Raw genomic sequence first — 144,179 nt, forward strand, 5'->3', positions numbered from 1 at the left:
TCAAATATAGACTATACAAGAAAGAACATAATTAGAAAAAAAAGTGCATTGTAGTACAAAGTGTTGAAGGAAAAATAGTTGTTCTTAAACCTAGTGGCGTGGGACTTCAGTTTTCCGTACATCCTGCCAGATAGCTGCAAGAATGTGGTATGGCCTGGCTGATGGGGATCTTTGATGATGGATGTTGCCTTCTTGAAACAAGACCTTAATGTACGTACTACTGATAGTTCGGAGGGATGTGCCACTGATGTACTGGGTCAAGTTCACCACTCTCCGCTGCATCCTACATTTCTTTGCATTCAAATTACCGTACCAGACCAGATGCAACTAGTCAATCACTACATCTGTAACAGTCTGTTAAGAGTTTGACATGCCAAACCATTGAATCTTCTAAGAAAGTAATCAAGCAATTAACAACCAAACCGTATGTATGTTGTTTTTATAGTGCAAGAGTATTAGAATACAAGAGTTAAAACACTTTACGGAAATTGTAGACCTCTGATGAGACTACATTGGAATATGAAGTGCTTGGAGAGGTTAGTTATGGCTAGAATCAACTCCTGCCTCAGCAAGGACCTGGACCCACTGCAATTTGCCTATCACCACAATAGATCTAAGGCAACACGGTCTCATTGGCTCCCCACCTGGCCTTGGGTCTTCTGGACAATACAAATACCAATGTCAGGATGCTGTTTATTGACTGCAGCTCAGCATTTAACAGCATTGTTCCTACAGATCTGATTGAAAAGCTCCAGAACTGGGCCTCTGTACCTCTCTCTGCAAATGGATCAACAACTTCCTAACCGGAAGACCACAGTTTGTGCGGATTAGAAACAACATCTCCACCTTGCTGACAATGAACTCTGGTGCACCTCAGAGATGGGTGCTTAGCCTACTGCTCTACCCTCACTACACCTGTGACTGTGTGTCTAGGCACGGCTTAAATGCCATCTATAAATTTGCTGATGATAAACCACTGTTGGCAGAACCTCAGATGGTGATGAGAGGATCAACAGGAGCGAGATATACCAGCTAGTTAAGTGTATCACAGCAACAACCTTGCAATCAATGTCAACAAGACCAAATAAATGACTGTGGACTTCAGAAAGGGTAAGGCGAGGTAACACACACTAATTCTCATAGGGGGATCAGAAGTGGAAAGAGTGAGCAATTCCAAGTTCCCGGGTGTCACTATCTCTGAGGATCTAACCCGGACCTAACATATTGATGCAGCTACAGAGAAGGCAAGACAATGGCTAGATTTCATTAGAAGTTTGAGGAATTCTGGTTTGTCACCAAAAATACCCACAAATTTCTACAGATGTATTGTGGAGAGCATTTTAACAAACTGCATCACTGTCTGGTATTGGGGGGGGGGCGGTGTGGCTACTGCATAGGATTGAAATAAGGTGCAGAGTTGTGAAATTAGTCAGTTCCATCATGGGCTCTACCCTTTGTAGGATCCAGGATATCTTCAAGCAGCAGTGCATCAAAAAAGGCAGAATCCATTATTAAGAACTCCCATCATCCAGGGCATGCCCCGTTCTCATTGCTACCATCAGGAAGGAGGTACAGAAGCCTGAAGGCACACACTCAGTGATTCAGGAACAGCTTCTTCACCTCTGCCATCTGATTTCTAAATGGACATTGAACCCATGAACACTATTCTGCTACTTTTTTTTTGCATTATTTATTTAATGCAACTATTAATATATATATTTATTCATACTGTAATTCACAGCCTTTTTTCCTGTATTATTTTGCATTGCATTGTACCACTGCTGCCATGAAGTTAACAAATTTCACAACATTTGCCAGTGATATTAAACCTGATTCTAATGTATAGGTCTGATGTATCTCCATAAGAAAAAAACACACACAATTAAGGAGAAGTATGAAACTTTTACAGATTGTAAAGTGCAAATCAGAGCTGCTTCAAATAACTAAAATCAAAATACAAATAATGAAAATACCTAGCAAATCACTGTGTCTGGCAAGAGAAAAACTTAGTAAATACTATTGCAACACAACTGGTCAGTTCCTCTACAGACAGAAAGCCAAGTACGTATAATAAAACACCAATAATCTAGTAACCAATGGTTCATAAATCATAATGATTTGCCATCTGGCTCATTTATTAGAACACTGTGGACCCGGATACATTATGAAATTAGCCTTTTCTCTCTGCTGCTGCTTTGATATCACAGAGAATGTGCTTAGGTCTGGTATGTTCTAAGCCCATTCATTTGGCGTTACTAAAAAATAACACAATGAATGTGTCTTCAGTGTAAAATCTGCACTTTGTTTCCTCGACATGCTGCCATTCTACATTCTCACTGTTCATAGAAACATAGAAAACCTACAGCACAATACAGGCCCTTCGGCCCACAATGCTGTGCCGAACATGTACTTACTTTACAAATTACCTAGGGTTACGCATAGCACTCAATTTTTCTAAGCTCCATGTACCTGTCCAGGAGTCCCTTAAAAGACCCTATCATATCTGCCTCCACTACCATCACCGGCAGCTCATCCCACGCACTCAACACTCACTGCGTAAAAAACTTACGCCTGATATCTTCTCTGTACCTACTTCCAAGCACCTTAAAACTGTGCCCTCTCATGCTAGCCATTTCAGCCCTGGGAAAAAGCCTCTGACTATCCACACGATCAATGCCTCTCATCATCTTATACACCTATATCAGGTCATCTCTCCTCCTCCATCGCTCCAAGGAGAAAAGGCTGAGTTCACTCAACCTATTCTCATAAGGCATGTTTCCCAATCCAGACAACATCCTTGTAAATCTCCTCCGCACCCTTTCTATGATTTCCACATCCTTCCTGCAGTGAGGCATCCAGAACTGAGCACAGTACTCCAATTGGGGTCTGACCAGGGTCCTATACAGCTGCAACATTACCTCTTGGCTCCTAAACTCAATCCCACAGTTAATGAAGGCCAATGCACTTCTTAACCACAGAGTCAACCTGCGTAGCAGCTTTGAGTGTCCTATGGACTCGGACCCCAAGATCCCCCTGATTCTCCACACTGCCAAGATTCTTACCATTAATGCTATATTCTGCCATATTTGACCTACCAAAATGAACCACAATACACTTATTTGGGTTGAACTCCATCTACCACTTCTCAGCCCAGTTTTGCATCCTATCGATGTCCTGCTGTAACCTCTGACAGCCCTCCACACTATACACAATACCCCCAACCTTTGTGTCATCAGCAATTTTACTAACCCATCCCTCCACTTCCTCATCCAGGTCAGATATAAAAATCACAAAGAGTAGGGGTCCCAGAACAGATCCCTGAGGCACACCACTGGTCATCGACTTCCATGCAGAATATGACCCGTCTACAACCACTCTTTGCCTTCTGTGGGCAAGCCAATTCTGGATCCACAAAGCAATGTCCCCATGGATCCCATGCCTCCTTACTTTTTCAATAAGCCTGGCATGGGGTACCTTATCAAATGCCTTGTTGAAATCCATATACACTACATCTACTGCTCTACCTTCATCAAGGTAGTCACATCCTCAAAATTCAATCAAGCTCATAAGGCACAACCTGCCTTTCACAAAGCCATGCTGACTATTCCTAATCATATTATGCCTCCCCAAATGTTCATAAATCCTGCCTCTCAGGATCTTTTCCATCAAGTTACCAACCACTGAAGTAAGGCTCACTGGTCTATGATTTCCTGGGCTATCTCTACTCCCTTTTTTGAATAAGGAAACTACATCTGCAACCCTCCAATCTTCCAGAACCTCTCCCATCTCCACTGATGATGCAAAGATCATCACCAGAGGCTCAGCAATCTCCTCCCTCGCCTCCCACAGTAGCCTGGGGTAAACCTCATCCGGTCCTGGTGACTTATCCAACTTGATGCTTTCCAAAAGCTCCAGCACATACTCTTTCTTAATATCTTCATGCTCAAACTTTTCAGTCCTCTGTAAGTCATCCCTACAATCACCAAGATCCTTTTCCGTAGTGAATACTGAAGCAAAGTACTCATTAAGTATCTCTACTGTCTCCTCCGATTCCATACACGCTTTTCCATTGTCACTTGATTGGTCCTATTCTCTCATGTCTTATCCTCTTGCTCTTCACATACTTGTAGAATGACTCGGGGTTTTCTTTAATCCTGCCCGCCAAGGGCTTCTCATGCCCCCTTCTGGCTCTCCGAACTTTTTTAATTAAGCTCCTTCTTGCTAGCCTTATAATCTTCTAGATCTCTATCATTACTTAACTTTTTGAATCTTTCGTAAGCTGTTTTCTTCTTGACTAGATTTACAACAGCCTTTGTACACCACAGTTCCCGTACCCTACCATCCTTTCCCTGTATCATTGGAATGAACCAGTGCAGAACTTCACGCAAATATCCCCTGAACGTTTGTCACATTTCTGCCGTACATTTCCCTGAGAACATCTGTTCCCGATTTATACTTCCAAGTTCCTTCCTGTTCCTAACTTCCACCCAGAGACTCTGTAGACAACCCTTCCATGACTTCCTCCTTTTCTGCAGCCGTGACACTATCTCTGATCAGCGGTGCCATGTCCCCATCTTTTTTGCCTCCCTCCCTGTCCCTTCTGAAACATCTAAAGCCTGGCACTCAAAGTAACCATTCCTGCCCCTGAGCCATCCAAGTCTCTGTAATGGCCTCAACGTCATAGCTCCAGGTACCGATCCAACATTCAGCCTGCAATCCACTCCCTGAATCTTCCACATTTTCATGTGACATTACTCTGCAAACATTAAACAGCTGTATTTAACAAATATCAGGCTACACTGATTTACTTTGGCAGGACTTATTGGAGCATAGCTGTACCTTGCATTGAAGGATTCGCCCAGCTAATCCCACAGGTTCCGCCTGAGGGATACTTTTGAGAAGCAGCTGACCATAAAATTCTTGCCACAGGGTCTCTCCTGGTATTTTCATATTACCATGTCTGAGTTTATAAAATGATGATATCCTACATTGATCTCACAAGGGTGAGCCGATTGCCCAGTAAATGGGGGGAGTTCCCATTTCAATAGACTATCAGCATCTCAACTTTTCTCCCCCTCTATTTTCATTCATTATTCCATCTTCCACCCCAATCTTTTCCCTTGCTCCCCCCTTTCATTATCATTACTCTTGTGTCAATTCCACCTTCTCTCTCTCCCACTACCTTCCTAAATTCCCTCTCTTCTCTCCCCTACTCCTCCCAATTTTGGCTCAGTCTTTCCCTCTACTTCTATTCTAGCTCTTCTCCCTCTCCATTCCTTCTCCTTTAACATGCCCTCACTATAACCTGATAGCTTTTCACAACCTGACAGTCAATTCCTTTTATTTTTTTTTTGTTTATACATTGCTCCCCTGGGGTCTCTGTTGGTGATGGGAAGAGGAGGAGGTGAGGTGGTATAGGTTGTAAAAGGTAACACAAAAGGTTCTGCAGATGCTGGAGATCTTGAGCAACGTGCACAGAATACTGAAGGAATTCAGCAGGTTAGACAGCTTCTACAGGGCAAACTGATTAGTCAACCTTCCTTCTTCCAATGTTTAAAGGTGACTGGCAGACCGATGTAAGGTACATTACCACCGCCTACTGAACATCATTCGAGCACAGCAAATACTTCTCTTCCAGAAAGTCTTCCTCTACCAATCCCTTCATATCTTTGTTACTACAACCTCACATAGTACTATGAGCATTAAAATCCCCTAACAATAAGCTAACAACTTCTACCATTTCATTGTATGTTTTTTTTTCTCTTTTTTAAAAATCCATGACAATGCTTCATTGACCACTGGCTACAAACTTCCAGCACTGCAAAAAATAAGAAAAAAAGAAAAAGAGTAAAGATAGGTAAATATTAACAACCCTTCTTTGAAGTCTGAATATTATTTACCCCTACTTGATGTCAATAAATGACCTGGATGAAACTGTAGATGGGTGGATTAGTAAATTTGCAGATAACACCAAAATTGGCGGAGTTGCGGATAGTGTAGAAGACCAGCAAAGAATAAGCGTGATGTAGATCAGTTGCAGATATATGGCAGATGGAATTTAATCCAGGGAAATTCGAGGTGTTGCTCCTAGGTAGGACAAATGTAAGGAAACAGTACACTGTTAAGGGCAAGGTCCTTAATGGTGTTGCTGAGCAGAGAGGTCTTGGGGTCCAAGTTCATTGCTCCTTGAAAGTGGCTACACAGGTCCATAGGGTGGTTAAAAAGGCTTATGGAATGTTTGTTTTCATTAATCAAGGCACTGAGTTCAAAGGTCAAGAAGTAATGTTGCAACTTTATAAAACTCTGGTTAGGCCACATCTGCAGTATTGCATACAGTTCTAGTTGCTCCGTGTATGAAGAATGTCGAGGCTTTGGAGTGGGCGCAGAAAAGTTTTACCAGGATGCTGCCTGGTTTAGAGGGCATGTGCTATAACAAGAGGCCGGAAAAACTTGGGTTGTTTTCTCTGGAGTGCTGGAGACTGAGAGAAGTTTGTAAGATTTAACTGATTTCTCCCAGAATCAATAAAGTATGACTATGACTAAGATTATAAGAAGCATAGATGAGAGTGAACAGAGAGCATCTGTTTCCCAGGGTAGAAATGTCTAATACCAGAGGGCACGCATTGAAGGTGAGAAAGGGTAGATTCAAGGGAAATGTGAGGGGTAAGTTTTTTAGTGCCTGGTATCATGAGAGGCAAATACATTAGAGGCTTTTAAGAGACGTTTAGATAAGCAGATGAATGCAAGGAAGATAGTGGGAGATGGACATGGTGCAGGTAGGAGGAGTTAGTTTTTGGGTGTTTTTGATTCAGTTTTGAGTTGGTTCAGCACAACATTGTGGGCTGGAAGTACTGTGCTGTACTGTTCTATGCACCACTAATGGCTTCTAGAATTAACTCTTTTATGTCTAGATGTCTGCAGCTTTTAATATAATTTTATATTTTTCTGCCCTACCTTTAGTTTGTGCTCTACAATTTTGCACAACTACTATTAAATCAACAAATTTTAGATCAACCATCCTTTGTTGGAAAAGCATGCATTTTACACACTAACTTTAATCTATCTGTATTCTGGTTAGTAATTCATCCCACTGACACTATCCTCTGTACTTTGAAGAGTTTCTGCATATGAAACAATTTTCTACCCAAACGCACTGCACTATCACAGCTTTCTTATATACAGGACACGCTGCATTAGCAAAGCTATAATTCCACCCCCCCCCCCCCGCAATTGCTACATCTTGGCCTGATACCTTCTCCGCAATCACCCTAATCATGTTTTCCACCACATCACACAGCTGCTACATGACCAAACTTCTGGCAAATACTCTTCCTTCAGTTAGTCCTGACGAAGGGTCTCGGCCTGAAACGTCGACTGCACCTCTTCCTATAGATGCTGCTTGGCCTGCTGCGTTCACCAGCAACTTTGATGTGTGTTGCTTGAATTTCCAGCATCTGCAGAATTCCTGTTGTTTGCGAACTTTGATGTGTGTTGCTCATGTTCGCTATTTCGGTCTTCTTCATCACGTTCTAGCATCTCTACCCCAAATTCCTTGACTGAAACCCTCTATCCATCCGGGATTCAACTCGAAGCATCAACTGCTGGCGGCGGAGGACGGAAACACGGCCACCTGACCGGAGGTCCCGCCATGGAAGTGACGTCACGCCTTCCATGATCCTCGGCGCGGAGTTTGCAGCTGAGTGCGCGTCGTTCTCGGTTGCCGGGTGATCGGCCTCCGACCTCCCGCGCCATGGACGCCCTGGCCCCCGGAGACCCCAAGCTTGTGTCCATGATCGTCAATCACCTCAAGAATCAGGGCCTCTTTGACCAGTTCCGCCGCGACTGCCTGGCCGACGTGGACACTAAGGCAAGTGGAAGCAGCCAAGGCTTCGGGCCCTGGGTGGGCGGCTGCCAGCTCTTCGATGGGCTGAAAGCGATGGTGACTACCTCCAGCCTTCGCGCTGGGCTGCTAGAGTGACAGCTGGAGTGGCGCATTGCCGAGAGAGCCTCGGGGTTTCCTACTGGAGCCCGGTGCTTCCAGTCTTCTGCCTTCTCCCACCTATGTGGGAGACCAGGGATACGCCGCTTGCTGTATCCGTTTGAGTTAAGGGGTTAGGTGGGTCAATATAGTTGAGTCACATTCTATACGAGAGCACATTCGGGAAAATAACACGGGTTCCCTGAGTAAGAGTGTTAGTGCCCCGTCGGTGCGGTTACTAGCCATGCTAAGAATTGGACTAACAATTTAATTTGCAAGTTGGAAAGCTAACTGAAAGGAAATCATTGCTGGTGCCGAGTAAAAGAGTGTTAGAGATACGCAGCAAGTTTAATAGCACCTGTGAATAACGCTTCTTGTCTGACTGACTGTCAAGAAATGTAATTTTGTGATTGCCAGATGTGGGACCTATTCAAGTTTATTCTGACTCTTCTGTTGTCACGGTGGCTCTGCTCTGAGAGAAGTGACAGAGCTTAAGGCGCAATGAAAGTTGAACTATATGCAGTTTTGAATGAGTTATAATTGTTAGATATAAATTTATAAAGGAAGCTGAACGTGTGTCTGTCTAGAGGCAGGAAAAATGTTAAGCCAAAAGAGCCATTGAAATGCACAACTATTGTTGGCAGAATTTCAGGTGGTGACAAGGAGGCATATAGGAGTGAGACAGATCAGCTTGTTGAGTGGTGTCACATCAAAAACCTTGCACTCTGTCAGTAAGATCAAGGAATTGATTGTGGACTTTAAAAAAAAAATTACTGAGATGCAGTGTGGCCCTTCCAGACCTCCAAGCCACATTGCCCAACAATCCCACGATTTAATCGTAGCCTATTCACAGGACAATTTACAATAGCCAATTAATCTATCAGCTGGTATGTCTTTGGACTGTGAGAAGAAACTTCAGCAAGGGGAAGTCGAGGCGCACACCAGTCCTCGTTGAGGCATCAGCGGTGGAAAGGGTGAGCAATTTCAAGCTCCTGAGTGTCACCATCTCTGAAGATCTATCCTGGGCCCAACATACTGATGCAATTACAAAGAAGGTGCGGCACTGGCTGTATTTCATTAGCAGTTTGAGGAGACTTGGCGTGACATTAAGGACTCTTGCAAATTTCTTCAGAAGCACCATTGAACTGAGCATTCTAGACTAGAAATACCGTTTGGTATGGAGGGGCCGCTAAAAAGCATCGGAAAAACCTGCAGAAAGTTGCAAACTCAGTCAGCTCCATCATGGGCCCTAGCCTCCCCAGCATTGAGGAAACCTTCAAAAGGGGATGCCTCAGGCATCATCTGTCATTGCGGACTCTCACCCAGTGCATGCCCTCTTCTCATTGCTACTATCAAGGAGGAGCTACAGGAGCCTGAAGACACACTCAACATCTTCAGAGCAGCATCTTCCCCTCTGCCTTTAGATTTCTGAGTGGACGATGAACCCATGTATAGTACCTCACTTTTTTCTTATTTGCTCTCTTTTTGAACTAATTTAATTTGTGTGTGTATATGTGTAATATATATTATAATTTGTAGTTTATTACTATGTATTGCAATACACTGCTGCTGTAAAACAACACATTTCACAACATTTGCCAGTGATATTATACCTGTTTCTGATGTTAATTAGATAACTCATGACACAAAAATTGGTCATAATTGCTATTCATCTGCTGGTTTTATTTGTTTGTGTGATAGAACACTACATCCCAGAAATAGACCATTTGACCCATCTAGACTTTTATGCTATAATTTTGCCTTCTCCCATCTACTTGCACCGAAACTATTGCTATCTCGACCTCTCATACATGTACCTATCCAAATTTCTCATAAATATTACAATGTTCATCCACTACATCCCAGCAGCTTGTTCCACACTCCTTTCTTGGAAAAGAAGATCCCCTCAGGTCACCCTAAACCAGGAGCAGGCAACATTAAGCACAAATGATTTTCTAGCATGCATTATTCATTAATTTGAGGCAAAACATAACTAAATATATTTACATGGATAATTCCCATATTTCAAGTTTTTTATGGCATTTATCTGGCCCACAGTCCGCTTATTAATACGCGATCCGGCCCACAGAGGCAAAAAGGTTGCTGACCCCTGCCCTAAACCTATGACCTCTGGTTCTAGTCTAACTCAACGTGTGGCGGAAAAGCCTGCAAGCATTCACACGATCCATACTTCTCATTTGTATACCTGTAGAGGATCAGAGGGATTGAAGGCTTGAGAGAGAAGCTGGCTAAAGTTGATTGGAAAGGGACACAAGCAAGGATGACGGCAGAACAGCAGTAGCTGGAGTTTCTGGAAGTCCTAAAGATGAAGAAGTATTCTAAGTGGAGGATGAGACAACTGTGGCTGACAGGTGAAGTCAAAGACAACATAAAAGGACAAGAGAGGGCATATAATGGAGCAAAAATTAGTAGGAAGTTAGTGGATTGTGATGAAGCTTTTAAAAACCAATAGGAAGCAACTGAAACCAAAAGGTCAGAAAAGATGAAATATGAAGGTAAGCTAGCCAATGATATAAAAGGGTGTAGCAAAAATAATTTTCAGATATATAAAGAGTAAAGCAAGACAAGAGTGGATATCGGACTGCTGGAAAATGACATTGGAGAGGAGGTAATGGGGCGACAGATAATGGTGGATGAAAAATATTTGCATCAGTCTTCACTGTGAAGACATTAGCAGTATGCAAGAATTTTGAGAGCGTCGCAGGACAGAAGTGAGTGCAGTTACTATTACTAAGGAGGAGGTGCTTGGGAAGCTGAGAAGTCTGAAGGTAGATGTCATCTGAACTAGACTGACTACAGCCCAGGGCCCTGAAAGAGATAGTTGGTGAGATTGTGGAGCCATTAGTAATGATCTTTCATGAATCGCTAGATTGTGGAATGGTTCTGGAGGACTAGAAAGCTGCAAATGTCACTCCACTCTTTAAGGAGGCTATCCCTAATGAAGCTTTGTCTATCCAAATACTCATATATCTAACAATAATTTACCCATGACTTACGTCAGGCTCACTGACCTTTAACTTCCTGCTTTATTTTTAGAACCTTAAACTGGAACATTAGTTATCCTGCAGTCCACTGGCACCTCACCAATGGTGAAGTATGAGTTAAATTTGGTTAAAAACGTATACAGGGCACCTGCAATTTCTGCACTACCTCCCACAAGATCCAAGGGTACATCTAGTTAACCCTTGAGGATTTACCCATCTTAATTCGCCTCACGACAGTATGCAGCTCCTTAAACAAAATCTGGATATGAATCATGACCTCCCTATTCTTTTGCCTCAATTCTGCCTGTCCTTTGAGAAAATATAGACCCACAAAAATACTTAAGTTCTCCCCCATGTCTTTCAGCTCCTTGCATTGATAACTGTGCTGATCTTCAAGAGGACCTGTTTTGTCCCTTGCAATCCCTTAGATCTTAATATGCCTATAGAGGCCCTTAGGATCCTCTTTAACCTTGTCTGCCAAAGCAACCTCATACCTTAGCAACACACATCAAAGTTGCTGGTGAATGCAGCAGGCCAGACAGCATCTCTACGAAGAGGTACAGTTGACGTTTCGGGCCGAGACCCTTCGTCAGGACACTTGTATTGCTCATTTACGCTCATATCCTTAGCCCTCTTTATTTTCTCTGAAGTGTTCTCTTGCATTTTTTATACTCTGACACTTCAATCCTAACTGTCTGTGTCTTTGATAATCAATGTTCCCTAAACCTGTTAGCCTTACCTTTTATTTGTAATAAGAGCATGCAGATTCTGTATTCTCAATATTTTATTTCTGATTTACTAAGCATCTTTGTTAGAAAGCAACCCACTTGATCCAGATCTCCCAGATCCATTTTGATGCTGTCAAACTTGGCCTTTCACCAATTTAGAATCTTAACCCTAGATTCCTCTATCCTATTTTTCTCCATGATTATCTTGATACTAATGGAATTAATAATCCACTACACACACTTCTGTCACATGTCTTGTCTCATTCCTATAGAGGAGATCCAGTATCGTGCTCTCTGTTTAGGATCTCTAATATAGCAATGTAAGGAAACTTTCATGAACATATTTAACGCAAATTCTCTCCCATTCAGTTCTTTTCATAGTATGGGAGTCCCAGAGAATATATAGAAAGTTTTAGAAAATCCCCGACTGTCACAACTTTATTTCCTGCAACTCTGTTATCACGTTACAAATTTGCTTCTCCTTGGGTTTGATGTTGTCACGGTTAGCATACTGCTATTACGGTGCCAGTGACCTGGATCAATTCTGCCGCTCTCCATCAGGAGTTGTGTGTTCTCCCTGTGACTACATGGTTTTCCTGGGAGCTCCGGTTTCCTCCCATATTCCAAACTTACAGGTTAATAGGTTAATTGGTCACATAGGTGTAATTGGGCAGTGGAGGAAGAACCTATCACCATGTAATATATCTATAAGTCTCTTTTTTAAAAAATCTTAATTCTGCTGACTTAGGAGGGCTATAATATAGTCCCATTAATATAGTTGCCCCTTTTTATCACAGATGCTAGAAGTCCAAAACAACACACACACACACACACACACACACACAAAAGGCCAGGCAGCATCTATGGAAAAGAGTAAACAGTTGATGCTTTGCACTAAGTCCTGATGAAGGGTCTCAGCCTGAAACATCAACTGTTTACTCTTTTCCCATGGCTACTGCCTGGCCTGCTGAGTTTCTCCAGCATTTTGTGTATGTTGCCCCTTTTTATTCCTCAGTTCCATCCAAATTGTCTCAGTAGGTGAGCCTACTGTTTGCTGTTCGAGTAAATCCAACTCTCCTCTTTTAGTACCTCCCCCTCTGTCATGTCTAAACCAATGGAACCTGGAGCATTCAGCTGCCAGTCCTGCCCTTCCTGCAACCAAGTTTCATTGATGGCTGCAACATGGTAATTGCATGTGTGGATCCATGGTCGTAAGTTCATCTGCCGCCTTTACCTTGCAATACTTCTTGCATTGAGATTGATGCAATCAGAAAGTCTCATCGTACTTGTAGACTTAACATCTGCTTCCTCCACGGCCACTTCACTTGCTATCCTGCCACTCTGATTCCCACACTCCCACTGTAGTTCGAGTTTAAATGACCCAGACCAATACTAGCAAACCTTCCCACAAGGATAATTTGTTACCTACAGTTGAGTCTGGTTTACAATAAACAAGCCTCAGCCTGTCTGGGATTTGGGAGGAAATTGAAGTATCTGGTGGAAACTGACATTGGCAATAGAAGAACACGGACACTCCAGACTGCTGCATCAAATTGGCAACAGAATGTTCCACGGTTCAGTTGTTCCAGGATTAAAGGAGGAGAGGTGGAATTACATCAGGGAAAATGGCACAGCATTGTTTGGAAAAAATACTGGAGACCTCATCCCCTGAGGCAATTTTGGGTGGAATTGAAGAATGATAAAAGAATGACGAAGTTAATAGATACTTTATTGATCCTAAAGGAAACTACAATAGGACTATATTATAGACCTATGAACTATCAGATGGCAGTGCTGTCTATTCTGCTACCCTAAATATTTCATTCTTCCAGCGGGTTTTTTTTAGTTTCCCAGCTTAGTTCCCAAATCGCAAAGCACAATTTGTGGGACCCAGTTCTTACAAGAGATTATTAGGGATATGTTATAACCTCTGATGTAGAGAACAGATTAAATACAATGCATTTACAGAGTTTATAGTGACAGACCAGGCTGAATGGTTTAATTCATAAAAAATGGTGAACGCAGCAGGCCAGACAGCATCTATAGGAAGAGGTGCAGTCAATGTTTCGGGCTGAGACCCTTCGTCACAACTAACTGAAAAAAGAGATAGTAAGAAATTTGAAAGGGGGAGGGGGAAGGATGAAGCTAAGAGCTGGAAAGTTGATTGGCAAAAGGGATACGAAGCTGGAGAAGGGAGATGATCATGGGACGGGAGCAGATGTCACCTGCTCTCACCCTATCCTCCCACCACCCCACCAGGAATAGGGTTCCCCTTGTCCTCACCTACCACCCCACCAGCCTCCGGGTCCAACATACTCTCCGTAACTTCTGCCGCCTTCAAAGGGATCCCACCACTAAGCACATCTCCCCCCCCCCCCGCTTTCCACAGGGATTGCTCCCTACGCGACTCCCTTGTCCATTCGTTCCCACCATCCCTTTCCACCGATCTCCCTCCTGGCACTTATCCTTGTAAGTGGAACAAGTACTATACATGCCCTTACACTTCCTTCCTCACCACCATTCAGGACCCCGGACAGTCCTTCCAGGTAAGGCGACACTTCACCTGTGAGTCGGCTGGGGTGATATACTGCGTCCGGTGCTCCCGATGTGATCTTCTGTGTATTGGTGAGACCCGACGCAGGCTGGGAGACCGTTTCGCTGAACATCTACGCTCTGTCTGCCAGAGAAAGCAGGATATCCCAGTGGCCACACATTTTAATTCCACGTCCCATTCCCATTCTGATATGTCTATCCACGGCCTCCTCTATGATCAAGATGAAGCCACACTCAGGTTGGAGGAACAGCACCTTATATTCTGTCTGGGTAGCCTCCAACCTGATGGCATGAACATTGACTTCTCTTACTTACGTTAATGCCCCACCTCCCCTTCGTACCCCATCCCGTATTTATTTATTTATTTATTTATTTTTCTTTCCCCTTTTTCCCCTCTTTTTTTCTCCCTCTGTCCCTCTCACTATAACTACTTGCCCATCCTCTGGGCTTCCCCCCTCCCCCTTTCTTTCTCCCTAGGCCTCCTGTCCCCTCCCTTCTCCAGCTTCGTATCCCTTTTGCCAATCAACTTTCTAGTTCTTAGCTCCATCCCTCCCCCTCCTGTCTTCTCGTATCATTTCAGATCTCTCCCTCTCCCTCCCACTTTCAAATCTCTTACTATCTCTTCTTTCAGTTTGTCCTGACAAAGGGTCTCAGCCCGAAATGTCGACTGTACCTCTTCTATAGATGCTGCCTGGCCTGCTGCATTCACCAGCATTTTTTATGTGTGTTGCTTGAATTTCCAGCATCTGCAGATTTAAATTATGAAGACACGCAGTCCTCTTTTATTGTCATTTAGTAATGCATGCATTAAGAAATGATACAATATTTCTTCCGGTGTGATATCACAAAACACAAGACAGACCAAGACTGAAAAAAACTAACAAAACCACATAATTATAACATATAGTTACAAACAGTGCAACAATACCGTAACTTGATGAAGAAGTCCATGAGCACAGTAAAAGTTCAAAGTCTCTCAAATGTCCCACATCTCACGCAGACGGGAGAAGGAAGAAAAAATCTCCCTGCCATACCCGACCACGGTCCGACTCTGAGTCATCCGAAAACTTCGAGCCTCCGATCAGCTCTCCGACACCGAGAACTGAGTGCCATCTTTATCCGAACGATTCGACCTCCATCTCAGTCGCCAACAGCAGGCAAAGCCGGGGATTTTGAGGCCTTCCCGACTGTGCAGTAACGATAGCAGCGAATGAGCGTTTCACAAATTTTTCCAGATGTTCCTCTGTGCTTTGACGTCCATCTCCATCAAATGAGGATTGCCCACGGCCCCTACTTAACGGATATGATATCATTTTTCACCAGAGGGCTGCGCACGCGCGGCGCGCTGCTTCTCTCTCCTCAAGCCTTTTCCTCACGTTTGAATGGTTTCATTGTAAATTTAAACTCCATCTGCATCGTCTGACTTCATCTTCCCTTGTAATCACTTTTTTGTCTCTTATTTGGAAAAATAAACAGAACTTTTTATGATTTGATTTTAAATAGAAGATGGGAGCAGTAATATCGTTGAACCTTTTCTGCCATGGCTGACCATCCAAATTCAGTACCTTGTTCCTGTTTTCCCTCTATATCGCTAGTTAGATATTGTCTTAGAATCAAGTACTTTCCACGGTTTAGCTTAAAATGCTTTCTTTTGCAGAGACTTTCACTTAGATAAGGGGATCATTCCTCCATAGTCATGTACAATTGTAGCAAAACAATACATCCTGTGCTTGAATCCCCTTACTATGAAGGCCAGCCTTAACTGCCTGCTGCATCTGCATGCTTCAGTGAAGACACTCGATTCTTGTTCCCAACCTATTGCCATTCATATAATCTGGCTACCTGTTAATTTACACTAAAGTGCATGATCTCATGTTTGTCCACATTGTAGCATATCTACTCATTCCATTAATTGGAGCTTCTTTACATCCATTGTAAGGATCACCCTCCCACCCAGCTGTGTCAAATGCAAGCTTGGAAATATTATGTTTAATTCTTTCATCAGTTTCCTTTAATGGCAAAGATAGCATCACAGATTCCTGTGTACCCCATTGCTTACTGCCTGTACTCGGGGGCGGAGGGGGGGAGATTCTATCTGCTTATTTCATGCCAGCTAATAGTACTCTGCTTATATTAGTACCTTACCCATGTAATTTGCTCACTAATCTTTTAGGTAAGACCTTATTGAAAGCTTTCTGGAAATTCAAATGCAGCACATTCACTGGTTCTACCTCACCTTTTCTGCTTGTTACATTCTCAAGTTCCATTAGATTTGTCAAGATAGATTTCCCTGGTGTTATATATGTCATAATAGTTTTAGATCATACTGTAGTCCTAATAATCTCTCAGTCGGTTGCTGTTGCAGGCTAGTTCATTTGTCACCTGTCCCAATGATACCTTTCTTCCCTGATTTCCTGTTGGTACTCCTCTAGCCCACAGCGCTGTTTCACATTATTTTTCCAAATCTCTTCAACCATTTTACTCTGGTAATGGTTTACTATCTATTTTAGCTTTTTACCTCTGAGAATCCTGAAGTAGGTGCCTTTCTGATTTTATAGATCACAGCAGTTTTATTTATCTTCCTTACCAGTTTTTCTTCCAAATTTTTTGAGATTTTTCCACTGTATGCTTTGGCATTGGAAAGATTCCTGTTTCCTGATGACTTGGGCAATGTTCTTGTTACCTTTCAAATCTTTGTTGCTTTAAACTAAGAGGTGCATGTACTGGATTTCCTTTGCTCCATCTTGTTTTATCCCTTTACTAAATGATGAACAATCACATTGTCCTGTTCCATGTGTACTTTTCTCTAGTGTATGATTATGCAGTGGAGCAAATTAGTCAGAGCTCCTCTTTCTGCTTCTGTGTGTTTATAGAACTCGGGTAATTCAGCTCTCTCTGGGCTTTAACTGACACATTTTCTAGAGTATTGGATATTTTCTTCCAATTGAATGGTTGTCTCCTTATCGCGGGGGCACTGATGCCTCCTATTCTGTGGACAAACAAGAAGTATGACAGTTGGTGAAAAATTGAAGGGCTGTAGTTGTTGGAAATCTGAAATATAAATAGTAAATGCCAGAAGCACTCAACAGATTATATTGCATATGTGGAAACATCAATATTTCAGTTCAAAAACCCTCATAAAAACCAAGGAAGAAGGAAACAATTAAGTTTTAACTTGCAGAATGTCAGGTTTAGGAAAGAAAAGTGTGGTGCTGGAATAACAATGGGAGAAAGTTGTGGAAATCATTTGAGTGTTAGATTAAAAAAGGCTGGCAGGATGAGAGCAAATGAACACAAACCATGAATAACAGCAGTTCAAGGAAGAAAACTCACTTTCACTGTCTATTAGAATTGGCCATTTCTGCTGCCAAATCATCATCTGTAATATTGGTTGAGTTTTTTTCTGTCCATTAGCACTACTGGATATGTCCTACAATCTTGGCCTCATTGTAACTGTGGTATTTCCCATTGTCCTATTTAGTCTTCACCCTGTCCCCCAACACTCCTCTCTATAACTTAAAATGACATAACACTCCTGTGCTCTTGTAGCATTTATTTAGCTGAAGTGTGTTTGGGTAGAACAGAAGTGAAAATAGTACTTAACGAACACTGGGGAAAGTAAAATGTGCATAACTTGTCATACTCCATGTGAGGTATGTAAATCTTATTAAGAAGGAGGACATGATTATCATATGATATAGGAGCCGAGTTTATCGAGCCTGCTTTGCCATTTCATCATAGCTGAACATTTCCTCTCAGCTCCAATCTCCTTCCTTCCCCTTCATGTCCCGACTAATGGACAATTTATCAACCTCTCCCTTAAATATAACCAATGACTTGGCCTCCACAACTGCCGATGGCAATTAATTCCACATATTCACCACTCTCTGGCTGAAAAAAAATATGATGGTAGTGAATGGTGGCTTTATATATGCCTCTATTGGTCTAAATGTATTAAACAATGGATATTAAGACAGCATCTATGGTATAATTTAAGCTTGATCACTCAACATTTTGTCTTAAAAGCGTGAAAGTTTACACAAGACAAAGCAAAATAGTGAATTGTTTTTATTATTTTTTTTTAGCCTGCTTACCAGAACTTAAGACAGCGAGTGGATAATTTTGTGTCCAACCATCTTGCAAGTCATACATGGAGCCCTCATCTCAACAAGAATCAATTGAGAAACAGTCTTAGACAGATGGTGCTACAGTAAGTTCTAGTGTTTTTTTTTGGCTTCTGAGGAAAACTGGATATGCCATCCTTCAGCTGAGAGATGACATTGTGGATGATCTACTAGATCATGCGGGAGCGGTAGACAGATTACTCAAGAATATAGTATTTCACTACTTTTCTGTGCAAAGCTCAATATATACTTTATGGTTGTTTCTTGTGATAACTGTGGAACTGCAAAAAGTGGCTTTCATATTTCCATGTTTATTTATTGTAAACTACTTTGATATAGTAAATGCAATAAGAAAAATTGGGGAAGTTTGCTAAATATGGATACACATTTAAATGTGAGAAATTCTGCCCTCTTAGAGACATACAGCCTAGAAACGGACTCTTAATCTTACATGTTGACCGATTTCCATTGCATGAGAGTTGCTTCACCAACTTCAGATACCAAGGTCCATCTTGACTTTTGTTCCAAACATCAACAGCTTTTTGCTTCTCTTCCCTTTTGTAAGGAGCTCTCTAAACTGTAGCTATTAGTCAACTGATTTAATTGCTCATCAGTGGCTCTGCCATATTTTGTTTGATATTGTTGTGAGTCATCTTGGTATGTTTTACTACATCGAAGCTGCTGAAGGATAGATTTGAGAGGGTTAATCTTTTTCTTTTGAGAAAGAAGACCTGACACAAGTATTTAAATTTCACCAACCCAACTGTTTCGTGACTGAATTTGACAGTTTGCGCTTCCTCAATTTAATGTACATAGGAGTCCATATATGAAACCTATGTCTGTGTTATCCGCCAAGAGGACCACAACGTCGATGTAGGGTATGAATGCTTGCATGCCGCAATGACCTGGAGAGCTACGTTGACTGGAGTCAGGACCTTGTGCTTTGAGACTCGGTAGGGTCACCCATGCCAAACAAGCCAAAGGGTAGAGGCCAGACTAGGAGTGGTCTACCAGTTCTCCAGGTTCAGGGTTCAGCTCGGGGCTAACAACCTTAACTGGTGAAAAAAATTGTTACGGAGGTGGCAATGACAAATCCTTCTAAATGTGTGTGCGATGGTATTCCTGAGTCTCCAGCCGGGACTTGTATGTCTGACAGTCAGAAAAACCAAGAGGAAGCTACTGGCATGAAGGAAGCACTGAACACTGCAAGACCGAGACCAAAATTGTTTATTGGAATGTATGAACCATGTACCACACTGGCAAGCCAGTACAAATAACTGCTAAATGTGTCATTACAACCTACTGTACAATGCTGGGCATCAGTGAAAGCAGGTGGACAGGGTCTGACAGACTAACGGCAGCAACTGGTAAAACGGTTGCATACACAAGCAGGGAAGATGGCCAGCATCATGATGGTGTAGAGCAACACATAGGGATTAACCTAGTATAATGTTCACACCAAGATGAAGCTGTACCAGAGCTGTGTCCTGGTACGGCCAAACTATTGTCATTCCACATCACGAAGCTCTGTGTTCTGGCCAAGATAGATGTCCAACCTCTCCCTGTTCCTTCAGTGTAATCAAGAGGATATGGTCACAGTTATGAGGAAATGTTGGAGATGGATTGGGCATGTGATGGGAAGAGAGGTCAATTCCATCAAGACAGCACTTCATTGGACTCCTGAAGAGTGGAGGAAATGTGGGAAACTAAAACCAAATGACGCTGTACGGTAGATACCAAGAAACTGGCCACCTGAATCCTCTGCAGTACCATTGACGTCAGTTTCAGCCCAAGTTCTTGAATTTTATTCCTAAATATTTCTTTCTTTGCTCTGTCTCCCCACGCAGTAAAATGCTTCTTAAAGCACGGCATTAGTTATCTGTTTATATTCCTGTTAAGTGCTGTAGGTTGTTCATACTATTTAAAAGCACTGTATAAATGCAAGCTGCTTATTTTATGTCAGTCCAAGACTTGTACACCCTCTCTCACTCTTTACACCTTAACCTTATTTCCAGCATTTGCAATTCCTCTGGTTTCCCCCTTCAGCTATCTACACAGACCTCTTGTGCCATACAAACAGCCCTGATTTACATGAGGGTTCCATTCTTGAGAATTGTCCAAATATTGTTTTTTTTATTCTCCCCTCCCTCATAAGTCAGAAACCTAATTTTCTATAGCTACCCATATCATATCACTCTGCATACACTTCCTATAATTTCATTTCATCCAATATTCACCCTAAAAGTATCAGTAATTAAACTAATGGAATATCTGCTGCATGTAGTTGTTAATGAATAGCAGAAGAAATATTTCTATCTTGAAAAAATAATGAAAAATGTTAAATCCTCTGTAACCCAGGGAGGTATTGTACTCACCCTAGGACTGTCAATCCTCCAGTTTTAAATTCTGAACACTTTGTCCTGTCTCCCAATCTTCACTAGGTTATGTGCCCATCTAGAAGGATTTATTTTAGAATGAATTAAGGAGTTAGGATGATGTTAGGATAAATTTTGAACTGTTAGTTTTGTTTCTCCCTCCAGAGAAGATGTTTGTTTAATCATTAATAGACAAATAATGTGCTGTAAAAATGTATATAAATATATGTAAATATATACTTTAATAAAATGTATATAACAAATTGTGTTGAATATTTATCTTTGACTTAATTGCAGATCGGGTATGCTGGAGGTAGGCGTAGACAGAATAATTTCTCAAGTTGTGGATCCAAAGATCAATCACATATTCCGGCCTCAGGTTGAAAAAGCTGTTCATGAGTTTTTAGCAACTGTGGATCAGAAAGAAGAGCCTGCTTCTATGAACGTTGCACAAAATTCTGAGAAACAAGAGCCTACCACTTCAGGTATCATCTTGGGTAGTTTTTGAGGAGATCCATTAAAACTTTTTGTGTATGTACTGTACAATACTTTTAAAGTCAAAAATAACTAAATGTTGATTTCACTTATACCACAAATAATAAAAACAGGAATGGTGACAACATCTTGAATGAACAGAGCATAAAAGGATATGCAATTCATATATACAAATGGAATTATAGATAGGCATAGTGGTTGGCATAGATTTATGTACCAAAGACTTACTTCTGTGCTGTATAACTCTGACTTGTTATCCTCCAACAGCCTTGTTACGTTGAGATGCACTTAGTGCCTTTGAGCGATGTTGATCAACTTTCATTTGCAACCAATGCATTTAATGTAAGATATACAAAATGAAGAAAAAATTCTAAAAAGAGCAACTCGTTTTCTAATCAATTCTTTAATGGCATAGAAGCTAACATTGGACATCTTTGGAAGATCATGTTCAAAGCCAGTCCAAGTTCACTGGTAACATTTTGCAAAGATGGCATTGTCCAGTTGGAGGAATTTAAGTCCTTCAGTAAACCTTTGTATGAGTATTACTATGATCTTGATGTTGTTAATTCTATATTTAAGTGTGACTAAAAATAAGATGAGCTATCAATACACTATTATTATAAAGGAGGAAGTTGAACAGCAGTTTCTAGCAGCAGCAGCACATTTAAATGTAGAAGTTGATAAGTTCAGGCCAAGCCAAGATTATTGTCATTTAACTATATGCATATATATTGTCAAACGAGTCATTTCTCCAGAGCAAAGCGCAGTAGTAGTATACACAATGTTTTCATTAAGTAAGAATTAAATCTACAATTGAATGGCACGTTGATAAACAAAGTGAAGTGCGTAAGTTAAATATTGTAGGGTACATTGCAAATTATCCAGTGACACTTTGAATGTGATACGGCAGGGAGTTCATTTTTAACTATTGTTAAAATAGTTTACAAGAAACAGTAGTATATTGTGTTATTTTGATAGTTGTATCCTTACTTGTGTCTTCTATTTGCAGGCCCTTCTAATTGTCCTAGCACAAGCAAAGCTAATGATGCTCTTTCTATTTTGGATACAATAACCTCCCTTAATCAAGAAGCCAGTGCTTCCAGGATTACAGCTGAGAATTCATTGGGTAAAATGTGTGAAAAGATTTCCAAGAAGATCCCCTTGACAGAATTCAAATCTCAAGCTTTTGATCTTGGAACGGAGAAAGATCATGCTATTGAAGAAACTGAAAAAATTGCATTGGAAACCACAACGGAGATTGGAAAGCTTTATCCTAAGTCAGAGGGATCAATTAATGTTTTAACATCTTTGAAGGATTTTGACGATAAGCATGAAAAGGCTGGGCCTGTTGTGGAAAATTTGGAAGATGTGATTGAAAAAAATGATAAAATTGATAAGAGGGAAAAAGATGTAACAAAAGCTGAACAACTTGGGTTGTCAAAGAATGAGAGAAGAGGCAAACGAAAAGACTCTGAATCTGTCCGACGTGGATCTGGAACTCTTAAACAGACAGCCAAGGAAAACTTAAAGAAAGGTGCTGAGAATGTTTTTCAGGTTATTTAAGCTAATTTCATTAAGTGTTACATGTGCATAGAGCTGTAGAAGCTTATTGATAGAATATCAGTGAACTATTTGAATAAACACAGGCTGATAAATTGTGATGCTTATCATTTTTCTAGAATATAGAAAATTCTTGGTCTTAGGTTAGTGCAGCATTAAGAAACAAGTATTCTGTGTTTATAGTCTAGTTAATTGATCATGGGTTATCTTTCTATATCAATATTCTAACATCTGCACTTCTATAATATCATAACTTTTTCCTTGAAACATGATAAAGTTTGTAAATATCAGTGGTGAAGTTGCTAATTAATTTGTGATGTCAGTGGTGATATCATTTTGAAAATGTTAAATACTGGGGTGAAGGTGGGAGTTTTTGTAAAGATGGGTTGTTATCAGGACTTCTGACAGTTTTTAAATATCTTCAGTAATATGCCTGGTGAGTGAAAGTGCTAGGTTAATTGAGGGCAAGCAATGAGATTTTCTGGAAAGCAAGTTGTCATATATTTAGTCAAGTATTTCACACTTTTATAAAAGGTGCTTGTTGATTAAAGCTTAAAGCGCACTGTATTAATGGAAGTGTCATAATGGCTTGAATTGGAATAAACACTGGATTCTTCAGGTGCTGGAAGTCCAATGTTAACGCACACAAAATGCTGGAGGAACTCAGGGCAACCAAAATCTAAGAGGAGTAAATAGTCGACATTTTGAGCTATTCATCGGCACTGGGAAGGAAGGGGGAAGAAGCTAGCATAAGCAGATGATGGAGGGCAAAGCTAGCAGGTGATAGGTGAAGGCAGATGAGGGGGAAGGTAGGTAGGTGGGTGGGCAAGGGTGGATGAAGTGTGGAGCTGGCAGGCGATAAGTGGAAAATGTAGAGGGCTGAAGAAGAAGGAATCTTATGGGAGGGTAGAGTGGACCATGGGAGAAAGGGCACCATAAGGAGTTAATAGGCAGGTGAGGAGAAGAGAAGGGTTTAGAGGATGGTCAGAATGGGGAAGGAGAGGAGGGGGAGAAAAATCAATATGTGTGCCATCAGGTTGGGGGCTACCCACAAGGAATGTAAGGTGTTGCTCTTGTAATTTGAGAGTGGACTTGTGGCAGTAAGAGAGGCCATGGATCGACATATAGGAATAGGGAGTGTAACTAAAATAGTTGTCCACCAGGAAATCCTGTCTCTGCGGAGGAAGCAAAGGTGCTTGACAGAGCGGTCCCCCAATCTACGTTGGGTCTCATCAATGTAGAGGAGACTGCACTGGGACCATTGAATGTAGTAGCTGATGCAGGTGACTTGCTAACCCACCTGGAAGGGTTGTTTGAGGCTCTGATTGGAGGTGAGGGAGGAGGTGAATGGGCAAGTACACTCGTGTTACTTGCAGGGCTAAGTGCCAGGAGGGAAATCGGTGGGGAATGGACAAGGGAGTCAGAGAGAGAATAGAAATGTTGCCTAAGGAGGAGAAACAGGCTACTCATGGCACATTTTCCGTGAGTTGTAAAGGTGACATAGTTCAGCTGCCACTATTGAAGCCCTTGTTTTGCATAAATTATTTAGACTTTGGGAGATGGACTACAAGATCACTGTTTGGAACCATGTATGTAGAACAGTACAGTGGATGGGAGAAGAATTGCAGGCAATATGTGCGCTTCATTCTGACTAGAGTTAAAGTAATTTACTGTTTGTTTCTGAAACCAAAGTGAATGAGAGACAGCTAAACTCACGGCATTGATTCCCACTTTAGCATATTCCTATGTTGTATCAATCTGCAGAGTATTTCCTGGAAGATTCCGATTTTGAGGGTCTGAGTGACATTACTGTTAGTTCTGTCCATACGAGTGACCTTTCCTCCTTTGAGGAAGATGATGATGAAGAGGAGGAGGGTGAAGTTCCAGATTCTGACAGCACTGATGAAGTAGAAGAGCAAAGTTCTGAAGGTACTGCATTGATTTTTCAAATTTGTGCCACTATACAATGACAGTTTTAGGCAAAGTTTTAAGCAACATACATCAAAGTTGCTGGTGAACGCAGCAGGCCAAGCAGCATCTATAGGAAGAGGCGCAGTCGACGTTTCAGGCCGAGACCCTTCGTCAGGACTAACTGAAGGAAGAGTGAGTAAGGGATTTGAAAGCTGGAGGGGGAGGGGGAGATGCAAAATGATAGGAGAAGACAGGAGGGGGAGGGATAGTGCCGAGAGCTGGACAGGTGATAGGCAAAAGGGGACACGAGAGGATCATGGGACAGGAGGCCGAGGGAGAAAGACGGGGGGGGGGTGACCCAGAGGATGGGCAAGCGGTATATTCAGAGGGACAGAGGGAGAAAAAGGAGAGTGAGAGAAAGAATGTGTGCATAAAAATGAGTAACAGCTGGGGTACGAGGGGGAGGTGGGGCCTAGCGGAAGTTAGAGAAGTCAATGTTCATGCTCAGGTTGGAGGCTACCCAGACGGAATATAAGGTGTTGTTCCTCCAACCTGAGTGTGGCTTCATCTTTACAGTAGAGGAGGCCGTGGATAGACATGTCAGAATGGGAATGGGATGTGGAATTAAAATGTGTGGCCACTGGGAGATCCTGCTTTCTCTGGCGGACAGAGCGTAGATGTTCAGCAAAGCGGTCTCCCAGTCTGCGTCGGGTCTCACCAATATATAAAAGTCCACATCGGGAGCACCGGACGCAGTATATCACCCCAGTCGACTCACAGGTGAAGTGATGCCTCACCTGGAAGGACTGTTTGGGGCCCTGAATGGTGGTAAGGGAGGAAGTGTAAGGGCATGTGTAGCACTTGTTCCGCTTACACGGATAAGTGCCAGGAGGGAGATCAGTGGGGAGGGATGGGGGGGACGAATGGACAAGGGAGTTGTGTAGGGAGCGATCCCTGCGGAATGCAGAGAGGGGGGAGGGAAAGATGTGCTTAGTGGTGGGATCCCGTTGGAGGTGGCGGAAGTTACGGAGAATAATATGTTGGACCTGGAGGCTGGTGGGGTGGTAGGTGAGGACCAGGGGAACCCTATTCCTAGTGGGGTGGTGGGAGGATGGAGTGAGAGCAGATGTACGTGAAATGGAGGAGATGCGTTTAAGAGCAGAGTTGATAGTGGAGGAAGGGAAGCCCCTTTCTTTAAAAAATGAAGACATCTCCCTCGTCCTAGAATGAAAAGCCTCATCCCGAGAGCAGATGCGGCGGAGACGGAGGAATTGCGAGAAGGGGATGGCGTTTTTGCAAGAGACAGGGTGAGAAGAGGAATAGTCCAGATAGCTGTGAGAGTCAGTAGGCTTATAGTAGATATCAGTGGATAAGCTGTCTCCAGAGACAGAGACAGAAAGATCTAGAAAGGGGAGGGAGGTGTCGGAAATAGACCAGGTAAACTAGAGGGCAGGGTGAAAGTTGGAGGCAAAGTTAATAAAGTCAACGAGTTCTGCATGCGTGCAGGAAGCAGCGCCAATGCAGTCGTCGATATAGCGAAGGAAAAGTGGGGGACAGATACCAGAATAGGCACGGAACATAGATTGTTCCACAAACCCAACAAAAAGACAGGCATAGCTAGGACCCATATGGGTGCCCATAGCTACACCTTTAGTTTGGAGGAAATGGGAGGAGCAAAAGGAGAAATTATTAAGAGTAAGGACTAATTCCGCTAGACGGAGCAGAGTGCTGGTAGAGGGGAACTGATTAGGTCTGGAATCCAAAAAGAAGCGTAGAGCTTTGAGACCTTCCTGATGGGGGATGGAAGTATATAAGGACTGGACATCCACTTTCAATTGCGGCGCCTGCCATTGATCTCGGCGGCTCCAACACCTCAGGACATATTCAAAACCCGGACTCCAGCAACGACCATGGACACATTCGAAATGATTACGCAACCACCAACTGCGACTCCAGCCTTGAACTCCAGGCCGGGTCTTTATGTGCTGCTGTTGTGACTCCCGTCTCCCCTTCCCCCACCACCACTCCGCAACCCCGTCTTCCTCAGATCCCACCATCAACTCCTGGGCCCTCAGAGGCTCCATCTTCCTCTCACCCCAACCCTCCCCTCTCCATTGACACCCCCAACCTCCCCCCTCCCCCCTCTGATCCCAGCTCTCATCCGTGCCGGGTCTTTACCATCCCCTCCGACCTTCAACTGTCGGAGGCAGAGCGCTCTTTTCTCAGTAAGGGCCTCACCTTTGTCCCCTTCGCCCACACCTCAGCGAGTTCCGTGTTCGCCACAATGCGGAACTTTTCTTCCGCCGTCTCCGTCTCCGAGCCTACTTCTTCGGCAAGGACTCTTCCACCCCCACCGATGACCCCTTCTCCCGTCTTCAACCCTCCTCTTCTTCATGGACACCCCGCTCTGGTCTTCTGCCTGCTCTGGATCTCTTTATTGCCAACTGCCGACGGGACATCAACCGTCTCGACTTCACCGCACCTTGTCCCCATTCCAACCTCACTCCTTCCGAACGCTCTGCTCTCCACTCCCTCCGCACTAATCCTAACCTTATTATTAAACCCGCTGATAAAGGGGGTGCTGTTGTAGTCTGGCGTACTGACCTCTACCTTGCCGAGGCACAGCGACAACTCGCGGATACCTCCTCTTATTTACCCCTCGATCGTGACCCCACCAAGGAGCACCAGGCCATTGTCTCCCACACTATCAACGACTTTATCCGCTCAGGGGATCTCCCATCCACTGCTACCAACCTTATAGTTCCCACACCCCGCACTTCCCGTTTCTACCTCCTACCCAAGATCCACAAACCTGCCTGTCCTGGCCGACCTATTGTCTCAGCTTGCTCCTGCCCCACCGAACTCGTTTCTGCATACCTCGACACTGTTTTATCACCCCTTGTTCAATCCCTTCCGACCTATGTTCGTGACACTTCTCACGCTCTTAAACTTTTCGATGATTTTAAGTTCCCTGGCCCCCACCGCTTTATTTTCACCATGGATGTCCAGTCCTTATATACTTCCATCCCCCATCAGGAAGGTCTCAAAGCTCTACGCTTCTTTTTGGATTCCAGACCTAATCAGTTCCCCTCTACCACCACTCTGCTCCGTCTAGCGGAATTAGTCCTTACTCTTAATAATTTCTCCTTTTGCTCCTCCCATTTCCTCCAAACTAAAGGTGTAGCTATGGGCACCCGTATGGGTCCTAGCTATGCCTGCCTTTTTGTTGGGTTTGTGGAACAATCTATGTTCCGTGCCTATTCTGGTATCTGTCCCCCACTTTTCCTTCGCTATATCGACGACTGCATTGGCGCTGCTTCCTGCACGCATGCAGAACTCGTTGACTTTATTAACCAACGGGATCCCACCACTAAGCACATCTTTCCCTCCCCCCCTCTCTCTGCATTCCGCAGGGATCGCTCCCTACACAACTCCCTTGTCCATTCGTCCCCCCCATCCCTCCCCACTGATCTCCCTCCTGGCACTTATCCGTGTAAGCGGAACAAGTGCTACACATGCTCTTACACTTCCTCCCTTACCACCATTCAGGGCCCCAAACAGTCCTTCCAGGTGAGGCATCACTTCACCTGTGAGTCGACTGGGGTGATATACTGCGTCCGGTGCTCCCGATGTGGCCTTTTATATATTGGTGAGACCCGACGCAGACTGGGAGACCGCTTTGCTGAACATCTACGCTCTGTCTGCCAGAGAAAGCAGGATCTCCCAGTGGCCACACATTTTAATTCCACATCCCATTCCCATTCTGACATGTCTATCCACGGCCTCCTCTACTGTAAAGATGAAGCCACACTCAGGTTGGAGGAACAACACCTTATATTCCGTCTGGGTAGCCTCCAACCTGAGCATGAACATTGACTTCTCTAACTTCCGCTAGGCCCCACCTCCCCCTCGTACCCCAGCTGTTACTCCTTTTTATGCACACATTCTTTCTCTCACTCTCCTTTTTCTCCCTCTGTCCCTCTGAATATACCTCTTGCCCATCCTCTGGGTCACCTCCCCCCCCCGTCTTTCTCCCTAGGCCTCCTGTCCCATGATCCTCTCGTATCCCCTTTTGCCTATCACCTGTCCAGCTCTCGGCTCTATCCCTCCCCCTCCTGTCTTCTCCTATCATTTTGCATCTCCCCCTCCCCCTCCAGCTTTCAAATCCCTTACTCACTCTTCCTTCAGTTAGTCCTGACGAAGGGTCTCGGCCTGAAACATCGACTGCGCCTCTTCCTATAGCTGCTGCTTGGCCTGCTGCGTTCACCAGCAACTTTGATGTATGTTGCTTGAATTTCCAGCATCTGCAGAATTCCTGTTGTTTGAGGCAAAGTTTTAATCCTGTTTTAAGTTTCATGAATATTTGAAGGAGAAAGTCTGTTCGATTCTATAAGTTCAGTTAAAAGCTTTTGTTTTAGTTCCATTCTGCGGTATAAATATTCTACTGCTGCTCTTATTATTTTGCATTTTCCCCCCAAACTACTTTTAGTGTCACTTAATTTGCGGATGTTACTTAATGTCATGCAGCACTAAGTGCGTAAAATGAAGTAAAATAAATGCTTGGTATATGCTATGTGTTGGAATTCACAGGCGCAGGTTAAACAACTATTCTGTTTAGCCCAGTGCTGTCCTGAGTATTCCTTCAGCATCATCCTGATGTTGACCTGAACATTCCCATTAGCTGAGCTTGTACTCTTGCTTAAATTTCAAATAAAATACAGGGTTAAGACCCTTTACAGCACGACGGTATAAATTCAGAAACCTTCCGTGGCTGTTTTAGAAAAACAGGACTTTAAACAGCAAATCCAGTAAGTTCCTGATTTAAAACTTAAAATAATTCCAAAGATGTGCAGTTAGGGTTAGTACATTGTTGCATGCTATGTTGGCACCAGGAGCATAGCAACACTTGCCAACTGCCCAGCACAAATCCGCACTGATTTGATTTGACACAAAAGACACATTTCATTTTATATTTCAATGTTTTGATGTACTTATGACAAATAAAGCTAATCTCTATTCAATGCCTTCACTTGCAGTCTATAATCCTCTTCCTTATATATGCTAATTTTTTTTCTGATGTCTGTATGTTACCTGTGTCAATGTCTACCTGTTCACTATATAGTGTTGTTTTGTAATGCAGTTCACCTTCCCTTTAGTTTTCCTTTTTTATTTCATTTATGATTTAGTATAATTGCATTCTTTTTCAAAAGGGTTATCACTGATCATTGTTTTGCGTGTGTAAAATTGTGCTATTTTTATGTCAACACAAGGAAATCTGCAGATGCTGGAAATTCAAGCAAGACACATAAAAAATGCTGGTGAACGCAGCAGGCCAGGCAGCATCTATAGGAAGAGGTACAGTCGACGTTTCGGGCCAAGACCCTTTGTCAGGACTGTCCTGATGAAGGGTTGACCGTACCTCTTCCTATAGATGCTGCCTGGCCTACTGCGTTCACCAGAATTTTTTATGTGTCTTGCTATTTTTATGTTGCTTGCTCTGATCTTTCACTGTGTATGTGTCTTGAATTTCTACTTTGGCTTCTCTTCCTTGATCTCAATTTGTATCCTTAGGCTATATCCCCAACTGTTTTCATTTGTGGGGATATCTTGTGATTCCAGACAAATAGATAACTTATGCTTGATATTTCTTGATATTCATCCTTAGCTCCTGTCTCTGCTGTGTTTATTTTTCTCATCATGCAGGATCTCATCTGTCTGTTGTATGTGTGTGTATCCGGTTGTTGATTGATAAAACTGTATGCTTAATTGGTGATGCTGAAAACTGATCATTTGTGGTTTCTCTTCACAAACCCATGTCCTAGACTACTTAAGCTTTGCACACTTCCCTCCTGAGAAGTAATGCAGGGAGCTTGCAAACTTTGCCATTAAGACTACCCATTAGGTTAACAATGCTGTTTCCATTAACTGCCTCGGGTATGCAACCTAATGCTCTCGTCTTCCAGCACTTACTGTAACGCTTATGCCTCCTACTTTGCTGTGTCAAGAGCTCCTTGTACAGAAGACCTGACTCTTCCACTTTAAATGTGTTGCAATTGCCTTTGATTCCTGTGGTTCTTTCAAGCTACTGCCACATCTCCAATGAGTTTCCCACCCCTCAAATTTTTGAAAACATAATTGCTTTCCAAGCTGGTGTTTGGTTCTGCATTTACTGCATCAGAATCAGGTTTAATACCACCGGCATGTGAAGTGAAAGTTGTTAACTTCACAGCAGCAGTTCAATGCAATACACAATCCAACAGAGAGAGAAAAAAAAAAAATAATAAATAAACAAGTAAATCAATTTATGGCAGTGGTCCCCAACCACCGGGCGGCAAAGCACGTGCTATCGGGCCGCGAGGAAACAATATGAGGCAGCTGCACCTTTCCTCATTCCCTGTCACACACTGTTGAACTTGAACATAGGGTTGCCAACTGTCCCGTATTTTTGGGACATCCCGTATATTGGGCTAAATTGGTTTGTCCCATACAGGAACGCCCTTGTCCTGTATTTTCCCCGCTAAGGTAGAGCATTCCTATGAAACCTTTTGTGCCGAAATGGTGTGAAGCAAAGAAGCAATTACCAATAATTTATATGGGAAAAATTTTTGAGCGTTCCCAGGCCCAAAAAATAACCTACCAAATCATACCAAATAACACATAAAACCTAAAATAACACTAACATATAGTAAAAGCATTAATGATATGATAAATACACAATCTATATAAAGTAGAAATAATGTATGTACAGTGTAGTCGGGAAGATTAAGCCAAAACCGATTTGTGGGAAAAAAAATTGGCACGTACGCGTATGCATACACCACATATACGCACATCGCGCATGCACACACAGGTGCTCGCGCAAGGCTTCATGGTCGTGTTAGTCTTTCTCGGGGTAAACACAAGTGTCCCGTCAACACACCCGTCAACAAATGCTGGCGAACGCAGCAGGCCAGGCAGAATCTATAGGAAGAGGTACAGTTGACGTTTCGGGCTGGGACCCTTTGTCAGGATTTGACTGCTACTTTTGTCCCTTATTTGGGAGTGAGAAAGTTGGCAACCCTAACTGTAAACGACATGTTGAGGTGAGTATAACCCTACTTGAACACGGCCCCCCCAGGTCAGCTGGTCCGCAAGAATATTGTCAATATTAAACTGCTCCGTGGTGCAAAAAAAGGTTGGGGATCCCTGAATTACGGTATACGTATATTGAATATATGTAAAAAAAATGCAAAAACATTAAAACTATATATTAAAAAAGTGAGGTAGTGTCGAAAGATTCAATGTCCATTTAGGAATTGGATGACGGAGGGGAAGAAGCTATTTCTGAATCGCTGAGCGTGTGCCTTCAGGCTTCTGTACCTCCTGCCTGATGGGAACAGTGAGAAAAGGGCATGTCCTGGGTGCTGGAGGTCCTTAATGGACATTGCCTTGCTGAGACATCGCTCCCTGAAGTTGTCCTGGATACCTTGTAGGCTAGTACCCAAGATGGAGCTGACTAGATTTACAACCCTCTGCAGCTTCTTTCGTTCCTGTGCAGTAGCCCCTCCATACTAGACAGTGATGCGGCCTGTCAGAATGCTCTCCACGATACAACTATAGAAGTTTTTGAGCGTATTTTTTGACATGCCAAATCTCTTCAAACTTGTAATAAAGTATAGCCAGTGTATTGCCTTCTTTGTAACTACATTGATATGTTGGGACCAGGTTAGATCCTCAGAGATCTTGACACCCAGGAACGCAGCAGGCCAGGCAGCATCTATAGAAAGAAGCACAGTTGACGTTTTGGGTCGAGACCCTTCGTCAGGACTAATGGAAAAAAGAGATAGAGATTTGAAAGTGGGAGGGGGAGACCCGGAATGATAGGAGAAGACAGGAGGGGGAGGGATGGAGCCAAGAGCTGGAAAGTTGATTGGCAAAAGGGATATGGGGCTGGAGAAGGGGAAGTATCATGGGATGGAAGGCCTTGGAAGAAAGAAAGGGGGAGGGGAGCACCAAAGGAAGATGGAGAACAGGCAAGGAGTTATTGTGAAAGGGAAAGAGAGGAAATAAATACATAAATAAATAAATAGGGATGGGGTAAGAAGGGGAGGAGGGGCATTAATGGAAGTTACAGAAATCAATGTTGTCGAAAAGTTGAAGGGCCGAAGAAATTACAGATGAGGAGCAGAGAGAGAGGGTCGAAAAGTTCCAATGAGAGTATTTGAACCATGCAACAGGGTGTAGATAGGTGGTCACTTCCAGCAGATCTCTGTAGCTGAGCCGGGCTGTTCTCGGCTTCTCTGCTAACAAGACTCCCTACTACAACACACATTATATTACCAGATTCAGATCCTGGTTCAAATGTTACTACTAAAACATTCGTTGATGCCATATTTGTTGACAGATTTGACTATTGCTGCATTTTTTTTCAGTTTACCTTCTTTCATAAAAGTGTCAGGTTTTCTAAACTCCTCCCTTGAATTGCATAAAAACTTATCCACAAAGATGCACACTGGATTCCAGTCCAATGGTGCCATCATTTCTAAAAATCAAAGAAGCTTCTGCTCAATTTGAAAAAGTGTAATAAAATACAGTAGATTGTGTTCCAAATATAGAATTAAAAGTGGAATTGGGAAACCCGAGCCAAAATTTACTCAAAGTATCTTAGGGTTTTATTAAACATCTTTTCTGTTTAGAAAAAGATATGAATTTGGAAACAACCAAAGAAGAACAAAAGGAAATCAAAGCGAAACATGGACGGCATCCTTATGTCCACAAACCGTTTCTTTATTCAAAGTACTATAATGATTCGGACGATGAAGAAACTGTGGTTCAACGTCGCCAGTCCATTGTAAGTTAGAGCTATTTCATATTATTTTGACCATTCTGATGTTTTGGGTTTTGAATTTGGGTATGGGGAGTGATGCAGACAGTAACAAGGAATGATTTGTGCATTTGTGATACAGGTTTAGAAACAAATTGATTATGTAAAATTGCTGTATTTATCAATTTAAGAGTTCAATTCGCTATAGGCTTTAAGTTCTTAATTATTTTTTCCATTTGATCCTGTGTTTTTTTTTGCCATGTTCATAGTTCTCTCCAGCCAATATCTTTTGACACATGCAGATACCAGTTAAGAACTTTTAACTCACTTTTTTTGGTGTGATCTATTCCTGGTTACATAAGAATATTTTGGGAGAAATAGTTTTGGCACTATAAAAAGTTCAAAGTAAATTTATTATCAAAGTACAAACATGTCACCTATTTACAACCCTGAGATTCATTTTCTTGCAGGCATACTTGTATAATAACCATAATAGAGTCAATGAAAGACCTCACCAACTTGGGTGCAACAAGACTGTGCAAATACAAAAAGGAAGAACAATAAGTATCTTGAAATGAGAAGAAGAGTCCGTGAAAGTTGTGGGATCATTTCAATAATGTGACAACTGAAGTACAAAACATATTTAAGTGGCTCATAGTAATATGGAACGATGGAACTGAATAAATCATACTGATAAATCAACTGAATAAATATCTTTAGCTTGGATCTAAATTATTGCTTCTGTTCAAGCTTAGAACAAAAATGCTGTAAATCTCAAATTTACAAATGCATCTATAATGTCTTGTTTTGCGCACTTACTGTGTAATCTATAAATCGTGGTTATACATAAAGGCATCACCGTTTTCAAGTTATAAGAACTAGAGCATAGTCATATTATGAACAAATTTTGTGTATATCAACTAACGTGTAGAGGGTTTGCTAGATGTAATAAATTATGATATCCTTACCACTCTTTTGGATAGGCAAAAGAAAAGGCAGAGCGGTTACTCAGGCGACAGTGGAACAGAGAAAGGGTAGAAGACAAACGCAAACAGTTGGAAATTGAGAAAGACCAGCTATCAGAAGAGGTTCAAAGGAATGAAGAAAATCTTCAACCACTGGAAAAAAGTAATTAAGGCCTTTTTATTTCAGAGCTTCAAAGTGAGGAAATGACTATATGAATTTGTCATGAAATTTAATTGGTATTTTGTTTCCCTACTAAGTCTACTTTTATGTTTTTATTTTAATCGATGGGAATTTCTATCATGTGGTCAAATTTGATGCCTCTCCAAATGTAGTTGCTTGTATTCTTTAGAATCTCAAATTAAATAAAAGTGAAGCCTTTACTCTCAATTTCCTCTTCCGGTCCTCAATACAAAATTGTGCATATTTAAAACTTTCTTGCTATCTTGCATGAAGAAAGTCTTTTAACAAGTACCTCTAGTCAAGAACGATGAGTTCGGAGAAGGACATAAAGATACGGAAGGCGCTGGCGTGGAGGGCTATGAACGACATGAAGGAAATCTGGAAGTCGAACCAGACCAGAGGGCTTAAAAAGAGGATCTTCATAGCAGTCATAGAGTCCATTCTCACATACGGATGCGAGACGCGGACACTTCCCAAGACTATGCAAAAGTCTCTAGATGGTTGCTATAAACGAATGCTCCGGATGGCTCTTGACGTGAGTTGGCAACAGCACTTGACGAACGTCGAGCTCTATGACGACCTACTGATGCTCACCACTAAAATCGAGGCGAGAAGACTGCAACTAGTGGGGCACTGTCTACACCACCCCGAGCTACCTGCCAGCCTAGTCATCATATGGGAGCCCAAGCACGGGAGGATGAACCCTGGGTGCCCTCCCAAGACTATGGTCAACACGCTCCTAGAAGACAGCGGCGCAGCTAATGTAGATGAACCGAACACACTGATGAGTGAGAGGGAGAAGTGGAGAGTCCATCATCGTGCCCAACGCCCCTAGGCCTGAGTTGATGCAGTTGTAGTGGTAGTAGTGCTGTCAGGAGTATCAAACTTTCCAAGTTGTCATCTGCATTAGTCATATGAAGTGGAAAAAGACCTTCTGTCCTTCCCTCTCCCAGTCATTTAAACTAATCCCATTTTATTCTAATCATAAACCATCTTCTCTCTCTGCCCCCCCCCCACACCCCCACCTATTTCAATGCATGACCTCAGATATAAATGCTCACTGGCACAGAAAGGAAAAATTACACTGATTAGTGATCAGTGATATTCTGTCCTGCTTATCTTTGGACTATGAGCAAAAACCAGAATACCAGATGAAATTCATAGTTACAGGGAAGGATTAAACCTAGGTTGTTGGAGCTCTTGAGACAGCAACTTTACTAATAGTTCCACTGTGTTTTGTTTTGGTGCTTTTAGTTAAATATCTGTAATTTAGGTGTTGAAAGTAATTCAAGGAAATTGCAGCAATTTTCAAAAGTTATTTTGAAAAATAATGATTTGAAAAGTTAGCAAAGCGGTCTTGAAAGAGCAAAAGTTCTTGGAGAATGTCGATAATTTGTTCACCCCATACTATCCTGTCTTAAAATCTTTCAGTAGCTTTTCTTTTGCATGCTTCTATGGAGTTATGTTTACATTAATAATTGAAAACAAATTGGTCATATTTTCCAGGCTGGGCTAGAATTTTACCTTGATTGTAATCTTTTCATTGTTAGTATTTATTTAAATGCATACATATTATGTTACATCCTGGTGAGACCTATTGAACATTTATTTTAATTTTTATTCCAGGGATTAACAGTACTTTAAATGTTGAAACTAATTCAAGAAAAATGCAGCAGCCAACCTCCCTCATTTCAAAAGTTAGCAAAGCAGCTTTGAAAGAACAAAAAATCCTGGAGAAAAAAGTGGCACTGAGAAGAAAAAGGAAAGGAGACTTAAGGTGTGATTTGATTTACCTCTAGCAAAGCCCTGAAGCAATTTTCCTTGTGTAAATGAATGTGGTAACCTTCATCCTTGTTTCTGGATTTAACAGTTTGCCATGTTAAGTGACCTCCTATTTTCTTCTCGATGTATCCAACACACTGCTTGGGTCTCCACTGGACAGTTCTATTCTCCTATTATCCATGTCCTGTCTGATTTACATGATTCTTGATTCAGCAAAGCCTTTTTTCAAAAAAGTCGTTTAGCAAAAGTGTGCCTAGGCCGGTGTATACCATGTAATAAGTGGAAAAGTTACTGCAATCAAGCTATTGATAAAGTTTTAACGTGTAAATCATACCACTGAAGTTGAAGTATTGTATTTTATACACAACAGAAATAATATCAGGTTAAAGTACTAAAGATGGATTCAAGAATTGGCAATAAATTTTAATTATGCTGTCAGCTTTCTAAATCTATTTTTTGAGAATCACGCCTAATTTAGTGTAAGAATTGAAATGTTAAGCTTGTCTTTGCAATAACATAGTTTGTAACTGGGAAAGTAGTATAATACTGTGGAGCTGGTGTCTGAAAGTGTCACTTGAAGTGCAAAAAACCCTCTGCCTCTGATGACTAAGGAGGCGAAATATTTTTTGTATCTAGTATCTAATAATAATTTTAAAGGTGCTCTTTGTGTAAATTTGTGTAGTAATGTTGACGCTCATTTCAATTGCCAAGTAACATTAATTTAGTTTCTAAAATAATGTATCAAAAATAAACAGCCATATTTGTCTCATAATAGTGTATCCTCTTTGTGTGAAGAGATACTTGGTATATTGAATCCTTTTTAATATGTTAGTGTTCATCATTTGTTTTGAAGTTAACAAGAATACATCTAAGTTCATTCTTGAGCTGGATGCTACAATTACCAAGTAGATAATCCCAAAAAATTTGGATCTTGTGCATTGCTTCAATGTAATTTATATCCATCAGAATATTGCAAATTGGAGATTTGTAGTCCAATTTATCTGTGTTTTACAGAACCTTATCGGGGGAAGTTACTCTGCATCATGAAGACCGGAAAAGGAAGCGTGAACAGCTAGAAGAATTTAAGGAAACTCAGCTTAGAACAGAGGTACGTAGAATTGAAAATGATCTTTTCAGTTTTCTAGACTCTTCTACATATTAATTTACAAAGGTGTATACAAAATAACTTTTCTGTAATGATCAACAAATAGCAATGTTTTTCATCAAATTTTTCAAACTACTTAGAAAGGTGTTCTGTTTGGGAAATATAAATTAATTTTGATAGAACTCAAGAATAAAATAGTAAGTTGGTACTGAAAGAAGTAAATTTCATTGTCCAAAATGGTATGTATAATTTAAAATTAGCCACAGTAATTGTCCCAAGTTGCACATTATATTGTTATGAAACCTGACTATCTGATGCAATAATTTAATTTCAATGCTGATCTATTTTACTCTATAAATTGCATGCTTTCATGTGATTAAATTAAAACGATTTGGAAGTAACTTGTTAACTTATAAAAGTTCTTTCTCAAGTTTCTTTTCCAGAACAAAGAAAAGGCTTTTGCTGCAACTACGAAGGATTCCAAAAATGCACAGGCTCCAGATCAGCCACTCAGATCTGTTCAGATACTTTCAGAGTTGAATGGTGAAAACAACAACCATTTAAAAATTGATCATGAGTCCTGTCGAAAGCAACCAAGAAACAGTGATTTGGATATGAGCGGATTGGAACCATCTCGTGTTAATAAGCTTGATGACTTTGGATTAGTAGAAGAAAATCTTAAAGATTCATCGAAGCACAAAAGTGAAATGAAGCAAGTAAAACATGGTGATGGGGAACTGATGGGATCTGAAAGTAGCTCTTGGACTTGTGATATTGACATAAATGATGATCAGAAGATGGGAACTACTTTACACAGTGTCATAACTAATTGCCAACAGGTTATCCAATCAAGTGACAGCAAAGATCTGCCTCCTTCAGATTCTGCAGAATTACCAATATTAGAACAAGGTCAAGATATCAAATCTAGAGATCACACAAAAATAAAAGAGGAGAAAGGAAAAGAAAAGAAATATATTGCTGAAGGCTCCTGGACAAAATCCAGAGAGTATACACAGGAAAATACCAAAAGTTACGAGAAAAACAAAGAGAAGAGAAATGAATCTGAATGCCTGCGGTCAAAATTCAAGGAAAATATGCATGATGATGTGAAACCTACTGAAAAATGTAAAGAGAAACGGAATGATTTTGAAAACCCTTGCCTCAAATTTAAGGAAAGTATAAATGAAGAAGGGAAAACCAGAGAAAAGAAAAATGAGTCAGAACGTGGTCGAACAAAATCTAGGGAAAATACCCTTGATGATAAAGGCCATGAGAAAAGTAAAGACAAGAAATACATGTCTGAACGCACTCGGTCTTTATCTGAGGAAAGCTTGCAAGACGACTTGAAAGGCTCTGAAAAAGGCAAAGAAAAGAGAACCGAATCTGGGAACTCGCGATCAAAATCCAGAGAGAAACTGCATGACGATACAAGAAGTCATGAGAAATTCAAAGAGAATCAAAATGAATCTGGAATCTCTCAATCTAAGTCAAGGGAAACTGTACAGGAGGATGTTAAAAATAAAGATAAAAAGAAGAATTTTGAAAATGCACGGTCAAGATCTAAGGAAGAATTGCAAGAAGATAAAAGTAGGGAAAAGAGAGTAGAAAAGAGACGAGAATCTGAAAGCTCAAAATCCAAGGAAAAGGTTGATAGCTCTCGGTCAAAAACAAAGGAAAGCGTTGAATTGTCTCGATCAAAGTCCAAGGAAGATAATGAACATAAGCAGAAAGTTGTGGAGAAAAGGCACGATTCTGAAACTGCTCGGTTGAAATTTAAGGAACATTCAGAAATCACTAGATCAAAATCCAGGGAAAAATTGCAGGGAGATGTTCAATATGACGAGAGGGTAGAAAAGAGACGTGATTCTGAAAACGCTTGGCTTAAATCTAAGGATAGTGTTGATGGCTCTCGATCAAAATCCAAGGACAAAGTGCAGGATACTATTCAAAATGAAAAAGGAATAGAAAAGAAGCATAGTTCTGAAAACACAGGCCCAAAATCCAGGGAATATTCAGAAAGCTCGCACTCAAAAGTCAAAGAAAAGGTGCGAGATTCTGCTCAGGGTTCAATGAAAGGAAATGACAAGAGGCATGATTCTAAGATAAAACATTTTGAAAAATCACATTCAAGATCTAAGGAAGATTTGCAGGTAAATAATGCAAAGAAGATGGAACAAAGGTTTGATTTTGGAAGTAATCGGTCGAAGTCTGGGGAACGCTCTGAACATTCACGGTCAAAATCTAAGGAGCATTCAGACAGTTCCCGATCAAAATACAAAGAGAGAGTGCAGGAAAATATTCAAAACAATGAAAAAGGAATGGATAAGAAACACAAATATGAAAACACACTTTCAAAATCCATGGAACATTCTGAAACATCTCAGTCAAAATCCAGTGAGAAAGGGAAGGAAAGCATCAAGGACTATGATAAAGGGAAATTTAAGAAGAGTGATTTCCAAAATGTTCAATCAAAATCTAAAGAACTTTCTGAAAGCATGCAAGCAAAGACCAAAGATAAAGCACAAGGTGATGAGGAAGGATCTGAAAAGGGTAATTTTGAAACAATTCAGTCATGTTCCAAGGATAAAGTGCCAGATCTGCCTTGTAATGAGAAATTAGAAGAAAAAGAGATCAAGTTGCCAGCTGCTTTATCCAAGCCTGAAACAGATCATGAAGATGAACAAAGCAGAGACCAGAGTAATGAGCTGAAAAATGTGGCAGAGTATGTGGAGGAGGTGGAAATGACCAAAATTAATGAAATGCAAGAGAGTCATAAAGTGGAGTTTGGTCAGTCAGGATCCAAAGCTGACCTGCATACAAATGAAGAAATTATAGAAGGAAAAAGAGATATTGTACATTCTGAGTTAAAGGAATGGCATTTAGGAGAAAATGAAACAAATAGTACGGAAGAAAAATCTGAAAATGCATTCTTAAAGTCAAGTGAAAAATTTGAAAATGATCAGTCTAATAATGAAGGAACTGATATAGAAAATTCCCAGTTGCATTTAAAAGAAAGCAGACTGGATACTAAGGAAATTGCACACACTTCTCCAGGAAACATGGTGCAAATTGAAAATCTGATAAAATCTGAAGACAAATTAGAGGAGAGAACAGAAACCTTTGAAAGTGAAAGGATCAAAGCTGAGCCTAGGGAGAATTTAAATTTGGGAGAAAAAGAGCTTGAAACTGAACAAAATGAGACTGGCAGATGTAAAATACCTCTTTCGGTTAAAGAACAAAGTGAAAAGCCAGCTCATGAACAGTTAGCAAAATCAAATGAGATGAATGTTCATCCAAACTTGGAACAGGGATCTTTACATATCCCTTATGTGGCAGCTTCTCCTGATGATCCAACTACTAAAGATTCTAGTCTTTTTCATCCAATTGCTGCTAAAGCACAGTTTGTTTATTATGATCCTTCTTCACCAGCTACTCCAACACTTGATGAAAATTTTAGCTACGAGGCACCTTCTAGTGTTTCAGACTCCAGTGTGCCTTCTGTGGAAGGTCCTGGAAAGCAAGAGGCACTCAGTTCTGAAAATGTTGCCGAGGAATTGTGTGCTAAAAACCAAGCTGAAGAAATGGACATCAAATGTGAGCCACCAAAAGTAGAGTTGCAAGGTAGTAAGGATGTGCTTGATTGTAAAATGCTTAGAGTTTTCATAATTTACAATAATTTAAGTTATTGTTGATTGTAAAATGCTTAGAGTTTTCATAATTTACATAATTGATAAGTTACTGTTTTTCAAAATTGGAGTATTTGAATACACAGTATTTTTCCAGAGATGGAAATCAGAATGATATGAATTTCTATATTTAAAAACCACTTGATTATTCTTTCCACTGTGTTTTTGAGGACAAAATTTCATAGTAGTTTTAGGTGTCATACTGTTTGTTAGAATATTTGTTCTTTAATGTTAAACTGGCTGGTTACCAATTTTTTAAAGTATATCCATATGACTTCAACAAAAACTGGAAATACGATAACATAACAAGTAATGAATTTCAGGGCTTTAATTTCAAGAGGATCAATGGTGTGCTAAACTGCATCATCCATAACCCTTGACTGATCTCAGTGTGATTATTAAATCAAGTGAATGCTGCTTACATTAATATTCATAAACTTATTCATAATATTCATAAACTTATTCATAATATTCATAAGTAGGATTACATTTAGAATAGTGTTGTTGGACATAGTTTATATAAATTTATGATAGTAAGAATGACAACTGATAATGGTATCTTAAAGGGTTTTCCTTATTAAATGTCTTTACCCATTCATGTAGAGTTGCCAGTTCAGCAGGATATTGTGTCAGAAATAAACACAAGTGCCGTAAATGAATTAAAAGATGAAGATCTGGTAAGTAGCAATTTAGAAAGGATACGTATCTGTGGAAGATATGAAACATTTTGGTTCAGCTGTGATAGGTGACTCAAATGTGTCTCCTCTTCCATGCTGTGTCTGTCTGCTTGATGTGGTAACTGGAGTGCTGTCTGCTTATGTAATAGAAACATAGATATTCTATAACAGGAGTACACCAGTACCTATTGTAATGGTGCTAATACTTCAACTGCTGCTATACCACTATTTTTATCCTACATTCCTTCTGTGTTTTTCTTTTTCAATTACTTAGCCAATTCACAATTTCACTGTTGTATAAGTGAATTGCCAGTCAGTGAAATCAGAATCTCAGTTGTTCAACGAAAGGTCAGTGTTTCAAAAACTAATTTAGAAAAAAAACTATATTAATCACCACTTCTATGCTACAGAGGAAAGAGAAAACAATTTTATTTGCCTTTTACTCAGAATTTGAACAGGAAAAAATTCATCCTAATGAAAATATGTCGCTGCTTCAAATTTTGAGTTGCCCCTTAACTGAATTTGGCATAACAATAGCTTAATTTGAATCCAATGTAGTTTTAGAAGGCTAGGTTAACTAACATCCCTGGCCACCCAACCTCCCCTTGGAGGAATGAATTTAGTGAAGAATTTGACATTTTGGGCAGCAAGCAATATTTCCACAGAAATTAGCAACGGAGTTAAGTAATGAAATTTATGCCCAGAGATATTCTTAATAGAAGTGAAATTGTCATAATTTAATGATCTGCTTAGATGCAGCTTTTTTTCATCCAAAGTAACTCGCGGTGGAAATCTGAGTGGCAAATTACTGTGACAGTTTATGTTGACGTGTCTGGCAAATAAAGAAGCTGCTTCTGATGCTTTGATGAACAGTACTATTGAATAAATTAATATGTCTGAATGGCAGTATTTTTTAAGGAATAGATTTGACACTTTGTCCAAGGCCTTTTCTGAATTGGACAATCCATATTAATATGTTATAGGCACTTCAGCCAAAAGCAGAATCCACTGGCAACATGTCTTGACACTTCTAAGTTGATCCATGTGTGAATGAGCAAATGCCAAAAAATCAGTGTGAGAAAGCTCTCAGTTGCAACCATCGGCAAACATTTTTGGGGTCAAATCATCCAATGCATTGCTATAGTAACTAACAGCTTTTATTAATGGATAGTAAATGGCTCGGTATGTTCCACTTGTTTGGGTCACTAGATCCTGCTGTTAATGATCTAGGCAGTTCTTGCAAATGTCAGTGTATCAATACCCTACTGTGACAATAAAAAATGAAGCTTGATCTGCATTTGTGGCCTTCATTATTACAATTGGAAGGTCATTTTGTAACATAACAGTTTTTGAGGTCTAATTTTAGTCAAATTCATTTTGTAGTAACTCTGCTGAAGTCTGGTTTGCAACATATTCTTATTAGGAGGTGCTTTTCCTGTTCAAATTATGAGTAAAATGCAATTGTAAATTCACTTTAGGACATGGGTAAATAAAGCTATACTGACACTGGAGAGTAATAGCTGAGTAGCTGGCTATACGTGAATTTCTGCACGTTCTTCAGAAGCAACACACAAAATGCTGGAAGAACTCAGCAAGTCATGTAGCATCCATGGAGAGGAATACACAGTTAGTGTTTCAGGCTGAGACCCTTCATTAGGACTGTAAAGAAAGGGGGTTAAAAGCTATAAGAAGGTGGGTGTTTAGGGGAAAGAGTACAAGGTGTTATTTGAGACCAGGTGAGATGGAAGGTGGGTGGGGAGAGAAGATGATGTAAGAAAACTAGGAAGTCAAGAATGAGGTGCAAATTTAATGGTTACAGCCGTTTAGATGTTCGTCATAGTACAGGTCAGACAGGTTCAGCCTTCACCAGCAATCAAGACAGAAGAGTAACAAAAGCTTTATGTGATTGTAAGAAAGGAATGTGAGCACATGCTCTCCTTTTATACTGCTGCTGTCTTCTGCTGTCCAGTAGCACTTGCATCCACTGTGATTAAGTGCTTTGAGAGGTTGTTCATGGAACATGTCAACTCCTGCCTGGGGAATGACTTGGATCCACTCCAATTTACCTACCATCACAAGATGTCAACCGCAGATGCCATTTCATTGGCTCTTCACTTAACCCTGGAACATCCGGAGAGTGAAGAGAATGGATTATAGCCTTTGTAATATCCTCGGTAATTTCCTGCTCACCTTGGAAAATTAATTTCTCCCAAGTAAATTACATCCTCTTATTGCAATTGAGCCTTGTCCAAACTTGCTTTGTGGCCCTTGGAGAACAGATAATCAAGTAAGCAAAGTACATTGTGTTCATGCTGATCTGCGGTGTCAAGTGCAATCAGGAGACCAACCAGATCATTGATGATCGAAGCAATGGTTGGCAAGTATTCTAGATATTATCTTAGAGCCATGTGGTTGATAGTTCGGCTATCGAGGAACCTTTTTATTTTGCTCTATCAAAATGAACAAGGGGCACGAAACTGACTAGTCATTTTTTGACTTTGAGACTGCATCCAAAAGTTGCCTTTGACCAATAGTCAGTTGAAACTACTGTTGGGCCAGGTCTTCCGGTATTAGTGGAAGTGATGGATACCTTTGAAGGTATGAGACGTGAATTAGCTAAGATAGACTGGCAAATGACACTTAAAGGATTGACGGTGGATATGCAATGGCAAGCATTTAAAGGTTGCATGGATGAACTACAACAATTTGTTCATCCCAGTTTGGCAAAAGAATAAATCAAGGAAGGTAGTGCACCCGTGGCTGACAAGAGAAATTAGGGATAGTATCAATTCCAAAGAAGAAGCATACAAATTAGCCAGAGAAAGTGGCTCACCTGAGGACTGGGAGAAATTCAGAGTTCAGCAGAGGAGGACAAAGGGCTTAATTAGGAAGGGGAAAAAAGATTATGAGAGAAAACTGGCAGGGAACATAAAAACGGACTGTAAAAGCTTTTATAGATAATGTAAAAAGGAAAAGACTGGTAAAGACAAATGTAGGTCCCCTGCAGACAGAAACAGGTGAATTGATTATGGGGAGCAAGGACATGGCAGACCAATTGAATAATTACTTTGGTTCTGTCTTCACTAAGCAGGACATAAATAATCTTCCAGAAATAGTAGGGGACAGAGGGTCCAGTGAGATGGAGGAACTGAGCGAAATATATGTTAGTAGGGAAGTGGTGTTAGGTAAATTGAAGGGATTGAAGGCAGATAAATCCCCAGGGCCAGATGGTCTGCATCCTAGAGTGCTTAAGGAAGTAGCCCAAGAAATAGTGGATGCATTAGTGATAATTTTTCAAAACTCGTTAGATTCTGGACTAGTTCCTGAGGATTGGAGGGTGGCTAATGTAACTCCACTTTTTAAAAAAGGAGGGAGAGAGAAACCGGGGAATTATAGACCGGTTAGCCTAACGTCGGTGGTGGGGACACTGCTGGCGTCAGTTATCAAGGATGTGATAACAGCACATTTGGAAAGCGGTGAAATCATTGGACAAAGTCAGCATGGATTTGTGAAAGGAAAATCATGTCTGAAGAATCTCATAGAATTTTTTGAGGATGTAACTAGTAGAGTGGATAGGGGAGAACCAGTGGATGTGGTATATTTGGATTTTCAAAAGGCTTTTGACAAGGTCCCACACAGGAGATTAGTGTGCAAACTTAAAGCACACGGTATTGGGGGTAAGGTATTGGTGTGGGTGGAGAATTGGTTAGCAGATAGGAAGCAAAGAGTGGGAGTAAACGGGACCTTTTCAGAATGGCAGGCGGTGACTAGTGGGGTACTGCAAGGCTCAGTGCTGGGACCCCAGTTGTTTACAATATATATTAATGACTTGGATGAGGGAATTAAATGCAGCATCTCCAAGTTTGTGGATGACACGAAGCTGGGTGGCAGTGTTAGCAGTGAGGAGGATGCTAAGAGGATACAGGGTGACTTGGATAGGTTGGGTGAGTGGGCAAGTTCATGGCAGATGCAATTTAATGTGGATAAATGTGAAGTTATCCACTTTGGTGGCAAAAATAGGAAAACAGATTATTATCTGAATGGTGGCCGAATAGGAAAAGGCAGGTGCAACGAGACCTGGGTGTCATTATACACCAGTCATTGAAAGTGGGCATGCAGGTACAGCAGGCGGTGAAAAAGGCGAATGGTATGCTGGCATTTATAGCGAGAGGATTCGAGTACAGAAGCAGGGAGGTACTACTGCAGTTGTACAAGGCCTTGGTGAGACCACACCTGGAGTATTGTGTGCAGTTTTGGTCCCCTAATCTGAGGAAAGACATCCTTGCCATAGAGGGAGTACAAAGAAGGTTCACCAGATTGATTCCTGGGATGGCAGGACTTTCATATGAAGGAAGACTGGATGAACTGGGCTTGTACTCGTTGGAATTTAGAAGAGTGAAGGGGGATCTGATTGAAACGTATAAGATCCTAAAGGGATTGGACAGGCTAGATGCAGGAAGATTGTTCCCGATGTTGGGGAAGTCCAGAATGAGGGGCCACAGTTTGAGGATAGAGGGGAAGCCTTTTAGGACCGAGATTAGGAAAAACTTCTTCACACAGAGAGTGGTGAATCTGTGGAATTCTCTGCCACAGGAAACAGTTGAGGCCAGTTCATTGGCTATATTTAAGAGGGAGTTAGATATGGCCCTTGTGGCTACGGGGTTCAGAGGGTATGGAGGGAAGGCTGGGGCGGGATTCTGAGTTGGAGGATTAGCCATGATCATAATAAGTGGCAGTGCAGGCTCGAAGGGCCGAATGGCCTACTCCTGCACCCATTTTCTATGTTTCTATAAACCCTTTTCCATTGACCACCTTGTTTTCTAGCCCAGTTTCCAATTTTGCCCCAATAGTGACATGGTCCTCTAGGGACTTGGTCTCTTGTCTGTCGTTGGTCGAGTAGTCCAGTTCATTATGCTCTTACGAATCTTCCATTTCTCTTTCCACTTGGTTAGCAGTATCTATTAACTGGCTGAGGAAGTGTAGGTTCCTTCTAATTTGATTTTGTTAAGCTAACCATACTGGCAATAACTGGCTTCAGGTCATCCATAAAGGGTGACTTAAGTGGGCTATAGTTAGAGTCCCCTGCTACCTACTTTGGTAAAAGGAATAAAGTTGTAGACTATGTTCTAAATGGGGAGCAAATTTAAAAATCAGAGATACAGTGGGGCTTGAGAGTCCTCGTGCAGGATTCCGTAAAGCTTAAGTTGCAGGTGAGAGAAGGACAAGGAAAGTACATTAAATGTTAGCATTCATTTCAAGAGGACAAGCATCTGAAAGTAATGATGTAATGCTGATGCTTTTTAAGGGACAAGTCAGATCGCGTTTGGAGTATTTTGAGCAGTTTTAGGCCTCTTATCCATGTAAGGAAGTGCTGGCTTTGGAGAGAATCCAGAGGAGGCTCATGAGAATAATCCGTGAATGTATGAGGAGAGTTTAATAACTCTGGGCATGTACTCACATGGGTGCAGAAGAATGAGGCAGGATCTCATTAAAACATCAAATATTGAAAATCCTAGATAGATTGAGCATTGAGAGGATGTTTCCAATAGAAGAGGATTCTAGGGCCAGAGGGCGCAGCCTCAGAATCTAAGGACGTCCCTATAGAACAGAGATTTGGAGAAATTTCTTCAGCCAGAGCATGATGAATCTGTAATTCATTGCCACAAACAGTAGTGGAGTCATTGGATATATTTAAAGTGGAGTTTGTTAAGTTCTCAATTAGTAAAGTCGTTTAAAGGTTACAGGGAGAAGGCAGGAGAATGGGGTTGAGTGGGATAACAAATTAGTCGTGATAGGATGGCAGAGCAGACTGATGGGCCAAATGGCCTAATTCTGGTCTTTTGTCTTATGGTCAAAAATTAATTGCAAATCCTATGATCACAGCAGTTTTGTTAGATGTTCATTGTGCTACAGGTCAATCAGGGCAAACCTGCAGCTGCAAACAAGTCAAAAGTAACTAAGGTACTGTAATTGTGAGTTTAACATAGGTACGTGAGCACATGCCCCCCTCTTTTAAGACAATAAGATATAGAAGCAGAATTGGGCCATTTGGCCCATCCAGTCTGCTCCGCCATTTCAAATCATCGCTGATCGGTTATTGCTCTTAGCCCCGACCTCCTGCCTTCTCCCTCTATCCCTTCATGTCCTTTCCAATCAGGAATCTATTAGTCTCTGCCTTTTATACATAAAGGCTTGGCCTCCACAGCTGCCTGTGGCAAAGAATTCCACAGATTCACCACTCTCTGGCTAAAGAAATTACTTCCCATCTCTGTTCTAAAAGGACGCTCCTCTTCTGAGTTTGTGTCCTCTGGTCTGAGACGCTCCCACCATAGGAAACATCCTCTCCACATCCACTTATATCAGGACCTTTCACCATTTGATAGGTTTCAATGAGGTCACCCCTCATTCTTCTAAATTCTGGTGAATACAGGCCCAGAGCCATCAAGCATTCTTCATATGACAAGCTATTGAATCCTAGAATCATTTTCGTGAACCTCTTTTGAACCTTCTCCAGTGTCAGCACATCCTTTCTAAGGTAATGGGCCCAAACCTGCTCACTGTACTCCAAGCGAGGCCTCATCCATGCTTTAAAAAGTCTCAACATTACATCCTTGCCTTTATATTCTGGTCCTCTTGAAATGAATGCTAACATTGCATTTGCCTTCCTCACCACAGACTCAAACTGCAAACTAACCTTTGGGGAATCCTGCACCAGAACTCCCAAGTCCCTTTGCATCTCAGTTTTTGTATTTCCTCTCCATTTAGAAAATAGTCAACCCTTTGTCACGTACCCTGTTACGGGTTAAAGAACCAGCAGAAATAGAAAACACTTTGGAGCCTGGTATTGCTATTAACTAATACTATTTATTAGTAACTACACAGTACATTAATATAAAATCACATAGATCGAACAGGTTAACAAAGATTTTATTTATATATATATATATATATATATATATATTATATATATCATGCTTCTTCAAGCCTAGGGGTAAATGGATATAGTCTTATGGTGATGGGTAAAGTTCAGTTCAGTTCGTGGTATTCAGTTGAGTAGTGATAGAGAGAGAGAGAGAGAGAGGTGTTTAGTTCTTCAGGTCAGCTGATGCCGTCGATCTTCCCGTTGTCCTCCAAAATCCTTTAGAAGTCACCAATGTGACCACAACAAGGGGACCATTTTGCTGTGGTGAGGTTATCAACCCAGGCGAGGGTTGGACACACGGATAACTTCCCACCAGTCACACCTTTCCCCCACTGCAGGAGCCACTGATCGATTCTCCTGATTGATCCTCCAAAAACCCACCTTTCTGTGGGCACAACAAAGCTCATCCAGTGTCCAAAATCATGTGTCCGTGTGTCTATCGCCTGATCTTGTATTTATCTCACCATGCTGAACACCAGCTGTCCATCAAGTAGCTCCCCCCCCCCCCCGTAAGAACACAGAAGCTGGCAGTGTCCTTGCAAAAGTGTAAACACACTGCAGAGAAACCATAACACCATCTCAAAGTAGTCTTCACCTCTCTCTCTCTCTCTCTCTCTCTCTCTCTCTCTTAATAACAAGGTGTCTGTGTTGCACAACTTGCTCTCTCTCTTTTAAAAGGTACAGTCCATAGAAAATATGAACCCTAGGGATACATAACACCTTTCACTTCTACCATAAGTGCATGACCATACACCTACTGACATTGTATTCCATTTGCCATTTCTTTTGCCCATTCTCCTAATCTGTTGTAATTCTTCTGCAGCCTCTCTACTTCCTCAAAACTACCTGTTCCTCTACCTACCTTCACATGGTCTGCAAACTTTGCAATAAAGCCAACAATTCCATCATTCAAATCATTGACATAGAACATACAAAGAATTGGTTCCAACACAGACCCCTGTGGAACACCACTAGTCACCGGCAGCCACCAGAAAAGGCTCCCTTTGTTCCCACTCATTGCCTCCGGCCAATCAGCCACTGCTTTATCCATGTTAGAATCTTTCTGTAATACCGTGGGCTCATAGCTTGTTAAGCAGCCTTGTGTGTCACCTGGTCAAAGGCCTTCTGAAAATTCAAGTACACAACATCAACCGATTCTCCTTTGTCTGTTCTACTTGTTATTTCTTCAAGTAATTCCAACAGATTTGTCAGGCAAACTTTTCCCTTGAGGAAACCATGCTGACTACAGCCTCCAAGTACCACAATACCTCATCCTTAATAATTGGCTCCAACATCTTCCCAAACATTGAAGTCAGACTAACTGGCCTATAATTTCTTTTTTTCTGCCTCTTGCCCTCCTTGAAGAGTGGAATGGCATTTTCAATTTTCCAGTCCTCCAGAAGCATTCCAGAATCTAGTGATTCTTGAAAGATCATTACTAATGTCTCCACAATCTCTTCAGCCACCCCTGTCAGAACTCTGGATGTATACCATCTGGTTCAGGTGACTGATCTACTTCCAGACTCTTCCCTTTCCCAAGAACCTCTCTCTAGTTATGTTAACTTCACACACTTAATGTTCCCTGACACCTGGAACTTCCACCGTAGTGTTAGTGTCTTCCCCAGTGAAGACTGATGCAAAATACCTATTCTGTTCAACTGCTATTTCGTTGTTCCCCCATAACTACCTCTCCAGCATCATCTTCCAGAGGTCTGATATCCACTCTCACCTCTTTTTTACACTTTATATATCTGAAGAAACTTTTGGTATCCCCTTTAATATTATTGGCTAGCTTACTTTCGTATTCCATCTTTACCCTCTAATGACTTTTTTAGTTGCCTTCTGTTGGTTTTTAAAAACTTGCCAATCCTCTAACTTCCCACTAATTTTTGCTCTGTTATATGCCCTCTCTTTGGCTTTTATGTTGGTTTTGACTTCTCTTATTAGCCAGGATTGTGTCATATTTCCTTTACAATACTTTTTCCTCTTTAGGATGTATACATCCTGTACTTTCGGAATGGTTTTCAGAAATTCCAGCCATTGCTGCTCTGCTGTCATTCCTGCCAGTGTTCTTTTCCAATCAATTCTGGCCAATTCCTCTCTCAAGTCTCTGTAATTCCCTTTACTTTACTGTAATACATTTGACTTTTGCTTCTCCTCCTCAAATTTCAGGGTGAATTTGATCATATTATGATCACTTGTCCCTAAGGGCTTCTTTTACCTTAAGCTCTCTAATCAATATTGGATCATTGCACAACACCCAATCCAGAATAGCTGATCCTCTAATGGGCTCAACCACAAGCTGCTCTAAAAAGCCATCTTATAACTCTCTAGAAATTCCCCCTCCTGTAATCCAGCACCAACCTGATTTTCCCAATCTACCTCCATATTGAAGTCCCCCATGACTATTGTAACTTTGCCCTTTTGGCATGCATTTTGTATCTTCCATTGTAATTTGTAGGCCACATCCTTACTACTGTTTGTGGGGGGCGGGGGGTGTCTGTACACGACTTGTTTCAGGGGCTTTTTACCCCTGCAGTTCCTTGGCTCTGTCCACGATGATTCAACATGTTCTGACCCTATGTCACCTCTTTCTAATTGATTTTGATTTTTTTTTAACCAACAGAGCAATGCCGCCCCTTCTGCCTTCCTGTCTGTCCTTTCGATACAACGTGTATCCTTGGACATGAAGTTCCTAGCTATAGTCTTTCAGCCATGATTCAGTGATGGCAACATTATACCTGCCTATCTCCAACTGTACTACAAGTTCACCTACCTTATTCTGTATGCTGCACACATTCAAATACAACACCTTCAGTCCTGTATTCACCCTTTTCGATTTTGTCTGCCTTTTACATTGCAATTCATCTTGTTGACTGCAGTTTTGCTCTCTATCAACAGCCTCTCCTCAATATACATTGCCTCCGTTTGTAAACCAGCTCGCTCATCTTCAGCACTATTATCTGCCTTTCCTACGATGATACTTGCATTGCATTATAGGCAGCTCAGGACACTAGTCGTGCCATGCTCAGCCTTTTGATTCCTAACTTTGTCTGAGGTCTTTACAACATCTGCCTCCACAACCTCTCCACTAACTGTTCTGACACTCTGGTTCCCATCCCCCTGCAACTCTAGTTTAAACCCCATCATGCAGCATTAACAAACCTTACCCCTAGGATATTAGGCCCCTTCAGATCAATTGCGAACAGTCCCTTCCTTCCCTGGAAGAGAGCCCAGTGATCCAAAACTCTAATGCCCTCCCTCTTATACCAATTCCTTAGCCACGTATTAAACTGTATAATCGTCCTACTCCTGGCCTCATTAACATGGTTAGCAATCCTGAGATCACAACCCTGGAGGTCCTGTCCTTAACTTAGTACCTAACTCCCTGAACTCTCTATGCAGAACTTTGTCACTCATCCTACCTACATGGACCTTAACATCTGGTTGTTCATCCTTACGCTAAGAATGCTGAGGACTCAGTCCAAGATATCCTGGACCCTGACACCCAGGAGGCAACATACCATATGTGAATCTTGTTCTTACTCACAGAATCTCCTGTCCATTCCCCTAATTAATGAACCCTCGATCACCACAGCATGACACTTCTCCCCCCACTTCCCTTCTGAGTCACAGAGGCAGACTTAGTGCCAGAGACTCAATCACTGACTTTCCTCTGTAAGGTCATTTCACCATCTCCCCCCCCCCCACCCCCGACAATATCCAAAGTGATATACCTATTGATGAGGAATGGCCACAGGGCTACTGTGCACTAGCTCCTTAATCCCTTGCCCTTTCCGCTTCCTGACTGTCACCCGGTTTCCTGTGTCCTGCACATATTTCTCTATGTGTCCTGTCTATCACCCCCTCAGCCTCCTGAATGATCCGGAGTTTATTCAGTTCCAGCTCCAACTCCTTAATGCAGTTTGTTAGAAGCTACAGCTGGATGCACTTCTTTCAGTTGTAGTCAGGGACACTAGAGGTCTCAGTGTCTTTCAACATCCTGCAAGAGGAGCATTTCACTCTCCTGCCTGACATCTCTACTGTCCTAGCTGAACAGATATAAGAGAAGGAAAAAACTTGTTTTCTTTCCTTTGCTTTCTCTGAGTGAAGTGAAGCCTCTTTACTGAAGCCTCGAAGAACGGTGGCCGCTATGCTTCCCCCTGCCTTCCTTTAATTTGCTCTTACTAATCAATCCCAAACGGCAATTAATCACTGTTGAAAGGTCTTTTTTTGCTGCTGCCTTTTATCATCGGGCGATGGACCTGATTGAAGTCCCTTCCTCTCCAAACTTACGATGTCCGGACTGACTGCTGGTCAAAGCTCTTTTCTTTCTACTGCAAAATCAGTCAGACCAGTTCCAGATAGGGAATCTGCAACCCACGTTTCAATTTTACAGAGAGAGAAACCACAAAATTATAGTACTAAATATACTAAGTTACCAAAGTCAACACGCAAATTCTGCAAACATATCTGGACTCTAATTGAACATGGTGGTCTTCATTCTAGGTTTGATATCTTAGCAGGATTATTTCATCCTGTTCTTCAATGTGGCTTGTAGCTGTGTGAAAGTCATAGGCACATCATATATAGCTAGGGTACCTAAGACTTTTGCACAGTACTGTGTTGTCATTGTGGAACGGATCTCAGGATTGTATACTGCATATGTACATTGATAATAAATGTACTTTAAGAGCGAATTTATAAATCTGGCAGGAGCAAACAATGTTAGGAATAGCAAGGGTGGAGTGCTGCAGGAGGTGTATGAGACAGGAGGCAGAGAAGGATGGCCAAGGGGTAGGGGGTAGTGTGGGTGCAGACTCACCTCGCCCTGAGACACCAGGTAAGGTCATTAATGTCTCTAGTGTTGCCCGCACCCCCACCTTCCGCTTTTCCCAACCATGATTCCCCTCTCCCTGCTACCTTCCCACTCTGGGTACACAGTAGAGACCCGTATCAGAATCGGGTTTATCATCATTCGCATGTATCATGAATTTTTTTGCTGCAGCAACAGCAGTTCAGCGCAAATCATAAAATTACTACAGTACTGTGCAAAAGTCTCAGGTACCCTAGCTATATACATGTGCCTGAGACTTTTGTACAGTCCCGTATATAGCAACACTATGTATAATTTGGATCTGTTTATAGCTACTTGCTGCTCATCAGAAATTGCAGAAAACATCCATGTAATAACCATCAGCTCACAGGAATTTTGTTCTGTGTGTTTGTACCATAAAACTAGTGGTGAAAATGAAAAATGCACCATTAATTTGATTTACTTTTTAGACTGCAAGACTTAAGAGCAGAATTAAGCCATTTGGCCCATCAAGTCTTCTCTGCCATTCGATCATGTCTGATTTAATTTCTCTCTCAACCCCATTCTCCTGTCTTCCCCACTCCCCGTAACCTTTGATGCCCTTACTGATCCAGAACCTATTAATCTCAGCTTTTAAATATACCCATTGATTTGGCCCCCACAGCTGTCTGTAGCAATAGATTCACCACTCTCTGACTTTAAAAAAAATCCTCCTCCTCACTTTTAAAGGGATTTTGTTATATTTTGAATCTGTATCCTCATCCACTCTAGACCTTTCAATATTCGATCATAGAACGTATACAGGCCCTTCGGCCCACAATATAGTGCCGACCCTCAAACTCTGCCTCCCATATAACCCCCCACGTTAAATTCCTCCATATACCTGTCTAGTAGTCTGTTAAACTTCACTACTGTATCTGTCTCCACCACTGACTCAGGCAGTGCATTCCACGCACCAACCACTCTTTGAGTAAAAAAACCTTCCTCCAATATCCACTTGAACTTCCCACCCCTTACCTTAAAGCCATGTCCTCTTGTATTCAGCAGTGGTGCCCTGGGGAAGAGGCGCTGGCTATCCACTGAATCTATTCCTCTTATTATCTTGTACATCTTTATCATGTCTCCTCTCATCCTCCTTCTCTCCAAAGAGTAAAGCCCTAGCTCCCTTAATCTCTGATCATAATGCATACTTTCTAAACCAGGCAGCATCCTGGTAAATCTCCTCTGTACCCTTTCCAATGCTTCCACATCCTTCCTATAGTGAGGCGACCAGAACTGGACACAGTACTCCCAAGTGTGGCCTAACCAGAGTTTTATAGAGCTGCATCATTATATCACGACTCTTAAACTCTATCCCTCGACTTATGAAAGCTAGCACCCCATAAGCTTGCTTAACTACCCTATCCACCTGTGAGGCAACTTTCAGGGATCTGTGGACATGTACCCCCAGATCCCTCTGCTCCTGCACACTACCAAGTATCCTGCCATTTACTTTGTACTCTGCCTTGGAGTTTGTCCTTCCAAAGTGTATCACCTCACACTTCTCCGGGTTGAACTCCATCTGTCACTTCTCAGCCCACTTCTGCATCCTATCAATGTCTCTTTGCAATCTTTGACAATCCTCTACACTACCTACAACACCACCAACCTTTGTGTCATCTGCAAACTTGCCAACCTACCCTTCTACCCCCACATCCAGGTCGTTAATAAAAATCACGAAAAGTAGAGGTCCCAGAACAGATCCTTGTGGGACACCACTAGTCACAACTCTCCAATTTGAATGTACTCCCTCCACCATGACCCTCTGCTTTCTGCAGGCAAGCCAATTCTGAATCCACCTGGCCAGACTTCCCTGGATCCCATGCCTTCTGACTTTCTGAATAAGCCTACTGTGTGGAACCTTGTCAGATGCCTTACTAAAGTCCATGTAGATCACATCCACTGCACTACCCTCATCTATATGCCTGGTCACCTCCTCAAAGAACTCTATCAGGCTTATTAGACACGATCTGCCCTTCACAAAGCCATGCTGACTGTCCCTGATCAGACCATGATTCTCTAAATGCCCATGGATTCTATCTCTAAGAATCTTTTCCAACAGCTTTCCCACCACAGACGTAAGGCTCACTGGTCTATAATTACCCAGACTATCCCTACTACCTTCTTTGAACAAGGGGACAACATTCACCTCCCTCCAGTCCTCCGGTACCATTCCCGTGGACAACGAGGACATAAAGATCCTAGCCAGAGGCTCAGCAATCTGTTCCCTCACCTCGTGGAGCAGCCTGGGGAATATTCCGTCAGGCCCCGGGGATTTATCTGTCCTAATGTATTTTAACAACTCCAACACCTCCTCTCCCTTAATATCAACATGCTCCAGAACATCAACCTCACTCATATTGTCCTCACCATCATCAAGTTCCCTCTCATTGCTGAATACCGAAGAGAAGTATTCATTGAGGACCTTGCTCACTTCCACAGCCTCCAGGCACATCTTCCCACCTTTATCTCTAATTGGTCCTACCTTTACTCCTGTCATCCTTTTGTTCTTCACATAGTTGAAGAATGCCTTGGAGTTTTCCTTTACCCTACTTGCCAAGGCCTTCTCATGCCCCCCTTCTTGCTCTTCTCAGCCGCTTCTTAAGCTCCTTTCTTGCTTTTCTATATTTCTCAATAGACCCATCTGATCCTTGCTTCCTAAACCTCATATATGCTGCCTTCTTCCACCTGACTAGATTTTCCACCTCACTTGTCATCCATGATTCCTTCACCCTACCATTCTTTATCTTCCTCACTGGGATAAATTTATCCCTAACATCCTGCAAGAGATCTCTAAACATCGACCACATGTCCATAGTACATTTCCCTGCAAAAACATCATCCCATTTCACACCCACAAGGTCTAACCTTACAGCCTCATAATTTGCCTTTCCCCAATTAAAAATTTTCCTGTCCTCTCTGATTCTATCCTTTTCCATGATAATGCTAAAGGCTAGGGAGTGGTGGTCACTGTCCCCCAGATGCTCACCCACTGAGAGATCTGTGACCTGACCCGGTTTATTACCTAGTGCTAGACCTAGTATGGCATTCCCCCTAGTCAGCCTGTCAACATACTGTGACAGGAATCCGTCCTGGACACACTTAACAAACTCTGCCCCATCTAAACCCTTGGAACTAATCAGGTGCCAATCAATATTAGGGAAGTTAAAGTCAGTTTAACTTCAGTTTCAATGATAACCTTCCTCGTTCTTCTAAACTCTACTGAGTACAGTCTCCTCATACCCTTTTGGTCCTGGATTCATTCCCGTAAATCTGGACCTTCTCCAGCACCAGCACATCCTTTCTTAGATATGGGGCCCAAAACTGCTCACAATTCGCCAAATGTGGTCTGATTAATGCCTTATAAAGCCTCAGCATTACATCCTTTTCTATTCTTGTCCTCTGGAAATCAATGTTAAAATTGCTTTTGCTTTCCATACTGCTGACTCAACCTGCGAGTTTTAAGGAGTCCTGCAGAAGGACCCTTTTCACCTTTGATTTGTGAATTTGCTCCCTGTTGCTGCTTCTCTGCAAATTCTATCATGTTTATCAGTGATAAACCTTTCAGTAGCAATAAAAGTAAATATATATTGGAGTGCTGGCAGTAGTTTGCTGCATTTTTTGATTTCAGTGAATGAGAAGAATTGGACTCGCATTTAGGAGATTAAATAATAAGCCATGCTAGGCTGGAGCCTTTATAACCACCTGGATAATTGTGGGAGGGGAGCCTTTAAGGTTGGTGTGATGAGCATGTTAAAGTCTGTGGTCACGTGGTTTTCTACACAGTTGAATGAAGAGAGCATCATGTTGGATTCACTAATGAAAAGCACTGCCAAACGCTACCTAAAGTTCGGCATTGAGGATAGCTGGTGTAATTACATGCTATTACAAGTACTGAGTGTATTGGATGATCCTGACTGCTGGACTGTTGAGAGTTGCCAAATAACAGTTACTGATGCAGTGCAAGAAGTTTAGTTTTACACTTTATATATCAGTGCAAGTAATTTTAGTTACTGCACGGCCACACGGCTGAGAGGGAGCAGTGCCCAAAACATAGACCAATATCATGTAACATTCCCTGTCCTTAGAAGAATATTATGTAACCAGTTTTTAGGCCATCTTGGTACCTTCTGAGGTCACTAAATCTGACTCAATTTAGGTATGCCAAACTAGTTTATGCAAGCACACATAATTTCCACAAAGTTTGTTAACTTTGATATTATGATTAATGGATTTTTATTTTTATGTTGGGAGAGGACTCAGCATTTGTTCAATGTTTTGATATTTCTGGTTGTATGATGCGCATTAAGACCCAGTTAATTCGGCAAGAAGAAAGACCTCCTTTCCTACGCTTTATCCATTTTACTCTGTAGATCTGTTTTGTGAAAATATATACATTAATTAGCATATGTTGTAGGAACTTGCAAGGCTGATTTGATGATTAAGTAAAATAAATTGCTATTGCCACTTTAATTTTTTCACTTTCACGAATGTACAAAATTAGTCATAGTCTGACATTGTTTACTGTTTTGTCATTGTCATATTTTATGCATTAGGTATTCCAATAATTTAAGGTGAATATACTGTTTACTGCAGCTTAATAATATAAGCAAGCATACAAACTAGTTTGAATCTTGTCAACTTCCAATAATTGCTTCTTTGTATAGAATATGCATTCTGGTAATACCTTTTATGTATAAAACCTTTTGGTATTTTGCACAATCACACTTGAGGTTTTGAAAGCTGAGTAAGCAGATCGCAATATAGTATTGACTGAACTATCTAAAGAGCTTCATTAATTACGTCGATATCCTAGCAGATCAAAACTTTGACTGCAAAATGGTGATTTAGTGGTATTTATATTTTTGCTCCAATGTGTTTTTTTTTTAAAGGAATTGTATACAAAAATATCAATGCAACTTTTCCTTCCAAAATAGACTGGGGAATCTGTCACAGGTGCTAGAGAGCAAAGTTCCACCAAAAACGAAAGAAAGCCCAAGCGCCCATACACTCCAGTAGAAAATCCTCCTAAAAGGAGACATCTTCATTCAGGTATATTAAAGTACAACTCCAACTTTCCATTTTTGAGGGATGGAGTAGCGAAGTGAGACCTTTTTATTGGAAACATCTTAAGAATTTAAGCCTTTACCTACCGGTATTAAGACATTGTCTTGCTGTGTTTTTAATACTATAAGAGGAGAGATCTGCTGTAGTGGGTGAACCTGTTGAAGCCACACCAGGTCAAGCACAAGAGGAGGAGGAAAGTCCAACACAATCGCACGAAAAGACAACAAAAGTTGAAGATAAAGCAAGGTAGTTTTCTGTTCTAGCTTTTTTAATCTAAATATCTGCCTTCAGTTTAAAAAAAGTTAGTACTTATATTGTTAATTGTGCAATTGCAAGAATACTCTTCATTTAAAGAGCTTCAGTGATAGGATGTGGCATGAAAAAGCCAGTTATCATCTGGTGCTACCAATTGGAGATAATTCAACCTATATAGAGGGATTTGTTTGCTAAATTATATTTGATGTTTATGGCAGAAAATTCTTTTTGTCCACACCTTGGGGAAATCCCAACTCACTTGCTTATGTAATATTAGATGCAGTGTATAGTAGAAAACATGAGAAATGTAAAGTAATAACTGGATATTAGATTAGGTATTTGAATAATTAAATATTTAAGCAAAAAATGTTTATCTTCTGTTAGTGTCTCTTCCATATAGCTAATAAGTGGTTGCCATGATTTAATATTCCTTGCTGAAATATTGCAGTTCAGTTTGCATACAAACCCCAAATTATTCATAATACTGCAGTAAATGTGTGCCCAGACTTTCTTAGGTTGTCACCAATTCATTGTAAAAACTTCTTATTCACCATTTTGGTACCAATATATAGTGCCATTCATTTTGGATGGTGCATAAATAATTATCAGTTAAATTCACAAGTACTTATTTGGAAAATATAAATATAAATGCAGAAGTGAATGTAATTTAACAGTAACAAACTTGTACAGATACTATGACTCAAATCTCTTCCACCTTTGACCTATAGTATCTTAATTACAAAGTGTGTATACTTGTGCATTTTCAGTACTTACAGTTCTGATTTTTTTTCTTTAAGAAACCTGACCAGTGATGTAAGTAGCCAGAATAAACCAACCACTCGTGCAGCTAAGAAAGTAAGCAGTCCTGAGCATTTGTCTGTAACTGAGCAAGAAAAGCGTTCACTGACTTCCACGAAAGACAAACCAACAACTGATTTAAAGTCGGGAAAATCTCCAGCGCCAGTATCAGTTACAAGGTAAAGTCATCCCTTAAATCCCACTCAGTGTAAATTTAACATGAAATTTCTGACTTTATTAATTGTGAAGTCAAATAATGCACACGAGTTGGATATCAAAACAAGGAAATATTTTGTTGAGTCATGGGACAGCAATGAGGTAAACTGGCCCACTGAGTCCACACCAACCATCAACCATCAAGCATCCATTTTTATACTAGTTTTCCACATGTCTTCAAGTCTCCCTAACTTACCCCTCCCCCAATACTCTGGAAAACTTATCCACACACTAGCTATAATTTAGAGACCAACTAACCCACCAACCTGCATGCCTTTGGGGTGTGAGAAGTATATCCGAGCACCCGTAGGAAACCCAAACAGTCACAGGGAGGATGTGCAACCCCATACAGGTAGCACAGGAGGTTAGGATTGAAATTGGTTTGTTCGAAATGAGGCTATACCACTCTGCTGCTATCCCTCTTCAGACCACTGAGTTTTCTAATTCAAGATTGATAAAAACTCATTTTATTTGTATTTGCTATTGATATGATTACTGCTTTTTATAGTCTCTAATGTGCATTATTTTTGTCAACTATCACAGATTTTCATCAGATAAAAATTGCAAACTGTGTTATTCTAAAGTTTGATATTAAAGCAAATTTTGTATGAAAGTTCAAAACATTTTCCATTATTAACAGATGTATACCTATGTATCTAATGTATCCATGGCTTTCTGGTGGTCTGCTCCAATTACATAAAGAAGTCGAAAGTGATATTTTATTTTTAGCCTTTCATCTCCTTGTATGGGTAATTGTTGTTGACACCTCACGGTCATTTTACTGGGCAGTATTAGTTGTTATGGCAGCCAAGGAAATTATAGATATTGGTGCCTTCAGAACATTTATCTTTAGTGAAATATAGGAGAGAGACCCTTAAGTGCTTTCTTTGACAAAATTTCTTCTTCAACTCTAATTCAAATGCACAAAATTGAAATAGTCCCCTATATGGAAGCAAAACCATTTAGAACATTGTGGAACTGAAGTTGGGAGAGCTATTATGATGAATAAATTCCAAAATGAAAACTCAGATGTTAAATCTACAGTATCTACTATGTCATTTAACAGATCAAGAAATCAACCATCTCCTGTGATTAAACAAGGGCGTAAAAGAGAAGCAAGTCCAGAACGCAAAAGACGACAGCATAAGACTGAAGTGCCACCAAAGAGAACCAGGCGATAACTCTGAATGCTTAATGTTACCACTTGGACTCTACAAAATTAAAGTGTTGTGTACATTGTATATTATAAATGATATTTGTTGTAGTAATCCAAGGGAGAGAAGTCAGTATTGATAGGTTAAAACTGTCTGTTTACTGTACTTTTGTGTTGTATATGAGAAATGGCACAAACATTGTGCTTTTACCTGTTGTAACTTGCAATTTTAAGTACGGTTTTCATTCTATGAATGTGTTTTATTTTTACCAAATTCTATTTAATAAAATTGTTTGCTGAAAGTAAGCAACTGAGGATGCAGCTATTCACAGTATAATTTTGTACATTGTTAATGTACATTCCTTGATGTTCCATTTGTTATATTCTTGGAGTGAGTGACCAAACTATTTTGTACTTGTACACAACTTATTGAGCATGTTCAATTTGTTTATAATAAAATTGTATCCATATGATGCTTTATCATGTAGAAATACCTGGAGTCACTTGACAACAAAATCTTCAAGATCCATTCACTGTTATTCCAATGAAGAACAAATTTGGATATGAAAACTTTCATCATCTACTATAGTTCTTGTCTGCATGTCTGACTGTCACACTACAGACATTAAACCTCATTAATTAACAATATTGGAATTTGCTCATCGGGACTTAAGATTTGGTGTGTATTTTCCAATCTTGATAAGTTTCTTCATTGAAAACTTAATTTGGCTTTCAAAATTATATTCTAAGGAGAGTGATAGCTCACTGCTTTTGTCCAAAAATAGTATTTTATCATAATTTTATCTATTAAAATAGTTTACTGTAAGTAAGGCTTGTCCTTTTTAAATAGCCTATAAATTCAACTATAAAGTTTGTCCAATGGTGTTTTATGGAGAAATATAAATATATTTTGATGAGATGTTCATAATGTCAAAACTTGTTGGATCAGGCCAGTGTAAACAAAAACACTTTATACCAAAGCAGTGTTTTTATCTGTATTTTACAATATCTGTAAGAAAGGGACTTTTTTATTTATCTTAAGTTAATCTAATTCTTAATATTTTATATTAATAGCAATTACCTTTCCATAAGAATGGAGAACTTTCTTATTGAAAGGAAGAAAACGGAGCATCAGTCTGAAGAATTTTTGGGAAGTTTCCAATGTAATGTACAAAACCTACTTTAAGGCTTAAACCCAGGCATGTCTCCAATCAACATTCAAATTATGAATGATTAAATTTAAATGAGTAGCATAAATTTGTATCTCTTTTCCTGCCTGCTCTTCTCCCTCCCCCCCAGCCCCGACACACACAAGAAGTTTTCTTTGCTCAAGGAATAAAGGATAAAAACAAATTCTGACAATCCTCATCTTCTGCTGCATTCTTTTTTGCTAGTTGACCTAAAAATTTATAAAATCTCAGCCAAGCATTAATGTTTTTCAAGATTGGGAATTTGTGTTTCAAAGTTGTGTATTTAATGATTTAATAAAACTGCAAACAATTTTTTATTGGTGAAATAAAGTATAGCTAGTTGATCTGGCTGGAATCTATCAATTTTCACCTGATCTATTTTGGAGTGATTTACAGTGGCCAGTTAACCTACCCACCTACACATTATTGGGATGAGAGGGGAAACCTCTGGGGTCGCAATGAGAATGTGTATACTCCACCTAGCCAGTGCTGGAGTTCAGAGACATCTCTACTAGTTTTGCCACTCTGCTGCTCTTGACTATAAAAGGATTTAAACAAAAAATCCATCAAGATCTCTGTGCACCCCTCCTGTATTGGCGCCTGTGCCTTAAGCTTGAAACCTTTGATATATGTATTCAGCCAGCCACTGGTCTGAATATTTCATCAGATACCATAGTGTTTGAAAGTACTTCTGTGAAGCACAAAATGTCAGTGATACACAATAAATCAGATATATAACGGGCATATTGATGGATATTGCAGTTTGTGCTTTGAGTTTAGTTTACTTCGTTCTAACTTACTACAATTTCCTATATTAATTATTTGAGCTCACTTTCTGAGAATACTCATTGTATTCTAGAGGCAAAAGGATCTACTAATTAAAGTCATTATTAATCACTTTTGTTTTTCTCTTGAGAAACTTAAGTGCCACCCATTCTGTGTTGAAGATAGGATGGATGGGGGTGGTCCTGAATTTTTACTGATTAGCAATTGTACCTGCAAATTAGAACAAATGCAACCCGGGAGAAATGTGATAGTGATTTCATTATACTTACTGCTCATATCCTAGCAAAAAAGAGGTTGCATTTGGAAGGCGCTGGTAAAGAAGTCTTTGATGCACACGGCAGGTGTGATCAATGCAAAGTGCATGTGTTGCTCATCAAGCCAAAATTAAATTTTGGAATCATATTGAAGTTATGGTGATAACAAGGGCATCAACCAGGATTTTAGCAGCAGAGAAGCTGAGGTGTGGTTGAGTTTGGCCTTATTGTTAGAGAATGGAACTAGCTGGTCTCCATGATGAGCTAAGTTAGTTTGTGCAGCATTAGATGTAACTGGGATCTAAAGAGTATCCATAGCCCACATCCTAAGGGCACATCTTGCTGAGTGCCATGAATAGATGTGAGCTAATCAATGTTAGAGAAACAGAATCAATATTTGATGGAAGGAGTACTTCAATGAACTTCCCAATGTATTCTCTATCATTGACTTGTGACCTTGACTCCATTATTGGGCATATTGAACTTAGGCTCACGGCTAAGCAATTTACATAGCATTTAGAGCAAGTGGTATTTAGACCATGAGATAGAGGAGCAGAATTAGGCCATTTATCCCATTGAGTCTGCTTTGCCATTTCAACATCTCTGATCCAGCCCCAATCTCCTGCCTTCTCCCCGTATCCTCTCAGCCCCAATCTCCTGCCTTCTCCCCGTATCCCTTCATACCATGACCAATCAAGAATCTATCAACCTCTGCCTTAAATATTTGTAAAGACATCACTCCACAGCTCCTGTGGCAACGAATTCTACAGATTCACCACTCTCTGGCTAAAGAAATTCCTCATCTCTGTTCTAAAAGGACACCCCTCTAATCTGAGGCTTAATCTCTGGTCCAAGACGCTCCCACCATAGAAAACATCTGTTCTATCAAGACCTTTTTCCATTCAATAGGTATCAATTAGGTCACACCTCATTCTTCTGAATTCTAGTGAATACGGGCCCAGAGTTGTCAAACGCTCTTCATATGAGAAGCCATTTGATCCTGGAATCATTTTCATGAACCTCTTTTGAACCCTCTTTAGTGTCAGCACATCCTTTCTAAGGGCCCAAAACTGCTCACAATACTTAAGTGAGACTTCACCAGTGTTCTAAAAAGTCTCAACATTACATCCGCACTGTCCACTTGAACTGAATGCTAACATCGCATTTACCTTCCTCACCACATACTCAACCTGAAAATTAACCTTTAAGGAATCCTGCACAATGACTCCCAAGTCTATTTTCACCTCAGATTTTTGAATTTTCTCTCCATTTAGAAATTAGTCCAATCTTTTATTTCTTCTACCAAAGTGCATCATCATACACTTTGCAACACTGTATTCCATCTGCCACTTACTTGCCCATTTTCCTAATTTGTCTAAGTCCTTCCATAGCCTCTCTACTTCCTCAAAACTCCTCGCCCCTCCACCAATCTTCGTATCATCCACAAGCTTTGCAATAAAGCTATCAATTCCATCATCCAAATCACTGGCATATAATGTAAAAAGAAGTGGTCCAACACAGACCCCTGTGGAACACCCTTAGTCACAGGCAACCAACCAGAACATACTTCCTTTATTCCCACTCTTTGCCTCCTGCCAATCAGCCACTGCTTTATCCATGCTAGTATCTTTCCCCTAACCATGGGCTCTTAACTTGTTAAGCAACCTCACGTAGGGCACCATGAAAAAGGCCTTCTGAAAATACAACATCTGCCACTTTCCTTTGTTTATCCTTATTGTTATTTCTTCAAAGAATTCTAACAAATTTGTTAGGCAAGATTTTCCTTTGAGGACACCATGACTGACTAAGGCCTATTTTATCATGTTCCTCCAAGTGCCCTGAAAACCACATCACTTAACCAGGAATTCCAACAACTTCCCAACCACTGAAGTCAGACTAACTGGCCTATAGCTCCCTTTCTTCTGCCTCTTGCCCTCCTTGAAGAGTGGAGTGACATTTGTAATTTTCCAGTCTTCCAGGACCACTCCAGAATCTAGTGATTCTTGAAAGGTCATTACTAATCCCTCCACAATCTCTTCAGCCACTTCTGTCAGAACGCTGGATGTACACCATCTGGTCCAGATAACTTATCTTCTTCCAGACCCTCTGTTTCCCCAAGAACTTTTTCCCTCAGAATGGCAATTTCACACACTTCTGACCCCCCGACACTCTGGAACTTCTACCATACTGCCAGTGTCTTCCACAGTGAAGACTGATGCAAAATATTTATTCAGTTCATCTACCATTTCTTGTCCCCAATTACTACCTCTCCAGCATCGTTTTCCAGTGGTCCTATACCAACTCTTGCTTCTCTTTTACACTTTATGTATGTAATGAAAGTTTTGATACCCTCTTTCAAGTTATTGGCTAGGTTACTTTTGTATTCCATCTTTACCTTCTTAATGATTTTTTTAGTTGCCTTCTGTTCATTTTAAAAATCTTCCCAATCCTCTAACTTTACACTATTTTTTGCTCTATTATATGCCTTCTCTTTGGCTTTTATATTGGCTTTGACTTCTCTTGTTAGCCATGGCTGTGTCATCTTGCCTTTACAATACTTCTTCCTTTTTGAAATGTAGAAACCCTGTGCCTTCCAAATTGCTTCCAATCAATTCTGGTCAACTCCTCTCTCATGCCTCTGTAATTCCATTTACTCCACTGTAATACTGATATATGACTTTAGCTTCTCCTTCTCAAATTTCAGAGTGAATGTGATCATATTATGATCACTTTCCCCTAAGGGTTAACATAGAAAACATAGAAAATAGGTGCCCTTCGAGTCTGCACCGCCATTTATTATGATCATGGCTGATTATCCAACTCAGAACCCTGCACCAGCCTTCCCTCCATACCCTCTGATCCCCCTAGCCACAAGGGCCATATCTAACTCCCTCTTAAATATAGCTAATGAACTGGCCTCAACTGTTTCCTGTGGCAGAGAATTCCACAGATTCACCACTCTCTGTGTGAAGAAGTTTTTCCTAATCTCAGTCCTAAAAGGCTTCGCCTTTATCCTCAAACCATGACCCCTCATTCTGGTTCTTTTACCTTAAGCTTTCTAATCAATTCCAGTTCACTGCACTATTCCCAGTCCACAATAGCTGGTCCCTAGTGGGCTCAACCATGAGCTGATCTAAAAAGCCATCTTGTAGGCATTCTAGAAATTCTCCCTCTTGGGATTCAGCACCACCCTGAGTTTCTCAATCTACCTGCATATTAAAATACCCCATCTCTATTATAACATTGCCCTTTTGGCATGCATTTTCTATCTCCCATTGTAATTTGTAGACCACATCTTTACTACTGTTTGGGAGCCGTATATAACTCCCACCAGGATTTTTTTTACCCTTGCAGTTCCTTAGCTCTACCCAAAATAATTCAACACCTTCCGATCCTGTGTCACCTCTTTCCAATGATTGGATTTCATTTTTTTACAAATGGAGCATTGCCAACCCCTCTGCCTCCCTGCCTGTCCTTTCAATACCATGTGTATCCTTGGACATTAAACTTCCTCAGCTATAATCTTCTTTCAGCCATGATTCAGTGATGCCTACAACATCATACCTGCCAACCTGTAACTGCGCCACAAATAATTTACGTTATTGAATTGAATTGAACTGACTTTATTTCTTACATCCTTCACATACGTGAGGAGTAAGAATCTTTACATCTCCATCTAAATGTGCAATTTACAATTGATAGTAATTTGTAATAAATATTCTGTACAACAGGACAGTCAATATAGCATAGAAATACAATTGTATCAGTCTGATGGCCTGGTGGAAGAAGCTGTCCTGGAGACTGTTCGTCCTGGCTTTTATGCCGCGGTACTGTTTCCCGGATGGTAGCAGTTGGGACAGTTTGTGGTTGGGTCCCCAATGATCCTTTGGGCCCTTTTTATGCATCTGTCTCTGTTAATGTCCTGAATAGTGGGAAGTTCACACTTACAGATGTGCTGGGCTGTCCGCACCACTCTCTGCAGAGTCCTGCGAATGAGGGACCAATTCCCATACCAGGCCATGATGCAGCCAGTCAGGATGCTCTCAACTGAGGCTCTGTAAAAAAGTTCTTAGGATTTGGGGACTCATGCCAAACTTCTTCAACCGTCTCAGGTGAAAGTGGTGTTGTTATGCTGTTTCATCATACAGCCACTATGTATAGACAACATGAAACTCTTGGTGGTGTATACGCCAAGGAATTTAAAGCTGTTCACCCTCTCAACCCCAGATCCATTGATGTCAATAGGGGTTAGCCTGTTTCCATTCCTCCTGTAGTCCACAACCAGCTGCTTTGTTTTTGCAACATTGGGGGAGAGGTTGTTTTCTTGACACCACTGTGTAAGGGTGATGACTTCTCTGCAGCCTGCCTTGTTATTAATTGAGATAAGGTCAATCAATGTAGTGTCTTCAGCAAATTTAATTTGCAGATTGGAGCTGTGGGTGGTGACACAGTCATGGGTGTATAGAGAGTAAAGAAGGGGGCTTAGGAAATAGCCCTGAGGGGCACCTGTGTTGAGGGTCAGAGGGGCAGAGGTGAGGGAGCCCACTTTTACCATCTGCCAGAGATCTGACAGGAACTCCAGGATGCAGCTGCACAAGGCAGGCTGAAGGCCGAGGCCTCTGAGCTTCTTGTCAAGCCTGGAGGAAATTATGGCATTGAATGCTGAACTGTAGTCCAAGAACAGCATTCTCACATATGCATCCTTCTTCTCCAGATGTGTAAGGACGGTGTATTGAGCTGTGGCTACTGCGTCATCTGTCGATTGGTTGTGTCAGTAGGTGGATTCCAGTGGGTCCAGTTTGGGTGGTAGCATGCTGCAGATGTGGTCCTTGACCAGCCTCTCAAAGCACTTGCTTATTATTGTGGTGAATGCAACAGGTCATCGGTTGTTCAGACATGTTACCTGGATCTTTTTAGGTACAGGAACAATGGTGGATGTTTTGAAGCAGGGGGGCACTCTACACTGGGAGAGGGAGAGATTAAAAATGTCTATAAACACACCTGCCAGTTGTGCTACACACATCTTGAGTACCCGTCCTGGGATGCTGTTTGGTCCCACAGCCTTGTGACTGTCTACCCTTGGAAACAACTGCGTACTTCAGCCTCTGAGATGACCAAATTGCAGGTCACTTCTATGGTTGTCCTCTGGGTCTCAGTGTTGGTGACATCAAACTGAGCTTAAAAAAGATTTAGGTCATCTGGGAGAGAGGCAGTGATGTTGGCAGCACCATTGCACTTAGCTTTGAAGCCTGTGATGGTGTGCAGACCTTGCCATAAATTGTGTGTGTTGTTGGTAGGGAATTGTGTCTGAATCTTGTCCCTGTATTGTCATTTTGCTGCCTTGATGACTTTGCGCAGATCATAGCTACATTTCTTGAGCTCCTGCTGATTACCAGCAATGTAAGCTCTCTGTCACGCGGTAAGTGCTGCTCGCACGGAACTGTTGATCCAGAGTTCCTGCTTTGGATAGACCCTGACCGATTTTAACCAGATAACCATATAACAATTACAGCACGGAAACAGGCCGTCTCGGCCCTTCTAGTCTGTGCCGAGGGTCAACATCCTCGACGTGCTTCCGGATGAAGCTCGTGACCCCATCCGTGAACTCCGAGACATCCTCATCATGGAAGACATTCCAGTTGATGTCATCAAAGCAGTCCTGTAGCATGAAGACTGATTGGTCAGACCAACAGTGGATGCTTTTAACAATGGCTGCCTCTGGTTTCAGCTTCTGCCTGTACGTTGGCAGCAGCAAAATGAAGGAGTGATCTGAATCTCCAAATGTGGTGCAAAGGAGCACTTTGTAAGCATTGCAGAAGGCAGAGTAGCAGTAGTCGAGTATGCTATCTCCCTGTGTGCTCACCTGGTTGTGTTGACAAAGCTTCGGAGAGACTTTAGACATCGACGCTCTATTAAAGTCTCCAGTGACGGTAAAGGCAGCCTCTGGGTGTGCAATCTCCAGGGTAGTGATGGTCTCGTACAGTTCCATGAGAGCCAGGTCAGTAACAGCCTGCAGCGGAATATACACAGCTGTAATAATAACAGCCGTGAACTCCCTAGGCAGCCAGAAAGGTCTACACAGCAACACAAGGAGCTCCAGATCCGGGGAACAAAAGGATTTGAGGACATGCACATTCTGAGGGTCGCACCAAGCATTATTGACCATGAGGCATGCCCCATCTCCTTTACTCTTCCCAGAGAGTAAATTCCATGCAGTAGTTTCCGTATACTGCATGGATGCATTTATAACATCTTCAGTCCTGTATTCACCCATTCTGATCTAGTCTGCCTTTTACATTGCAACTCATCGTGTTGACTGCATTTTTGCCCTATCATCAGCCTCTCCTTGCTAGCACTCACCACAGATTGCCTCTGTTTGTGAACAACTACTTCATCCTCGGCACTCTCACTCCAGTTCCCATCCCCCTGCTGAATTAGTTTAAACCCTCCCTAACAACTACTGCAAACCTGTCCACAAAGATATTCAGTTCAGTTCAGGTTCAGTTGTAACCCATCCCAATGGTACAGGTCGTACCTTCCCCAGAAGAGATCCCAGTGAATCATGAATGTGAACCCCTGCCCCCTGCATCATTTCCTCAGCCACACATTCACCAGCCAAATTATTCTATTCTTACCCTCACTGGCACAGGGCACAGGCAGCAATCCACAGATCACAACCTTGGATGTCTTGCTATTCAGCTTTCTACATAGCTCCCTAAAATATTTCCTCAGGACCTCCTCACCTTGTCTACCTATGTCATTGGTGCCGATCTGCACCGAGACTTCTGGCTGCTCACCCTCACCCTCAAGAACGCCATGTACCCGATCTGAGGCATCATTGATCCTGTCAACAGGGAGACAATGCACCATCCAGATTTCTATTGTGGCCACAGAATCTTGTCTCTCTTCCTCTCGGTATGGAATCTCCTGTTAACACTGCAGTCCTCTTCACCTCTCTGCTTTTCTGAGCCACAGCATTGCCCCCAGTGCCAAAGGCTGTGGCTTCCCCCGCATTAGGTCACCCCCATCAACAATATCTAAATTTGTATACTAATTAGTGAGTGGAATGGCCACAGATGTACTCTGCACTGACTACACATTTCCCTTCCTTCTCCTGACAGTCACCCGCTTACCTGTTTCCTGCAACCCTGTAGCTCCTGTCTGTCACCTCCTCATTCTCCTGTAAGAGTCTAAGGTCATCGAGCTGTATCTCCAGTTCCTTAATATGTTCTCTCAGTGCACCTGCTGCAGATGGCTTTATCCTGGAGACTGGAGGTCTCCCAGACCTCCCACATCCCACACACACTGCCCCTGGAGCCATTCTCACTACACTGCAGTGCCCTAACAGATGAGGAATGAAGAAACAAGAACAAAAAGGGAGAAATTTACCAGATACTTTACCTTGTCCAGATTTGATTTTGCCTAAGCCTGATGATCCAAAGCCAATCTGAACTCTGGCATACTCAAAAGAATGGCTGCTCTTCTTGCACTGTGTTATTTTTATTCACCCTTCCCAATGAATCCCTCTCTCTTGATTGGTCACCACCCAACTCAGAGAAAATGCTGTGAAGCTCTGCCTCATAAATGTTGATCGTGGACCTAATTGAAAAGGTAGCTCTTTTTATGCACTCCCTCTCAGTTTAATGGTCACTGACAACCTACTTCAGTAGAAGAGTACAGTATTTTGGAAAAAGGAGACTGAAACAGGTTGGTCTTCACAGGGAGGAGAACGATATATATGAATTACTGAAAGTTATGGCGTGCAGGTAGTGCAAGCAGCTAGCCAAGAGGATGTGGCCTTTCATGGTATCTCAGCCTGATGGGACTGCACCAGCAATATTGTGCAAAGTTATGATCTCTACCTAAGGAAGGATATACTTCTGATATAGAGAGCACAATGAAAACATATGAGGTTGATTCCTGATGTGGGGGAATTGTCCTATGAGGAGATACCTCTCTCAAAACTTCAGAAGAACAAGGGATGATCTCACTGAACCAAAAAAAAATTTACAGGTCTTGACAAGGAAGATGCAGGGATGTTATTTTCTCTTGCTTCGATGTCTCAAAATCTGAGGTGAGCTATATAGGTTTGAGATTGCAAAAGACTTTTTTTACCCAGATAGTGAAACTTTGATGATTTCTGTCAATAGAAGCGGTGTAGTTTCAATTGCTGACATCATGACAGAGATCACTAAAAAGAGCGTATGAAAGGATTCCATTACAATGGAGTCAGTCCATGGAAGGCAAATGATCAGATGTGATTTTATTGAATGGTAGAGCTGACATCAGATGCCAGTTCTACTATTTCTCGTGTTACTTTCAAGTTTTACGTCTTCCATATTAACTCTCTAGAGAGCACATACTTTGCATTAAATGAGATGGCATATAGATTTAAATTATTGGTTTTATTTATTCAATATGTCTGATATTTAACAACTGGAATTGTTTATATTTAAGTAATTAAGTGTTGATAAGAACTTTTTTTTATTTCACGTCCACATGTTTTTGGATTGTTTACAGACCATTATGGGTAAAGTTCTCCCCACCATTGAGGACATCTACATGAAGCATTGTCACAGGAAAGCAGCATCCATCATCGGAGACTTCCACCACGCAGGTCATGTTCCCTTCTTGCTGCCTCCATCAGGAAAAAGGACTCACCCCAACAGGTTCAGGAACAGTTATTACCCCTCAACCATCAGGGTCTTGAACCAATGTTCTCAATATTTATTGCTTATTTATTTATTTATTTATTTATTTATTTATTTATTTATTTATTTATTTATTTATTTATTTATTTATTATTATTATTATTATTATTTCCTTTTTTCTTTCTTTTTGTGCTTGCACAGTTTGTTGTCCTTTTCACACTGGTCGATGTGGTCTTGATTCTATTGTGATTTATTAAGTATGCCCGCAAGAAAATGAATCTCATGGTTGTATATGGTGACATGCATGTACAGTACTTTGATAATAAATTTACTTTGAATTTTGAACTTTGAACTAATTCCTGCTCTATATTACTCCTGTTTACTTATACTTAATATGGTACATGGAAATTTATATATGGTTGTTGGTTCACTGAGGGAGATTCTGTAAACTGCGTGGGTGTGTTTCTTGGATTAGCTGGTGGTCTAGGTAGTCGTCTAGTGTGATCAATGGTCGCATAGGTTACATCGAGGTTTTGGTTCCAATAATTTCCAAGTTCCAAGTCCTATAATGAGAAGTTATGTTAGTATTATTTATAATATTAATAAAAATAATAAATAGATCCAGAAAATATCATCCGATATTGAAACATTGAACAGAATCCTGGAGAGTTAATTAGGGAACTCAGTTCTGCAGTGGGACTTGAGAAGTGCACAGTAAATACAAAAGTGCTGAAAATGAGAGAGTTGGCATGATGTGGGTTTAACCCATGCATACGTTTCATTGCAGACATCACACCACCTGCTCAATTCCTCACTGCCTTTCCAGTCATAATGATGAATTTACCCCACCCAGTTCATTTGTCTGCTTAAACTATTGGTCTTTCAATTCCTGCCAGAGATTGAAATCAAGGATCAAAGTTTTGGGCTTGCAATGATACTCTCCTACATGGAAAAATGTGATCATGGAGACATGGTACCTTGGAACATATCTGACAGAACCTGAAACCAAGGCACATCGTTAATGGGGAAGAATTACATCTGGGGAAAGATGTTAGGTGGCTATACAGTACATCAAGCTTTTTCTTTTTAAGTCTTTTTATTATTATTATATTATTCAAAAATAACACGAGTACATCGAAGTAAACAACACTTACGATGTCTCAAGGAAAAAAAAACATTATTTTAAGGACTGAAAAATTTTGGTGATAATAAAAAAAAACCCTACTAAGCTGAAAAAGTGGGGAAAAAACCCCATTAGGTGTACAACCTGGAGCCATGCGTCATACAAAAAGCCTCTAAAGATACACATCAAACAACCAGCAAGAAAAAAAATACACCGAAAATTTACAATTAGATCGTGGAGGAAATCTATCAATCAACTCAAATGATAATAATGAGCAAATGAACCCCATCTTTTCTCAAAATCAAATAAAGGTTCAAAGCTTCAACTTCTAATTTTCTCCAAACTAAGACATAGCATCACTTGAGAGAACCATTGTGACAAGGTGGTAGCTGATGTATCCTTCCACTTAAGAAAATGGCCCTCCTAGCTATCAATGTAACAAATGCAATAACATGTTGATCAGACACAGAGATACCATGGATATTTTGAGGAATTATTCCAAAAAGTACAGTTAATTTGTTAGGTTGTAAATTAATTTTAAGTGCTTTAGAAATTGTCGAAAAAACTGACTTCCAGAACTGTTCCAGTATAGAACAGGAGCAAAACATGTGTGTCAGTGTAGCTGTCTCAGTTCTACATCTATCGCAATAACTATCAACATTAGGGAATATTTTAGACAATCTCTCCTTTGTCAAATGGTAACGATGTACAATTTTAAATTGAATCAGTGAATGACTAGCACAGATCGAAGAAGAGTTAACCAGCTTCAGAATCTGTGTCTAATCCTCCGTCATGAAAGTCAAATTGAGTTCCTTTTCCCAATCTTGTTTAATGTTGAATAAAGGATACTTATCCCATTGTAATAATAAATTATAAATTCTTCCAATAGAACCCTTCGTCAAAGGGTTCATACTCATAATAGTATACAGTACATCTAGCTAGGCACTGACTTTGAGGAAGGAGTTAGGCAGAGAAAAATAAGAAAATAAATAACAGTAGATAATGAAGAGCAACACTTTCAATATATTTTTAAAAGGATAAAGGTATGGATGAGTGTTTACCTCTTCCTTGGTTTGTATAGCAACATCTTTTTGAAATTTCTGTAGATGAATTGAAGGTGGCTTTTGACTTCCTATAATAAAAACATTGAGGAAAAAATGTGGGGAAAAAAAACAGAGATATTGTGTATTTCTCTCATTATGGCACTTTCGGTAACAGAAAGACATCCTTAGGAATAGACTAACTCCGTACACAGAACTGATCTAGCTTACCTTTTATTCTGGCATTTTCCCCCTTCACTTCCAGTTCTGCTGAAGGGTCTTAGCCCAAAGCATCAACTGCTTATTCCTCTCCATAGATGCTACCTGACCTGCTGAATTCCTCCAGCTTTTTGCGTGTGTTGTTATCTTGCCAAGGACAATGATTGCATTTTATTGGGTCACAGTGGGAGACCATTTATGGGATTTGCTTTGGAAACTGACAAAGCATTTTCTACTGATACTTATACAGACAAGTAACATCAATTTCTACTTAATCGAAACAACAACCCTTTCTCTGTTGCCTCAAATACATCTGAATTCCTTTCTCTGCAGACCACACACCTACAAGAGAATTGCATTTGAGAAAAAATCTTCCTATAAGAAACCATCTTCACATATATGTTGGATTTAGTGTGTTGGGGGGGAAGGGTCCATATGATGGAATATCAAACTACAGAGGATTTTTTTCTGGGAAAATAATTCATCTGTAATGCAAGGTACACTGTAAAGTAATGCTGGTTGACATATATCTAAATAATCTTATTTTGACGTATCTAAAACTTCAGAGTACTTCACGAGAATCTTCAACATGTCTGTGAAGTGTTTTGTTGAGAGCAGTACTTACATTGCAAGCATTCCATTGCTAAAGATTTTGCAATGCTGTTAGCAAATGGATTAAATTATATTTAATTTAATGGAAAATACTGGTAAATCCAAAGGGAAGCAAATTGAGGGAGGGTGTCAGCGCCGTTCATTAAACTGTACTGGATCTGAGAGAACTGCAGCCTTTTTCTCTGTTGCACTCTCTATACAAATATTTGTAAAGGTAGGAAGGGGGAAGAGGTCCTGCACACTGAGTATCGGGAGGTAGGAAAGAGGCTGAAGAGCGGGATCTCCAAGGTAGGAATCTCTGGATAACTCCCAGTGCCACGTGCCAGGCAGGGCAGGGATAGGATGATAGTACAGATGAATGAGTGGCAGAGGAGCTGGTGCAGGGGGCAGGTTTCATGTTCCACGATGAGTGCAGCATTGTCTGGCTCAGTGGCGACCCGAACAAGGACGGGTTACATCTAACCTGAAGGGGAACCAAGATCCTGGCTGGAATGTCGACTTGTGCTGCTCGGAAAGTTTAAACTAGCTTGGTAGAGGGATGGAGAAGCAGAGTACTGGCTCAGAAAGTGCAGGGGTGGAGAGAAAGGTGGGGCGGGGGGGGGGTTGCACTATAAATCAGGATCAATATCACCTCTACACTCAAGAGGGCACACAATGGAAGGCTCATCCACTGAGTCGAAGTGGGTAGAACTCAAAATAGGACGAGTGAAATCACTCTGGAGGGATTGTACTCCAGACCCCCCAGTAGCCACCAGGAAACTGAGGGACAGGTATGCAGACAGATTAAGTAAATGTGTGAAAACAATGGAGTTGTTGTCAATGGGGAACTGCAACTTCTTTAATATAAACTGGAACCTTCTTGGTGCAAGAAGTTTAAATGGGGTAGAATTTGTTAGGTGCATCCAGAAGGGTTTCCTAGATCAATATGTAGATAATCCAACAAGAGGAGGAGCTGCACTGGGCACGGTGTTGGGTAAAGAGCCTGGCCAGGTGACTGACCTTTTCAATGGGAGGACAGCTAAGGAACAGTGACCACAATCTCTTAAGTTTTAAAATAGCTATAGATAAGGATAAGTATGGACCTTGTGGGTGAGTATTAAATTGGAGCAGGGTAAATTATGACAGCATTGGATGGGAACCAGGGAGATTTAATTGGGAACAGCTATTTTTGGGCAAGTGCATAGCTGACATGTGGAGGGTGTTTAAAGGCCAACTACACTGAGTACAGGACAGGTGTATTCCAGTCAGTAGGTAGGACAAGGATGGCAAGATAAAGGAACCTTGGATGTCGGCTGAGTTTTTTGACGAGGTGATGAGGGTGATTGATGCAGCTGGAGCTGTAGATGTTGTCTTCACAGATTTTAGTAAGATTTTTGACAAGGTCCCTCATGGGAGGCTCATCCAGAAGGTTAAACTGCATGGGATCCATGGTGAATTGGCCATTTGGATTTAGAACTGATTTGCTCAGAAGGTAGTGGTTGAAGGGACTTATTTTATCTAGATTAGTGGTGTTCTGTAGGGATCTGTATTGAGACCTCTGTTACTTGTAATGTGTATAAATGATCTGGATGAAAATTTAAATGGTGGGTTAGCAAGTTTGCAGATGCTTTAAAGATTGGTGGTGTTGTGTAGCATAGAAGACTGGCAAAGAATACAATGGGATATAGATCGGTTGCAGATGTGGGTGGAGAAATGGCAGATGGAGTTTAACCCAATCAAACCTGAAGTGTTGCACCTTGGTAGGTCAAATTAAAGAGACAGGTGAGAACCTAAACAGTGCTGATGAGCAGAAGGTTCGTAACTCTCTGAAGGTGACTACACAGTTTGATAGTGTGGTTAAGAAAGCAAATGGCATGCTTGCCTTTATTAGTTGAGGTATTGAGTTCAAAAGTCAGGAAGTTACCTCTTCCCACCCTGTCTCCTGTAAAACTGCAATTCTCTTTTTCTCAGTTCCTTCTCTGCTTCATCTGTTCTCGGGATGCAGCTTTCCTTTCCAGGCCATCAGAGATATCCCCCTTATTCAAAAAATTGTGTTTCCCTTCTTCCACCATTGATACTGCTCTCAGTTTCATCTCCTCCATTTCCTGAACATCTGCGCTCAGCCTATCTTCCTGCTGCCCTAACAGTGACAAAGTTCCTCTTGTCCTTACCTACCACCCCATAAGCCTCTTCAACCAACACATCATCCTCCACAACTTCCTCCATTTCCAAAAGGATCTATTTTCATCCCCCGCCCTCCTCTTTCTATACGGATCACTCCCTCTGTGATTCCCTTGTCCAGTCATCCCTCACCACTGATCTCCCTCTTGGCACTTATCCCTGCAAACAGACAAAGTACTACACCTGTCCATTCACCTCCTCCTCCCTCACCTCCATTCAGGGCCCTAAACAGTCCTTCCAGGTGAGGGTACACTTCACCTGCAAATCTGCTGGGGTCGTCTATTGTGTCCAGTGCTCCTGATGCAGTCTCCTCAACATTGGCGAGACCTGTTGTAAGTTGGGGGACTGCTTCATCGAGCATCTCTGCTCCACCTGCCAGAAGTGGAACTTTCCGTTGGCCAAACATTTTAATTCTGATTCCCATTCCCGTTCCGCCATGTCGATCCATCATCTCCTCTTGTGCCAAGATGAGGCCACCTTCAGGGTGGAGGAGCAACACCTTATATTCTGTCTAGGTAGCCTCCAATCTGATGGCATGAATTTCAATTTCTCCTTCCAGTAAAAAAATTCCCTCCCCCTCCCCTCTTCTTTTATTCCCCACTCTGGCCTCTTACCTCTTCTCACAGGCCTATCACTCCCCCCCCGCCCCCCGGGGTACCCTCCTCCTTCCCTTTCTCCAATGGTCCACTCTCCTCTCCTATCAGATTCCTTCCTCTCCAGCCTTTGACCTTTCCCATCCACCTGCCTTCACCTATCACTTTCTAGCTATCCTTCTTCCCCTCCTGGAAGATGCTGCCTGGGGTGGTGGTAGAGGTAGAGACAGATACATTGGGGACTTCAGAGAGATGGTCAGTGTTGGAACTGGTTGTTTTTATGCTTTTAATAAGGTATTAGTTGAATTAATACAAGTCTAAAATTGTAGTTTCTACTAACATTATTAGCCTGTATTTTTCACAATATGTGGTGTTTGTCTCCACCTACAGTTACTAAAGCACTATAGCAGTTACATAACTCTATAAAACTCCGGTTAGGCCACACTTGGAGTACTGTGTCCAGTTCTGGTCACCTCACTATAGGAAGGATATGGAAGCATTGGAAAGGGTACAGAGGAGATTTACCAGGATGCTGCCTGGTTTAGAGAGTATGCATTATGATCAGAGACTAAGGGAGCTAGGGCTTTACTCTTTGGAGAGAAGGAGGATGAGAGGAGACATGATAGAGGTGTACAAGATAATAAGAGGAATAGAGTGGATAGCCAGCGCCTCTTCCCCAGGGCACCACTGCTCAATACAAGAGGACATGGCTTTAAGGTAAGGGGTGGGAATTTCAAGGGGGATACTAGAGGAAGGTTTTTTACTCAGAGAGTGGTTGGTGCGTGGAATGCACTGCCTGAGTCAGTGGTGGAGGCAGATACACTAGTGAAGTTTAAGAGACTACTAGACAGGTATATGGAGGAATCTAAGGTGGGGGCTTATATGGGAGGCAGGGTTTGAGGGTTGGCACAACATTGTGGGCTGAAGGGCCTGTACTGTGCTGTACTATTCTATGTTCTATGTTCTATAACAGTTTGTCACTTACAAGAGAAAATCTGCAGATGCTAGAAATTCGAGCAACACACACAACATGCCGGAGGAACTCAGCAGGCCAGGCAGCATCTAGGAGAAGAGTACAGTTGACATTTCTTGTAGGAACTCTTCGGCAGGGCATTTTCAATTGGCTTAGATTTAGCAAATGACACGTGTGCTGTGACTGTGTATCTTTTAACTGGCCCTTTGCTCATCTCAGGAATTTACCTTAGTTCAGTACAAAAGTGTCAGCCTCTGCAAAAATCGCCATATTGTCTTTGTCTTCCTCTTAGTACTTCACTTTAGTTTCATATGCTGTGTGTCTCTTCCTTTGTTTAAACTTCAAATAAACAATCGTGAAGCCACACCTTCACTAATTCTTGGACTCCTAAAAGAACCTGGCAATCGAAAAATCCCTGGATCCCACAATAGGCACATGACTGTGAGGGATGGGCCCTGTGTAGGCATAAGGGATTAGTTTAGTTTGCCAATTGATTAAAAATTGAATTGGTTCAGCACAGCATTGTGGGCTGAAGGGCCTGTTTATGTGCTTCTACTTTACAGCGTCACTTCATTCTGTATTCCACTCACTTAAAACAGAGCTCTTGCAATTGAAAGTTAAATGAGAATTACTACAAGCTTGTTCCCTTAATAAGTTTGTGAAGGAATCTTTCTATACAAGTGTTACTCCTTGTATCTTTAAAACAACCAAGATAAGAAAAGGTATGAAGAGGAATTTATAAACAAAGGGGATTCTGGAGACGTTGGAGATCCTGAGCAACACACGAGGTGCTGGAGGAGCAACGAGGTAGTGCAGCATTTAGCACGTTGCTATACAGTGCCGGGGATTGGGGTTCAATTCCCACCAGAATTTTTTAAGAGTTTTTAAAAAGTTTCTGGTTTATAAAGAGTTGTTTTAAATGTTCTCCCTGTGACCAGTCGGTTTCCTCTGGCTGCTCCGGTTTCCTCCCACGTTCCAAAAACGTATGTGTTAGTAGGTTAATTGATCGCCTGGTGGGAATGGGGCAGCACGGGCTCGTTGGCCCAGAAAGGCCTGTACTGTGCTGTATCTCTAAACTAAAAATGAAATTAAATGAAACTAAACTCAGGCAAGTCAGGCAGCATCTACGGAGAGGAATAAGCAGTCAATGTTTTGGGCGAGAGCCTCCATCAGGGCCGGAAAGCAACGGGGAAGAAGCCAGAATAAGAAGTGGGGTGAGGACAAGGAGGACAAGCTGGCAGGAGGTAGGTGAGACCATGTAAGTGGGAAGGTAGGTGGGTGGAGGGGGGAGGATGGCGAGAAGCTGGCGGGGGGATAATTGGAAGATTTCAATTGTGAGAAGTAATATTCCCACTCTAATTATTAAAATAGCAACTCAACTCATGAAATCATATTTAAAATATGTAACATACCAATGTCTCCACGATCTCGTCCTCAATTTTTTTATAAATATTCCTGACGTGAAAGGTAGCACTTTTGAAAGAAATAAAACTCTTTGTTGAAATAATAATGTATTAGTGATCAAAGTTGTTGAGATAAATCTCACAAGAAGTCTACATTATCTACAAGTATACATTTGTGGAAACTGGGAAAGACTTATTTAATTGTTTTCAGCACAGCAAAGCTTCAGAGTAAAGAAAAAAGAATGGGAAGAAAATGTCGTAAAGTCATACAAACATGGATGTGAAGTGTCATGGTAAAGAAGGAAAATGGCACCTTCTAGTTTCTCAAATGCTTTACAGCAAAACTCTATCATGTTAAAAAGACAGGAACCACCAGAAATAATTGGTAGGTCGGGTAGTTGCTGCAGAGAATGGAAGATTTGTCTGGAATTCTGAGGATTTGTGACCAATCTGAAAATGTAAGTCTGTTGCCTGATCCTCCTGAGTATTTTCTTCAGATATTAAGCACTTTTTTTCTCCTTTTCCCTTTCCTCTGTAGCCAATATAGGCGAATATCAATAAACACTCATTAATATTAATAAACCAGTTACAGAATCCAGAGAGAATACTAAGTAAACTTGCTCTAAGGCAAACTGAATATCTTAATTTCATCTTTTGATGGTCATTGATAAACATAAGGTAATATTATATGCAATATATTATTAACTTAAAAATTAAATGGGGACACCTCCTTTTCCCTTATTAGTGAGAGAGAAAGAGAGAGAGAGGGAGCCTGTGGTATGTTGAATTACCGGGTGATCAAGTAGTCTTTGGGGTACTGCAAGTCTGTGTCTTTATTGATGCTTTGTTCCACATTTGAGTGCTCGGTGGGGGGCACCGATGCTTTTTGCCGATGGGGGAGGGGGGCTCATTGCTTTGCTGCTACTTATGCATGGGAGGGGTGGGAGGGAGGAGTTGGGGGGGCTTTGGGGTTCTAACATTTAACTGTCATTCATTTTTCGGGTCACTCCGCTGTTTTTGTGGATGTTTGCAAAGAAAAAGAACTTCAGGTTGTATATTGTATACATTTCTCTGACATGAAATGTATCTATCGAAACCTGTTGAAAGTTGATGGCATAAATATCGAATTTTCCTTGCAGTAAAAAAAAAATCCCTCCCTCTCTAGTCTTGTATTCCCCTCTGGTCTCTTACCTCTTCTCACCTGCCTCTCACCTCCCCCTGGGTCCTCCTCCTTCCCTTTCTCCTATGGTCCACTCTCCTTTCCTATCAGATTCCTTCCTCTCCAGCCCTTTACCTTTCCCACTCACCTGGTTTCACCTATCACCTTCCAACTATCCTCCTTCCCCTTGCCCCACCTTTTTATTCTGGTGTTTCCCCTTTCCCTTCCTTTCCAGTCCTGATGAGGGGTCTCAACCTGAAACGTCAACTGTTTATTCATTTCCATAGATGCTGCCTGACCTGTCGTGTTCCTCCAGCAATTGCTGCTTTGGGTTTCCAGCATCGGCAGGATTTCTCTGTGCATGCTTATTATATATAAATGTTTAATAATTGAATCAATGATACGTTTTTGTAAAACAAGATGCAGTTAATATGTTACCTTTCATCTTTTTCTTAACCATCCATATAGCTGTCAATATTACACCAACAATGAATAACACCAATGCTGAACTAATAGTGATCACCACCCATGGGAATCCGGAACCACTGCTGTTGTTTGAAATGTTCATTGTAGTTTCCAATGAAGGTACGGCAGGAGCTGTGGAAATAAACCCAGCCAGTTAACTCTATGTGGAATTTTCCTGGAAAATATATTGGCGTGCAATAATAAAGGGCAGTTACCAGACAGTGGAATCTCCACCATGCTGCTCTTCTCTGTACTGAACTTGTTGCTGACTTTACAGAAGAATAGGCCATTATCCTCTTTCCTGCTGGGATTGAGCTCCAGTGTTGGTTGGTAATGTTTTATTTTCTTGGCCTTTTCTGTTTTTCTGCTCTTTCTGTGCCACATAAATGTGATAGGTAAAGAACCACTTGCAACTTCGCATTTTAGTACGACTGTTGATTGCTTGGTAATGTTTTGACCTGAGAGAAACCTAATCGTAGGCTTTGAGACGCCATCTGAAAAGGGAGAGGTTATTTTCAAAATGTAGAGAATATTAAACACTGGCCCGTGAGTAGTGGATTGTAAGTAGTTCTATAATTGACGTTGATCTTGTCTACAAATAAAAAATACTTCTTTTGTTCCTGGAAGCAAATGAAGTCAGCAAAATCCTACTATAAATTGTGTTACCTGGTTCATGCATATATGTGACTGTTTTCCAATTTCGCTAAATGGCAAATTTTCCTAGTTGTATGCCACCTCCATTTACAATCTTGGTAGTGCAAAACTTAATCAAAAATGGCACAAATATTCCTACATAAAATATCTATAGCAATACAGCATCTTCAGTATTACAACATAAAAGATATTGCTATGCATGCAGACATCTCCCGTCAAGAATAAAATTGTAAAGCTTTTTCGATAGGAAATAATTCCCCTTTAGTCATTAGAAATTTTAAAATATCATTTCATTCACACATCAGTCTCAGCTAAATAAACTGAAGTGGAAATTTAAAAAAAAACTTTAAAAAATAATTTCCTTTGAATCTTTGTAACATTACCTTTGGTAACATTAAGAAAAATCTCTTCATAGCTGATATTTTGGTTCTTGGTATTTGCTTCACACCTGTAAGTTCCAAGATCTTCCACTGTCAAGTTGGTGATTCTAAGTGAGAGATTCCCAGATGAAGGATTTTCTGGCATTTGAATCCTATCTGGGTAAGTTTCATCTTTAACGCTGATTTTGGATTTGCCAATACTTCCCGCTATTAATGATGAATTATCCTTTAGCCACTTGAAGCTGGTGTAATGACCATTAAGGGAACTAAAGGAACATGGGAGAACCACACTTCTCCCAACTGATCCGTTCACCTTACTCTGTAGTGCTTGATGGATAGAAACTGCAAGGATCAGGCAGAGATGTGAGTTAGATCCACAAGAAACATAAAAAACTATGTATTTTAAATAGTGTTCTGTATTTTTAAAGTTCCAGTACATAAACTTAAAATCTAATTATTTATATTCAATTGACACTAAACATAAACAAAGCATTCAGTTAAAATACTTTCCATAACAGCATTTTCATCAACAATATGAATAGTTTTATTAATATGCAATATATCCCAGTGCATTCTAATTCCATTATTTCAGTGTTACCCATCACTTCAATGAGAAAGTTAAGCTACTGAGATTAAAAAATGACTGATTCATTGTCATTAAAATTACTCTGAAATTAAGACACATTGTTATATTACTGTTTTCAATACAGCGGTAAGTTACTGTCACCTCTTTTCAATTGAGAATATTTGCACAATGAATAATGTAGAAACCATATCTATTACTACACAATTGCCACACTCCCTTGTTGAGGGTCATAGAATGACAAAGCAGGGTCCGAGACTCTTCAACCCACTGAGACACGCCAACAATCAACAACTCTTTTACACTAATTCTACATTAATCCTACTTACTGAGTTCGCCCCATATTCTCATTTGCTGCTCCCAGATAGTACCACTTCTCTACACTCCACAAGCAACTTGCAGTGGAAAATTAGCCTACCAGTCCATAGGACTTTGGGACATGGGAGGAAACTTGGGCACCTGGATAAAACCGGTGTGGTCACAGGGAAAACGTATGAACTTCATGTAGACGGCAAACAAATTTAGAATAGAACTTGCTTCTCTAGCACCGTGAGGGATTGGCTCTGTTAGCTGCACCTTGGTGCCCTTCATGAGAATATTAAAGCTGCTTCTGCCTTCTTAGCCATTGTCTAATATCATAATTACTATGTATGGAGATTTACTAAATCTATTAGGTAATAAATGTAAATAAACCTTCTGATTTCAAAATAAACCTTCCAAAATGTCCAGGAAAAATGGCAGTTTACTGCCTTTATATGGAAGCAAGTTTTAAATATTACAGGGGAAATAAAATAAAAGAAGAATACTTGCATTTAAATCATACATCTTCACAGCCTCAGGTTGTTCCAGCTTGCTCCACAGGTAACAAAGTGCTTTGGAAATACAGTCACACCCTTACAGTGTAAAGCAAGATGTCACAATCATCAACAAGAAAAATGTTGGCTGGAAGACCAGGAGACCCCCCGCCCGCCCCTTAAGCAAGTGCCCCATGAGCAATTCTGCTCATCCATGTGGGTTTTGGTGACTTATATCATCCAATAAAATTTTTCCTGCCTTGTCACAATTTCTTGTTTGACTGAAGCACCACCCCCAGAAAAATTGGAAAGATTTTATCAGGTTTCACCAATTCAGAGATGTATTGTTTTCACTAATCATGAGCTTTACAAAGAAAGAAGTCAATTCCCATTGATTACAATATGCTTCACCTTTTATACAGGCCACAAAGCCAGTTTTTGACGTTGTAAACCTACTTAGTTAGTAATAGAATTAAAAATTGGTAGTCTACAGGTGATTAAGTGATTCTGTGAATAAACTGTGGTTTAATCTCAGAGGATGGAACATGTTATCCAATCTCTGACCAGTAGCAAGAGGCCTTTGGAAGTAATTTTAAGTATTCTGAAGCCACACCACTACAACCGACATCCATGTCAGTAAATGGCAACATCTTTCAAAGAGGACATTGGGAAGAAAAGAATGAGAGATGCAGTGATGGATAATGGCACATTGAGAGATTGATACACTCCTAATATTGGCATTAAAGCAAATAGCAGGAGGTTCTCAGAGAGAACAATGTGTATATTGTATTTGGTACACTCAGTGGTCCTGAGTGCTTCCAGAAAGTTCAGAAGAAACAAAAATTCTCTAACCCATAAAATTACAGCAAAGATGATTTATAAGTAACTTCTACTTCAGCAACAAACTTTAGTCTTAGAGTCTATGAAAACAGTCCTGAAATATGGCAAGAGTCCGTTTTTATATAGTGATGATTTAACTACCCACTTCAAATGTCATTGTCGTATGCCCCGTTGTCAATATCAAATCAAACCAGCTGCTAACATTTGTTACTCCAATCCAAATAACTGAGATTAATGCAGTCATTTATTTCTGCGTTACTTACCAGAAACAATATAAAGCCAAGTAGTGAACAAGGATTTTGATACCATCACTGTCATTGTGCTCCTTACTATGCCAAAGTAACAAGCTTCGAAATGCTTCACTTGATGAACATCCACATGAACACACTTCAATGCCACTTCCGATGAGGTCACTTCTTCGAAAAAGAAAGTGCCAGGCTTATTAACTATGTTGTCTGCCTCTCAGTTAACTCTGATTCCTTGTTCCTTGAGTCAAGATGATTTATCTTTTATTGGTTACCATCATGACCCAATGAGATAATAGTAGCTCGGTGGGATATGCTCGGGTAAAATTGACCATCTCAGCAGCAGATGGCTCAAAGATTCTACTACAACATATATCCAAGCATCTAGAATAGTTCCTGAGAATTCTTCTGAGAAATTTCAGAGGAAGTGTTTTTTTAACTGACTTGAAATTATTAAAAAGTGTCTCTCCTGAGTACTGATCTCAGAGTGTGGGCCAATGGGCTTGTACTGTGCTGTAAATTTCTATGTATGTTCTTTGTTCTTAACTCTCCAGTCTACCCAGTATACTAACTGATCCAGAACTCCTTCATTTTAGTTATTCTTAGACTCCCAACAAGTGAGATCGGCATTCGAAGGTCTTTTTATTTGGTTTTACACATATCTAGTTTCAGATGTTGCTGAGTGACTAGCAGCTTAAAGGGCTCAAACAGTTAGGCTAAGTACAAAACCCGAGGTAAGGGAACAATAAACAAAGGCAGACAAGAATCAAGAATCAGGAAACAATGCTGAGAAGGAGATGGTTGTCTGGAGATGAATGTATGTACAGAGTGAATCAACTTTTAAGCTTAAAATTGACTTCATTGCTTCCACAACCACAGAAGAAATAAGTAAACCACCTGTTATTCTGTTACTGCTTTGAGTTACCACTGGAGGTTTCACAGTAAACTTGGGTTTATTATTACTACAACATACATCAAAGTTGCTGGTGAACGCAGCAGGCCAAGCAGCATCTATAGGAAGAGGCGCAGTCGACGTTTCAGGCCGAGACCCTTCGTCAGGACTAACTGAAGGAAGAGTGAGTAAGGGATTTGAAAGCTGGAGGGGGAGGGGGAGATGCAAAATGATAGGAGAAGACAGGAGGGGGAGGGATAGAGCCGAGAGCTGGACAGGTGATAGGCAAAAGGGGATACGAGAGGATCATGGGAAGGAGGCCTAGGGAGAAAGACGGGGGAGGGGGTGACCCAGAGGATGGGCAAGAGGTATATTCAGAGGGACAGAGGGAGAAAAAGGAGAGTGAGAGAAAGAATGTGTGCATAAAAAGGAGTAACAGCTGGGGTACGAGGGGGAGGTGGGGCCTAGCGGAAGTTAGAGAAGTCAATGTTCATGCCATCAGGTTGGAGGCTACCCAGACGGAATATAAGGTGTTGTTCCTCCAACCTGAGTGTGGCTTCATCTTTACAGTAGAGGAGGCCGTGGATAGACATGTCAGAATGGGAATGGGATGTGGAATTAAAATGTGTGGCCACTGGGAGATCCTGCTTTCTCTGGCGGACAGAGCGTAGATGTTCAGCAAAGCGGTCTCCCAGTCTGCGTCGGGTCTCACCAATATATAAAAGACCACATCGGGAGCACCGGACGCAGTATATCACCCCAGTCGACTCACAGGTGAAGTGATGCCTCACCTGGAAGGACTGTTTGGGGCCCTGAATGGTGGTAAGGGAGGAAGTGTAAGGGCATGTGTAGCACTTGTTCCGCTTACACGGATAAGTGCCAGGAGGGAGATCAGTGGGGAGGGATGGGGGGGACGAATGGACAAGGGAGTTGTGTAGGGAGCGATCCCTGTGGAATGCAGAGAGAGGCGGGGAGGGAAAGATGTGCTTAGTGGTGGGATCCTGTTGGAGGTGGCGGAAGTTACGGAGAATAATATGTTGGACCCGGAGGCTGGTGGGGTGGTAGGTGAGGACCAGGGGAACCCTATTCCTAGTGGGGTGGTGGGAGGATGGAGTGAGAGCAGATGTACGTGAAATGGAGGAGATGCGTTTAAGAGCAAAGTTGATAGTGGAGGAAGGGAAGCCCCTTTCTTTAAAAAATGAAGACATCTCCCTCGTCCTAGAATGAAAAGCCTCATCCTGAGAGCAGATGCGGCGGAGACGGAGGAATTGCGAGAAGGGGATGGCGTTTTTGCAAGAGACAGGGTGAGAAGAGGAATAGTCCAGATAGCTGTGAGAGTCAGTAGGCTTATAGTAGATATCAGTGGATTGGCGATGGTCTCTGGAACATACATGAACTCCATCTGTCAATGAGATTGAGATGGTGCCCATAGTTGAGGCTGCAGTGAGATCATACCATCTGTGGTAAACCATGTATATATGTTGTAACTCAGTTACCTGTCTGGACACACCCTTCTGCTGACTGCCCCTGTGGCTCCTCCCACAGAGTCCTGTATAAAGGTGTTTGCGGATTGAGGTCTAATTTTTCTGGTCTCAGGGCCTGTTCCATGTTTTAAAACGTAGAGCGAATAAAATTGAAGCACCTTCAATTACTCCAAAAGACTGAGGTTTGGTAAAATACTGAAAGGCTTTTATTCGCTGTACAATACGACCTCCACAGTGAGTGTCTGCCCCCGGACTGAGGGGGAGGGGCAAGACGAACACCTTTATACAGGACTCTGTGGGAGGAGCCACAGGGGCAGTCAGCAGAGAGGTGTGTCCAGACAGGTAACCCAGTTACAACATATATACATGGTTTACCACACCATCACAGCAGGCAGTACAAATTATATGAGATTTGCTGCAGGAGTAACTGACACCACTGAACCCAATATCAAAGACCTGTTAAACACAAAATGCTGGAGGAACTCAGAAGATCAGGCAGCATCTATGGAAAGGAGTAAAGAGTTGACATTTCAGGGTGAGAGCCTTCATCAGGATTGGAAAGATGTTGTCTGACCTGCCAAGTTCCTCGAGAATTTTTTGCGTGTTATGCTGTATTCCCAGTATCTGCAGAATCTCTTGCCTTTGCCACCTACCAAATAATTCTTTCTCCCTGCCGTGCATTTAGTGACAATTTTGTGCAACAAGTTTCCTGCCAAAAGTGGGCTCCCTCATGTGGAACTTAGAAGACTTCAGTCCCAGATAAAATGTGTACTAATGAAGAAGTTTATGGTTTTCTTCAGCTGAAATTCTGCATGTACAGTGTCCTGTTCTCATAATTTCAAAGAGATACAGATCAGCTACTTCTGACAGGGAGATGCATTGCTCATTCTTCCTGCTCACACTGTAGAACCAGTCATTAGTGCAACCACATAAAATGTGATTTTCATGAAACAGCAACTGGACAAGAATATATATGCACTTTAAAAAAAAATGGGAATTTTTTTTCTGTAAACTTTACTGTCACAAGTTCATTCTGGATGAACTAGAATTCAGTCAGTTAAGAGGTGAATGGTCACAATCTGCTTCCAGGATAGGAGAAGTCTAAAATTAGAGGGCACAGAGGGGAAAGTTTAAAAGGGATCTGAGGAGAAACTCTTACACACACGGGACGGTGGAACAAACTGCCAGAAGAAATGGCAGAAGTGAGTACAGTTACAAAGTTTAAGTCGTTTGGGCAAATATGATTAGGAAAGATTTAAAGTGATATTGACCAGACACAGGCAAATGGAATTAGCTCAGGTAGGCAACCTGGTTGACCAAAGGGCTGTTTCCATGCAGTGTAACTCTGTGACTTTTATGGTTGAAAGCTAATTTGACTGAACTTCTAGACTGAAACTTGAGCAGATTGAGGGAAGCCATTTCTGCTGGTTTGTGAATCTGGGAACAAGGGCATAGGCCTTTCAGGAGTAAAGTGATGAGATTTCTATATGCGGAGGCTGCTTGAAATTTGGAATGCTCTTCTGCAAGAGGCAATTGATATTTGATTAATTTTGCAACTGTAACTGATATTTTAATTGAACATAGGAAAGGGTACATGCTTGAAGTTTACTCACAGGTACGATGTCTCTGATTAGCAGGGTCGATTGGAACAGCTAAGTAGTTTTCTCTTGCTAATTTGTTCTGAGTGGCCATAAATGCACAGTTATGGTTCCAACGGAGAGGCCACAATTTCCACATTTTTGAAAAATCTGTATACACAGCCAAAAGGCTACGGAAGATGTCTTACATGAAACTTTTCATCAGTATTTTCAAAGGAGGAAAGCATTGTAGTTGGAGATTTCAGTTAGGACAGTGAAATTCAAAAACATGTTAAGATTAAGTAAAAAGGACAGTGATATATGTGTAGGAGCCATGTATCTGTTCTCTATCTGCATTGCATTCAGATTTGTGTGCTTATCATGTGTATGAAGGTAACTAGTCACCTGAGTGAGGGAGTGATAAAAGCGAAGGGAATAAGTTATATATTCACGCTTTGTTCCAGGCTGTTTGGAGCCAGGGACCAACGAATGTCATATCTTTTGTTAACCATTTAGTTATGCTTAATCATGCTTAAGTTTTGTCAGTACAAGATTGTTTGTATTGCTAGATGCTAATAATGGATCAAATACAGTTCTCTGACTTTTTGGGAAATTATTATTGGACTGATTGGAGGGCATGTCATACAAGGATAACAACCCAGGGATGGCTGGCAGCAGCATTGACTTGTGAGAGTTTGCTGCTACAATATGTATGAGCAGGATAGGTGGCAAGATGAGTAAACCCCCAGGACCTATTGAGACATACAGTACAAATGCAGGCAAGGAATGAGGTTGCCAAGGCCCCAGCAGAGAAATTTAAATCACTGGCCACAGGTGAAGTGCCAGATGACTGAAAGACAGCAAGCCAGGTAGTTCCTTCAGGAAGGCCAGCATGAATAAACTAAGTAATTACAAGCCAAGTAGTTGTAAGCTAATTAAACTTACATCTGTGATAGGGAAATTATTCAAAAATTCTGAGGGACAGGATTAATCTACATTTGGAACGTCAGGGAGAAATAAGGAGCAGTCAGCATGCATTTGTTGGTGGGACATGCTGACTGATAAAGTGTGTTTTTGAAGAAGTAACTCAATATATTGATGAAAGCAGTGCCACTGATGTGCTTAATGCGGCCCCACACAGAAAAGCTGGTCCAGAATGTTGGAGTCTATGCAATCCAATCTGAATCCAAAGTAGGTTTGGCAATCGGATGCAGAGGAGGACGGTGTAGGGTTGCTGCTGTGTTTGGAAGCCTGCGACCAGCGGTGAAACACAGGGATCAATGCTGGGACTCCTACTGTATCTCATATACTGTACATAGCTAAGTTTGCAGATGACACAAAAGCTGATGGTGCTGTCGATAATGGGGAAGGTGTTATTAGATAATAGAATGTTATTGATCAGCTGGTATATTGAGTAGGCTGAGGGTGGTGCAGATGGAATTTAACCCTGATAAGTGTGAGGTGATGTATTTTGTGGAGTCTCATCAAGGTCGGATGTACACCATGAATGGTACGGCCCTGGAGAGTATTGTGGAGCAAAGGGATCTTTGGTGCACAAGATCAAAAATCCCTAAAGGTGGCACACAGGATTGTTCACACGGCATTGAGGATGCTTGTGTTCATTAGCCAGGACAGAGATTAGAAATGTAAAGAGAGTAAACTATTTTACATGGAATGGCATAGAAAAAAAAATGCACTACTCAAAAGTGCTGAGCAGCAGATTGTAAATAGTCAACACTGTTTGCACGCATGAGTGAATAGGGTTACTGATGAGGAAGAATATGTCTGGCCCAGTGAATAATTCTGGTGAGAACAAGACTGGAGCATATCTGCCCCAATTTTTGCTTCATACAGTAGTCAGTGAAGTGAATACTGGAGGAGGGACTCAACCCAGCGAGCATTAATCCTGTCTGCTTAAGTGCAGCATACACAACACTCAGGGCTAAAACTCCGGGCAGACAACCAAACTACATATTGTATCAGATAGGAAGGGCTGGCAGACGGACGTCTTAAGTCTTTCAGTATTATCAGATTACTTAGTTTAATTGGACTTGGAATTGTTTTATTATTATGACATGTACTGAGATGCAATGAAAAGCTTGTCTTCCATACTGTTGGTTCAGATCAGATTGTTACTCAGTGCATTGAGCTAGAACAAAGTAAAAACAATCACAATTCAGAATGACATATAGCAGCTGCAGAGGAAATGCAGTGCAGGTATAACGAAAAGATGCAAGCTCATAACATGGTAGATTGTGAGGTCAATAGTCCCTCTTATGGTGTTTGGGAACTACTTAATACTCCTACAACAGCAGGATAGTAGCAGCTGTTCTTGAACCTGATGGTATGAGCTTTCAGGTTTTTATATCTTCTCCCTGATGGAAGGCAGGACAAGAGGGAAAGTCTGGGGTAGGTGGGGCCTTTGACTAGGCTGCATGCATGCTTTGTTGAGGCATTGAGAAGTTTGGACAGAGTCCAGCGAGGAGAGGCTGGTTTCTGTGGTGTGCTGAGCTGTGTCCACAACTCCCTTCAGTTTCTTGCAGTCATGTGTAGAACAGTTGCCACATTAAGCCACTATGCATCTAGACCAGGTGTTTTTTATAGTGTATCAATGCAAATTGATAAGCATTGGTGGGGACATGTCAAAGCTCTTTTGCTTCCTGAGGAAATAGAGGTATGGGTGAGCTTCATTGACTATGACATCAAAGTGGTTGGACCAGGTTTAACGAATGTGGTGTAAAATGAGAGATCAGAATGAGAATTCATGGATCCTATTTAAGATTGCCAATTGGATATCTAAGGACAGAAGAAATTTGAAAGAACAGAAACTAGGCAATAAGGCCATCTCTGGGTGTTTAGTCACAAAATACTGATGCTCTACTTTGTTCCCCAAGCCCTACTCCTCAACTCTGCATATATACACACTGAATCTTAATATTACTCACTTCACCATAGCTTTCTCTCGTGTGTCTTACATAGGTACATCTTTCATATTTTTCTTCCAGCCAGAACTCACTATCACCAACTTCGGCAAACAACTGTTTAGCACAGACTGAGCGAGTCCCAGATGCTGCCCGGTGTGAACTACTCAGCAAGCAATACGCATGCAGAGAGAAACAGAGTTAATGCTTTAGCAGTGAGAACATGATCTGTGCAATTAAACCAGCGAGTCTTGTGAGTGAATTTCACTTTGGAGTAGTGAGAATGGGAACTAATTTCATATCGTACAAATATCAAATTGACATAGGAGACAGCAGGGTTTCGCTGCCAGATGAGTTTCATGTCTTCTGTGCTCACTTTGACTGTCAAAACATGGATGAAACATCACGTACTCCACATCCCCTGATCATCCTGTGATTTCAGTCTCTGAGGCTGATGTGCAAGCAGCTTTTTCAGGAAGTTGAACACATGAAACGCATCCAGTCCAGATGGGATCCCTTGCTAAGTATTAAAGACCTGTGCTAATCAACTGGCTGGTGTGTTCACCATGATCTCTAACCTCTCACTTTGGCAGTTTGTGGTACTCACATGCTTCAAGCAGGGTTCAATTATTCATCAGCTTGGAGTCAGAGGCGCAGAAAGGGTATGGTGACCTGCCTCAATAACGATCATTCAGTAACACTTACATCCACAGTGATTAACTGATTTGAGAAACTGGTGATGAAATATATCAACTCCTGGGTGAGAAGTGACTTACGAGGGGTGATTGATAAGTTCATGGCCTAAGGTAGAAGGAGATGAGTTATACAGCTCTCGTTACATGCACATGCAGCTCAATTCTTTCAGTGATTATGCAGACAGTTTGAAGTTAATAAATCATCTCTTTCTATCTTAGGCCATGAACTTATCAATCACCCCAGATGGGTTATTAACTGATGAGTTATTAACTTCAAACCCCTACTGTGGACACTTTCTGGTGGTCCAAGATCCGTATGCTCCACGACCGCTGGACTAAGTGTGTAAACGTAGGAGGGGACTATGTTGAAAAATAAATATGCTAGGTTTTCTAAAATTGACTCCTTCTACCTTAGGCCATGAACATATCAATCACCCCTCGTATATCCACTCCAATTTGCCTACTGGGGCAACAGGTCCACAGTGTATGCCATCTTGGCTCTTCACTCAACCCTGGAACATCTGGAGAGTAAAGATGTATACATCAGGATGCTCTTTATTGACCACCGCTCAGCATTCAATACCATCAGCCCTTCAAAATTGATCAATAAGCTCCAAGACCTTAACCTCAAGACCTCCTTGTGAGACTGACAGATGACATTTTTTTGTTTTCTTTTTATTCATTCATGGGGTTGTGGCAACAACTGGCTCTATATTTATTCATTATCATCATCGCCATCATCACATCATCGTCTCCATCATCATTATCATCATCTTTTTCATCATTATCAACATCATCATTGTCATCGTTATCATCATCATCGTGATCATCATCATCATCATCATCAACAACATCATCATGATGTGTTGTGTTGACCATGATTGATCTCGGCAAATTTTTCTACAGAAGCGGTTTGCCATTGCTATTCAGTGTCTCTACAAGACAGGTGACCCCAGCCATTATCAGGGATAGTCTGCCTGGTATCAGTGGCTGGGTAACCCATCCATAATTGCTCAAGAACTGAGGAATCTCAAAACACAACACTGCTGAAATGTTATACAAGCTGGGGCTTTTCTTGAAGATCATTTAAAAGGCATAACATTCCTGAAAGTGGCATGTCTATATTTTATTGTTCAGTTTAATTGAGGAGAATAAAATAAGATTTTTCACCTGAGCACTCTACGTTACAAGTTGTTTGGGTGCTTCTGGGGCAAAATACAAGCTTTGTTAACATTAATTTTCTAACCTCTCTGAAGTGTTAACTTTGTCATGGAGAAGGAAACTCAGGATTTACTGCTGCTTCTCGCTTTGCGCTGTCTGCTCACTGTTGTGGGTGGTGCTGGTATAAATGAGCTGCTCGAGGAGCCCTGCTCTGCCACCGCCACTCCAGAGGAAGAGAAACTAGCATCCAGATTGCTGTTTTCCTTTGGATTTGTTTCTTCTACCTTAACATACTATACACTTGCCTATAGGTTCGCAATTTCCCCCGGGATCGATAAAGTATGGCTATGACTATGACTATGTATAATCACCAGCTTATATGTAAACGTTTAGTACCTTGTGATATGTATGGCTCTGGGCTTCAGTTATTTCTTTCCTGCAAAGCTGAAGTTAACACATGCAGTACCTTTTCCTAGGCTGTTTTCTAACCATTTTCGCCCAGCTTACAGTACAAAGCGAGAAAGTGAGGACATTTCTCTATTTTTGTTGCTTCACCTGCTGGCACAAGCTGAAATCATCCGACATCTACTGCGATGAATATCTAGCAAAATAGTTTGGCCAAAAGGTTTGCAGCTCTTTCTTGATTTCAAAAGAACCATTGCCCTCAGATGTAACATCTTGGTATCACAAATAGGATTGTTCGGAGGATTAAGGCAAGTCAGAAAGTTCTAATGTGCACATTCAACAAGCAGTAAGACTTTTTCCTTACTCACCAAATCATCAGAGAAGCACCCAGACCTTGCCTCAATACGCCATTAAACTTCAGTGTAAGTGTTCAGTTCAAAACCAGGACCCTCTACTCCTCTCTTTTTTAAGTGAATTTAAACAGCACTGGTGAGCTAATTTGATGATTTGGCTGTGCATGGTCTATTTGAATTTCAATTGTACAAGCTATTGAATCGGGCTAAAGGCACCTAGTAAGCAAACACTTGTGGTATATCTCTAGTGGGTGGAAGTTCAAAGGCATGCCCCAATTGGAGAAGAAATGTACCACAGAAAAAGAGGAACTGAACCTTCAGTTGGTATGTGTGAACAGATGATTGAGGGTTTGATTTCTTATCTAAACAAAGTATGCCAGCTGGACAAGATGACAGAAGAAATCAGGATGAAGTACACCATCAGTGTTCATTCTAATGGAACTTGGCTGCTAGGTAATGTTAAAAGAGGAAAGGGGTGGATCCAGATAATGATTGAGGGAATAAAGAAAACGGGATGGATGTTAACAGTCTTATCACAGTTAAGAAAGAGAGAAGGTGTTCAGTTATAGATTCAGCATGATAAAGACTGTGAAGAGCTCAAAGAACAGATATTGTTAACTGAACAAACGAAACAGGAAAAGATGTGCAATAGAGTCATGACTTGTGACAAATTCTGACAAATCACAAAGTCAGTATGAACCCAACAGGAAAAAGCTAAATTATGTGAGTTAACTGAATAAGTGAGAAACCAAAAGGAGAAGTACCCAATATCGGCAAATAATCCAAAGCAGTGCCTCCACCCAAATTTCGTGAAATTGCAGAACGGACATGAAATCAAGACTACAGTGACCTCTAGTGATTCAAGTCATGATTCAAAATTGAAGATTGTTTATTGTTCTTTCCAGTACAAGAGAACAAAATAATTATTGCTCTGGATCTGATGCAGCACAAAAAACAATGCAATAAAAAAGACAATAATTAAAAAGCACAATAAATATAAATACCTAAAAAAGCTTATATACATAGACTGATAGTATATACGTAAAATGATCGTAGGCACAGGACTGCCTGTACATAAGGTGACTGACAGGAAATGATAAAGTAGTGGTGGTGGGGGGCGTGGAGGGGGGTTTAGTTGGTGGAGGTGTTGATCAGCCTTACTGCTTAGGGAAAGTATAACTGTTTTTTAGTCTGGTGGTCTGGGTGTTGTTGCTACAAAGCCTCCTCGCTGATGGGAGTGAGACAAACAGTCCATGAGCAGGCTGGGTGGGATCCTACATGATATTGTTGGCCTTTTTCCAGTACTCTTCTGTATATATGTCCTTGAAGGCAGGTAGCCTGTTGCAAATGATGCATTAGGCAGTTTTGTTGTGTCTGTGCAACTACATATTAGTTAAATAAAGCATGCACACTAGAGATAGATTTAACCGGTGTATTCAGATCGCAATGAGAGAGAGAGAGAGAGACAACAATGCACATGTGCAGACACAGATCAATATGTAGTGCGAAGGGGGATAATTGCTCTAAAAGCAATAGATCCACACAATATGCTTCCTTCCCCTTTAGATTAATGCAACATAAATTCAAGACATTCAATCTCCCTTTCATAAACCCATATTCCAAGCAAAGATGTTTTCAGATTAACAGTCCATAACTACACAGTTCTAAAGGTTCAGTTTTTTGGGTGGCACTCTGCTTCTTTCAGGACAGCGCCTCTGGACCTGTGGAGTGGCATCAGGTGCCTTGTCTAAAACAACGTTCTCAGTTTCCGGTGTCACATTGCTGTCAGTGACGTGATCATCACTGAGAGGTAAGTCTGGTGACTGTAATGCGTCCACCTTGTTGGATGCAATTGACTGTGGGGTGTTATCTGGTTGAGCATCCAGTCTCTGGTCCACATGTGTACTTCAGCAGTCCAGTTCCTGTCACCATCCTACCGGGTGTCCACTTGCCTTCTCAGTAATCACGCGCTAGGACTTCCTGCCCAACCACGAAGCTCCTTGCTGCTTCACTTGGCAACTGGCTGAACTGTTTATTCTGCAGTTCCTTCCGTAGATCTGGTTTCAGGAGGCCTATGCAGGATCTCAGATTCCTGTTCATGAACAGCACTGCAGGTGTTTGATTTGTCATTGCATGAGCAGAGTTCCGATACACAAGAAGGAAGTTGTCCACCTTGTGCTGCAGAGAAATGTTCTCCTTGATCATCACTTTAATGGACTTCTCGAAGGTTTGGATAAACTTTTCAGCTAATCCATTCATTGCTGAGTGGTGAGGAGCTGATTGGAAATATCTGATATCATTTTTCTTCATGAACAGCCTGGATTCTTTTGACGTGTATTGTGGTCCATTGTCGTCCATAATCAGAAACATGGAACCCCAAAGCCACCCTTCCTCCCTCCCGCACACAAGCAGCAACAAAAGCATCAGCCCTCCCCCTCATCGTCCCCTACTTGCTCTAGCAAAAGCATCAACCCCCACCACCCACCATGCAAGCAACAGCAAAGCCCCCCAAGGAGACTATGATCAAAAAGACACTCTCCATCCCAACACTTTGACATCTCAGACAAGCTGTCTCTCTCATTAGCGAGGGAGAGAGAATATCGGCCCTGCAACAAGTGAGACAGGAGACCAACAGCTCATTTTATTTTGATGTTACAATCTGATGTGTTGCTTGGCCAACTTGAGGACTGATAGGCTCTCATTCACCATCAAAAGAGAGAGAGAGGGAGGGATCGCTCAGGTGCGGGGGCCTTCTTGTGACAGCAGCACACACTGCCTGCTGCCCCAGTGTTTCAATCTCCTGCAATGCTTCAGTCAGCAACATCGGTTAGGAAGCAGGTCGGCCAAGGGGCCGCACCCTCTAGGCTCGAATCTACCAGGATGCACCTGGAGACATCGAAACACCAGGCCACACGGTGAGTCTGAGAATGAGAACCCACCACCAGTGGAGAATCGTGGTTTGAGCTGCAGCTCTCGATCGCGGACACCGACAGGACCGCAGCCACTTTGAGAAGAAAAGAGACACTCACAACATGCTGGAGGAACTCAGCAGGTCAGGCAGCATCCGTGGAAACGATGAGTCGACGTTTTGGGCCAGAACCCTTCATCAGGACAAAGCCAGCGTGTTGTGAGTATTGCTTTGACCCCAAATCTGCAGATTATTTTGTGTAAAAGAAAAGAGAGACGTGAGAAAAAATGAAGAAGAAGCTGCTCCAGGGATGAACTGGAGGTCGTAGCCAGGGTCTGCAAAATCCTCCGGCACTATCAAAGACTTTTTGAAGTGCAGTTCCATTGGGATCAAGTCCAGGTTCATCACCAGTGTTGACAGATGCAGTGAAGTGCAAAGGACCCTTCATCATGTGCAAGCAAAATATTACCAGCAACATAATATCTGTGCTACAGCAAACAGCAATATTGATGCTTAATGCTCAATCTAACAAAATGCTCTCGAATGGGTGAGTAAATATTGATGTTATTGCATGGGTTCACTGATGCAAATTAACCAACATTGAATCAGTTTGTTACAATGAGCTTTAATTTTTATTTGCCAGAACTCGCCCCGACGCCTTTTTGTCCCATCTTACACCTAAAAGAACAAGCTAAGCACAAGAGATTCTTCTTTTTTTTTTATTTTATTTTTATTTGGATAAGGTATTCGCAAGTATTATACAAACTTTTTTTTACATGTACAACCTTTTCCATTTTTTATATATGTATAAATCTATAATTTATTTAAACATTCACAAGTACACATTGAGGATATAAAAAGTAATTAGGCGCTTAAACAGATAATTATGTGCAGTTGTAATTCCACTCTATTAGACTAAGAAATGATAATGGTTGTTAAAAAAAAAGTAATAATAGTGGTTGAATAATAATTTCCATGTATCTCTTCTGGTCCAAAATATTGCATGTAGCCCTATGTAACATCTGTCGTAGGTGTTTATATCTTAACTCGTTCATGTTTTCTCCTACCCACAAACATACTTATCCAATCCCTATGTACTTATTTACTTAATTTTACCATTTTTTTATCCTTTCCCAAATCTTTTCCTTTACTTGTGTTAATTCCCCGTTTTTCCAAAGAAGAACAGTGAACAGTCGAACCAAGGGTGCTTACGTTAACATTATTACCTTGTCGATGAGGAAAGCGGTATAACAAACAGTAAGCAATCCCTTCTCAACATTAAACCAGAACATAAAACCACACCCTAGACATTTTTGAATGTATAATATTTGAAAATTTTCCACGACTTCCAACAGTGAGGCCTGAGCACCGACCCGCCTCAGTTCCGAGGGATAACCTCTATATTCACCCTGTGTTAGAGGGCCCTCCGCAGTGTGAACAATCATAGAGAATTCTCTTCTTTTTATGTCTCCACCATATTGGTATCATTCAAGTTATTCCGTCTAGTTTATTTTCAGTTACCAGCTTTCATTAAGTCTGGTTTACTCTTCTCAGTCATTTCTCTTAACTAATCTACACTCTCTGTACGTTCGTGTCTGAATACTTGCAGCTTTTCCTTCTAGCTTGACACTCTGGTTCGTGTGGAGCATCCTCGCCACACTGGCTGCTATGACTTCTGCCGAATCCTTTCCAGTAACGACTCCGGTTGGGTGATAACTTTAATAGGTAGTCCCCGGTCCACCAAGTCCGACGTTGCCTCCTCCACCGTAGCGTAAGTTTTTGTCCCTTCATTGTAAAAGACTCTTAGCCAAGCTGGATACAGGGTCTGGAATCTGATGTTGAGTCCCTTCAAAACCCTCCGTGTTTCCGCATATTCCTTCCATCTGTCAAGGATCCCCGGTGCATAATTGTGGTCAAAGCTGATTTTACAGTTGCTCCACATGAAACCTTTCTTTTGTCATGCCAGTTTAAGCACCTCTTCCTTCGTTCTGTAACAGAAATCTGACTAGAATCAATCTGGGCTGGGCATCTGCCTGGGGCTGCGGTGCTAACGTGCAGTGGGCCATTTCTATCTGTAGGTTTTTTTTTCGTCTGGTATGTCAAGGTTCTCTCTAAGCAGCTTCTCCAGGAAGGGAATCACCAATCCGGGTTTACCTTCAGCTCCTTCAGGAACTCCAAAGATCCTCACGTTTTCCCTTCTTGAGGGGCCTTCTTGGTCTGTTAGCTTCCACTGGAGCTGGTCTTGTAGCTTTAGCATTTCTGCTATCACTTCCTCGGCGTTTTGTAGCTTCTCTTCAATTCCAACAATCCTTGCTTCGGCTTCATCTATCCTCGAATTAGTTTTTACTATTTCTCCTTTAATATCTTCCAGCTTTGTTATTATCTTGTCGGAACTCACGAATCTCTCTGAGAATCAAAGTCAGATTCACTGATTCTTCCTCAATACCTCCGTCCTGACTAGCCACCTTGCTGCGTCTCTTTGTATTTATCAGCCTTCCGAGCGGTCTTTTTATTCTTGTTCTTAGACATCATCCTTGCCCCCTTTATTGATATAATTATACAATATTAACTATTTGTCTAATTTTGAGTTTGGGGCAGTTTACCTTCTTTCTTGTCAAGAGACCTTTCCCTATGCCACCATTCCCTTGATGACCCGGAAGTCCTCCCAAGAGGTTCTACAGATGCTGGGAAACCACAGTAACACACACAAAATGTGGAAGGATCTCTGCAGACCCAGCAGCATCAATGGAAAGGAATCAAGAGTTGACGTTTCGGGCTGAGACACTACATTAGGACTGGCTACTGTTTCGGTGCAGTTGAGGGAGAAACACTGAGGGGTAAACCATCTTTAGGAAGCTTTCTTACTGGTGATACCAGATATATCCAATTGAATTTTCAATGCCTTTGGCACAATACAAAGAAGTTTCAGTTGCAGTGAACTTCAATCACCAGTGTATACTTAATTGTCTCCTTGCTTCAATGTGTAATTGAAGTGAGAGTTGAACTCAGAGGCAACTTGTAACAGGACAAATTCAGAATCAGAATCAGGTTTATTATCATCGGCATGTGTCATGAAATTTGTTATCTTAGTAGCAGCAGTTCAATGCAAAACATAATAATATAGAAAAATAAATAAATAAATAAATCCCTCAATTATAGTAAGAGTGTGTGTGTGTGTGTATTGTGATGAAAAACCAAGTTATCAGAAGATTGATGCTGATGAGAGAGATAAGAGAGACAAAGGGAGAAGCGGTCAAAATGTTAATGAGAGAGGAGAGAGATTAACGAAAAGAGACACAGTTCCGAGTATTGACAGACTGGTTGCTTTGAACCTGAACTGTTTGAAGTTTGATAGACAGGCGATACCCCAGCAGGGGGATAAAAGGAACAGGTTTGCTAAGGCACGACAGACGCCACGAGATCACGAGATAACGAGACCCTGGAAGTGCAGTGTGCCCCCACAAGTTGGAGAGAGTTTGGAGATCTGGTCGCGGGAACCGACCATAGACGCACAGGGTGAAAAGGTACGATCGGCGGGAACCTGATGTGTGTGTCTGCCCTTGCCTGGGTGCCGGGTTCACCGCGGAAGAACGATCGTATCCGGAACGGAGGGGTCACAGTCGGTGACCTCAGAAGACATTAAAATGGCTCGCCTGAAAGCTAACTGCGAGGAACATCAAAGGTCTGTTTGAATCGAAATTTGCATTCGCTCTCTCTCTCTCCAATGGCACAACAGCGATTACTGCGAACTGTACTCAGCTGAACTGAACTCTGCGTCACTTGAGACTGATCATTTTACCCCTAGACTGCGATAGAGCTTGTTTGATTCCTATTACCCTAGTTCTGTGTACATGTGTGGTTTTATCATTGTTAACCTGTTGCATTTACATCCTTACGATTAGAGTGCTATGTTACTTATTTCTTTAATAAAACTTTCTTAGTTCCAGTAAACAACAGGAATTCTGCAGATGCTGGAAATTCAAGCAACATACATCAAAGTTGCTGGTGAACGCAGCAGGCCAGGCAGCATCTATAGGAAGAGGCGCAGTCGACGTTACAGGCCGAGACCCTTCGTCAGGACTAACTGAAGAAAGAGTGAGTAAGGGATTTGAAAGCTGGAGGGGGAGGGGGAGATGCAAAATGATAGGAGAAGACAGGAGGGGGAGGGATGGAGCCGAGAGCTGGACAGGTGATAGGCAGAAGGGGATACGAGAGGATCATGGGACAGGAGGTCCGGGAAGAAAGACGGGGGGGGGGTGACCCAGAGGATGGGCAAGAGGTATATTCAGAGGGACAGAGGGAGAAAAAGGAGAGTGAGAGAAAGAATGTGTGCATTAAAAAGAGTAACAGATGGGGTACGAGGGGGAGGTAGGGCCTAGCGGAAGTTAGAGAAGTCAATGTTCATGCCATCAGGTTGGAGGCTACCCAGACGGAATATAAGGTGTTGTTCCTCCAACCTGAGTGTGGCTTCATCTTTACAGTAGAGGAGGCCGTGGATAGACATGTCAGAATGGGAATGGGATGTGGAATTAAAATGTGTGGCCACTGGGAGATCCTGCTTTCTCTGGCGGACAGAGCGTAGATGTTCAGCAAAGCGGTCTCCCAGTCTGCGTCGGGTCTCACCAATATATAAAAGGCCACATCGGGAGCACCGGACGCAGTATATCACCCCAGTCGACTCACAGGTGAAGTGATGCCTCACCTGGAAGGACTGTTTGGGGCCCTGAATGGTGGTAAGGGAGGAAGTGTAAGGGCATGTGTAGCACTTGTTCCGCTTACACGGATAAGTGCCAGGAGGGAGATCAGTGGGGAGGGATGGGGGGGACGAATGGACAAGGGAGTTGTGTAGGGAGCGATCCCTGCGGAATGCAGAGAGAGGCGGGGAGGGACAGATATGCTTAGTGGTGGGATCCCGTTGGAGGTGGCGGAAGTTACGGAGAATAATATGTTGGACCCGGAGGCTGGTGGGGTGGTAGGTGAGGACCAGGGGAACCCTATTCCTAGTGGGGTGGTGGGAGGATGGAGTGAGAGCAGATGTACGTGAAATGGGGGAGATGCGTTTAAGAGCAGAGTTGATAGTGGAGGAAGGGAAGCCCCTTTCTTTAAAAAATGAAGACATCTCCCTCGTCCTAGAATGAAAAGCCTCATCCTGAGAGCAGATGCGGCGGAGACGGAGGAATTGCGAGAAGGGGATGGCGTTTTTGCAAGAGACAGGGTGAGAAGAGGAATAGTCCAGATAGTTGTGAGAGTCAGTAGGCTTATAGTAGACATCAGTGGATAAGCTGTCTCCAGAGACAGAGACAGAAAGATCTAGAAAAGGGAGGGAGGTGTCAGAAATGGACCAGGTAAACTTGAGGGCAGGGTGAAAGTTGGAGGCAAAGTTAATAAAGTTAACGAGTTCTGCATGCGTGCAGGAAGCAGCGCCAATGCAGTCGTCGATGTAGCGAAGGAAAAGTGGGGGACAGATACCAGAATAGGCACGGAACATAGATTGTTCCACAAACCCAACAAAAAGGCAGGCATAGCTAGGACCCATACGGGTGCCCATAGCTACACCTTTAGTTTGGAGGAAATGGGAGGAGCAAAAGGAGAAATTATTAAGAGTAAGGACTAATTCTGCTAGACGGAGCAGAGTGGTGGTAGAGGGGAACTGATTAGGTCTGGAATCCAAAAAGAAGCGTAGAGCTTTGAGACCTTCCTGATGGGGGATGGAAGTATATAGGGACTGGACATCCAAGGTGAAATTAAAGCGGTGGGGGCCAGGGAACTTAAAATCATCGAAAAGTTTAAGAGCGTGAGAAGTGTCACGAACATAGGTCGGAAGGGATTGAACAAGGGGTGATAAAACAGTGTCGAGGTATGCAGAAACGAGTTCGGTGGGGCAGGAGCAAGCTGAGACAATAGGTTGGCCAGGACAGGCAGGTTTGTGGATCTTGGGTAGGAGGTAGAAACGGGAAGTGCGGGGTGTGGGAACTATAAGGTTGGTAGCAGTGGATGGGAGATCCCCTGAGCGGATAAAGTCGTTGATAGTGTGGGAGACAATGGCCTGGTGCTCCTTAGTGGGGTCACGATCGAGGGGTAAATAAGAGGAGGTATCCGCGAGTTGTCGCTGTGCCTCGGCAAGGTAGAGGTCAGTACGCCAGACTACAACAGCACCCCCTTTATCAGCAGGTTTAATAATAATGTTAGGATTAGTGCGGAGGGAGTGGAGAGCAGAGCGTTCCGAAGGAGTGAGGTTGGAATGGGGACAAGGTGCGGTGAAGTCGAGACGGTTGATGTCCCGTCGGCAGTTGGCAATAAAGAGATCCAGAGCAGGCAGAAGACCAGAGCGGGGTGTCCATGAAGAAGAGGAGGGTTGAAGACGGGAGAAGGGGTCATCGGTGGGGGTGGAAGAGTCCTTGCCGAAGAAGTAGGCTCAGAGACGGAGACGGCGGAAGAAAAGTTCCGCATCATGGCGAACACGGAACTCGCTGAGGTGTGGGCGAAGGGGGACAAACGTGAGGCCCTTACTGAGAACAGAGCGTTCTGCCTCCGACAGTTGAAGGTCGGAGGGGATGGTAAAGACCCGGCACAGATGAGAGCTGGGATCAGAGCGGGGAGGGGGGAGGCTGGGGGTGTCAATGGAGAGGGGAGGGTTGGGGTGAGAGGAAGATGGAGCCTCTGAGGGCCCAGGAGTTGACGGTGGGATCTGAGGGAGACGGGGCTGCGGAGTGGTGGTGGGGGAAGGGGAGACGGGAGTCACAACAGCAGCACATAGAGACCCGGCCTGGAGTTCAAGGCTGGAGTCGCAGTTGGTGGTTGCGCGATCGCTTTGAATGTCTCCATGGTCGTTGCTGGAGTCCAGGTTTTGAATATGCCCTGAGGTGTTGGAGCCGCCGAGACCAACGGCAGGGGCCGCAACCGAAAGTTCATGCCTGCTAGCGTCGGGGCCGGCAGGCTCTGCAGTCCGTAGATGTAAGATCTTGCGATCTTTGCCTAACATGACAAAGTCAAAGAAACGGCGATTGCAGGCGTGGATCCGACGGAGGATGAAATAGCGGGTAGGACCATTACAGACGGCGAAGAAAGTGTCCCGAAGGTGTGGAAGGGTCTGGGATAGGGACACCAAGTACCTCCTCATGGCGGAGAGCGTCGCCTTCAGAGCTTGACGGGAGAAGCGGCGAGAGGCAGAGTCAATGAAATGTGAGTACCTGGGATCCTCAGAAGGTCCAAATTGAGAGGCTTGGAAACGAATCCTAAAGCCAACTGGAGTAAGTTGGCGACGGAGGCACGTTCCAAGAAAGGATACATGGCAGTGATAGCGAGTTTGAGTCAAAGTCTGGTCGAAAAGTTGAAGAGCCGAAGAAATCACAGATGGGGAGCAGTGAGAGATGGTTTCACTGAACTCCCGTCGAAGAGAGGATCTAAACTTCTTCGGTGTAGGCATCACCGGAAGAGGCTTCGCAGTAGTGAATTTAAACGCAAACAACAGGAATTCTGCAGATGCTGGAAATTCAAGCAACATACATCAAAGTTGCTGGTGAACGCAGCAGGCCAGGCAGCATCTATAGGAAGAGGCGCAGTCGACGTTTCAGGCCGAGACCCTTCGTCAGGACTAACTGAAGGAAGAGTGAGTAAGGGATTTGAAAGCTGGAGGGGGAGGGGGAGATGCAAAATGATAGGAGAAGACAGGAGGGGGAGGGATGGAGCCGAGAGCTGGACAGGTGATAGGCAGAAGGGGATACGAGAGGATCATGGGACAGGAGGTCCGGGAAGAAAGACGGGGGGGGGTGACCCAGAGGATGGGCAAGAGGTATATTCAGAGGGACAGAGGGAGAAAAAGGAGAGTGAGAGAAAGAATGTGTGCATTAAAAAGAGTAACAGATGGGGTACGAGGGGGAGGTGGGGCCTAGCGGAAGTTAGAGAAGTCAATGTTCATGCCATCAGGTTGGAGGCTACCCAGACGGAATATAAGGTGTTGTTCCTCCAACCTGAGTGTGGCTTCATCTTTACAGTAGAGGAGGCCGTGGATAGACATGTCAGAATGGGAATGGGATGTGGAATTAAAATGTGTGGCCACTGGGGGATCCTGCTTTCTCTGGCGGACAGAGCGTAGATGTTCAGCAAAGCGGTCTCCCAGTCTGCGTCGGGTCTCACCAATATATAAAAGGCCACATCGGGAGCACCGGACGCAGTATATCACCCCAGTCGACACACAGGTGAAGTGATGCCTCACCTGGAAGGACTGTTTGGGGCCCGAAGTTAGTCCTGACGAAGGGTCTCGGCCTGAAACGTCGACTGCGCCTCTTCCTATAGATGCTGCTTGGCCTGCTGCGTTCACCAGCAACTTTGATGTATGTTGCTTGAATTTCCAGCATCTGCAGAATTCCTGTTGTTTATTGATAAACAGCAGCCTGAAGTGCGCTTTGCAGTTGTCTAAATGCTCCAAAGCAGAATGGAGAGCTGATGGGATTACATCTGCTACAGACCTGTGGTGATAGCAGGAGTTTCCAGGGCGTTGCTAAGGCAGGAGTTAATTCAAGGCACAATCAGCTCTTGATGCACTTCATTTAATCTACTTTCAAACAGCAAACACATTGATTATACAACACTTTAAAAAAACCTTATGAAGGCCCATGCATGGAAATTTTATTATTGGAACCTGACACCTGATTGCAACAAGCAACACTCTCATTTCATAAATGAATATCTCTACTTTCTACAATACAGATTTGGATTTTGTTATTCAGTAACTTTGAAGTTCATTTATATTTTACAAGCTGCTTTTTGAAAGCAAATGGTGGACAAAATTTTGGTATCAACCATTTGCATTGACTACCATGCCTTCGACCTAACAATGTGAAGTCGTATAACATGACTGATCTTTAATCGGTATCACCTGATCAGCAGAAATCCCAGTAGATATCCCTTTGCACACTAAAAGCCAAGTTAAAAAAAGAAATCCTTGTGAAAGACCCATGCAAGCAAATTAAACTATTAGAACTCCATTAGTGGCTGATTGCAACAAACAACTCTGTCACTTAAAGCTGAAAACCTTTGCTATCTGCAAATTGATGTTCATTTAGATTTAACAAGCTGTTTCCTGATGGCACATGAGAGATAAATTTGATATCAATGCTTCATATTTTCTACCAAGTCTCGCAATAGTTTAACTTCCTTTCAAAAACAGGAGCTACACCATGACTGATCTTTATTCTATGCCACTCTTTATTGGAAATACTAGTAGATACAGTATCCTGATGCATGTAATTTGACTACAGTTGTCCAGAAGCATCTGAATGTTTAATTGTCTTGAAAATTGACCTGCAGGTCCTGAACTGGTAGGAATGCTGGAAGTGCTCGTCAGGCATTGGTAGAAAGTCTTGGTGTGTTGAATATTTCGGATATTTGTTACAAAATTTAATTTTTATTTCTCATGCTTGATCTTGTTTCCTGACAGTGATCTGTGCCTCACCCAATACCTTTGGGTTCTCTTGCACAAGCATTTTTGGTGTCAATGCCTTATTTGGGAACATTCACCCTAACCTATGTATTCTGCATCAAGCTCTTTCTGGCTTTACTTGGGCTTTAATCATTCCAATTAATAGATATTTCTGTGAGCTTTCATGAACATTGTCGCAGATGGACTGAGCCAGGGTACAAAAATTAAACGAATTTGTGAAGACTTCAATGTGATGCTGAAACTTGTGAATAGAATTCTTCAAAACTGGTTGGAATGTGTTTACAGCAGTGTAAGTGAACATGCAACATTATCACGAGTTTTTCCATTTTATTTTGTCAGTGAAATCCTCCGTTGGAATATCGGCTGGGAGCAGCCTATGAATCTTCAGCTGGAAATGAGTGCAGTCTTGCCCTCACTTTACAATCTTGAGCAATAATATTTAGAAACACTACCAGGTCCTCTAAAGCCAATGGTCTAATTTCCAACCAGATCTGATGTTGGTTATTTTTTTAAAGAAAATAAACTTTATTCATATTAAAAATATTTACAAGAATAAACCGTGCGATGTGTTTTCAATCCTTACATTCAAAGTCAATGCTTTCATTGCATCCCTATTCAATCCCTACACATCAATCAATGGCACCGTTGACACTCATGTGCCTCCCTGGGGTGGTATACTACTACAATAATTGAGGGCTTCCTCCCCAACCCAGATCCTCCCTAGCAGAAGAACCCGAAACTGTGGTCCTTCCCCACCAAGCCTTTCCTGTGGCTGCACCAAGCTTCAGTGTGCCCTTCAGCATGTAGTTCTGCAGGCTGGGATGTGCCAGACGGCAACATTCCTCCATAGGTATCTCTTAGTGCTAGCAGATCAACAACTTCAGGGCCGAGACCAAAAGGCATCCCTCACCAAGTTGATGCTTTGAAAGCAGTCTTCGTGTGTGTCCCTGGGAACAGCCTGAAGATCACTAAGTCCTCTGTCCATCAGCTGTCGGGGATGAAACACAACACAGGCCCTTGTATCATCTGCAAAGAGATGAGCTACTGTCTTTTCCTGACTACGGTCTTCCCTGGGCAGAATGCTGTGGGACTGATAGTCTGGGTATGCAAGAAGGATCCTACAGAGAGAGCCTCTCTCTCCCTCTCTCTCTCTCTCTCTCTCTCTCTCTCTGCCAGCCCGGCAAGGTCTTGGTGTCCATTGGAGAGGTCTGGTGATGAGGCATTCTGCTAGATAGTCGGAAAAGTCTGCTTAGGGAACCACTCCACTGTGTCCATAGAACCATAGGAACTATACCACAGAAACAGGCCCTTTGGCCTTTCTTGGCTGTGCCGAACCATTTTCTGCCTAGTCCCACTGACCTGCACACGGACCATATCCCTCCATACACCTCCCATCCATGTATCTGTCCAATTTATTCTTAAATGTTAAAAGAGAACCCGCATTTACCACTTCGTCTAGCAGCTCATTCCATACTCCCACTACTCTGTGTGAAGAAGCCCCCGCTAATGTTCCCTTTAAACTTTTCCCCCCTCACCCTTAACCCATGTCCTCTGGTTTTTTTATCCACTTGCCTCAGTGGAAAAAGCCTGCTTGCATTCATTCTATCTATATCCATCATAATTTTATATACCTCTATCAAATCTCCCCTCATTCTTCTAAGCTCCAGGGAATAAAGTCCTAACCTATTCAACCTTTCTCTGTAACTGAGTTTCTCAAGTCCCGGCAACATCCTTGTAAACCTTCTCTGCACTCTTTCAACCTTATTAATATCCTTCCTGTAATTTGGTGACCAAAACTGAACACAATACTCCAGATTCGGCCTCACCAATGCCTTATACAACCTCATCATAACATTCCAGCTCTTATACTCAATACTTCGATTAATAAAGGCCAATGTACCAAAAGCTCTCTTTACGACCCTACCTACCTGTGACGACACTTTTAGGGAATTTTGTATCTGTATTCCCAGATCCCTCTGTTCCACTGCAGTCCTCAGTGCCTTACCATTAACCCTGTATGTTCTACGTTGGTTTGTCCTTCCAACGTGCAATACCGCACACTTGTCAGTATTAAACTCCATCTGCCATTTTTCAGCCCATTTTTCCAGCTGGTCCAAGTCGCTCTGCAGGCTCTGAAAACCTTCCTCACTGTCTACTACACCTCCAATCCTTGTATCATCAGCAAACTTGCTGATCCAATTTACCACATTATCATCCAGATCATTGATATAGATGACAAATAACAATGGACCCAGCACTGATCCCTGTGGCACACCACTAGTTACAGGCCTCCACTCAGAGAAGCAATTCTCTACCACCACTCTCTGGCTTCTTCCATCGAGCCAATGTCTAATCTAATTTACCACCTCTCCATGTATACCTAGCGACTGAATTTTCCTAACTAACCTCCCATGAGGGACCTTGTCAAAGGCCTTAGTGAAGTCCACGTAGACAATATCCACTGCCTTCCCTTCATCCACTTTCCTGGTAACCTCCTCGAAAAACTCCAATAGATTGGTCAAACATGACCCACCACGCACAAAGCCATGTTTTATAATGTAAAACATTAATAGTCCCTGTTAATGGATAGTCCCTGTCTATTCAAATGCTTGTAGGTTCTGTCTCTTAGTACTCCAATAACTTACCCACTACTGACGTCAAATTTACCGGCCTATAATTTCCCGGATTACTTTTCGATCCTTTTTTTAAACAACGGAACAACATGAGCCATTCTCCAATCCTCCGGCACCTCACCCATAGACACCAACATTTTAAATATATCTGCCAGGGCCCCTGCAATTTCAACACTAGTCTCCTTCAAGGTCCGAGGGAACACTCTGTCAGGTCCCGGGGATTTATCCACTTTAATTTTCCTCAAGACAGCAAGCACCTCCTCCTTTTCAATCTGTACAGTTTCCATGATCTCACTACTTGTTTCCCTTAACTCCATAGACTCCATGCCAGTTTCCTTAGTAAACACAGATGCAAAAAACCCATTTAAGATCTCCCCCATTTCCTTTGGTTCTGCACAAAGCTGACCACTCTGATCTTCAAGAGGATCAATTTTATCCCTTACAATCCTTTTGCTCTTAATATACTTGTAAAAGCTCTTTGGATTATCCTTCACTTTGACTGCCAAGGCAACATCATGCCTTCTTTTTGCCCTCCTGATTTCTTTCTTAAGTATTTTCTTGCACTTCTTATACTCCTCAAGCACCTGATTTACCCCCTGTTTCCTATACATTTCATACAACTCCCTCTTCTTCTTTATCAGAGTTGCAATATCCCTTGAGAACCAAGGTTCCTTATTCCTATTCAATTTGCCTTTAATCCTGACAGGAACATACAAACTCTACACTCTCAACATTTCCCCTTTGAAGGCTTCCCACCTACCAATCACGTCTTTGCCAGAGAAAAACCTGTCCCAATCCACGCTTTTTAGATCCTTTCTCATTTCTTCAAATTTGGGCTTCTTCCAGTTCAGAACCTCAACCCTAGGACCAGATCTATCCTTGTCCATGATCAAATTGAAACTAATGGTGTTGTGCTCACTGGAACCAAAGTGCTCCCCTACACAGACTTCCGTCACTTGCCCTAATTTGTGTCCATTGAGTCCTTCTCCTGCAGTGTCTGACCACTGTCTGATGGACTTGTGGTCAAAGATGTTGGTCTGGAAGAACGTTTCCACAAAGCACAGGTAGTACAGCAACATCCACCTGGCTGGGACATTACACGGTAATGGAGCCAGTCCCATCCTTCACAATACCGAGGACTGATCAAACTTTGGCATTGAGTAGTAAAGATTCAAAAATATTCAAAGGTTGATTTTGTTATCAAAGTATGTATGCAGTATCCAACTCTGAGATTCTTCTTCTCCAGATAGCCACGAAACAAGGAAAACCATGGAAGTCTTTCAAAAATAAACATCAACCCCCCCCCCCGCAAAACAAATCGCAGAAAGGAACAGCAACATGATTATCAACACCCCACACCCCCACGGAGAGGAGAAAAAAAATTGCCCAACAGCAACACCAGCAATAACCCTCCCCACAGAGAATAACAAATTGTGCAAACTGTAAGAATATCAAACCCCAACACCCTGCATGAAAAAACTTACAAACCGCACCAAATTAAATCACAACAAGAAAGAAAGGGCAAAGAGAAACAAAATATAGAAGACATAAAACTGAAGGGAGCCCAGTGCAATCCATAAATCACAAAACTTCAGTAACATGCTCCGAGAAAGGGAGGCCACTCGAACGCAAAGGCAGAGCAGTGAGGGAGATAGGCCGTCACGCAGATGACCTTATTTGGCAGCAGCAAGCAATAAGCAATTACTCACAGACAACTTAACCAGCAAAGATGCGTCACAGCATGGTGAGAGGCAGATAGCCAGCGCTGAACACTCACTTGCCTTCCGCATTTGCATCATTTTTCAATCTTCCTCAATGCTATAATCAATGATTAATGAATGCTTTAATCAGGGAAATGGTGTTGATCATGGGCTCGACTCTATGCTACACCTCAAGGCCCGCACTCATCTCCTGGAATTTTCTCAGACATAGCATAGCACTAGATCACTCAATTGATCTCCAAACTGTAAACAGTAGGCACTAACAGTTCCAGAAACATATTTAAGATAAAACTAAGACATACAAGAAGTGGAATAAAGAGTTTTGTGGACCATCTTAAAGTTGTTGCCCAAGGAATCATTGTTCACTGGTGCCATCTCAACCAGAAGCCAAGTTAGCACTTGTTGCCTATTATTTAGGTTCAACACATAGCTTGATGCAGCCACACAATAAGGTGCTCATCAGGGTGACAGCAGCATTGGGTATGTTTTTTTTCTCCTGTTGTCCAAAGACTTGACCCCCAAATGAATCTGAAGTCAACTCGGGTGATTCCCAAGCTGGAGGAGCGGGAGATGGGCCACACCTGTACCAAGTACAGCAGCCCTGAGAGCACCTCATACCTGATGACCAAGTTCTTCCTGGTTATCGATAGGGAGCGCCCTCTCCACAATCCCAGTCTCTGTTTTACATTGCTGGTCTATTCCAGCTAATTCTTATTGAACACCTTGGCCCCTCAGAACAAGATCCCCAGCACATTCATACAATCACCTGATTGTGAAGGGGACACTGGATCAGTCAGGCGAGTTGCCAAAGAGCATGGCCTCGCTCTTTGTGTGGTTAACTCTGGCCCCTGATGCCAACTTAAACTGGATCCAGATGCTCATCAATCTCCAAACTTACCTCGGATCCGAGCAGAAGATGGTGACATTCATGTATAGGGAGGTTTTCACTTGGATCCCTCCACTGCCCAGCGACATCACCCTGTTTACGCTCTCATTCTTCCTGAGGGCTTTGGCAAAGGGTTCTTCTGTACAGCACACAAACAGGACATGGAAGAGTATGTAACCCTGTCTGACTCCAGGTTTGATGGGGGATATCTGCTTCCCACCTATTGATTTTGATTGTTCTACAGACGTCAGTGTGGAGTAGTTGGATGCAAATCCTGATTCCTGGCAGGTCCAACCTCTCCCCCCCCCCCACTCTGTCACCCTTCCCCTACCCCATCCTGAGCAGCACGAGGCTGTCAAAGGTCTTCCTGCCAGGTACAGCATAGGTTTGGTCCGGGTGGATCATCTGTCCCAGAATAGACTTGATCCTGTTGATTTTAACCTTGGACGATCTTATAGTCCGTATTCAAAAGCAAAATGGATCTCCAATCCCCGATGTAATCTCTCTTCACCTTCTGCTTGGTATGAGGGTAATGATGTCCTTCCTCATGAAGATCTGATGTTGGGTGTGGTTTGTCAATAGCCCTTATCGAGATTGAAGACAACAGCTGCAGTAGACTCTCTTGATGAACTGAATTTGCAGCTCTCAGCATTTAGGACAGAGTATTACAGCTTTACACAACTGGGTTTTATCATGCTCTCTGTACCCAGAATGGAAACTCTCTGACAGCTTTGATCATTATTAGTCCTGCCCTATCTGCCACTTGGAACATTTTGTCCATCACGGCTCATATGAATAAGTTTTGAAACTCATTATTTACTGGATTGATTTCTAGGCCCATTAAAACTAAAACTGTCACACTTGCATGTGATCGTGGGATCTTGGAATGGGAGTGTTTTGAGCACTTCAATACAAGCTCACTTTGTGCATGAATCCGTGACTTTGCTGATATTTTCCCATGGCTGTAATGTGCTGTCCCTTGACTTCACACCTATGTATGAAGTGGCGATTGACCAAGTTAGTTTTAAACTTGTGTACTTTCTCCCCTTCTAATTTTCTAATTGTAATTTATCAAAGGTTTCCCATTGGGATCGGATCCCAATTCAGCTGCAGTGTCATCAGATGTGCTGCGGTACAAGGGATCCTCTCTAATGTGTAAGTCATGTTACAAGGAACATAATATCTATGCCGTCCTTAAAGCACATTATATTCGTGAAAGAGGCACGAGTATATTAGAATATTCCATTGAAATAGGGCAGGCCAGGGAAACACGTTAGGGAAATTTCTATAAAACGTCTCACCTGGGCACTTGTTGTTACAGTGTATTTGCGTTCTTCTAGATGAGGGAAAATTAAAGCACTTTTGTTGCACTAAACAGTTGCTTCTCTCTGAAGTGTTACCCTGCCGTCGAAATGGATGCTCACGTGTTGCTGTTAATTTCGGCCGTGCGCTGTCTGCTCGCTGATGACGTGACCGAGTCGCTCCGCTGCGCTGCCGCAGACAATTAGGGGCGAGGCCGACTAGTCACGTAATGTGCAGGTGAACAAAGGGCCGAAGCCGTCCCGGACACGGGTGAGATGACGGCTGGTGCAAGTTGCAGAGTCCTCGGGTTCTGAGGCAGGAGAAGCTTTCGCCAGTCGTCTTTTGCTGTTCCGTGTGGCATTTGCGTTTTCCTTGGGGTGGGGCGGGTGGTTCAGACACGAATGAGCAATCTACCCACCTGTCTTATTTCATCTTCTCCTTCAAGCGGACTATTAATTGCACCAATAGATGTAGGCTTGCAGCAAATATGCTAAGATAACAGGATTTGGTTTTTCTATGAGTGGGCACATATGTCCCTTCATAGCTAAAATTCCAACTACGTATTAAAAGTAATGCATATTTTGTGCCACAGGGAATGATGCTGATTCATTTATAATGAAAGAATTAAACCAAGTTGTCCTTTAGAAACTTGTATATTAAAACTCTCTAAAGGACTTGTGTAGAGAGGGCTTTTAATTTTTTTTTCCACTGTAGACTTCTGTGTCGTCCCCGTTTACCTACCCCAATGCCGCTTTAATTGCTGATTCTCTCTCTCTTGCAAGAGTGCAATGGATTGACTTGTGCAGAATTTTTCCGCCCTCAGTCCTGCATTCCCGACTCGTGATTGTTTCCCCTTCAGTCAGGAGACAACTGACCTATTGAAAGTTTTAATGAGATCTTTCCATGTTCTTAACTCTTGAATATAGGTTAAGGTATTTCTAATGTTGTCTGACAAACCTGTCACTGATGGAACCAAACAACTACCCACTCTGGCATTTTGCCTCTTCTCAGCAGCCTATCACTTCCTCCTGGGTCCCCTGCTCCTCCCCTTCAATATTATATTCTTCTTCTTCTTCTTCCGCATCTAGGCATATCACAGACCTCCGCAGGATGTATAATTAATTACAGAACTTCAAGGAACTCAAATTCTCGAATACAACCTAGTCTCACGAATAAACTGAGTGATAGACTCTTCAATCAGATGTTGATTCTCTTGATGGCCAAACAAAGATTTAATAGAAAACCAAAATAAATTTAAGCCAGATAGCTTCTTGAATAGCATGCTTCTTTCAATTTTGTATCAATTACTGCTCAACAAAACATGCTGGACTGTCTCTGGACTACCACAGTCACATAATCCAATAGGATGTTTTCCTATTAGCTTTAAATAATATCTTTAGCCCACAATGCCCCAACCTAAGTCTTGTAAATTTCACCATATCTCTAGGACTTAAAAGGTAACAGTCTGAGACCTTTTTAACTAGTGGGTGACTAGAAAAATAATGCCTGCCCCTTAATTCATTTTTCCAATCCTCCTGCCACTTCTTCTCTATACCTTTTTTAATCCTACTTCTCAATTCTGCTCTGCGTAGAGGAACTCTAATTTCTACTTGCCTGCTCTGTAAGGAAGACTTTGCAATCCATCCACAATTTCATTTCCCTCCACCCCAGCATGCCCAGGTATCCATGAAAATCTAACTGCACAACCCATCTTCCCTATTCTAAACAGCACTAAGAGAATCTCAGTAGTTATGTCAGGACAAGCTTTTGATTTACTGCCTTTTATAGACTCTAAGGCAGCAACAGAATCCGAACAGGTGATAACCCTACGTGGTCGAGAGTCTTCTATCCACCATAAGGCCCAGAGGATTGCTAATAATTCTGTTGCAAAGACAGAAGCTCCATCTGAAACCCGGTGACCAATCATAACTCCAGGTTGAGACACATACGTCCCAAATCCTGCCATACTGCTCTCTGGGTCCACTGAGCCATCAGTAAAAATCTTCGGATAAGATCCCCATTTATTATTTAAATATTCATTTGTGATCAACGCTGATGAAATTGCACTGCTTCCTTGAAGCTGAAAAAGGAGGAATAGGTCTACTTCTGGTTCTGGAAAGAGCCAAAAAGGGACGGGTGGCAGGCAAATTTGGCCAACTATGTCTTCCTCAGTCAGTTTCAATTCCACAGCCCAGTTATTAACCAAATCTAAAAATGGGTATCTTTTAATTTTGCTTTGGCGCTCCGACTTCCCCTGCAGAAGATACTTTGATGGACAGCTGTGATTGAATCCATTTAGTTTTACCCAATACTGCAGGCAAAACTGAATTCATCTTAAATGTAGAGGCACTTCTCCCATCTCCACACATAATGCCAGGACTGATGTTGTTCTAGAAGCTCCACAACAGAGTCAAAGTGCTTTGGACTACACAGTGTCTAGTTTTCCAAGCACTGCCGTAGCAGCGGAACCGTAGCAATACAACCATAATCTATAACTGATCTAATCACAGCTAGATATATTAAGTACATAGTTTCCCGCCCTGCTTCCCAGTCGCATCCAGCAATACTTCTCATAATATTTAAAACTCTCTCACATTTTCCAATTGTTTTATCTCTATGAACCCTCCAAATAAGTCTTTCATCAAACCAGACACCTAAAAACTTGAATACCTTGACTCTTTCTAGTGGAGAATCATATAGACACAATTCACAATCAGGAATCTTTCTTCTAAAGCCAAAAATCATGTATTTGGACTTAGGAGCAGAAATCCTGAAGTCCTGACGAAGGGTCTCGGCCTGAAACGTCGACTGTACCTCTTCCTAGAGATGCTGCCTGGCCTGCTGCGTTCACCAGCAACTTTGATGTGTGTTACCCCATTTATTAGCCCAGTTTTCAACTGATCTTAAAGCCTTTTGTACCTGCCTTAATATATACTTGATGTTTCTACCTCTTTTCCAGATTGCACCATCGTCTGCAAACTATGATTTGCCAAATCCTGTCCCTACCTGATCAAAGATATCATTTATCATGACATTATAAAGAACTGGACTAATGACACTTCCCTGAGGGGTATCATTACCTATTTTAACTGACTTGGAGCTTGTTCCACCTATTTTTACTTGAATTGACCCTTCCTGAAGGAAATCTTTGATCCAATTAAACATTCTACCTCTGATTCCTGCATCATAGAGTTTAATTAATAAGCCATCCTTCCATAGTGAGTCATATGCTCTTTCAATAACTAGAAATACACTTACCATTACTTCTCTATTTTGAAATGCTTTTTTAATATCATGATCTAAAAGGGCAACCGATTCCATTGTTGATCTTCCAGTTCTAAAACCATTTTGATAGGCAGCAAAATGTCCCTTATTCTCCAAAATATTAACAAATCTGACCTCCTATTCCTTCTTCTCCAGCCTTTTACCTTTTCCACTCACCTGCCTTCACCTATCAACTTCCTGCTATCCTCCATCCCCTCCCCTCCCCCACCTTTTTTATTCTGGCTACTTCCCCTTCCTTTCCAGTCCTGAGAGAGGGCCTTGCCTGAAATGTCTACCATTTATTCACTTCCATTGATGCTGCCTGACCTGCTGAGTGTTTGTGTGTGTGAATCTTTAACATTCTTGATACGGTAATTCTAGTCCCTTCTTTAAAATGGCTGTACAGATTCTGAGTGCTTTCTCTTTGAGGAACCATCACTCATATATAGTTTAAGTATTATTTCACATTGGTCTTCAAATGTACAGGAGACACCAGCTACTTACTTGTTGTACTAGGCTTGTGCCTTGAGTACAAGAACATCTATGTTCCCTAAAGCATTCACAGGTTCTACCACTTTGTTCCTCTTCACAAGCCTGGATACCTCAGCATTATAGAGCAGATCGATAACTGTAACTACATCCTCTACTCCCCTACCCCACCAGCCACAACTTTTTAGATACTTATCCACATTTTGCATTGCCCGATCCTCCCAATTCATGTCAGTATACTGCCTTCAACTGTGTACTGTAACCATCTCAACTGGCTTCCTGTACAGTCAGTCTTGAAAGACTGCATTCCAAATACAGATCCACTGGCTGTTTCATGATGTCTTCTGTTAATCACTTCCTCCAAGGGCTCCAATAAATCAATCATGATTCATGCATTCTCTGCTAAATCCTGTTCTCTAAGACTTTGGTTATTGCATCCCTCATTATAGACTCCTTTTGACAGAGGTCAGACTAACAGGGTCGTTTCTCTTCCCTGAGAGAGGACTTGTAGTGAATGGTGATTTGTACATAATTGGTCAAATGCATAATTTGTATACGCAGTAGAATCTTAAGTAATGTTTCAATACTCTGTTGTGTTTCTCAATAATTGAAAATGCTATTCTGCTTCCAACAGTTGAAATAAACGCATGTCTGCACAATGCACCACATGTGGGATGTGACATATTTGCCTGTCCAGAAAACACAACCTGTGTTCTGGATGACAACTTGTATGAAATCTGTAGAGACTTTGTTCAGAATGCAGACAATTTTGATGTGCAGGTAAGTATGGAAACCTGTTGATTAGTCATACCTTATACAGTACTGCACTAGTGAATCAGCTGCTTTTGTTTCTTTTCAATTGAAATGTAATGAATTGATATGAGAAAGAAGACACTGTTTTCCCTGTTGCAAGTTGTAATGCAAAAGGTATTAAGATGTTGACATCTTGCTGACAGCAAATGCTTGCAATAACATAACATGCATTTTGCATTCCAGGTACTTTCTAGGAATCTTCTTCCTTTTCTTCTTGTGTTGTTTTATGGCAGTTGGGAAGCCAGCTTTAAGGTGCATTATCGCCACCTGCTAGACTGGAGTGTGGATCATTGGATAAACAGGAGAAGGAAAAGAATTGCATTCCCTAAATTCTATATAATAAACCTGAGTCTTTCAGATACTTCATGATACGGATCTGTATTTCTCTTGAATTCCCACTTAAAGTGTCTTCTATACCCACATCAGTTTTTTTATCTTAAGCGCTCCTATAATATTTACTGTTTCTTTTTGATACTTCTTACATTTTATCAATACATATTCAACTATTTCTGGTTGATTACAGTATTCACACAACCCAGTTGGATGTTTCCCTATTTTGTGTAATTAAGATTACTGTGTCCAGTTCTCAAATGACTGATGATCACTTCTGTCTTTCTATATCCACTTGACAATCTTTTGTATCTGACTTGCCTCTGTATTTTGTACAGTTGTCTCCCTGTTTCACTCTCATCCCAATGCTTCTGCCATGTCTCCTCAATACGTGTTTTAATAATGCTCTTGACTTCCGCTTTGCTAAGAGAGATCTGGACCTCTATTATAGACGATTTGAGCAATTGTTTAGCTATACTATTCACCTTTTCATTACCCTCCACTCCACAATGAGCAGTAACCCAAAGAAAGCTTACTTCTATCCCATTTTTGGTCAGTGTATATAACTTGCATAAAATCTCCAATAAAATATCCTGTCTACTTTCTGATTTTCTTGATCGAGGTTAATGCAGATAAACTGTCTGAACAGATTACAGCCTTTTTGATATTATTTTCTTCTATCCAAGATAATGCACTCAATATTGCCATTAGTTCTGTTGTATACACTGATAAATGGTTTGATGTTCTTTTCCTGATACTAGTTTTGCACTGAGAAATGTAGACTGCAATACCTGTGTGGCCAGATCTAGGGTCTTTTGATCCATCCGTAAATATTACAAGTTCATTTCTAAAATGCGAGTCTATATATTCTTGTACTGTTTGATTCCATAGTTGGACTTCTTTTTTAAAAGTTCTTGCAGGTTTTTTATCTACTGTATGCATTGTAAAGAGCCATGGAGGAACATCAGATATTGGAACTGTAGGGCTATATTACATTTTGTGTAGACCATATTTTTGAGCTGGGGCATCCTCGATCCATCCAAAGCTATTATAACTTGACTGATTATGTTCCCAGCAGTCTTTTAATATAGTTTTAGCTGGATGTGAGTAGTTATGTCCCATGATGTTAACCCAGTAATTTAGCATTAACTTTATTCTTCTAAGTCTTAATGGCATTTCCCCCATTTTGACTTGAGGAGCTGATATAGGTGATGTTCTGAATGTACCACTACATATCCTGAGGGCCTGGGCTTGCTCATCATCCAGCATTTTTAAATTACTTTCTGCTGCTGACATGTAAGCTACACTTCCATCATCCAATGTAGCCCTCATTAGAGCTTGATAAATATTTAATAACGGTATCCTGCTCGCACCCCAGTCCTGTCCGGCAAGACCCCTCAAATAACTTATTTATTTTTTGACATTTGTTTGTAATTTTCTCGATTTGATTTTTCCATTTAAGTTGCTCAACAAATAACAAACCAAGGAACGAATTACCTTTACCTGCTCTAATTTTTGTTCATATAATTTCACGGAAACTGGTTTGTGACTTCTTGAGAAACATGTCACTTGCGACTTGTAGACAACTTGAAACACCATTTATTTGCCCACTCCTTCACTTTATTTATTGCATCTTGCATTTTCCTTTGTATATAAATTAAATTTCTTCCCCTCACCCATAAAGCCCCGTCATCTGCATATAAGGATTTCCCCACACTATGTTCAACTTGCGCAAATATGTCATTTATCACTATGGAAAATAGTAATGGACTGCAGACACTACCTTGTGGTGTTCCATTTTCAACCAAATATGTCCTGGAGTACTCTGTTTTCACCTTGACTTGAATTGTTCAACTGCAAAGAAAGTCTAGAACGCAATTATATAATTTTCCTTCCACCCCTAGTTCTTTCAATTTAATTAACACTCCCTCTTTCCGGAGCGTATCATATGCCTTTTCTATGTCAAAAAATACCACCAGGACCATTTCTTTATTTGTTTGAGCCTTCCTAATTTCAGATTCCAGCTAAGTATTGAATCTACTGTAGTTCTTCCTTTATGAAAATCACTTTGGTAGGGAGAAATAAGATTACTTTTTCTAGAAAGTATGTAAGCCTATCAGTTATTATTCGTTCCGTAAGTTTACCTAGCTGTGAAGTTAGTGCAATTGGTCTATAATTTGTTGGGTTTGATGAATCTTTACCAGGTTTTAATACTAGAACAATAACAAAATGTTTCCATGCTGTTGGTAGTTTACCTATTTCCCATATTTTATTAAACAGTCTCTGTAGAACTAGAAGTGCACTTCTTGATAAATGCTTCAGCATTATACCCCATACTTGATCCTTCCCAGGAGAAGTTGGCCGCGCATTCAGAATGGCTCTTTCTATTTCTGTTATGCTATTAGGTGTATCCAGCAATTCTTCTGATGTTGCTTTTTTGTCTGTAATTCCTGAATTTTGCTTAAGCCTCTCCTCCCTTTGCTGTCTAGCCTCGACTGTCAAATTCTCCGAGCTATGTATGTTTACAAAAGTTTTGCCAATATCGCTGCTTTTTCTACATTGTTAATTGCCATTTTGTCCTTACTTTTTAGCACAGGAATCTCTTTACTACTACTTATACCATTCATTCTCCTTATCATGCCCCATATTTCGGACAGTTGAGTTTCTCTTCCAATTTTGTTACAATACTGTCTCCAAAATGCTCACTTTGCTTATCTGATTGTTTTCCGAACTCCTGCTTATGCTCCTTTATATTGTATTAATGTTTCTAACGAACGTTGTCTTTTTAACATTTTAAATGCTTTATTTCTTGCTTTTATACTTCTACTACATTCACAATTGCACCAGGGAACATTTTTCCCCTTTCCTGTACCTTTACTTTTCGAAATTGTTTCTTCTGCCGAATTTATAATTGCTGTGACCAATTTATCATTCATTTCTTCTATATCTGATATATTTTCATCTAAAATCTGTGTGCATCTTACTTCACTTCTTTTTTGAAATATCTCCCACTCTGCCTTATTTAGTTTCCACCTTGACACTCTACATTTTGTTCTATTTTAACCAGAATCCTTGTGAGTAAGGGATAGTGATCACTTCTGACTGTAGTTTGTTTTAATACGCTCCAAGTACTGATTCCTGCTAATTCTCCACTTACAAGTGTTAAGTCTATTGCAGTTTCTGTGTTTTGGGATATATTATATCTCGTACCTTCTCCATTATTTATACATACCAGTTTTTCATCACCTAGAAATTCTTCTATCATTAATCCATTTTCATCCACATTTTTACATCCCCATAGTGTACTGTGTCCATTGAAATCCCCACACCATATTATTTTCCCTTGCATCCTACCACCCACTTTGTTTAATGTATCTTTGCTTAGTGTTCTACATGGATTATAATAATTTATTATTACCAAGCCTTTTCTGCCTATCCACATTTTGATAATTATTAATTCATACTTCTGCCCTATGTTGACTATATTATATCTCATCCTACTGGCTATAAATATCGCTACTCCTCCACCATTGCCATTACTTCTATCCCTCCCAATTGCTGTATATCCTTGTAAAACAAAATCTAATTGTGGTTTCAACCATGTTTCTTCTATACATAGAATCTAAGGTTTTTCCTTAAGTTCTGATACATATTTCTTAAATTCTTGACCATTTGCGATAAGACTCCTTGCATTCCATTGCAATATATATATTGCCATTAAGGTCCCGTCCCCCCACCTGTGATCTGTTTGATCCTCCATTCAGCATTTTTCAAACTGCTTCCCACCTAAGCCCTGTAATACCAATACAGTTTTTTGCAGCAATACATAGAGGTAGCAACTAGAGAAGGGGCAGTGTTGGATCTCCTGTTAGGGAATGAGATAGGTCAGGTGACAGAAGTACGTGTTGGGGAGCACTTCGGGTCCAGTGATCACAATGCCATTAGTTTCAATATAATTATGGAGAAGGATGGGACTGGACACAGGGTTGAGATTTGTGATTGGAGAAAGGCTAACTTTGAGGAGATGTGAAAGGATTTAGAAGGAGTGGATTGGGACAATTTGTTTTATGGGAAGAATGTAATACAGAAATGGAGGTCATTTAAAGGTGAAATTTTGAGGGTACAGAATCATTATGTTCCTGTTAGGTTGAAAGGAACGGTTAAAAGTTTGAGAGAGCCATGGTTTTCAAGGGATATTGGAAACTTGGTTCGGAAAAAGAGAGAGATCTACAATAAATATAGGCAGCTTGGAGTAAATGAGATGCTCGAGGAATATAAAGAATGTAAAAGGAATCTTAAGAAAGGAATTAGAAAAGCTAAAAGAAGATATGAGGTTGCTTTGGCAAGTAAGGTGAAAATAAATCCGAAGGGTTTCTAAAGTTATATTAATAGCAAAAGAATAGTGAGGGATAAAATTGGTCCCTCAGAGAATCAGAGTGGACGGCTATGTGTGGAGCCAAGAGAGGTGGGGGAGACTCTGAATAACTTCTTTTCTTCGGTATTCACTAAGGCAGCAGTCCCCAACCACCGGGCCGCAAAGCATGCGCTACCGGGCCGCGAGGAAACGATATGATTTGGCGATAGAAGTCAGCTGCATCTTCCCTCATTGCTTGTCATGCCCGCTGTTGAGCTTGAACGCACGCAAGGTCATTATGCACACGTCATCCATGTTAGCGCGGGAAGGAGATCAACTCCTCGAGCTTGCAAATGACGGCGGGCTGAAAAGTATGTTTCACATAACATCTCTGCCCGCATTCTGGATCTCAAAGTGAAGGCTATATATCCTGAGATAGCCACGAAAGCACTAAAAACGTTGCTTCCATTTCCAACGTATCTCTGCAATGAATGCAACGAAAACTAAACTGCGGAATAGACTGACATAAGGAACCCCCTTCAAGTATCGCCGTCTCCCATCACCCCTCGATAGGACTGTCTTGTTGTAGGAAAGAAGTATTAGCAATCTTGTCGTGAGAGGCCCCTTGGGTAAGAGTGACCATAATGTGGTGGAATTCTTCATTAAGATGGAGAGTGACATAGTTAATTCAGAAACAAAGGTTCTGAACTTAAAGAGGGGTAACTTTGAAGGTATGAGACGTGAATTAGCTAAGATAGACTGGCAAATGACACTTAAAGGATTGACGGTGGATATGCAATGGCAAGCATTTAAGGATTGCATGGATGAACTACAACAATTGTTCATCCCAGTTTGGCAAAAGAATAAATCAAGGAAGGTAGTGCACCCGTGGCTGACAAGAGAAATTAGGGATAGTATCAATTCCAAAGAAGAAGCATACAAATTAGCCAGAAAACGTGGCTCACTTGAGGACTGGGAGAAATTCAGAGTTCAGTAGAGGAGGACAAAGGTCTTAATTAGGAAGGGGAAAAAAGATTATGAGAGAAAACTGGCAGGGAACATAAAAACTGACTGTAAAAGCTTTTATAGATATGTAAAAAGGAAAAGACTGGTAAAGACAAATGTAGGTCCCCTACAGACTGAAACAGGTGAATTGATTATGGGGAGCAAGGACATGGCAGACCAATTGAATAATTACTTTGGCACTAAGGAGGACATAAATAATCTTCCAGAAATAGTAGGGGACAGAAGGTCCAGTGAGATGGAGGAACTGAGCGAAATACATGTTAGTAGGGAAGTGGTGTTGGGTAAATTGAAGGGATTAAAGGCAGATAAATCCCCAGGGCCAGATGGTCTGCATCCCAGAGTGCTTAAGGAAGTAGCCCAAGAAATAGTGGATGCATTAGTGATAATTTTTCAAAACTCGTTAGATTCTGGACTAGTTCCTGAGGATTGGAGGGTGGCTAATGTAACCCCACTTTTTAAAAAAAGGAGGGAGCGAGAAACCAGGGAATTATAGACCAGTTAGCCTAACGTCGGTGGTGGGGAAACTGCTGGAGTCAGTTATCAAAGATGTGATAACAGCACATTTGGAAAGCAGTGAAATCATTGGACAAAGTCAGCATGGATTTGTGAAAGGAAAATCATGTCTGACGAATCTCATAGAATTTTTTGAGGATGTAAGTAGTAGAGTGGATAGGGGAGAACCAGTGGATGTGGTATATTTGGATTTTCAAAAGGCTTTTGACAAGGTTCCACACAGGAGATTAGTGTGCAAACTTAAAGCACACAGTATTGGGGGTAAGGTATTGATGTGGATAGAGAATTGGTTAGCAGACAGGAAGCAAAGAGTGGGAATAAATGGGACCTTTTCAGAATGGCAGGCAGTGACTAGTGGGGTACCGCAAGGCTCAGTGCTGGGACCCCAGTTGTTTACAATATATATTAATGACGTGGATGAGGGAATTAAATACAGCATCTCCAAGTTTGCGGATGACACGAAGCTGGGCGGCAGTGTTAGCTCTGAGGAGGATGTTAAGAGGATGCAGGGTGACTTGGATAGGTTGGGTGAGTGGGCAAATTCATGGCAGATGCAATTTAATGTGGATAAATGTGAAGTTATCCACTTTGGTGGCAAAAATAGGAAAACAGATTATTATCTGAATGGTGGCCGATTAGGAAAAGGGGAGGTGCAACGAGACCTGGGTGTCATTATACACCAGTCATTGAAAGTGGGCATGCAGGTACAGCAGGCGGTGAAAAAGGCGAATGGTATGCTGGCATTTATAGCGAGAGGATTCGAGTACAGGAGCAGGGAGGTACTACTGCAGTTGTACAAGGTCTTGGTGAGACCACACCTGGAGTATTGTGTGCAGTTTTGGTCCCCTAATCTGAGGAAAGACATCCTTGCCATAGAGGGAGTACAAGGAAGGTTCACCAGATTGATTCCTGGGATGGCAGGACTTTCATATGAAGGAAGACTGGATGAACTGGGCTTGTACTCGTTGGAATTTAGAAGAGTGAGGGGGGATCTGATTGAAACGTATAAAATCCTAAAGGGATTGGACAGGCTAGATGCAGGAAGATTGTTCCCAATGTTGGGGAAGTCCAGAACGAGGGGTCACAGTTTGAGGATAAAGGGGAAGCCTTTTAGGACCTTTTAGAAGAATAGGAAAAACTTCTTCACACAGAGAGTGGTGAATCTGTGGAATTCTCTGCCACAGGAAACAGTTGAGGCCAGTTCATTGGCTATATTTAAGAGGGAGTTAGATATGGCCCTTGTGGCTACGGGGATCAGGGGGTATGGAGGGAAGGCTGGTGCAGGGTTCTGAGTTGGATGATCAGCCATGATCATAATAAATGGCGGTGCAGGCTTGAAGGGCCGAATGGCCTAATCCTGCACCTATTTTCTATGTTTCTATGTAAGTATTCAGCCTAGCGCTCCCACTGATTCAGCGATATTAGTGTGTTGCAATGATTTTCTATGTTCATACGGGGAAAATATGTGCTGTGTGTTTAATATCCAAACATTACTTAAAATGTTATGATGCTATTGACTTACTTATATAACGATATAGCAATTACAGCACGGAAACAGGCCATCTCTGCCCTTCTAGTCCATGCCAAACGCTACTCTCAGCTGGTCCTACCGACCTGCATTCAGCCCGTAACCCTCCATTCCTTTCCTGTCCATATACCCATCCAATTTTTTCTTTAAGTGATAATATCGAACCTGCCTCTACCACTTCTACTGGAAGTTCGTTCAATACTTACTTCAAGCTCCCCTGTGCACCGCCCCCCCCCCCCCGGATAACTGACTTATCGCTATGTTCATGCGAGGAAAATATGCGCTGTGCGTTTAATATTAAATTAGTTAGATAAACGCTTTTAGAAACGAAATTAAGTGTATTAGCCACTTATCACCTATATTCCGGTCGTGATTAACACACCCTCCCGTGTACAGAATCGCCAAAAACTATTTGTAGAACGAAACCGGCACGTACACTCATTCGCAAATTGCGCGTGCGCACTGCTACCCGCGCAAGGCTTCATGGTCATTGTAGTCTTTGGTGTAAACAACGTATTTGACTGCTACTCTTGCCTGTTGGCAACCCTACACCCACGCCCCACCCCACTCCTGGGTCGGCCGGTCCGCAAGAATATTGTCAATATGAAACCAGTCCGCAGTGCAAAAAAAGGTTGGGGACCCCTTGTGGTAAACCATGTATATATGTTGTAACTCGGTTACCTGTCTGGACACACCCTTCTGCTGACTGCCCCTGTGGCTCCTCCCACAGGTTCCTGTATAAAGGTGTTTTGCCTTGCCCCTCCCCCTCAGTCCGGGGGCAGACACTCACCGTGGAGGTCATATTGTACAGCGAATAAAAGCCTTTCAGTATTTTACCAAACCTCAGTCTTTTGGAGTAATTGAAGGTGCTTCAATTTTATTCGCTGTACGTTTTAAAACATGGAACAGTCCCTGAGACCAGAAAAATTAGACCTCGATCTGCAAATGCCTGACGCTGGAAACGCTTTCGAACTCTGGCTGGCCTGCTTCGAAGCGTATCTAGAGGAGATTAAAGCGACCGACCCCGTAGTGAAGCGCAGAGTTCTACTCTCCAGGGTCAGTCCACGGGTTTATTCATTGATCAGAGACCAGCCGAACTACGACGGCGCAATGAACGCACTCAAAAGTCAATACCTGCGGCCGATAAACAGCGTCTATGCTCAGCATCGCTTAGCGACACGGCAACAACGGTCCGGGGAATCGAGTGCTGAGTTTGTCCGGGCCCTACAGACACTCGTGCGGGCCTGCAATTGCTAGGAACTGACGGTGGCACAGCATGCAGAACTCCTAGTGAGAGACGCCTTCGTTACGTGGACCAGGTCAGTGTACGTGCGCCAGCGGCTGCTGAAAAAAGCCGATCTTACCCTAAGTTCGGCGATCGAGCTGGCTGATACGTTGGAGGCCGCTCTGCATAACTCCGAGGCTCTCCAGGCACACAATCCCCCGATGCCCTCGTGGGCGCCGCAGACCCCGCAACCCGCCGGTGAATCGACCTCGGCTGCCGCCAGTCATGAGTCTGCGGAGTGCTACTTCTGCGGACTGGAGAAGCACCCCTGGAAACGCTGTGCGGCCCAACAAGCTACCTGTTCCAGCTGCGGAAAGAAGGGCCACTTCGCCAAGGTCTGTAAGTCAAAACCGCGAGCGGGATCGAGCAGCGCCGTGTGCGAGACATGGGGGTCGCCATCTTCCCTGCACACTGCCACCACGTGCGAGACATGGGGGCCGCCATCTTCCCTGCACGCCGCCACCACGTGCGAGACATGGGGGCGGTCATCTTGGTCGGCGCCACCTCCCACCGCCTACAAACAACGGGTGCTCACGGGCCACCCCACCGCGCCGGACCAAGACAGCGACCCCACCCTGGCTTCCGTGACCCTCGACCAAAGCGCTCCCCACCAGCTCGCAAGGTCAATGATGGACATCCTGGTGGAGGGGCACAGGACAAGCTGCCTGTTTGACATGGGCAGTGCGGAGAGTTTTATCCACCCGGACACGGTGCAGCATTGTGGACTCGCGATACGACCAGTAAGTCAGAGGGTCACCATGGCCTCCGTGTCACATACAACAGACATCTGGGGGGCGTTGTGTAGCGACGCTAATTGTGCAGGGCACAGAATATCGGGACTTTACATTACTGGTCTTGCCTCAACTGTGTGCCCCTGTGCTGTTGGGGTTGGACTTGCAGCGCCACCTGAAAAGCGTGACAATGAAGTATGATGGGCCCCTCCCGTCAATTACTGTCATAAATCCCCTGTTTTGTAGAGATATGTCACGTACCCCGCTACTGACCACACACACACACCGACCCGCACATCCCACCCAACATCATGCCAACTGCCACACTACCGACACCACTTGCGGCCTCTCCACCCTCAGGATCCCTCCCCCACCGCTGTTCGCCAACCTGACCCCCGACTGTAAACCTGTGGCAACTAAAAGCAGGAGGTACAGCGTGGGAGACAGAGCTTTCATTAAGTCGGAGGTGCAGCGGCTGCTCAGGGAGGGGGTCATTGAGGCAAGCACAAATCCTTGGAGGGCGCAGGTGGTGGTTGTTCGGAACGGGGAGAAGAATAGGATGGTCGTGGACTATAGCCAGACCATCAATAGGTTCACGCAGCTTGACGCGTACCCTCTACCCCGCATCGCGGATATGGTCAATCAGATAGCACAGTACAAGGTGTACTCGACCATAGACCTAAAATCCGCTTACTATCAGCTCCCCATCTGCCGGGAGGATCGCCCTTACACTGCCTTCGAGGCGGATGGCAGGCTTTATCAATTCCTGCGCGTCCCCTTCGGTGTCACAAATGGTGTATCTGTCTTCCAGAGGGCAATGGACCAGATGGTGGACCAGTGCCAACTGAAGGCCACGTTCCCATATCTGGATAACATCACCATCTGTGGTCACGACCAGCAGGATCACAACAACAACCTCCAAAAATTTCTCCAAGCGGCCGAAGCTTTCAATCTCACCTATAACAAGGACAAGTGTGTATTTGGGACCACCCGACTTGCTATCCTTGGGTGTGTCATGGAGAATGGAGTCGTTGGTCCTGACCCCGACCGTATGCGCCCTTTGTTGGAACTCCTTCTTCCCAACACCCTCAGAGCCCTCAAAAGGTGCCTGGGCTTCTTTTCATATTACGCCCAATGGGTCTCTAACTATGCAGACAAGGCCCGCCCCCTGGTCAAGTCCACCACATTCCCCCTCTCTGCCGAGGCCCACGCGGCCTTCAACCGCATAAAAGGAGACATTGCCAAAGCAGCAATGCATGCGGTGGATGAGGCCATTCCCTTCCAAGTAGAGAGTGACGCCTCCGATTTTGCGCTGGCTGCTACCCTCAACCAGGCAGGAAGACCAGTGGCGTTCTTCTCCCATACACTTCAAGGCCCTGAAATTCGGCACTCTGCGGTAGAGAAAGAGGCCCAGGCCATAGTGGAAGCTATAAGGCACTGGAGGCACTATCTTGCCGGCAAAAGGGTCACCCTGCTAACTGACCAGCGCTCAGTCGCATTCATGTTTAATAATCAGCAGCGGTGCAAAATCAAAAATGATAAAATTCTGAGGTGGAGAATCGAACTGTCCACCTACAACTATGACATCATGTACAGGTCTGGGAAGCTCAACGGACCCTCCGATGCCCTATCCCGGGGAATGTGTGCCAGCGCGCAGATCGACCGGCTATACGCCCTACATGTAGACCTTTGCCACCCAGGAGTCACCTGGTTTTTCCACTTTGTGAAAGCCCGGAACCTGCCTTACTCCCTTGAGGAGATCAGGACGATGACCAGGGACTGCCAAGTCTGTGCAGAGTGCAAACCGCACTTCTACCGACCCGAAAAGGCACAACTCATCAAGGCCACCCACCTCTTTGAGCGACTGAGTGTTGACTTTAAGGGTCCCCTTCCCTCCACCGACCGTAATGTGTACTTTCTTAATGTAATTGACCAGTACTCGCGGTTCCCCTTCGCCAACCCCTGCCCCGACACCACTACCACTTCAGTTATAAAAGCCTTGCGCAAGCTCTTCACTCTGTTCGGATACCCATGCTATATCCACAGTGATAGAGGGTCCTCGTTTATGAGTGACGAGCTGCGCCAATATCTACTGGCTAGGGGAATTGCAACCAGTAGGACCACGAGCTATAATCCCCGGGGGAATGGACAGGTAGAAAAGGAGAATGGCACGGTGTGGAAAGCCACATTCTTAGCCCTCAGGTCAAAGGGACTGCTGGTCTCCCGCTGGCAGGAGGTCCTTCCTGAGGCACTCCACTCCATTCGCTCCCTGTTATGCACAGCCACCAATGCCACCCCTCATGAGCGGCTCTTTTCTTTTCCCAGAAAATCGACCACTGGAACCACCCTACCATTTTGGCTGACGTCCCCGGGGCCAGTGCTGCTCCGGAAACATGCGAGGAGCAACAAATACTCCCCGATGGTCGAGAGGGTTCACTTACTTCATGCGAACCCTCAGTATGCCTACGTGGTTTTACCTGATGGGCGGGAGCACACGATCTCCATCCGCGATCTGGCGCCCGCAGGAGCACCAGGCCCCTACCCTGAACACTCCGTGGTGACTATTGACCCCGTACCCACCAATGTATGTACCTACGAGACACCGAGCACTCCAAACCCTACACAGACACTACACGACACTCCCATACCGGGCGCAACGCACACGCACGAGGGATCAACAACGCCTAACGTGCTGGTACCTGAAGTCAGGCCGGAGCCAGCACAACCGCCATCGCCAATGCTACGTAGATCACAGCGACGGACTCGACCGCCTGATAGACTTAACCTGTAAATATACTTCTTGTAAATATTGTCAGTCACTTCACCCCGCGGGACTCTTTTTAAAAAAAAAGGAGGGGTGAATGTGGTAAACCATGTATATATGTTGTAACTGGGTTACCTGTCTGGACACACCCTTCTGCTGACTGCCCCTGTGGCTCCTCCCACAGAGTCCTGTATAAAGGTGTTCGCCTTGCCCCTCCCCCTCAGTCCGGGGGCAGACACTCACTGTGGAGGTCGTATTGTACAGCGAATAAAAGCCTTTCAGTATTTTACCAAACCTCAGTCTTTTGGAGTAATTGAAGGTGCTTCACCCCTGCACTAAGGCGAAGGATATTGAATTGTGTATGGTAAGGGAAACAAGTAGGGTAGTTATGGAAACTATGATGATTAAAGAAGAGGAAGTACTGGTGCTTTTAAGGAATATAAAAATGGATAAGTCTGCGGATATTCCCAGGACCTTGAGGGAAGTTAGTGTAGAAATAGCAGGGACTCTGACAGAAATATTTCAAATGTCATTGGAAACGGGGATGATGCTGGAGGATTGGCGTATTGCTCATGTTGTTCCATTTTTTAAAAAGGGTTCTAAGAGTAAACCTAGCAATTATCATCCTGTGAGTTTGACGTCAGTGGTGGGTCAATTGATGGAAAGTATTCTTAGAGATGGTACATATAATTATGTGGATAGACAGGGTCTGGTTAGGAATAGTCAACATGGACTTGTGCGTAGAAAGTTGTGTTTTACAAATCTTATTGAATTTTTTGAAGAGGTTACTAAGAAAGTTGAAAAGGGTAAAGTGGTGGATGTTGTCTATATGGACTTCAGTAAGGCCTTTGACAAGGTTCCACACGGAAGGTTACTTAGGAAGGTTCAATGGTTAAGTATTAATATTGAAGTAGAGAGTCGTGGTGGATAACTGTTTATCAGATTGGAGGCTGGTGACGAGTGGTGTGCCTCAGTGATCTGTACTGGGTCCAATGTTGTTTGTCATATATATTAATGATCTGGATGATGCGGTGGTAAATTGGATGAGTAAGTATGCAGATGATACTAAGATAGGCGGAGTTGTGGATAATGAAGTAGGTTTTCAAAGCTTGCAGAGAGATTTAGGCCAGTTAGAAGAGTGGGCTGAAAGATGGCAGATGGAGTTTAATGCTGATAAATGTGAGGTGCTACATTTTAGTAGAACTGAGGAAAATAGGACATACATGGTAAATGGTAGGGCATTGAAGAATGCAGTAGAACAGAGGGATCTAGGAATAATAGCGCATAGTTCCCTGAAGGTGGAATCTCAAGTGGATAGGGTGGTGAAGAAAGCTTTCGGTATGCTGACCTTTAAAAATCAGAGCATTGAGTATAGGAATTGGGATGTAAAGTTGAAATTGTACAAGGCATTGGTAAGGCCAAATTTGGAGTATTGTGTACAGTTCTGGTCACCAAATTATAGGAAAGATGTCAACAAAATTGAGAAAGTACAGAGAAGATTTACGAGAATGTTACCTGGGCTTCATGTCCTAAGTTACAGAGAAAGTTTGAACAAGTTGGGTTTTTATTCTTTGGAGCGTAGAAGGTTGAGGGGGGACTTGATGGGGGTATTTAAAATAATGAGGGGGATAGATAAGAGTTGACGTGGATAGGCTTTTTCCACTGAGAGTGGGGGAAGATTCAAACAACAGGACATGAGTTGAGAGTTAAAGGGCAAAAGTTTAGGGGTAACATGAAGGGGAACTTCTTTACTCAGAGAGTGGTAGCTGTGTGGAACGAGCTTCCAGCAGAAGTGGTTGAGGCAGGTTTGATGTTGTCATCTAAAGTTAAATTGGATAGCTATATGGACAGGAAAGGAATGGAGGGTTATGGGCTGAGTGCAGGTCGGTGGGACTGGGTGAGAGTAAGAGTTCGGCATGGACTAGAAGGGCCGAGATGGCCTGTTTCCGTGCTGTAATTGTTATATGGTTATATGGTTAAAGGCAGTGGTATATATATTCTGACCTCATAACCCTAAATAAACTTTAGTCGGCAATTTCTCTAATCAAAATTTCTCTTTAATCACCACTGATAAACTATCACACTTTTTTCCATCTCTTGTAACTTTCAAACGTTTGGCCTCAATAATCTTTTCTTCTTTTATGTTCTGTTTAAAAAATCCATAGTAACTTTTGTTGGTATCCCCGAAATAACTCCTGTAGTCCACTTTCTATTGTCGAGTATTGAGCATTGTACTTTTCTGCTGTCTATTTTTATTTAATCTTATCACTTTGCCTTGCTGAGTGCTATCCTGACATATCACTAATAGTGATCCATTTCGTAATACCTTGGCTCTTTTGACTTCGCCTATAAGTTTGTTATTACCTTCATCAAATGAATCGGGTTCCAATCCCCAAAAGATGCCCCATCTTCACTCAGTTTTATAATTGCTTTAATCTCATCTTCTTTCCATTCTTTTGCTATCTTTTTTCGATCATCCCCTGACCCCTCAGAATTTGACTGCTCATACCTCTGTTTTCTTTTCTTACTCTTTACACTCCATTCCTCTTTCCTGCCATCTTCCATCTCTAACTCATTTAGAAACATAGAAACATAGAAAATAGGTGCAGGAGTAGGCCATTCGGCCCTTCGAGCCTGCATCGCCATTCAGTATGATCATGGCTGATCATCCAACTCAGAACCCTGTACCTGCTTTCTCTCCATACCCCCTGATCCCTTTAGCCACAAGGGCCATATCTAACTCCCTCTTAAATATAACCAATGAACTGGCCTCAACTGTTTCCTGTGGCAGAGAATTCCACAGATTCACCACTCTCTGTGTGAAGAAGTTTTTCCTATTCTTCTAAAAGGTCCTAAAAGGCTTCCCCTTTATCCTCAAACTGTGACCCCTCGTTCTGGACTTCCCCAACATTGGGAACAATCTTCCTGCATCTAGCCTGAACAATCCCTTTAGAATTTTATACTTCCCGAATTGTCACTTCTTCCTGCCATCCTCCGTCCATTCACAGTCTAGTTGTTTATCCAACCATTGTCGTTCTCTGAAACACCAGCAAAAATCCAAAGCAAAACTCTGCAGGCAGAACTCCAGTCATCTCTCCAGCTCCTATACCTCCACACCGGCCCAATTTCTTGGAATCTAAGGAAATGATCATTGTGTGGGCCAGCTGAAAGGGCCAATTTGAAAATTTGATTAACTGGGTCTGCTAGGTGAACTTCAGTTTTAAATCAATTTATGGAACTTAATTAGTGTGCTACAGCTACTGAGCACCTGTGAAAGAAGTCCTCAGCTGGAATGTTTTGACTTGTGTACTCTTGTCTCCTTCCAGGGAAAACAATTCATCAAAGATTTCCTGAAGTAAAATGCCATTGGGATCAAGTCCAGGTTCTGCAGCAGTGTTAGCAGCTGTGCTGAATTGCAAAGGATCTTAGTGCAGGTGCAAGTAAAATGCTACCAGCAACATAACATCTGTGCTGCGGCAAACAGCAACATCGAAGCTTTAGTGGTGTGTCTAAACAAATTGCACTTGAATGAGTGAGTAATTCCATTGTAATGCATGCATTCCCAGCTATAAATCAACCAAGCACTGAATCAGCTTGATGTAATGGGTGCATTTATAGCAGTGTTTTCAACTTCATTGCTGGAAATTGTGCCCTGCCTGACTTTTAACAGGACAATCTGTTTTGGGACAGGTGAAGGAGTAGGATTAGGAAGTGCACTTGCTGTCAATATTTGATGTTGCACTCAGTATGCTGAAGGCATTGAAATTCAAGATCTTTCCGATACAGTGTACTTCAGCCATTAAAGTACTAACCTTTCTGAACTGAATCAGCATTCCACCTCTTTTACTTTAATGAATGGAGGGTGTGGCCACCATAGTGCAGAACTTTGATCAATCCATCTCCGGTGAAATTTGGAATAAAAACTTAGGAATCTTCATCCTTGTAATTCTGTGCCATATTTGATTCATTGAAGGGCGGGAGAATGAGGAAACCTGAGGTTTGATCATGAGGGATCTGGATAATGTGGACAGTCAGTCATCTTCTCCTGGGATTGTGACTCCAAAACTATAGTGAACAGACACAAGATGTGAAGAGAGGTTTTAAGAGAACTGAAATGTAGCTTCTTTCCACAGAAGGAGATAAGTATCTGGAATCAGCTGCCAGAGGAAGTGGTTGGGGTAGGTACAATTGCAAGATTTAAGTGGCATTCTGATAAATGATGGAGGGTTTGGGGCCAAAGACAGACCATAGGATTAGCAGGGAGGATACTGATGCCACCATGGGCCAGTGGGGCTGGAAGGCCTGTTTGACGCTGTACAAATCTATTTCTGACAGACCAAGATGCTATACCCAGCCAAGTTTAATTGGTGCAGAGTGCAATAGGCTTTGTATAGTTCTTGAACACATAGCTGAAGAAATTTGTGACACTTCAGTGAAGGAGCTTTGAAGTGATGAAAGTATTCTCCATTATACTAAGGGGCCACATTGCTCACAAGGCCCGCCACAACCATCACCCCACCATGCTTGTCTCCTGGGGCCTGTATTTGGGACATGCTGTTTATTTGTCCTTTCGCTAAGAAATTAGACTTCTAGATATTATCTTTAGATATGGATAAGATTTCTCAAATTCATTGCAGAATACACTGTTGGGTTGTCCTGCTTGCTGCAAATTAACATCATTGCAGCTGCCACTAGTTGCCTAATCAAGTTGTTATGATACATTTCACAGGGCCTATTTGGAATATGTTGAATTCATGTTTGACTGTGGGAACAGCATTACTGATGCCCTAAGAAGTCATCTATGATCTCGATTTGATTCTGCTTTCAGCACTTTGAGGCAATCATTGAAAGACTCTTGTACCATGGAGGAAACAACATCAGCATCCACTTCTGAAAGAAAGGTTCTGCTAGGTGACAATACCACTTGTGATGACCATTAGAGATGAGGAAACTCGCAAGCTAGATATTCATTTGTTTAGCTTGTTGCTTGTCAGTACGTTGCACTTGTTTCTCATGGTGTCTGCCATTAGTGAATTAGATTATTTCATCTGCATCATAAACTCCTGTAATTAGTACCTAATCTTCATTCATAATGTCACTCATCTCCATGGATGGAATACTTCCATTATCAAAATGTGCCTAATTCTGGCACTATTTCCAGATTTATTGCAAGAAATGCTAAAGCATTGTACAGATGATTGTTTATGCAACTTTAGTCTATTAAACTTAAAGAATTGGTTCCATTTCAATTTGCTGATTTCAACCCATTTGTATTTATTTAATCCGGGATTTTAGAAAATTAACTTTTTCAGCAAAGTAGATTCAAGGGAGTCTGTCTCAAATGAACATATCAACTAAGTTATTCTCTGCCGATGGAAAAACTTGGGTTATTTTTGTTTGTCAGAATGGGTAGGCTTCAACTCTCAATAGCCTTAAGCAAATGGAGCCTTTTGGATATTTTCTTCTCATTTAAAAATAAAACAGAAATTCCTGCCTGGAAGTGTTCCCTTGTCTATGCTCAGGTTTGTTGTCAGTTGGCTCCAGTACATGGAATGACAAAGACTTTGTACGAATACTTGGATATCTGACATGAACACAGTTGCTACGTCCTCTGCTCATCCGAAAACCATAGGTTATGCATTGCAAAACTGGTCAGGTGGGGAAATTTGTGGGGGGAGGAGAATTAACGATTATTCAAAGATAGCAAGCTCATCAAAGCTTTTTCTTGTTAGTTACTTGACTCGAGGGACTGAAGTTAGTTTCTAATTCTGCAACATTCGTTCAAGTGCTTTATTGAGAGAAAAGCATGGTACTGTGCCTTAACAATTCAGGACTAGCTTTATTATCACTAACATCCAATATGAAATTAGTTTCTTAGCCACAGTACGTGCAGTGCTTTTTAAAAAAAATACAAATGGGGCGGGGGGGGGGTTGAAAATAGTGGAAGTTAGAAAATAGTGCATTTTAAAAAAACAAGCCAGTGTTCATGAACTATTCAGATATCTGATGGCAGAGAAGAATCTGTTTGCTTGCTGGTCTTCAGGCTCCTGTACCCCTTTCCCCAACAGTACCAATGAGAAGGTATCTTCTAGAAGGTGAGTGCCCTAATGGAGTAAGGTTATGAATGTGATGGAGCACAATAGTCTAGGCTTACAAACTGGCATGAGTTGTTCAGTTCTCCTATATACAGAATGGCATTTATGGAGATTTCATCAGATTTTCAACTTGACAGTGCCCCAGCCTGACTTCCTGCTTCTAATCTCTTGCCCAAGATCCACAAAGAGCACTGTTCTGGTAGACCCCTGTTTCTGCTTACACTTCCCCCGCTCAAAGTTGACTCTATCTCTTTTTTTTCTCTAATTCCTTCCCACGCACAGCCAATACACCACACACGCTGAGAGTTCTTGCTTGAGTAGTTTCTCTTTGCTCAGCGTGCAGGCTGCCTTCCGGTGGAGGCACCATGTCGTGTGTTTGCCATTTCTGGCTAATGTTGTGTTTAACATTTTGTTGTGAAAGTGCAGCATGGATGTGGGAGATCCACGCATTTGAGATCCCCCTCTGTCCTTGGACTCAATTTTCACACCTGGATCCTTCACTTTCCTCCAGCCATACACCTGTAGGCATTATTCATCATCATCGGTACCAAGTTCCATTTCTTTTTTTTTACCTTTTCCATTTTTTTATATGTATAAAACTACAATTATTTATACATTCTTAAGTACACATTGAGATGATATAAAAGCAAAATAAACATTTAAATAGATAATTATGTACTGTGGTAAATCTAACCTATTAGGCTAAGTAATGAAATTAGTTGTTAAGAAAAATGGTAATAATAGTTTCCATACAACCCTTCTGGACCATTTCCACTGGTCCAAAATGTTGCATACAAGCCTATATACATTGTAGGTGTTTATATCCCAATTTGTTCGTGCTTGTTCCTGCCCGCAGACATAATTATCCAATCCCTATGTACTTATTTACTTAATTTTATCATTTTTTATCCCTTTCCCAAATCTTTCCCTTTACTTGTGTTAATTCTCTATTTTCCAAAAAAAAACAACAAACATTTAGACTAGGGGTGCTTACGTTAGCAATATTACTGTGTTGATGAGAAGAGCAATATAAATCATTAGGAGAGTCATCTAAAGTCTGCTCGCATTGGGGTTATATATTCAATCCATTTATTCCAGATTTGATAAAATGTTTCTTTTTGAGTTCTCAGGGAGTAGGTCAACTTTTCCATTTTAAATATTTCCAAGATAATTTCGTACCAATCTTCTAATGTAGGTGGTATTGGATTTAGCCATTTTCTAGTGATTGATTTCTTACTTGCCGCTAAGAGGGCCTGCAGCAACTTTATATCTTCCTTCTGTTCAAGGAACAATACATGCCCCAAATAGAGCGTCTCAAAGTTCAGAGGTATCTGGGACCTAAGTACCTTAACTAATGTTCTATGAATACCTTCCCAAAATAGACTTAATTTAGGGCAATCCCAGAAAATATGAAAATGATTTGCCTCCTTAGAGCCGCACCTTCTCCAACACATCACATTTGTATCTTTATATTTTTCCTGATATGGGGTCTTGAAGTATCTTATAATGTTTTTCCAACAATGTTCTCTCCAAGTCAAAGAATTAGTCGAGGACCATTGAAAGCTGCAGATTTTCCCCCAAGCCTCCTCTGAAAGTACCAACCCCGCTTCTTTCTCCCACTTCTCTTTAATATACAGTGTATTTACATTTTTAGCATGGGAGAGTGCATTATATAGGCGAGAAACTGATTTACTAGGTATTGAACTGCAAGCCGAATTCAGAATCTTGAAAAATTCTAATTCTACTGTTGATAGGTCTGTATATCTACAACTCTGGTTAACATAGTTTCGTATTTGAAGGTACCTAAAAAAGTCATTATGTTCTAGGCCATGTTTGTCCTGCAGGATTTGGAAACTTTGTAATACTCTTTTATCTATAAATGAGAGGTAGGTTGTAAGACCTTTCTTTATCCATAGCTCAAATCTTTTATCTCCTCTGTTGGGAAGGAATTCGGTATCATATGCACACCATCTAAAGAGTTTTAGCATGTTATTAATTCCACATGAATTAACCATCTTCTGCCATACTTTTAATGTAAGATTTATCCAAGCATTATTAAATTTTTCCAACTGGGCCATCAATCCTTTGTCAGCTATTGAGGCCTGAAGAGGAAAACTGTCAACTAATCCAAATTCTATTTCCTTCCAGCTAGCCTTATATTCCCTATTACACCAATATAACAGAGGGGTTATCTGTGAGGCATAAAAATAATTTCTCAGGCAAGGAAGAACCATACCTCCTCTTTCCTTCCCTAACTGTAAAGTGTTATATCGAATTCTAGGTTTCCTTCCTTGCCAAATGAAGCGGGAAATCTATTTGTCCCATTCCCTGAATTGATTATCATCCACCTCCACTGGTAAAGTACGGAAAAGATATAATAACCGAGGAAGAATATTCATTTTTATAGTATTTATCCTTGAATTTAAACTTAAAAAGGGGATAAGATTCCATCTATGCATATCTGCTTTTATCGGTCTTTCATGTGTCTTTAAATACATGTATCATTGTATGTATTCATATAATTTATTTTTGACTTGTCAAATGTTTCCATCAAGCTAGTTGGTGGGACAAACTATCAGAATTCTCGCAGTGTAAATCATGAGCAGGTCTTTGGTTCCCTTCTCACGTGGTCTTTCTTTTGTCACCAGAATTCACTGCCAGCTGTTATTGATAAGTTCTGGTAGTAATGCTGTTTGCAACTGAGAAATCCTATTACAAAAATATTTTTAAAATTCGCCCCCTGCTTTTCTGATTCAGCTGGATGGGGTATTTGCAAACAAAGAAATGCAGGTCTTAAATGCCAATGAAATCAATTGATTAGAGTTGTATAAATCATAAAAGAAAGGATCCACTAATGATGTAGTATTATGGAAAACAAAATAACCTTATCATCCCCTTTAATGAGCTGATCTGCACCATGCTGGAGTGGAACCACAGATCTGAGAACATTGCATGCAGCCTTGTCTCTGGCTCTGTCTCATTCTTAGCAATAGCACTAGTCATGGCTCAGCCAATGAGAAGATTACCCCTTGCACAAAAAAAATTGCCCCCTTTATACCCTTCAGGACCTCTTTTTATCTCTTGTGACCTTCAGCCTAGATACACATAACTTAGAAACAGAGACAGCGGTTGTGTAAGGAGGAAAACATTCTTCACCAGTATCTAATCTTAACAATGTGTATTCAAAATGGAGACAAAACTTTGGTTTGTACCCGGGGGGAGGAGACAGGCAATTACTGTGTTCCGAGCTGACACCATTTTACCTTCCATTTTATTTTAGCATATACCAAGGAGGAATCAAAGTTAACTCGTTCCTTCCAACTCTACCTTGCCTCCCCTTACCCAATCCCTTCCAACCTATGGTTGACACGAATCACATGGTAACAGATCTTGTTATATCACTTGTGTTTCCCATTCTTGGCTAAAGTTGCATGTTTGTAGGAACTGTCGTAATGATCAAATCCATATGTTGAAGCTCTCCTTCTCCCCTCGGACTCAATAATTTTTGCCTGTGGATCATTATCTTTACAGTATCTCTAACTCTTGCACCTGAAGGAACTGCATTCATTAAGAGAGTTGCCAACTTCCTTTTCAAAAGAATTTTAGTAATGTATTCTAGTCTTTTTTTTTTGTTGTTGCATTCACTCTTTGGCTTGAATTAACATCTGTTTAATGTATCTTTAAGTAAATATATAATGAAATTGTTTTATTTCACTGCTTCTATATTTCTCCAATCATCAAGCTAACTGATAGGACATGCTACTGAAGTTCATCGGGGTAATTCTTAAGAGGCCATTGGTTCCTATCTGGAGTGTCTAATTAGTACTAGTACTGCACTCTGTATTGTGGAAGAGTTGCAGTGGTGATGATGTTCATTTGAAGCCACATGGTCACAAAGTTCAATGTATCTAAGGTAGCAATCACAACACGCAGGCAGGGATCAGCACAATCTTACCCACTGTTCACAAAGAAAATAGGATGTTGCCACAACCATTCATTATAGTGACTAAGGGAGACAACAATAAACCATAGTCAGATTGTCCAGTGACATAGAGATTGGTGTGTAGCGAGTTGTGTAAATGTCATAAACTTCAATGGGTCATTGAGCATGATTGTGGTGGATGATTTTAATATAAATACAAACACACTGCACTTGGCTAAACAAAGAGAACTATTATTTTATTTAAATTGTGGAAACTAGAGGTAGCTTTCTCAAGACCTTAAGGGGTCATTCATACTGAAATTAGTAGAAAGAAAATCAATCAAAAGCTCTAAAATAATAAAGAGAATATATAAAAAAACCTGTAAGTGCAGCTTCAGTGTATCCAGGAGTGGGGAGATGGATAACAACATGATGGGCCAGATCTCGAGCAACAATGAAATAGAACCCTGGAAGGAGACAGGGAACCTGGTGCCAAAGCAACACCATTTCCCTTAATACTAAAAAAGAATTGGTCATTTACTTCAGGGAAGCAGGGCAGAATAAATGCCCCTGTCTGTGGTAATATTGCTGACATGGAGGTTGTTGAGAGCTTCTAGTTCCCAGGTGAAAATATCAACAATACCTGCCACGTACATTCCATGGCTACAAAAGTGCACCTGCATCTCTAATTCTTCCGATGACTATGGATATTTTGCATGTCCACCAATCACACCAATTATTCACCAATCACACCAATTATTCAAAGATGGCGCCAAGCTGTGACTTCCACTGAGTCACGGCTCAGAATCTGTTGTTATGTTGGTAGAGATTATTTTCTAGACAGAGGGGTGTTAGGGGTCAAGTTAGGGCTTAGAGACAGGGATGTCTGGCGAACTGGAGGACTGTGTATGTATGTAGGTGGGTGGGTGGGAGAGAGGGAGGAAAGAATCTTCTTTTGCTGTTGTTGTTTTGGTGCCTGTTGTGCTCCGTGTTGCTCTGATGGGCATTGTGGGCATGTTATGTTGGTGCCAAGATGTGTAGTAACCTTTGCAGGAAGCCCCCAGCACACCTTCAGCTCTGTTGGGTGTTAACACCAACGACATATTTTACTGTATGATTCAATGTACATGTGACAAATAAACGTGAATCAATCCTGAATCTTCAATCAGATTTTCATTTTTAAAAAAGCACGAGGTGTAATAAAAGCCCCTCCCACCCTGGTCATTCCAGTTTCTTTCTCCTTCCATTAGGAAGAATATATAAAAGCAAGAATACATTCCAACAGGTTCAAGGACAGCTTCTATGCCTCTCTTGTAAGACTCCTAAACAGCCCTCATCCATGATAAAGATGAACTTCTCATCTCTCAGTCTACCTCGTCCTGTCCCTGTCTAACTGCACGGCAGTCTTTGTCACTGCCAACACTACATGCTGCATTTTGTTTTCCTCTTTTATTACCTTGATTTATATATAGAGTCATAGAGAAGTACAGCACAGAAACCAGCCCATCTAGTCCATGCCAAAACCATTTCAACAACCTACTCCCATTGAACTTCATCAGGACCATAGCCCCCCATATCCCTATTATCCATGAATCTACTCAAACTTCTCTTAAGTGTTGAAATTGAGCTCGCATGAACCACGTGCTGGCAGCTCATTCCACACTCTCATGACCCTCTGAGTGAAGAAGTTTCTCCTCATTTTCCCCTTTCACCCTTAACCTACGACCTCTGGTTATAGTCCCAGCAAACCTCAGTGGAAAAAGCCTGCTTGCATTTACCCAATCTATACCCCTCATAATTTTGTATACCTCTATCAAATCTCCTCTCAATCTTCTACATTCCAAAGAATAAAGTCATAACCTATTCAATCTTTCCTTATAACTCAGGTCCTCCAGTTCTGGCAACATCCTTGTGAATTCTCTCTGTATTCTTTCAATCCTATTTACATATTTCCTGTAGGTAGGTGACCAAAACTGCACACAATATTCCAAATCAGGGCTCACCAACGTCTTCTACAACTTTAACTTAACATCCCGTCTCCTGTACTCAACACACTGATTTATGAAGGCCAATTTTCCAAATGCTTTCTTTATGACCCTATCCACCTGTGACACCACTTTCAAAGAATTATGGATCTGTATTCCCAGATCCCTTTGTTCTACCACACTCCTCCGTGCCCAACCGTTCACTGTGTACAACCTACCCTGGATGGTACTACCGAAGTGCAAAACCTCGCACGTTAAATTCCATTTGCCATGTTTCAGCCCATTTTTGCAGCTGATCCAGAACTCTCTGCATGTCATTGTAGCCTTCCTCACTACACCCTCAATCTTGATGTCATCTGCAAATTTGCTGATCCAGCTAACCATATTACCATCCAGATCATTGACATGGCTGACAAACAACAAAGGACCCAGCTCTGATCGCTGTAGCATACTGCCAGTCACAGGCCTCCAGAGATGTAACCCTTTACTACCACTCTCTGGCTTTCCCCACAAAGCCGATATGTATTTTACTACCTCATCCTGAATGCCAAGCTACTGAATATTCTTGACTGGCCTCCCATGCAGTACCTTGTCAAATGCCTTGCTAAAGTCCATGCAGGCTACAGCCGCTGCCTTGTCTTCATCCGCTGACCTGGTACCACGGTATGCATAGTATAATATGTTTAATGGCATGCCATCAAAGCTTTTTCACCAGCTCAGCATATGTGACATTAATAAGGCAATTACTAATTAGCTGCAATTATATAATATCCTCCTTAGACCACATCTGAAGTACTATGCTAAGACCACTTTTATTCGTCTTCATTGGTAGTACAGGCAGGAACCGATATCTCTGTCCATTATTTCTGTACCTTTATGGGGATGCGGCAATGTCTTGTTTGCCCAAGAACTAAGGATACCTTCAAGGAGCGAGACTGTGATGCCGAAAGGCGGTACAAGCTTGGGAACATTTAAAAGTCATAACATTCCTTAAAGGAGCACGTGTATATGAGGATGTCCGATTGGACTAGAGCGGGAGAAAACAAGTTAGGAAAAACTGCATAAATAATGTCTCACGTGGGTACTGGGCGTTACAGCACTTCTGGAAGTTGGGAGGGGGGAAATCACTGTCGTTTCTTCTCTCTAAAGTGTTACTTTGCCGTGAAGATGGATGCCCGCGTCTTGCTGTTACTCTTCACCACGCGCTGCCTGCTCATTGCTGTGGGGGCTGATAATATGAGCGATTTTTTGGGGCAGAACGGCTGTTCCGCCACAGCCGTTCCGGGGGAAGGCCGACTAGACCAGCAAAGTGCGGGTGAGTGAGGACAGAAGCTGCTCTGGATGCGGGGTGGGTGATGGCTGGGGAAGCGCTCTTCTTTGCC

The 144,179-nt window shown here is 42.0% G+C and overlaps 2 protein-coding genes across 3 annotated transcripts in view; both read left to right on the plus strand.

The window, feature by feature from the left end:
• The first annotated feature begins 7,689 nt into the window (after positions 1-7,689).
• On the plus strand, positions 7,690-62,870 carry bod1l1 (biorientation of chromosomes in cell division 1-like 1). Of its 2 annotated transcripts, XM_063043419.1 has the most exons (15): positions 7,690-7,867; positions 18,350-18,474; positions 21,061-21,248; positions 22,268-22,792; positions 24,583-24,747; positions 33,405-33,559; positions 34,516-34,660; positions 36,305-36,455; positions 37,475-37,568; positions 38,009-41,186; positions 41,855-41,928; positions 58,643-58,757; positions 58,901-59,018; positions 59,825-60,004; positions 61,108-62,870. In XM_063043419.1, the coding sequence occupies exons 1-15, from the start codon at positions 7,751-7,753 to the stop codon at positions 61,220-61,222; spliced, it is 5,445 nt and encodes a 1,814-aa protein (XP_062899489.1). In that variant the 5' UTR covers positions 7,690-7,750; the 3' UTR covers positions 61,223-62,870. The 2 variants fall into 2 exon arrangements, with proteins under 2 accessions (XP_062899489.1, XP_062899490.1); XM_063043420.1 differs by lacking the exons at positions 7,690-7,867; positions 21,061-21,248 and having other exon boundaries at positions 18,369-18,474; positions 37,997-41,186; positions 61,108-62,869.
• Positions 62,871-143,896: 81,026 nt separating this feature from the next.
• Positions 143,897-144,179, plus strand: part of LOC134343463 (stanniocalcin-2-like) — a 4,371-nt gene continuing 4,088 nt past the window's right edge. The window contains exon 1 of the mRNA XM_063042182.1: positions 143,897-144,112. Coding sequence (XP_062898252.1) covers positions 143,965-144,112 — 148 coding nt within the window. The 5' untranslated portion in view covers positions 143,897-143,964. The remainder of the gene's footprint in view (positions 144,113-144,179) is intronic.

Source organism: Mobula hypostoma, chromosome 3 (assembly GCF_963921235.1).
Source record: "Mobula hypostoma chromosome 3, sMobHyp1.1, whole genome shotgun sequence".
NCBI classification, from domain to species: Eukaryota; Metazoa; Chordata; class Chondrichthyes; order Myliobatiformes; family Myliobatidae; genus Mobula; species Mobula hypostoma.

What these genes read in the sequence shown, in the direction of transcription:
- bod1l1 (XM_063043419.1), top strand. Translation starts at nt 7,751, where the DNA reads ATGGACGCCCTGGCCCCCGGAGACCCCAAGCTTGTGTCCATGATCGTC. An exon ending in CTTAGACAGATGGTGCTACA is followed by an intron (nt 18,475 to 21,060) that starts GTAAGTTCTAGT and finishes ACTTAATTGCAG; the next exon opens with ATCGGGTATGCTGGAGGTAG. An exon ending in AATTAAAAGATGAAGATCTG is followed by an intron (nt 41,929 to 58,642) that starts GTAAGTAGCAAT and finishes CTTCCAAAATAG; the next exon opens with ACTGGGGAATCTGTCACAGG.